General features: G+C 34.3%; 12 protein-coding genes and 2 non-coding genes across 26 annotated transcripts; 5 read left to right on the forward strand and 9 right to left on the reverse strand.

Moving 5' to 3' along the window:
- Window positions 1-562: 562 nt before the first annotated feature.
- Window positions 563-7810, reverse strand: LOC102626103 (agamous-like MADS-box protein AGL19). Of its 5 annotated transcripts, none has more exons than XM_006477288.4 (8): window positions 7669-7810; window positions 6999-7196; window positions 2550-2631; window positions 1629-1690; window positions 1397-1496; window positions 1249-1314; window positions 1081-1122; window positions 563-987 (listed from the first exon to the last, which is right to left on the reverse strand). In XM_006477288.4, exons 2-8 carry the CDS (start codon window positions 7178-7180, stop codon window positions 889-891), a joined length of 633 nt encoding a protein of 210 aa, XP_006477351.2. In that variant the 5' UTR covers window positions 7181-7196; window positions 7669-7810; the 3' UTR covers window positions 563-888. The 5 variants fall into 5 exon arrangements, with proteins under 5 accessions (XP_006477351.2, XP_006477354.2, XP_015385151.2 ...); XM_006477291.4 differs by having other exon boundaries at window positions 7647-7764; XM_015529665.3 differs by having other exon boundaries at window positions 1249-1290; window positions 7647-7762.
- A 4025-nt stretch (window positions 7811-11835) lies between these two features.
- LOC102627362 (uncharacterized) lies at window positions 11836-18812 on the forward strand. The gene is made up of 12 exons (XM_006477294.4): window positions 11836-12192; window positions 13902-14020; window positions 14096-14202; window positions 14286-14373; window positions 15464-16553; window positions 16663-16717; window positions 16800-16881; window positions 17036-17116; window positions 17364-17468; window positions 17550-17599; window positions 17984-18107; window positions 18537-18812. The coding sequence occupies exons 1-12, from the start codon at window positions 12045-12047 to the stop codon at window positions 18615-18617; spliced, it is 2130 nt and encodes a 709-aa protein (XP_006477357.2). The 5' UTR covers window positions 11836-12044; the 3' UTR covers window positions 18618-18812.
- A 4708-nt stretch (window positions 18813-23520) lies between these two features.
- LOC102627657 (homeobox protein HD1) lies at window positions 23521-28932 on the forward strand. Its single transcript, XM_006477295.4, has 5 exons — window positions 23521-24443; window positions 24585-24705; window positions 27721-27911; window positions 27991-28122; window positions 28383-28932. Exons 1-5 carry the CDS (start codon window positions 24117-24119, stop codon window positions 28521-28523), a joined length of 912 nt encoding a protein of 303 aa, XP_006477358.2. The 5' UTR covers window positions 23521-24116; the 3' UTR covers window positions 28524-28932.
- A 3949-nt stretch (window positions 28933-32881) lies between these two features.
- Window positions 32882-35046, forward strand: LOC102622962 (L-type lectin-domain containing receptor kinase VIII.2-like). The gene has a single exon (XM_006477526.3). The coding sequence runs from the start codon at window positions 32903-32905 to the stop codon at window positions 34922-34924; it is 2022 nt and encodes a 673-aa protein (XP_006477589.2). The 5' UTR covers window positions 32882-32902; the 3' UTR covers window positions 34925-35046.
- A 12972-nt stretch (window positions 35047-48018) lies between these two features.
- Window positions 48019-53191, forward strand: LOC102578045 (phospholipase D gamma). The gene is given in 10 exon segments (NM_001288923.1): window positions 48019-48118; window positions 48230-49196; window positions 49754-49870; window positions 50833-51027; window positions 51224-51472; window positions 51580-51648; window positions 51727-51874; window positions 52047-52195; window positions 52286-52462; window positions 52539-53191. Coding segments are annotated over 9 exon segments (2559 nt in total). The 5' UTR covers window positions 48019-48118; window positions 48230-48233; the 3' UTR covers window positions 53031-53191.
- A 10529-nt stretch (window positions 53192-63720) lies between these two features.
- On the forward strand, window positions 63721-66055 carry LOC102628237 (bifunctional dTDP-4-dehydrorhamnose 3,5-epimerase/dTDP-4-dehydrorhamnose reductase). The gene is made up of 2 exons (XM_006477297.4): window positions 63721-64612; window positions 65228-66055. The coding sequence occupies exons 1-2, from the start codon at window positions 64157-64159 to the stop codon at window positions 65678-65680; spliced, it is 909 nt and encodes a 302-aa protein (XP_006477360.2). The 5' UTR covers window positions 63721-64156; the 3' UTR covers window positions 65681-66055.
- Window positions 66056-67303: 1248 nt separating this feature from the next.
- On the reverse strand, window positions 67304-70954 carry LOC102628531 (cucumisin-like). The gene is made up of 10 exons (XM_006477298.3): window positions 70818-70954; window positions 70625-70713; window positions 70178-70275; window positions 69948-70088; window positions 69751-69850; window positions 69111-69624; window positions 68692-69014; window positions 68474-68585; window positions 68166-68379; window positions 67304-68072 (listed from the first exon to the last, which is right to left on the reverse strand). Exons 1-10 carry the CDS (start codon window positions 70899-70901, stop codon window positions 67444-67446), a joined length of 2304 nt encoding a protein of 767 aa, XP_006477361.2. The 5' UTR covers window positions 70902-70954; the 3' UTR covers window positions 67304-67443.
- A 6377-nt stretch (window positions 70955-77331) lies between these two features.
- LOC102628831 (transcription factor TCP9-like) lies at window positions 77332-79050 on the reverse strand. Its single transcript, XM_006477299.4, has one exon. It carries the CDS (start codon window positions 78633-78635, stop codon window positions 77529-77531), a length of 1107 nt encoding a protein of 368 aa, XP_006477362.2. The 5' UTR covers window positions 78636-79050; the 3' UTR covers window positions 77332-77528.
- An 857-nt stretch (window positions 79051-79907) lies between these two features.
- LOC102629096 (hydroxymethylglutaryl-CoA synthase) lies at window positions 79908-85037 on the reverse strand. Its single transcript, XM_006477300.3, has 12 exons — window positions 84613-85037; window positions 83947-84053; window positions 83668-83800; window positions 82789-82932; window positions 82487-82645; window positions 82046-82119; window positions 81873-81948; window positions 81709-81764; window positions 81506-81593; window positions 80984-81124; window positions 80743-80892; window positions 79908-80345 (listed from the first exon to the last, which is right to left on the reverse strand). The coding sequence occupies exons 1-12, from the start codon at window positions 84673-84675 to the stop codon at window positions 80139-80141; spliced, it is 1398 nt and encodes a 465-aa protein (XP_006477363.2). The 5' UTR covers window positions 84676-85037; the 3' UTR covers window positions 79908-80138.
- Window positions 85038-98925: 13888 nt separating this feature from the next.
- On the reverse strand, window positions 98926-102201 carry LOC102629386 (molybdenum cofactor sulfurase-like). Its single transcript, XM_052438262.1, has one exon. It carries the CDS (start codon window positions 101147-101149, stop codon window positions 99302-99304), a length of 1848 nt encoding a protein of 615 aa, XP_052294222.1. The 5' UTR covers window positions 101150-102201; the 3' UTR covers window positions 98926-99301.
- On the reverse strand, window positions 102105-102185 carry TRNAL-AAG (transfer RNA leucine (anticodon AAG)). Its single transcript has one exon. It is a non-coding gene; the product is annotated as a tRNA-Leu (tRNA).
- Window positions 102202-103996: 1795 nt separating the features above from the next.
- Window positions 103997-104164, reverse strand: MIR399B (microRNA MIR399b). Its single transcript, NR_129320.1, is given in 1 exon segment — window positions 103997-104164. It is a non-coding gene; the product is annotated as a microRNA MIR399b (primary transcript).
- Window positions 104165-104848: 684 nt separating this feature from the next.
- LOC102630146 (protein HOTHEAD) lies at window positions 104849-114047 on the reverse strand. Of its 7 annotated transcripts, none has more exons than XM_025099386.2 (7): window positions 113436-113920; window positions 112953-113292; window positions 112442-112743; window positions 111962-112353; window positions 111191-111756; window positions 111047-111097; window positions 110133-110358 (listed from the first exon to the last, which is right to left on the reverse strand). In XM_025099386.2, the coding sequence occupies exons 1-7, from the start codon at window positions 113518-113520 to the stop codon at window positions 110334-110336; spliced, it is 1761 nt and encodes a 586-aa protein (XP_024955154.2). In that variant the 5' UTR covers window positions 113521-113920; the 3' UTR covers window positions 110133-110333. The 7 variants fall into 7 exon arrangements, with proteins under 7 accessions (XP_024955156.2, XP_015385191.3, XP_052294225.1 ...); XM_025099385.2 differs by having other exon boundaries at window positions 112953-113295; window positions 113436-113919; XM_052438263.1 differs by lacking the exons at window positions 110133-110358; window positions 111047-111097 and adding an exon at window positions 104945-105092 and having other exon boundaries at window positions 112953-113295.
- A 3008-nt stretch (window positions 114048-117055) lies between these two features.
- On the reverse strand, window positions 117056-124938 carry LOC102631243 (SPX domain-containing membrane protein At4g22990-like). Of its 3 annotated transcripts, XM_052437701.1 has the most exons (13): window positions 124679-124938; window positions 124481-124519; window positions 123306-123365; window positions 122800-122920; window positions 121886-122197; window positions 121549-121653; window positions 121011-121465; window positions 120404-120705; window positions 119257-119441; window positions 117970-118160; window positions 117730-117863; window positions 117387-117634; window positions 117056-117239 (listed from the first exon to the last, which is right to left on the reverse strand). In XM_052437701.1, exons 3-12 carry the CDS (start codon window positions 123356-123358, stop codon window positions 117396-117398), a joined length of 2097 nt encoding a protein of 698 aa, XP_052293661.1. In that variant the 5' UTR covers window positions 123359-123365; window positions 124481-124519; window positions 124679-124938; the 3' UTR covers window positions 117056-117239; window positions 117387-117395. The 3 variants fall into 3 exon arrangements, with proteins under 3 accessions (XP_052293661.1, XP_006477373.2, XP_052293662.1); XM_006477310.4 differs by lacking the exon at window positions 117056-117239 and having other exon boundaries at window positions 117266-117634; window positions 124679-124937; XM_052437702.1 differs by lacking the exon at window positions 117056-117239 and having other exon boundaries at window positions 117266-117634; window positions 124481-124535; window positions 124679-124937.
- Between the last annotated feature and the right edge of the window lie 5262 nt (window positions 124939-130200).

Consider the following 130200-nt stretch of genomic DNA (forward strand, 5'->3'; position numbering starts at 1 on the left):
TTGATCTAAAATTCGAATCTATGAATACATTTCTTCTTGGCATTTATGAATTTAGATATTTTCTCAATAACAACATCGACACCAATCAAAGGGAATAAACAAAACCAAACGGTTGTGGCTCAATTGACGACACAAGCTGAGTAAGTGAGAAGAGTTCTCGAGTTCGAACTTCACTAAACAAACCATTTGGGAGAGGTAATAAGCTTTAACTGTAATTACACCCTAAATTTAGTCTTATCCACGAGGTATCCTGGGAGGGCCCCAACTGTAGGAGGCACCTTTAAGCCCGTACCACAACCCAGACTAGAAGTCTCCGCTCGAACCGGGAGGCACAAGTTCTCCCAACAAAGGCGACTTCCCTGCGACTCGAACTGGGGAGCAAACCCAGTCAAACCACTTAAGGAGACTCCATTGCCAGTGGAGCCAACACTTTGTTGGTAATTACACCCTAAATTTAAATTAGTCAGGACCCAATGCAATAGCTGGAGGCCGGGTGGTTTAAAGAAAAAAAAAGGGAATAAACCAAATAAAATTCAAACAGAATAATGGGGACAAAAAGAAAAGCAAAAAAAGCAGTATGTTAACTATTTACCATAGCCAAGCCGAAATGGCACACACTAACATGGTCATTGAGAAATATTATACATTTAACACATGAAATTAAACCGATTTCCTCATTGTATGGCTCGGTTTATGCTATAAAATGCTGTTTTTCAGAAACTTATTCGGCCTTCACAATTATATAATGAAATTAAGATGAAAAATCAAAATCACCCAATTAAGAAAAGCAAAAAGAAAAGAAAAAGGTGGAGGAAAGCTGGTCACTTTTGGTGTCTTTTGAGCAGCATAGCATATATATCAACATCCCGAGTCATGATTCAAAGGATTTTAAGCAACTCTTCTTTCAGGTGGTCCTATGGACAATTGTGTCTCTACATCCATATATACTTCTTGCTCCTCTGACGCTTGCCGCGGTTGCATCCCACACTGAAATTAAATTGATCATCAATCAGTAAACTATCATCAATATGAAAGCTGTATTTATTGCAATTAATATTAGGGTTGAAAAGAAATTTATACTTGCTCTCGCAGCTTCGTATTTTCTTCAATGAGGATTTTTTCCTGTATTATGCACGACAAAGCACAAAATAATAGCAATCAGCAAGATATCAAAGATAATGATCATTGAACAAGACTCAATATTAACCGGGTATGCATATATGGGGACACAAATTAAAAAGTTATCACCTTTTCTTTCAGCTTCTCAATTTGTTCTCTGAAGAGCTGATTCTGAGAAAAGACCAAGTTTCTAAACTGTCAGTAAAATTATTTCAGTAGTGATATAGCCATGTTTAATTCGAGGATAGGCAATGTTAACTCGTTAAAATGTATGTACCTTTCTTGCCCTAATTCTGCTTAAGCTTCGTTCCAACTGGTTCTCTAACTGTTGTAGCTCATCAATTGTACATGGCTCCAGTCCATCTCCAAGGAGTTTTCTGCATTAGCATTAATATTATTCACAATTTTTTAAGCTTTGCAAATTAAAGTGGAGAATATATATGTATGTGTGTGTTGAATTCCGCTACGCAAAACAAAAATCCTCTTAGCTAGCTAGCTAGGTATTGAACCTTTTGGCCACTTCAAGAAACTCAAGCTTCGTCATCATGTTTGAAGTCTCTTCCTTGGCATGCTGCATGGAAAAACAAAAAGGAAAAAAAAAAGTACTAAAAAAGTTATCATTAAAATTAATAACTTATTATAATGTCTTTTCCAATTGGAATTGTTCTTTAGTTTTAGCTACGATTTAGTTAAGATGCATTCTGATTTTATACAACTGATGATCATCACACGATTGTCAATTCAGTGATAATCTGCATAGATTTTGCAATAATCTCATATATATTCTCTTGAAGGAAGAGAAAGGTAATTATATAGCAAAAGAAAAAGTGATATATTCCCAGTTATTTTAATTTTCTCATATATGAAGAGATCTGTGTCAGAAAAAAGTGCAACCAAATGAAAGTCATAATTGAGAAACATAAGCTTTTGTAGTTAAAATTATATGCATGTTCAGTAATTAGACAACAATTTGGTGTCAAGAAAATGTAGATCCGGATATGTTTGTTTCCCAAGAGATGATGAGATTCACTAGGTCTTTTTACCTGTGTTATATGCTATCCCTTCTAGCATGCCAATTTTTATGCTTTTACCATCATCTTTTTAAAGCTTTTCTTATGCCCCATAAAGATCCCAAATCTTTCTGCAGTTGTTTTTAAGATACCTAAATTGAATCATAAACTTGGTCCATACTGATGTACATGTAATGACTTTTCAAAGATTTTGTATTACATCTGCATGTGCATTTATAACTGTGTTCTGTTAAGATTTTGAATTATAATCAATACAATCATGAATCACAACTTTGTATTGCATTATTGCCCTTCTAGCATTTGGCTCAACAAAACAGTGAAACGTTCTTTACTTGTATATGTGCTGCATTAATGGAGGAAAGGGTAAAGAAAGAAAAGCACGACATCACAAAGACAAACCTGTGAATGATCTTCTACTATTTTGGAGTTGATTCCAATATCTTTGGTTTTCTTCTGATAGCGTTCTATGGTCTTGTTAATACTGAAAATCACACCGGTAACAATCAAAATATAAGATCATATATAACACAATAAATAATTACATACCTCAATAGTACCTTCACAGATAATTCAAATTATTATTTATTTATTTTGCCAAACTTAGTATGCAGTAATTTTATTAAGAAATAATTAATGAGTAAATATATTACCCATCAAAGATAACGAGAATAGTACATAAAATTTTTTCTAAAAAATTAAACAACAAAGAAAACAATATGTATACAATGAGTTGTGATCAAATTAATAGAGGATGAGAAATATGTTGAAAGCTTGAAAATCAGTAATTTGGCAATGCAAATAATTAAACAAGTCCCTATTTGGTATTGAGGCAGTATGATTTAAAAGCTAAACCTATTGCACAAAACAAGCTGTAGGTATGAAATAGAATTTACCAAAAATAGCAAAAATATTATAATGACATCACTATATATATAAGTGTGAGATAAAACCAACTTAGTTTCAAATCATAACACCAAATGATTACCAAATATTTTAGTATTCTAACTTTTAAACTACAATTTTATAATAACAATACCAAATACAGTCTAAGAATAAAATATCTAATTAACAAGGTTTTGGTATGGTGGATGGTTTAATTTCTACTACAAAACCAGGCCACCGAGATGGTTACATGGATCAAAACTCATGTCAGTCTGCCGTCATGCATTATTACGAGGAAGATTGTATGCTAGGTACCTCATATTGACAATAATTTATAAGAAAAGATTTTATGTATGTCAGTTAAAAGAGGCAAACAATAGAGTAATTCGACATATCTACTAAATTATTCTAAACATTCATCTCAAATGAGATGGTTCTCGGACATGGTAAACAGATCCGTTGCCTTCAAATTAATTCTACTTTTTCAAAATTCTCTCATTAGACTTAACTTATAGGCATCTTATAGTATTCAAACCCATCTTCTTAGTTCCTGCACTTGATTAGTTATTAACTTATAAACTGTTTTAGAATCAAAGACAATTCCTTATCACCATCTTGTACTAAATTAGAATATACATATAATCAGTTAGAGCAACATGATTTTGTAAGTAAGAATATCTCTGTTGCTATCCTATCTAAACAATCAAAATTATTTTGCTATAATGATGAGACAGACTGCAAACTGTTAAATTCTTTTTCATTTTTTTCCAAGATCCAATATTTAGGATTACATTGTTAAGGATTATCTAACTGAAGTTGATCCCAATAAGTTCCTACTTATATCTTTATATTCATATAATATTAGTTTTATCCCTTCTCAAGAATATTGCGATAGTCAAAAATAGTCTTCAAGTTATGATAATCAGTACTAATTAAATTTCCCTTTGGAATGACCATAATCAGAAGAAGGAAGTGTCACAATGATGAACTGTCAAACCATTATTCATTGATATTCAAGGTTCAAATAAAAACTTAGTTATTAATTAATTAATTAATTTCCTCACTTGAATTACAACCATGAAACATTAAGTTATATCTAGTCACTCAAACTTCAATCAACATTCTTCTTCCCCTTCCCCCCCCCCAAAAAAAAGACTTAATTATAGAAATGGAAAGTAAATGCATCACAGTAACTTGTTTGTCAAAACACACACACACACACACAGATATATATATATATATATATATATTATATATGAGCAAATCAAATTCATGAGTTATGATTAAAAAAAAAAGGCTAAGGAAATAATGTAACGTTGAGTATGAGTTAGACTAGATTTAGCCTAGTACGTGTATGAGTTAGAGGCGATCCTATAAGTTGGCCCTACGGACTACCATATGCTATAAGAGTTAACTCATGCATGAGTAGGGTTCTCGCTATTTTTTCACGATATAAAAGTGTATAAAACTCATTTGTTGGCTTTTATTTGCCATGCAAGTTGATTTATTAACAAATGGCTCACCCATGGACTTTTATACACCATCAGAATTGATTCACTAACAAATAATGTTTACTACTATAGAAGCCTTTAAGGCTCACGAATAAGGTTCTCTATTTTTTCACAATATAAAAAATGTACGAAGCTCACATGTGGGCTTCTATACGCTATCAGAGTTGATTCATTAACAAATGACTCATCCGTGGGCTTCTATATCCCATCAGAGTTGATTCATTAAAAAATAATGTTTACCATTATAGAAGCCTTTAAGACTCACGAATAAGGTTCATACTATCTTTTCACCTTATAAAATCATATGAGGCTAACTCATACTTCAAAGCTAGCTTAAGAGATAATGGTTGCACAAATCTTATATAATTAACCCAAAATTCAATCTCAGGCGATGTGCGATATTCTTTCTTAAGACATAAGAACCAAACAAAAACACTTCGGTCTATATAAGCGTTTGTAGTGTCACAAGCACATGGATGAAGTAACTAATCATCAAATGACTCTAACTTGGCAACAGAGATTAGATCTTCTTCCAACCACCTAGAGTATAGATGCATATTGAAAACCAAAGCTACAAGTTCACAGGAAGGGTTGGAGTCTCTAATTTTACTGTAAATTGAAGTTATTCCTTGTAAGAACTGTAGGAATGATATTCTCACGTGATTCTTTTATCATGTTCCTCAAAAGGTAAACAAGAAAGATTCACCAAGAATCTTAAATGATAGGAATTTGAATGAAACTACCTACCTTCACTACCTTAGTTAATGCATTTCTTATGTATCAGAATCATTTTTTTAATTCTTTCTAAAGCCGTACTGAAACTCATGCAATTTTAATATATTAGATACAATGGATCATTTTAATTTCTATTCTTCTCTATGTTAAAGAGTGCTAGATTGTAAAGCACAACCACTTGAATTCCAATATTTAGGGAGTCAAAGATCATTTCCATATTCAAAATGCAAAAGATTTAGAACAAATTTCCAGAACATAATTCTCATGTTTACATGTTAAGCCCTATTTTATCGAACATGGTTTGGAAGCTAGCTACAAATGTACTATAGCAACCTTTAAGGCCAAAATTAACCAAAGGAGATATTTTTTTGTCAAAGCTAAATGATCAGTATTAAGGTTAATTTTATCCTAATTAATTGTATTAATGTGTCTGGTACAATTAATGATATCATATATTAAGAAAGGCAAGGTTAGACCAAGACAGTGGAACACCATGAAGCACGCAATCCATTTCTTTAATTAGAAGTAATTAGTTTTCCAAATAAACAAAGGTGAAGCAAAACATTAATTAACATGTAGGTGAGAATCGAAGTACATCTTGGAGTTGGGATTCCCATAACAGTCTACAAGATTACTAAAATAATTTGCTTTTCTCTTTTGGTATAATTCTGCTATATATATCAAAAGTTCTTGAGTGTTTTCCTGAAATAAAACACCATTTGGTTGTTAGCACCTTGTTAAATGTGATAATTTGCTTGCTCAATTGCATGGATAAACCAAATTATCAATATAACTATACAAAAAGATATTTGCTGTTTTATGGTTTATTTTCGTTCATCTGTTAAAATTTCTCATTCGTGTTACGCTTAAATAATTAAAAATTGAAAGGTACAAATAGTAAAAATTTAACAAAAAATATGCACTTGAGCACCTTAACTTTCTCTAATTAATTAGTTGAGACTTGAGAGAGCGGTACACATGACAAAAATCCAACCCAAAACTATGTATGCTGTGGAGTACCTTGACTTTCTCCAACTACAAACGCAAATGTTTGCATGAAAAGAATAAATAGCGCTCTTTCCGTGCATACAGTCACTGACCTCAAAACTGCTCTACATGACCAGCTTATGTCATATATACAGTTCCACAGCTAATGCAATAGAGAAATTTAGTTCTATTATTAGTGTTTTTCTGTTTTTCCTTTCTTTTTTTTCCCTGTTCAATTTGTGTATAATGAAGTGATTAACCCACCCATAATTTTTCCATCAACTACAGTTAACCCTAGTGAGTACAATTTGTTAATCTCTATGTCGTGTCTCTCTCCCTCCCCAAAGCATTAACTGACATTTATGGAACCTCAGATCCGATTGAGGTGAAACTGAGAGAGTACAAGAATCTGCAAGATCTCTTGAAAGATCAATTAACGCCAAAAATTCAACAAAACAAAACCACCTGTTAATATTTGATTCTAAAGACTAAGAAAGGGAACCAGAAAGATCAGACCCTTTATACTCTCATGTACTCGTAGTACTATCTTACCTGCTGGGGCTGTCACAGATATAAATCCAATGCTATACGGGCAAAATTATCCAGATTTTAAATTAAAACAGATTCGCAGTAGATACATGAAATATGAATACCAGACAACAATATATATAAATAAATAAAAGCTCATATTAGTGTGTCTGTGAGAACATTACGAAGAAGATGAGGAACGCACCTACAACTAGAGAACTCGTAGAGCTTGCCTCTGGGGGAGAAGATAATTAGTGCAACTTCGGCATCACAAAGAACCGATAACTCAAAGGCCTTTTTGAGCAGCCCATTTCTTCGCTTTGAGAAAGTAACTTGCCTGCTTGTTGCATTTTCTATTCTCTTCATCTGGGTTTTGCCCCTCACCATTTTCACTCTCCTACTCCTACACAAGAAAGACCCACAAATTCAATATAAAATAATAACCTGCTGTCAGCTAGCTGAAAGATCAAGGCAAAATTATAATTAAATTGAATGAAAATCTAATTGAAACTGATTTGAAAGACCAACCTAAAAGTTTCCAAAGATAGAATGAGAGAATAAACTGAAATAAAAACAAATTAGGAAAGTGCTGAAAAAGAGATTTGATGGGTCTGTGAAAGCTCCAGTGGATGAACAAGAGAGACAATGATAATTATAGAAATTTCTCTTGCAATAAAATCTTGAGAAGCCCTAGATTTTTTCACTGAAAATACATTTAAAAAATAAAATATATTTTTATTTATCATCATATCATGATACCATACTCCTTTCTTTGCTTTCTAGCTTCTCCAGCCAATAACCCTAGCTATAGATTAAAATAGAATAATATTGATATTTATAATGGAAAAACAACCGGAGAGTCAAGAGCGAAGAACCTAATCTCTTTCTTCTTTTGGTAACCTGAGGAAAGAAGCAGTCACCACCCTCAAAAAGAAAAATCAGAGAATAAATGCCAAAGCATGTGAATCCACTACTCATGTGGATGCACGAAAGTTAGATGCTATCGCGTGATGTGATGACACCTGTTGAGATCGACTGACAACTCCCATGTCCGGTATCCACTCAAGAGGCAGAGAGGTGAGTGAGGCCACGGACAGCGAACATTCCTGTCGGTTGCCAGTTTCTCTCGGACAGTTTCCCACTTTTAAAAACTGGAAACCCTCTAGTTGTATGGAAATTCCGGGTACTCGCTGCGCACGATAAAAAGGTAGATTTCGCAAACACTATTGTCCGTACAATGGGGTTAGAAAAACGTCCATGTCTTTCCGTACAATGGGATCGGAGGTGGACCAATGAGGACGCGCCAGCGCATCACGTAAGTTGATCATGATCAGACCTTGTCACGTGGCTCTTCCTCGTTTGGTGCGTTCCGGGCTATTGCCTATTGGTTCCATCAATTCATTTCTTTCCCTTGAGGGGTTTCTGATGCTTTTCTCGCTCAGGTGGGTTCTTCAGATCACAAGTGGAGGCGCACTGTTGGTTGAGTTATATATTCCTTTTTTGTTTTTCTAATATATTTTCGTTTTTGCTGTGCGGAGCGATCAGCAATGAGTTTGTCTTGTTTTGGGACCACAATGAGGCCTGGGGTGTTAAACGAATGGCATGTCTCGTTAGGTCTTTTTAGGCCGCGGCGATGACCAACGAGAGCGGATTTCAGGGGCATGCGATGTGTCTACGTGTATCTTCATGTTTACGGGACCTAGTTGCAATTTTTATTTTCTTTTTTATATTATCAATTGTCACATTTACAAAAAAAAAAAAAAAAATGAGTGCCAGTCACTTTCTTTCACTAGCCATTTGTGCTCCGTTCGAATTCATTTTTTTCAAGTTGATAAAATTTCCATTCAAAAAAAAAGTTGATAAAATTTACCTTATTCTCAATAAATATTGACATTTATTAATGTAACCTCTATTATACTGTATGTCATTGATATGACTATAAGTTATTCACTATCGCCATACAAGTTGTTCTTCTTATCAGTCGAGTACAACATTAGATTCAACATTTATTAGTCGCCAAGACCCATCCAACAACGCATCCAAAGTCTTTTGTTTCTTTGCATAAAAATAAATTTGTGTGCAGTACTCACGAAGGATTAGCGGAATGACTGGACCGATAATTTTTTCCCCTATGAAGTATGAAGTACATAGAATACAATGTACAAACTTTTATGTGGCACTCTCTTTAGAGTTTTAAGTTTTAAGTATCTGTTTGGTATAACTATTTAGTGATTATAAGTGCTTATTTAATCTCGTAAATTTTTATTAAAATTTGTGTTATTATTTAGTTTTTTTTTTTAGTATAGCTTTTAAAGATTAAATAAGCTATTTTGTCTCTATCAACAAAAAACTCAAATTTTAGACTTTTAAAAGTAGAAGTTTAAAAACTTTTTTTTGAAATAGGAAAATGTCTAAAACATGTTTTATTTATCTAACAATCTTATTTCATTCTTTTTATAGTATAACTTTAAAAAATATTTATGTATAAAGATAATTTTGTGATTTTTAATAAAAGCTCTCATTTACAATTAAATATTTAATTTTTTTTGGGTAAAAACTCTACTCATAAAATTTCTACTAACAAAAACTTTATTTAAATAAACTCTAATTAAAAAATTATACTAAACGAAACCTAAATAGCCAAAAGCCATGTCTAAGATGAAGTTGCACTATAATAAGATTCAAATCAAATATTATAAATATTTCAATAAATATTAGTAATTCGAACGGACGGATAAAAAATATAAAATAAAAACTTGTGTACAAACAATGAAACACATTAGTTAATGAGAGACACGGGGATGCAAACTAATAATATTTTATAAAACCAAACATATTGATTGTGTGTGTACGGGAAGTGAGTCTTGATATATATGGATTATCGAAAAAGTTTTTCAAGATCTAAAATTCCCAATAATAAGTGAAATCAATATTGCAATGTCTGGTAAGTGGTTAGGTAAGTAAGATATCCAAATCGATGTTTTATTGGAGAAGGTGGTCATAGGTAAACATACATAAACTCTATTTCTTTTATTATTATTATTTTTTTTTTAAAAAAATGAACTCCTTCCAAATACAATAATGATTATGTTTTCATCAGTTGAATCCCAACTATTATGCAGCATTTATTTTGTTGAATAATAAATTTCATAACTTATAAATTTTATATTCTATCATCGAGTAAATGAGTGTGGTTAAGACTTTATTATTGAAATTTCTAGTATTACCCTTCCAAATAAGATAATGAGGTATTTTGAGTGAAAATTTTATAACTTTAAATCATTATGAAGGTGACCCAAACATATAATAAACATCAAACTGCACTGCTTTTCAAAACAAGAACTTGACTACCTTTTATTTTATTTTTTTTCTATCCTAGATAAGTTGACTGATGAGATCATATTTTGGATGCTGATGTAAATTTCAAGATGGTGCGCCAGCCTATATTTGACAGGTCCAATGAATTCCACAATAAGACCCACAAATTATTTTTTTAGACCCACAAATTTTTTATTTAAAAAAAAAAAATTTATATATTTTTTATTTGTGGATCTCACTATGAGAATGAGACCCATCAAATTTATCAAATGGCAGATTTTTAATGGGTGCTCGCACCACCTCAGCTGGCCTGCTCCGCGTAAGTTTTTCCTCGGCTCTAATTGACAGTCACCGGCCAGTTTTCGGAAAGCAACTTAATCACGTGATTCATGCACATTTTTGTCTTCAACTTGCGATATAGTGAAGAACACTATGGGCCAGCATTCTGATTAATGGTCAGTGGACCAGATCCAAACACCAAACACGTTGGTTGTGGTCCATAATCTCCATTTTCAACTTTCGGATAGCCTTCTGATCTTTCGTACTACTCGATGTTGCTGGTGGGTCAAGCATTAAGCACAGAGAGCTATCATTGGGCCGGTCCATCCCATTTTCTATGGGCCGGCACCTGAACAAGACAAACATCACCTGTTTCTACTTACACCCTTTGTATAAATTAGTATACAGTCCTTCCAATACGTGAATGCCTGTTGTTGATCGAGTGAAAACGGGACGTCCATTTAGGTGTTCACTCAACCAAATCCATTAAATAGTTGAACGTGAACAATTTGCAAGACCGACCTAACAAAATTGGCTTATATGATCCGTGGATGACAATTTCACAAAAGAATTAAATTCGACTTCATTAATATTGAAAAAGTTTTGTTGAAGTGAAGGCTTCAAAGTTCAAAATCAAATGGGCATAATAATTCCGCATCTCACTTAGCATAATGGCTGACTTCTATCACAGTAATTGTTTGGTCGCCCCTACTTTTGAAGTGCTTAACTACTTTTGTCTTATAAATCGATTAATTTAATCTGCTTAACTTAATCCTTCAATTTCTATAACGAAGTTGATTTATTTAAAACTTGACCTTGTTTCGATAATAATAAAAACTCTCATGCTCCTAATTCCTAGTTCCTACTTCCAGATAAAGTTTTAAGCATGATTTTGAAAAATAAAGACACCCAGACAACATTACTAAAATAATGAAAGCAAACTCACTGTCTTATTAAATTGTCATCGAATTTAGTCCAAGTTTAAAGTTCTTTACCATTCAATCTTAAAGAATTATTTTTAATAATACATTTTATTACTAGGCAAAAATTTTCAACCAATTTATACGGAAGAGCCAACTTAATTTTTTTTTATTAAAGTAATAAACGAGATGATAGACTAAATATGAAATATAAAATCAAAATTTATTATTACTGTCGACATCTGTGATTGGCACTTATCTATGATAAAAATATTATTGATCAAAATGTTATTTTTTACCGCGTAAGTTAAAAAAATAAACATTGAAAATAAGCCATTTTTTAAAATGAAACCTAAAATCGGGTCATTTTAGCAAAGTTCTCAATTAATAAACGATAATATTTTATTTATATTAAAAAACAAATTAAAAGATTAATTTCTTTTTTCCGTTGAAAATATTCAAACGCTTTGATGTGGCCGGCCTAATTAAAAAAATGAGAACTAAATAAAAATCCACGTCTCCAAACTTCTTCACTCCGCCTGAAGTCCTAAACGTACCAAATCCATCACTTTTGTTGCCGTTTCACCCTATAAAAAATTGATATAAATCTCCCCCCTCTCTCAAGAATCTGGAGTCTGTTTTAAAAGCCTTCTCCCGTGTGATCACATCCAAAATTACCAGTTTTATTCTTTATTTTTTATTTCTTTTTTCTCTCGTAAAAAATCAAAGAAACAATGGATGAATCCAGCGAGGAACAGCAACAGCAACAACCAACAGCGATGAAAGAGTGCATGCACAAAACGAAGGCTATACAGTTCTTAGGTCGAACGACACCAATTATTCTGCAAAACGACAATGGACCTTGTCCTCTCCTTGCCATCTGTAATTTGTCTTCTCTCTTTGTCGCTCGCTAGGGTTTCTTCTTCACTAAGTTTAAATTAAATAGACGTGAACTTTTGAGTTTTGACCGAACTGTTCGATACTTCTATTTTCTAGGTTTTTATTCTTTGAATTCTTTTTTCTTTTTTTCAATTTGCTGCGATCTTGCAATTGAGATAAAGTCCACTTGTGACGCAGTGTAATGTTGCCTTTGGATTAATTGTGAATTAATTGATAATTGAATGATGATTTCTAGGGTTGTGTCTTTTGTTGCTGAGAGTGGACAAGAATTGAAATTGAAGCGTTGGATCATAGGTTCTTGAAAGTAGCAAATTTATTTCAATTCTGTGGTGTACTTGTAGTTTCTCTGTCTTTTTTGAAATTGAATGATGCTATTGGTTTTAGACTGTTTATTGTTTGGGTTATTGATTCTGTCTTTGGTTGCTAATTGTTCCTATACCAGTTAATATTCTTAATTATTGTTAATTGCGGAGAAATTGACAGAGAGTAAAAGATAATGACATTACTTTTGGATTGTGAGTAAACTTCAGTAAAAGTCTTCACTACTGGTTTTGGTTCCAATAAATTATCTTGTATGGACGTTTTGACATATTTCTGATATGTTATGGCTACATCTGAAAAGTGGCAAATTGTAATCTAGTGTACTGTTGTCTCTTTTGTTTTTTGTATCAATTTTTTGGTTATTTACCAGTTTTGTTATTTGTAAGAGCTGTTTAGTGAGAGGAAAAAGAAGGTGAAATTTGGCTGGACTTAAGTGGTTTTCTTATCAATTATAGTAGAAAGTTTATTATAATTAAGTCAAGTTAGGTTATGTTAGGCACAAACAAGTTGAATTAAGGCTCTTTCTTTTCTTACCTTTTCTGACTTATGAAATTGTTTGGTACATTATACTTACAGCATTTGGTTTATTTTGTTGAGAGATAGGAAAAGATTGCTTCTAATTTCATTCAAACGGTATCTGATTTGACATTGATGTCGAATGTTGTTCCGTGAAGTTTCTGTTTGTTTATGGGTATCTATAGTTTTTGGAATTTATATGTATCATTGCTGCCACCAGGTTCAGTTAAGGTTTATGTTGGTTGCTACAAGCTGAAATGGTTGTATTATGCATATTTCAGTGAAATGGTTAAAGCTATTTTTTGAATCTCATGCTAAGTATTGTCTTCGGTTTTATATTAGCAATTTTTAGTACATTGGAGAGTTTACCATCTTAACTCAATGAACTTTTTGATATGAGAATACATGATTTGCATTTCATTTTTCACGTATCTAACTAGAACTATTTAAACATTGGTATCCCTTGCATTTTGTAGTTGCAAGTCTTATTGATACAGTCCAGGATGTTTACCTGAAATTTCTTTATTTCTGTTGAATTACTGTTTTAACAGAGTGACTTGTTATTGTAATTCCTTTGCGTTGATTACCTCGTTATTCTTTTATTGTTCCATGGTTCTAAAATTTCCCTATCATTCTTCTCAATGGTTCGAGCTCATTATTGTCATTTTGCTTGCTTCAGAAATTTTCCTAAGGATAAGAGGGCCTGTTTTTTTGCCTTATTTTAATTGCAGTACCTTCGTTGACAATTATCCTATCTAGGACTTTTTTAGGCACCATGGTGAGGGTTTGTTCTCTTTATGTCTCTAGTATTAATAATGAGTCTTAAAACTTTTTTTTTTTATATATTGAAATAGGTAATGTTCTTCTGTTGAGGAACAATCTGACTTTGAGTCCAGATACAGGGGAAATATCACAAGAGAAATTGCTTTCGCTGGTGGCTGAACGGCTTATTGATTCTAACAGTAATGTCAATGTAATAATTGCTATTTTGATTGATTTGAAAGTCTTTTCTGGTTTTACTTGATATTGACACACTTAAAAAATGCAGAATAAAGATGCTGGGTATGTTGAAAATCAGCAGCAGAATATTGCGGATGCTATTGATTTGCTTCCGCGCCTTGCAACTGGAATTGATGTAAATATAAAATTTAGGAGGTTAGACCTCTTTCTCTCTCTCATACTTACATTCATATATTGCAACCCCCCTTAGTGCTGAATGGAATACATCACATTTGCAGGATAGATGATTTTGAGTTTACACCAGAGTGTGCGATATTTGATCTACTTGACATCCCCCTCTATCATGGTTGGATAGTTGATCCCCAGGTATGCATTTTTCAGGCCATATATAATGGTTTCAATTGATTGTTGTTGGACAAGTCTGATTTATGGTTTTGTATGCCATTGTTCTATAATTGCTTGTGTTTGGTGATTTTGTACCCATTCAACATTGTTGCTCCATTGTTTTATGGTTTACTAAGATTGCCCTCCTTTTTTGCTGTTTTTAAGAAATTTATTCTTTTTTTTTTTGGGGGGGGGGGGGGGTTTGAGGGTTAATCTATGATATATTGGAGATTATTCCGAATATGATGTTCTATGAGACAAAGACAAATGCTATAGCAATAGCATGCAGAGTACTATATAATACTAACCTTTGGTAGTTTTGTTAGCTGCTGCTGGCTGTACTATATTTAGCTCGGAAGCTTAGGATTTGCTTTAGTGTCCCAAATGAAATTTATTCTTTTCGAAGGTTTTGGCACCCATGACCATTTTGAATGTATAATCATGATTAATATGGAAGTATGCATTTGTCTATTAGTGGGAATGCTCACTGGAATCTGACGGCGTCACTTCTTTTCAGCAATTTCGCCAATATGTCATCATGAGTGTTCTCCTTGTCCATGAACGTGGGCTGGTGGATGTGACCATCTCTTACAATTCTATTTCTGTTATATATATTTTTGTTAGGAGCATAATTTATTGGATGTAGTTGATTATGATTCAGTGTTTTTTGGGTGCAGGAACAAAAATACTGAAATTTTTATGAAAATGTAACCACATGAGTTCTCTTGAAAAAAAAAAATCCATTGCCTCTATATATACTTATGCAGTTATTTAGTAAAACAAAAGGTAACTCTCTCATAAGTTAACATATGAATCGAGACATGGGCAGAGATCCAACATCTGAAGTTGTCAATATGATAATAGTTCTACACATTATCTCGTTATGTCAGCCAGCTGTGAGCTATAACAAGCTGCTAAGTTGTTTCTTGGTGCCTAACTTAATTAGTTATATGTCTGCTAGGTTTTTCTTTTCCTATTTTTCTTTTGGTACTGAATTCTTCATTGGCATGCACTTGGTGTGTCCTGAGTTGATGTGTTCGGCAAACTAATTAGTCTTGTGTATGCATAGCAGGATTATGATACGGCTAATGCAATTGGGTCCAAGTCCTACAATGCTATTATGGGGGAGCTTGTAGCCCTGGAAACTATGGGAGGTGACTGTAAAAGTAACTCTGAAGAAGATTGTGTTGATTTTGCTGCTGCAACAACTGCAACTTTAGGAGTTCCTTCTCCATGCCTTTCTAAAGCCAGATCTTTTGATGATTCTCCACGTTCTGTATCTGATCAGCAAACATTAAGAAAGGGGGATCTTGAAGAAGAAGAAGAGCTATTGAGAGCCTTGAAATTGTCAGAGTCTGACGTACCTAGTTCACCGGGCAATTCAGTTTTAGCTAATGTTAACGGTGCCACTATGCCTGTCAGTTCTGATGAAAGTACATGTTCCAACATGGATGTTCCTGCAGATTCTGTACATACATTAGAGCGACGCACTGTTGTAGAAAGTGAAAGTTTTCATCAGCCAGAATCTTCCATATCAGGTAATGGCATTGTCTTGAGCAATGATGATAATAAGATAAAAATGGAAGCTTTTGGGAGTACTGCTGGGGAAGAAGCAAGTTCACCCTTGAAGGCAGATGGTAGTATGAAGCTTGATCAGCCATCTAAAATGGAATCTGTAGCACATAATATTTCTAAAGATCTGGTTGAGAAGAAAAGTGTTCAAAAATTGGTCCAGATTGAGGAAACAATTCTTTTTTCTCCTGGAAAGGATACTGCAACTGTGGTGGAGACACAAGTAGAAATTTCCCAAGGTGGCAAAGAAGTTGAGAATGAACCCACTTCTACCAATGTTCATGAGCCAGTTGATAATCTAAATAGGTGTAGCACAACTGAAGTTTTGTGTCTCTCTGTTCACAATGGAGATTCAGATTCATCTAGTGGCAGAATACAACTCAGTGATGTGCCTGAAAACTTTACCTCAAGTGTTGATGGCAGTGAACCCATATATGAAGGAGAGGAATGCATATTAGATTCAGGAACTGCAATGTATGAAGACCGAGAGCCTGTGTATGAAGGCGAGGTGATTCTTGCTGAGCAAGCCGACAAAAGCACTTTGGATGCCTGTAATGTTTGGTCTAAGGATGAAATCACTCAACAACAAGGTAAGTGCTGGCCTGTGGCAAAGATGTTCTAGCATGTCTCTTTGTTATGCTAGTTTTCTATGTACTTGAACTAATTTGAAACACTTTTTCTGTTTTTTTCATTTCTCAGGGGAACTTATTAAGAGCTTTTTGAAGAGCAATGCCAATCAACTGACTTTTTATGGGTATGTCAATTTTAGGTTTGGCTATACAAGTCCTAGTCTCTTGGCAGGCTCTTTGTTTGACTACTATAATTATCTTTTGCAGGCTTTTCTGTTTACAAGATGGTCTTAAGGAAAGAGAACTTTGTGTTTTCTTCCGTAATAATCACTTCAGCACCATGTTTAAGGTAGTTAGGAGCTGCAATATAGTACTTGTGTAATTTAATCATTGACATTGCTGTTTATGGACTGTCAGCTACTCTCATTGCCAGTGAGCAGTACAAAGAAAATGTCTATACTACATTTTCTTTCACCAGATCTCATTTTTTTTTTTTTGTGTAGTATGATGGCGAGCTTTATCTTTTAGCTACGGACCAAGGGTACATAAATCAGCCTGATTTGGTTTGGGAGAAACTGAATGAGGTAAAATTGTTTACTAATTAATCCTATTCACTTGTTTGTTAATTGATTCATATCTGAGCAGAGTGAAATGTAATATCATATATATGGGATAGGGTTAAAGTCATCTCATTTTGATCAGATTGTGGATAAAATTTCTATATGGGAAGAACTTCATTCCCTGAAAATAAATTGTAGTGTCTTTAGGTTCTAATTACTTTATCCAAATTTAACTTTATATATGTTCGTCTCTACCTTCATTTACTTTTAGGTCAATGGGGATACATTGTTTATGACGAGCAACTTCAATGAATTTAAAGTAGAAAGTCATGCGAATGACTCATGGGATGAACATGGTGCTATGGCCAGTACTGCTGTATGTTCTCTTTCTGATCCAAAATCTTCTGCTTGCCGTCAAAGAACTTCAATGAAACTTACTTTATTTTGCGTGCCACAGGACTATCTTGCCCATTATGATACTGCCACACACGGAGGGTCAGATATGAAGTAATTATTCTAACTTTCATTACTAATGCATGTATTGATTTTTATTTTTTAGGATGGAAGAGGTGTCCAATTAATGGCCTCTACATGTTAGTTGCTGTCTTTCGTTTGACAAGTTTAACATTTTTAACTTTTTTAACTTTCCATTCAAAAGTTACCTTAATCTTGATTTTTCATCAAATTCTTAACTGCTCTACATTAGTAAGATAAACAAACTCCAAAGCAATGCAATTATAGTTGTTTGGAGTAATGATGGAAGGACCAATTTCATCCTCAACGTTTTTCTAAACTTTCTGAAGAATTTTTATGAAACTTTTGGGAACTTATTCTAGCAACAATATTTTAATTTAGATTTATATTCAAATGGCATGTTTTTTGTCCTGGCAGTTCTGATCTACAACTGGCAATAGCTCTTCAACAACAAGAGTTTGAGCAACAGCCACAACGTCCTAATGTGCAGCAACAGCAGCCACCCGTTACTGGCAGTTCAAAATTGATAACTGGTCCCCAGGTAAATGCCTTATTGTGCCTTCAACTTTAGATTTACAATTTAGGCACAGTTTTTTGTTTCCATAAACAAGATAGTAAATAAATTTGTCTAGTTGGGAATGTTCAAAAGATATATTTCAGAAACCTAGAAGTTGCCTTTCTGTTCGATGCATTCAAGTTATACCCAAAGATTCCAAAATGCCTCACTTTTCCAGAACAATTTTCTGCCCCAAGCCCTATGCCCCCGAAATTTGCAAATCATTAAGGCCATTTCATTGGGGAAATTATGATGTGAATTTGCATATTCGTTGAAGTGATTTAAAAGTAAAGATGAGGTTTCCATTAAAAAAAAAAAATCCATAGCTGATCAATAATATTGAAACAGTGTGTTGGAATATAACTGTCTGACTTGTATGAAGTTTTATCAAATAAAAATTTTGACCTTTGGCAGGTGGCAAGAGCCAGTGGTAGAGGTTCATCTTCCTCGACTAAGTCTGATGGAAAATCAAAGGAGAAGTGTAGTATAATGTGAATTTTTTTCTTAGGCTGTTTGGATATTTGCACTACTGTAAATGATCTGCCTTCTTTTCCACCAGCCACACCCGCACCCCCACCCCCCAACAAATTGTATCGAGTGACGTCAATAAAACCGTCCAATATTATTAATTACCGTGACCATTTACTGTAAAAGGGAAGTATATAGTAAAACTTTTCTAGTATAAACTTTCATGTAGTGTACTCCAAGGTGGTGAACACAAATTGCTTAGTTTTTAGGTTCCTCATTCACTTCCTCACGCAAGGAGCGGGTTATGATCAAAGTTAAATTACTCATGGTAGCCTGTGCTAATCTAGATCTCTCTCTTCTAAAGCTTTCTGGCCGTTAGATTTTTTCGTCTCCACATAGCAGTCTCCTTCTGCAAAAGCTTCTAGGAAACATCAATCGTCAATGCACGGAGGAGAATTGCACGATGAGAGCCCGAAATTTTGATGGAAAAGTATTGTAAGCGTAGGTTCCGAGCCCTCATTTTTAGTCTTTCACTTTTTTTTTTCCCTCCTTTTTGCGTTCTCATTACTCTGGTTGAAGGCCTCGGCCACCTAAGTCACTGTACTCTGCCGCCCTATCCTGTTCGTTTGTGGCGTCAAGAATGAAATATTATTTAAAGGCAAAAGCGGACCCACGACGGGACATAACACAGCCAACCAACGTCCGAGATTTCACCACGCTGGAGCTGGCTAAGCGCCACCGACAGTCTGCCCCTCTTGTAAATATATTAAACGACATATGATTGTTTAGTTTATTAATCCGGAGTTATCATGATTAGCAAAAGGATTGACTTTTTGTAAATTTGTGAGGCCATAGAGAAATTAAGGAAAGCAGAAAAAGATGACTCGAGAAAGGGGGAAGGAAAAGAAAGGGAGGAGAGGAAAAAAAAGAAGAAGAGGAAGCGAGTGGTGTGGGGGAGGGTTAATGAAATGAAATCGAAAGGGACAGACAATATGCAGCAGGATAGACCAAAAACATTAGAATGTAAAAACAACTGTTTCTCTAGCAGTTCGTAATTTTTATTATGTGGGAAGAGACTTGAGAAGGTAGCGGCGGGGACCACCCTAAGAAGGGGTGTCGTGATCTTAGGTTTTAGGTAATGCGACAAAAGGCTACAGCTGTGACGGTGACCCCACCTCTACTTCCCCAATCCCACCACCTCACCTCCAAACGACGATATTTTGCTTCCCCTGCACTTCCTTGGAAATTACGTGATTCCTGGTTCTTCTGCCCTCCGGCTCGCAGCTCGCTTCGGCTGGGCTCCCCTCTCGGCTCGGCGAACACCATTGCTTTCCACGTGTCATCTTCTGATTGCGACGTGAAACTTATTTCTTATTCCTTTTTTCTTTTTAATTGAAATTGCATTTTCCTTATTTGCTTTAACAGCGACAATAGAAAGGAAAATTTTATTTTCACCCAGAAAAAAAAAAATTAGAGGTACAAAATTCGACAAAAAATACGAATAAAATTAAAATATTCTAATAAAAGGTAATTTGATTGATAACTATTCTGGTATTTTAATATTTTCATTCAAATAATGTTGTGTGCCGTATATAATTTAACCCACATTAAGTAGATGATAAATTTTTAAAATTTTGATATAAATTTATTATCTACTACTATCTCATGTCATCTTCTATATAACAAATGTGAGGAAATTTAAGAGATAAATTTTAGGTAAACTTTACAACGTGTAGTATTGTTCTAAGAAATAATCAGCCATGATTTCTAGATTCCATCTTAATCATTCATTGATAACAACATATGATACCTTAGAGATTTTTTTTATTATATTATTTTGTCGCATACAATCTTGTTGTGAAAGCAGTGAAGTAAGCTTCGAATTACGGAGTGGTACAATTTTTATTTTTTTTTATCTACAAACTAAATAATTGCAGCGCGTAGCTTCAACAAATTAAACACATGCTAGTATGCTTGATAATGACACTCATGCCAAAACTCGGGTAGCTGAGTTTGAGGATCTACTTGTTTGTCTGGCTTCAAGTGCTTTAACCAATCTAATTAAAATTGCACATAGGAATCTCCACATCAACAATTTTGAGTTTCAACTTTGAAATATTAACCATGCGACCATGAAAGATAAGAACTAAAAAAGAACCGGTACAGTAGGTTCGTGGTGCTTTTCTAAGTCTACATTGCCCTGTAAGAGTAAGATGGTGACTTGTAATCTAAAATGTAAGCGAGGGCCCAAACGAAAGCTGCTTTTATCTGCAATCACTTAAGATAAAAAAAAAAAAGAAGAAAAAAAGAAGCGAATATGTACTATAAATGAGCGTTTACTTGAAAATATGCAAGAGCTACAGAACCATAATGAGTTGAAATCTGAAAAACATCCCTTGCTTCAAATAGCAACAGTACTCCACTTAAATCAAAAGGAACCTCCAGTCCCCCAATTCTTTGGCTTTGAGTTCGACTCATCTATTTTTAAAATATCACGAATTTTGTTTTGTTGTGAAAGACCCACCTTCTAAATTTGTCTTCTAATTGGCCCACCACCTTGCAGGAAGCATATACCCACCATTATGATGCGACTATGATACTTTGTTCTTTTAAGGATTTTTCTTTTTCATTTTTTTTGTTTTAAATTGCATTTTATTGATACACCCCTTCAGTGAGTGACACATAGAGAACCGTCATAAATAGGGTGTGCAACGGTTCAAAAGAATAATTCAATAGGGGTCATGTCTGGGTAAGATACAATTTCAAGAGTATTAATTTGCTGGGTGTTTTAGGTTTAGAATTGTTTCACGTTTTCAATTACTTTGCATGTGGTGAATAATGATGTTCGGCCGTAAGCAAACCAAAGACGCGACAGAAATGTTAGGAGCACTATCATTTTGGGTTTGTGTTTTTAAAATAAAAAACTTGACTTCAAAGATTGAAAAGAAAAAAAAAAAAAAAGGTTAAAAAACGCGAAGTCTAAAATGACAATAATTTATTCCTAGACTTTCTATCGTTTCTATCGTGCCTCTTGCCTTCTTATGGCCGAATATCATTATTATTTGCACGTGGTTAGCCAAAATTAGTCGTTGATCATTTTTACAAAAATTATTAGTGTTCGAGATTCTCAAAGATTTAGTCTCAAATCAGTGTGAAAAGTATTAAGGTAATTTCGTATTAGATCTTATAGATTTCGAAAATGAAGAATAACAATTCTTAGACCCCGTTTGATATTGAGATTGGTGAATTGTAATTTAACTTAAAAAGTACAGTATTGAGGTGTTTGGAAAACACTATCTATTGTAATTTAAAAATTAAGTTGATTTATTCAACCACTTTTGTGATGAAAAACATATAATATTTTTACCATTTTTATCAAAAATATTATTTAAAATTTATGTTTACTCCAACAATAGTAATTTTTTTTTAACAGTAGCTACAGCTACAGCTACCTTAATACCTTAAAAATTAAGAATTTCAAATTCGTAGAGATCTTTCTAGTAGTTAACAAAAAATGTGACTGATCGAACGGTTAATACAATCCCATCAGGAGTCATTTTCAAACTCTGTGACGTTGACCGGTAGGTCTACCACCTATACCTGACTGCCACGTTATCGTAATCTCGAACAGTTGCTGGCGTTGGTGGTGAGTCCCTCATCAGGCGTCTCAACGAACGACTGCCCTAATTCCTTTCTCGCTTTGATTACATATTTTCGTCTCTTAAATATCAAATTAAACATATAAAATTACATAAGCAAATATACCAAACTGAAAGGAAGCATTTTGTACACCGGCCAAGGAAGCTCAGATAATAATGACAGCTTAACCTCAGCCGAAGTTCTTTGATAAAAAGAAAAATTAATTCAAATAAATAAAGTTTGGTATGATAAAGTGAGTTCTTATTTTATTCATTTATTTATTTATTTATTTATTGTTGTTTGGTCTGGTGGGCTAAAAACCAATTGGTTGGTTGAAAGAATTTCGAGTCATTTTTCATTTTTTTTTTTTAACATACAAAGATAAAATTGCCAATTTGCTAATTGCCCACCTGGCTTCCTGTTTTTGTCTTCAGTAACAAAAAAGATCATCCTTTTTGTGGCAATAAAGTTTGTACATCACTTTATGACAATTTAATTGCTTAGAATTAGATATTTTCATTAAAAAAAAAAAAGAAGAAGAAGAAGAAGAAGCTAATTATGAATCTTTTGTTCTTTATTCTTAAAAATTGTTAATTGTAAGGATTTATTTGGAATTAGTTCTCCACTTTGTATCCAAAGGAGTTTTTATGAGAATTCTTAAATTTACTTAAGTATCAATTCTCCTAATCATGCATGTTCATCGGTCTCTTGTAATTATTGTAATTTTGATTAATACAGCTTTCACACTTCAAAAAAAAGAAAAAAGAAAAAGAAAAAAAGAGTCTCGAAATTTATAATTTCTTTCCTCTACAATTTAAAAAGAATTGCGTGAATATTGCACAAGAGAAATGTATTGTTATGGGAATTTGGGGAAAAAGAAAAGAAAAGAAAAAAATTGAAAGCCTAAACATATGATTACAACATGCAATGATATGATAAGGATTGATGTGAATATAAGACACATACAACATACGAAAAGATAAAGTGATGATAATTTGTTTTTGAAAGCACATTAGATCGGAGATTCTCATTGCCTCACAGGGTGCGCTTGTAGCTGTAGACTCGTTGCCCTAATACAGAATTAAGATTAGTTTATACAGTACTAATTAGGAGAGAACTGTTGGTTGCCCAAATCACAACCAAAATAAAACCCGTTGGTTGAATTAAAAATTCGGATTCATGAAGCACGCACCAAACAGTTCTCCAAAAATTATCATTAAAAGAAAAACAACACCTAATCCTCCAATTCATTAATTTCTGATAACTTGAAGAGAAATAAACAATATACAGCTTAACTAAAGAATAAAATAAAATAAAATAAAACCAAACCCACCCACCAAAAAAGCTTATAAATTAAATAAAACTAATAACAAAGCCAATCAAATTGTGATCAGGGTCACAGAATCAGCTTTATCTGTGATTTAATTTTCCTTTCTTGATCATCAGTTCATCTCATCATCTCTTTCAAAAAAAAAAAATTTGAAATTAATTAAACTGCTCTCTTTACTCTATATATATATATATATATATATATATATTTTCGCACACACACACGGGCGTATATATAAATATGCTTTTGCTTTGTTTGTAATTTTTCTGAGCGTCTGCAAACCCTGTTGATGATTCAGAAAATTTTTGAGTCTCAGATCCCAAGAGACATAACAATGATCCTCTCTCTTACACCATTAACGAGAAAACCAAACACAGTCTAGTGTCTCCTTTTCTTTTCTTTTTGTTTCCTCTTTATCTTCATCATCATCATCATCAAAGCACAGGCCGCTTTCTCTGTGGTCCTGAAATCCATTTCTTTAAATTTCTTTGCAACCCCTTTTTGTTTTTTTTCATTTTGTGGTTTGATCACTCTATTCTATAATATTTTCATTCAGTATGCAAGAACCGAGCTTAGGGGTAATGGGTAGTAGCAGCAGCGGCGGCGGAGGCGGCGGCGGTGACGTGTCCGGTCATCACGACCAAACAGCAACTGTTCAACTCATCAAAGCAGAAATAGCAAGTCACCCGTTATACGAACAACTATTAGCAGCGCACGTGTCTTGTCTCCGTGTAGCTACCCCGATTGATCAGTTGCCTCTTATTGATGCACAGTTAGCTCAGTCCCACCACGTTCTCAGGTCTTATGGTTCTCTTCAACAAGCTAATAATAATAATAACCACTCTCTCTCTCCCCATGAAAGGCAGGAGCTCGACAACTTCTTGGTAGGTTTTAATTTCATCATATATTTCTTTTTCTTTTAAAAACCATTTACTAATTAATGTTCTTTTTTGAGTTAATTATCATATGGTTTTGATATGGGGTTAATTATATTTGATTTTGACGTGGGATGTTGTTTGTTTTAGGCACAGTATTTGATAGTATTGTGTACTTTCAAAGAGCAGCTTCAGCAGCACGTCAGAGTCCATGCCGTTGAAGCTGTCATGGGCTGCCGTGAAATTGAGAATACTTTGCAAGCTCTCACCGGTTTGTCTCTTAGACTACTATCTCTATATACATATATATAACTATTTTTTTTTCTCTCATTTTGTTTATGGATGATTATGCTACCTTTCGTTGATATTATTCATTGGTGTGATTTCCTGCTCACTACTTGATGATTAGTTAGCATACTTAAAAATTATCTTGGTAGACATTGTTTTGTTAGTTTAATTATGGAAGATTAGGAAAAGAAAAATTGGTTTGCCTGCTCTGAGCTACTGTTTTGAGTTTTGGCACGTTTGGTAGGCAAAGAGATAAGAATTAGTACTTGGTTTTCTTGTTAAAGTTTTGAGCATTTTGTAGAGGGTAGAGGAGGTGATGAGGTTGGTGGTGAAAGTAGGACCTACTTATGATAAAAATCTTTAATTAGTAGTACATATACATTGTATATGTCTTATTAGTTTGTTTGGTGAAGAAGGGTTACCACTATCACCACCCATCGCCGCCACCATCAACGGCGGAAAAATTGGCTGTGGAAGTACCTACACACACACACACACACACACACACGTACCTTCGTACATATGCATACTTATATTAATCTTTCTTGCTTTAATTTGTGAAGATAATATATACGTGATGCAAATGCATTATCATTGTTTGGTGGTTGTGGCTTTCTTTCATCTTATAATTGAGTTAGATATGGAGGGTTGAAGCGATTTTTCTTTCAACCAATACATCATATAGTCCTTATCACATATAAACGAGTTATTGTACTATAAGATTAATTGCGTGCTGATTAATTTTGTGATCAGTATATCGCAGTAAGAGAAACAGGAAAGAAAAAAAAACAAAAAAAACAAAATAAAACAAATGGGTCATCTTGTATCCTGCTCCTGTCCTTCCTAGCTAGCTGGTTCTAGAATCTAGGGTTTGGGAATTTCAACATCATAGAACAAATTTGGTGGGGGTTATTATTATTTAATATATATGTTGTTGTTCTCTGATTACCATGCCGACATTAGATTAGACCCTGGCCGAGACAGCTGGCTCTATAACACTGGGCATAAAGTCCTCTTCTGAGCTCTGTGCTATGATTATAGACATGGAGGCTGTGAATATTACGTCGACATATTTAATAGTTTGGAATACGGAAGTAACTATTTATTTTTCTTCTGGTAGCTATATTTATGTTTGTCTATACAATTAGAAGTGCATGTATACTAAGATCTCAATAAATTAATAATATTAAGAAAAAATTATTAGTTAGGTAAATATTAATCAATTAATTGAGGTTTCAATTTATCAAGATTTTATTGTGGTACATATATAGTTGGGCTCAGGTACAGATGTTTGTACGAAATTAAAAATTGGACGGAGCTAAAAGATAAGTAATAAATAGGAATTCCAATACAATAAAAAATAAAAAAGTAGGGCTTTGAAATCCGTATTTTTCTTATCTTTTAATTTTATCCGTATATTAATTTCATGTAAACATCCGAATATGAGCACGCGCACACACACACATATAGAAATTAAGTATCAATTATTATTCAAGAATGAACTAATGTAGTGTAAAATTTCAGTAAAGTGCGTGTTTTCATACGTTTAGAGGGGATTAGTTTCCTCATCTTACTTTTTTGCCCCGTTAATTTCTTAAAAATCTTATGACAACTAGTAGTTATAACTTGTTAGGCAAGATCCACCGTTTTGCTTCCAAAATTTTGAACATGCCCACCCCTAGCTTTACTAAAATAACATATAGAAATCCGGTTTAATAAGCCCATGGGGCGAATATCTATAAATTATTCTTTATGTGGTTTCAACTGTTTTCTAGAATTGGTTTCACTGAACTTTATCATCATACAATTAACTTTAAATGAAAGAAAATCAAATGAATGAATTCTTAAGAGTCTTTTTGATCTAAATACAGTAATTGTGTATTTATCATCCACTAGACTAGGCGATGATAATGTAATAGGTATTAGATGGAGGGGAGGAAATTGTTGCTCGTTCATGAATGTGAAAAAGATGATTAAGACGGCTTTTAATCATTGTATTTGAACAAGGATCATCGCCCAACTACACACAAAATATCTTTAATAAATGGGTCAATTCCCAACTACCAACAACTAATTTCATGCTTTTTGGACACTTGGTCTAAAAAATTGGGCATTGAGATTAAGTCAATATTTGTTTTTATCACATGTGTCTATGGGAAAATTTGACCAATTCAATTCAATTAGTTGTTTTATTTTTTAGGCAGATTTTTCATATGTATCTATGTGATTGTCCAGCAGCTTTCAATCTTGCACTCAGCCCTAAATACCTAAACTAAACATTGATGAAAGTGACAAATCAAACTCAGCTAGGCTCAGCTTTGAGGTACCCCTACTTTCTAGTTTCTTCCTTCTGTCAAGGAGCGAGGAGGAAATAAATGACTTAAAAGAAAGCTAGTTTTGATTGTACGATACGAGAAAACACTTCTCTCAATGCAATTTAAGCAAATATTAGAATAAATTTAGAACATGAAAGTATATATTCATTATATTGAGGCTAGCCACATACGAGCTTTCTTCCACGATATAAAATTAGACAGACGGACAGACAAGTTATGTTGTTTGATTTGATAGATGAGTCAATAATAGGGATTTGATTTGATGTCCTCAAAAACTCTTTCAAACATAACATTATGATTTTTTTTGTATGCTTCTGTAAAAGTCTGAATGAAATTAGCAAAAACACGTTATTGAAATCCACTCTGAATTTTATGACTAAGGTGCGCTTTCTTGAAAGAAACTTAAAAAAAAAAAAAAAAAATTCCATGAGGAAGCACTTCACTTCAGATATTTTGTTAACTTTTTTATGTTCGGAAAATCCAATTAGAAAACCAGGGAACCTCATTGGGCTTCGAAGGGAGCTCCACTGTCACCGCTGGGCCTAATGGACTACTTTTACGAAGCTTGGCTAACTTGGCCCAGAAAACACACTGATCCATTTATCATTGAGACTTGAGATGGCTCGATAATGCTTTTTCCATGCGCTTATGTACGTTTTCAGGAGTATCATTGGGTGAAGGGACAGGCGCAACAATGTCTGACGATGAGGATGACCTACATATGGATTTCTCTCTTGATCAATCTGCTTCTGATAGTCATGATTTGATGGGTTTTGGTCCATTACTTCCTACTGAAACTGAAAGGTCTCTTATGGAAAGAGTTAGACAGGAGTTGAAGATTGAACTGAAGCAGGTGATGACTATTTATATTTATATATACATGTACATACATATAAATATTACCCCACAATGAATGTTGTAATTCCTTGCAGGGTTTTAAATCAAGAATTGAAGATGTAAGAGAGGAAATATTGAGAAAAAGAAGGGCCGGAAAATTGCCCGGTGACACAACTTCAGTGCTCAAGAATTGGTGGCAGCAACACTCCAAATGGCCATACCCAACTGTAAGTTAAACTTAAAACTTGCTGAAAATCATGCAGCATCTCATATAATAAAAGCTTTATAGTGTTTGACATTTTGGGTTAAAGCACTGCACCATCAGAAACTAAATTTCCTCGTGAGCTGGATTCAAACCACAGACCTCTTTAAACCAACTGGCACTCATACCATATATACGAATTTATATAACTTCCATGACTATCCTCAACTTAATGGAATAAATTATTGCCGAATAAAACATGTGGCAATAATGTGGTACTTGCAGGAAGATGACAAGGCAAAGCTAGTGGAGGAGACAGGCTTGCAGCTAAAGCAAATCAACAACTGGTTCATCAACCAGAGGAAGCGCAACTGGCACAGCAACTCCCAGTCTGTGACGTCTTTAAAGTCAAAGCGCAAAAGGTAGAGAGACATCACCAAATCTATCTTGACGATGAATTAATGATGTATGAGCAATGAAGGAGTAACTCACTTTCGTGTCAATACACATATAGCTCTATCTAGCTAGCTTGCTTTTGTGGCTCTAGGGTACATATCGTTCTGGTGCTAACTTTTGTGAAGACTCTGAAGAAACTTGGAAAGCCTTGGTAGCTACTATAGAATGTAATTGATGAGATGGGATTTACATAGCTTACTTATAAGTTTGTAGATTCATTACGTTTCCACGTAATTTCTAGCTTATAACAGGTTGAAGAAACTCGAGGTTTTAAGTTGCTTCGTTCTAATTCCAATGATTGTAAAATGTACATGATTGATCTTTGCTGATGTTGATGATTGTAAGCTTTGGATAGCCTAAACAAGATTTCTAATTTCTATTTTTAAAGGGTAAATTCTCCGAGTCTCCGACTCCGAGAAGAGAATCTAATAATGGGTCCATCGTAATTCATGTTGAAGTGACACGCCATGAATCACGTGGACATGGTCTGATAAGCAGACAAAATATTTTTTTATCATCAACTATAGAACTTGATTAGTTTTCTATTCTCGGAACCACACAATAATGGGGTACTGATAGTCCACTTTCCTTTTTACACATTCACATCACACCAAACAATTGAGAGTAAATTCAGCTTATTCCAAGTTTGGATATCACATAACAGAATGTTGATGATAGGTTGATAAATGCATAATTATAGATTCATGAAATTAGTACCAAATTTTTTTAAGCTATTTCCATCGGGAACTAATTGACAAGTGATAAGAGCATTTCAATGAATTAAAATACCGTTCGGAACTAATTAACTAGAGTTGCAAGTAACTTGATGTGGCCGTTAGATTCTTTTTGGAGTGTATTTGGAATTGAAATCGACTAATTATAATTTAAAAAATTACAGTACTAAATTATTTGATAAGTAATAGATGTTGTAACTTGAAAACTGCATTAACATAATTTTTCATTTGTATGATAAAAAATTTTTTATTTTATAATTATAATTTTTTCTACAGTAATTATAAATTAAAAACAATAACATCTCAATTCAAATAGAATCTTACTAAACAAATTAAAGGTGCCTTTTTTTTTTTTAATTTAAGCTAGCAGATGGTGATGGGTATCCCTTCCCTCACTCAACACACAAGAAAAAGTACTTCGCTTTTGTGTTTTACATATAGACAAAATTTTATTGGAAAAGAAAAATGTATGACCCATTATATTATAATTCGTCCATTCCCACTAAACACTTTTCTAATGAACTTAACTGGCATCCACTTGATATATCAAATCAAATGACCGGTGATTTTATTGCTGGTTGAGTGTTAACTAAATAATGACGTGCTCAGTAGTCCGTACAATGCACTATGGAGTCGGGGGCAGGGCATATGCCAGCTGACCAGCTGAGAGTGCAAAACTTTTTGTTCGCGTTGATTATTTATTGGTGATTTTGGCGAGAACTTTCCAAATTGCAATTCTTGCAGACAAAATATTGGCTCCTTAAACTACATGGATACTTGGGACTTGAGTCGTATGACCAAAAAAATATAACAATTAATTAACTGGCCTTACAAAGAGATAAAAAGAGAGATGCTCCACTGCTTTGGTACGAAAGATCAGTTACGTATAAATTAAGCAGCGCTTAATTTTTTATGAGAAAGCCAAAAAGAGAAGCCAAAGATCGATCGAAGAAGAGCCAGAACCAAACTTCACTTAACAGCTGCTTCATTGGGCAAGGCATATTGTAAGAAAATATTTTAGGGAGTACAAGTGAGTAGGCAAATTCTTAAACAAATACTTATTTTGAGAGCCATCTGACCCAAAAAAAAAAAAGGAGATTAGGGATTATTATTATTATTATTATAGTAATTTATTTATCAACCGTACACTATTATAAAGCATTTTTTCAATAGAAAAATGACACCTCTTCCCCCAAGGCTTGAAACATGGACATATAAATCTTCAAGTTTTCAATAAGAGACATTAAGACAATAAGACTTCTTTTATTTTTATTTTTACCATAATACCTTTTGGCTTAATTAATCCAAAAAAGAAAATGACTCCAATATTTTATAATAAATAGAAATATAATGATAAAATAAATTTAACAATATTTTAATAATTTACAATCTATTGACACACTTTATTATATAAAACTAAATCTTATAATGAATAGAAACATAAACATTAAAATAAAGCTATAAAAAATTAATTTTTTTTAATATCATATAAAATAATATTAATATTATTAAAATGTGAGATATTTTGAGTTAATTGTAAAATCTATTAACCTACAGATTTATTTCAAATATTTTAATTAATACAAATATATTATTAAAATAAATATAATACTTTACATTTTTAAATTGTTTTTATATATTAAAAAAATAGTTTAACATTATTAGTTTGCTAGACATATTAAATTATTTACATTACATTTGTATTTATTAAAGATTTTAAAATCAATTATTTTAGCTACTATATTCCAAGGATGTTTGAGTAAAAAAAAGTCATGGTATCCCTTGTTGAAAACTTGGAGGGTTGTATGACCATTTTCTCAAACCTTGAGAGTGTAGTCATACAGGTGCCCTTTTTCTAAATAAATAAATAAAAGAATTGTGAATGAGGATATCTCCACCCGATTATTTTATAAACTTCCCCACCTGCATAAGATAATTACATTAATAACTTCTCATTATTTCATAAAGTTATAGATTAACAATGAGTTTGAATAATTAATTAATTAAATCGGTTTTATAAATTTTTTTATTTTCTAACTTAGGTCTTTTAATAGTCTTTGACCATTTAAAGTTCCTTTAATATAAGTTTAATATGACTATTTTATCCTTAAATTATAAAATAACCAAATTATCCCAAGAAACATATACTATTGTAACTAATAGTTTAAGCATTTAGTTTTATATTTTATAAACTAATAAATTTTGAGTAAAATTTAATAATTTTCAATACCCCACATGTCATAAATAAGTTTTTTTTTAATTAATTGAATATTCATAATCATGCTAGTAAAATAGTATTTATGCATCATTTAGAAATAATAAATTTTATATAAAAAATTATTGAAGTTAAAGTAAATTTTTGAATATTTTACAAATTATGTTAAAGCAAATATTTTAGTTCTAATGATAGCAAATATAAACCTCTTGCATATCACCTTAAAAGCTTATTCTAGTTGATGATTAAACAACTGAATATTTTTCCAAATGCGCTTGGACTCCATAGTGGGCGGCCTTTTTGTTTTCACTGAGAGGCGATAATATATTCAAGACTATCCCTTTCGTTTTATAACCAATATTATTGTCCACTCGATCTTTAACTGAACATTGATGAATATGATAATAATTGTGTCAACATTTAGTGCATAAATCAGCTCAATGATCCTAGTTGCTTTGGGAATCTTGTTAGCAAGGGTGTTAACAATCACTTGGCTATTACTTACCACACACAACTCTTGATGAGACATCTCTATTTATAATAATTAGTAAATGAATTCTTGTCTTAAACAAGAGACTCCTTAAAATCAATAGTTTTCAAATTAAAAGATAAATAATAATAATAATCATTCATAAATTTGAGAAAAAATTTGTCAATGTAAATTGACTTATGTAATGGTGATAAAAAAAAAAGGGAGTTGGATTGATGCATTACTTATGTCTAGTTGGAATAAGATCTTCTTCTGATCTGAGCACTATTGAGCTTTTAATGATTTTTTACCATGTGTCTTTTAGTGGTAGTGTATGGGTAATATTTAACTTCTTTTACTTTTTTATTTATTAATAATCAATCAGTGATTGAGTTATTTACTCAGGACATGATCAGATCAGGAGAAAATCATAATTCTATCTAGTTAAGACTGTATGGAGGGAAAATAAAAGGAAGTAATTGTTTACTTTTTCTTCTTTTAGGAAACCTGATAGTAATAGATTGTAAGTTGTGATATATTTGGAGCATATGAAACAATAAGAAATTAACATCAAATGTTCTACAGTTTTATACACCTTTCAACAATATTTTCTCTCTTAGTCTTATCAATACATATCACTCATGTTGTTTTTGAAAAAGTCATAGATACTCTCGGTGTCTATTTTATATTTATTAAATTTTTAATATATTCACATGTTCCTTTTAATCAATTATATTGTGAATAAATATACACACATAAAAATAATTCAACAAATAAGAGAGTATATACTAGAAACACCTGGAATTTTTCATTGGCCTCAATAAACCAGTTATAACCGAAAATATTCTAACAAATTTAGAAGAAATGAACCATGACTAAGTTCATAATCAAAATTAATTCCAGCCTTCCAGGTTAAACCTAGCTAGCTTTCATGCAAACTTTAAATAGCAGTATAAGACTCAAATCTTACTACTGCTTTCCAACCACCAATTTAATGGAGTCTCACTTATGCTATCTTTGGCTCTTAATCTCTTCATTCACATACTTTTGCCTCTTAAACAAACTTCTAGCACACTCACTCTTTCATGTACATCACCATCCTGGAATTCGAACAAACGTAACCAAACATCTTTTCTTCTCAAATTTCACTTCAAATTATGAAATCAAGCTCCTAGGAAATGCATCAATCTCACAAGATAAGGGTTTCATTCAAATCCCTGATCCTTCCCCAGCAGTTGATCATGCCTACCAAGCCGGCCGAGCCATCAACTCTTCTCCCATCCGACTCTTAGACCCTCTCACAGCCACCCCAGCTTCCTTCCAAACCACCTTCTCCTTCCAATTCACCACCACAAATAATTCATTCTCAGGCAGCGGCGGCAACGGCCTGGCCTTTGTAATTGTCCCTGATGAGTTCACGGTAGGCAGAGCGGGGCCGTGGCTAGGCATTGTTAACGACGCATGTGAACATTACAAGGTCTTCGCTGTTGAATTTGACAACAGCTATGACCCAAATTTTGGCGACCCGAATGATGACCATGTTGGTATCAATCTTGGTACTGCCGTTTCTTTCAAGACCTCCGATTCTTCAGAATCCAACGCTTCACTTCATCATGATGATGTAGTTCACCGAGCTTGGATAAGGTATGATGGCCACCGAAATTGGATTGAAATTTATCTTGGAGTAGATGGAGATACTGTGCCATCACAGCCATTGTTATCATCTTCCCTTAATCTTTCTCCTCTTTTAAACGAATATATGTTTGTTGGTTTCTCTGCTTCTACTGGAGATTCATCGCAAATACACAGTATATTATCGTGGGAATTTTTCTCTACGAGTCAAGCAATGCTTAATGAACCTCCGAGTCACATCTGCCGCCAAAATATTGCTCACCAAGTGTCCAAATATTCGATGACAAATCAAATAAGCAGACCAAGCAGTTTCTTGATTTTTTTGTGTTTATTTGGGCTGTTCGTGGTAACTTTTCTGAATCTTTACTGCAACAGTAATCGCAGTAGTGGCAGTGGAAGTACCCTGGCTTTTGTCTTTCCTGATGGGAAACAGAGGCCAGTCCCACCAAGCAAACCTCGCCGGTTTGAGATTCTTGAACTTTACAGGGCCACTAAACGATTTAGCAAAATGGAAGTGTTGGCTAGTGACACAAGAGGGGTTCTTTACAGAGGAACTCTGCCTAATGGATGTTATGTGGCAGTGAAAAGATTCTCATCAAATGAGTTTCTACACTTGTCGAGACTGGATTGGACTCGAGTTCTCAAACGAATCTCTTCAATAACTACTAATGTACCGTGCCACCCAAATTTGGCTCCAATTCGAGGGTGGTGTTGTGACAATCGCGAGACGATTATTGTGTATGACTATTATCAAAACGGAAGCCTTGATAGGTGGTTATTTGGTGTGGGTGTGCTTCCGTGGAGTCGGAGGTTCGAGCTGATAAAAGACGTCGCAGAGTCATTGAGCTTCCTGCATTCTAAAGAACTCACTCATGGAAACCTCAAGAGCAGCAGTGTGTTTCTCGACGTTAACTGCAAGGCCGTTTTGGGTGATTATGGTTTCTTTATGGGCTCCGTTTCGAGCAAGAAAGCGGATGTGTTTGGGTTTGGAATGCTGGTGTTAGAGATAGTATCAGGCAAAAGGACAGAATTAGAAGAAGAGATAACGGATGTGTTAGGGTTTGCATGGGCCATGCATGAGAAAGGAGAGATGGTCAATGTGATCAATGAAAGGATGAAATCAAATATGAACTTCGAGCAAGCGATAAGGGTTTTGGAGATTGGGTTAGTTTGCACTTTGTGTGAGGGCAATATTGGCATTGGTAGGCCATCAATGGAAGAAGTGGGTCACTTCTTGAACATGAAGAAACAGATTCCTAAGTTGCCATCCCGTCGGCCGGCCGAGTTGCTGCCGGAAAACTACGACGGCTTCTCCGTGTAGGCAGGGAGAAACTAACTTGTTTTGTGTTAAAAATTCTAGGCTGTCAGTCAGCTTGTTTGGTTATGGACTATTACTAAGCATTATGAAATTATAGAGTTTGAATTACGTCACATGAGTAATTTCTTTATATATATATACACACACGTGTGTGTGTGGGTATTTTTAAAATGAAAAATGGATTTAAGATTTTACGATATTATAATTTTTTTTACAATTTATAAACTGTTGAGATATTACTTTATAGCGTGGTAAAAATCTTTTACAACATTTTAAAATTTCGAACCTACATAGAAATTACAGTCACTTACACTAGTTAGGGACTTTATCTATATATAATATATAAATATTAATAAAAAGGAGTAAACAATAATTAACCAGTGAATTTATTGGCACCCCTTGAAAAATCTAATCAAACACTATTTTTGCATTAATAAATCTATACTTATTGCAAATTACAAATGGAATTACAGTTAAATACTTAAAATCTCAGCTACCATCATCTTCAACGCCATGTCGCCATATGTACCTTCAAACTGTAGAGCCGATGAAGAGCAAAGAACGCTCTTCTTCTTATTATCTTTCCATAGTATACTTTTGTTTTTTTTCTGGGTTTAATTTCCACGTGGAAAAGTGATGATGATTTTAATAATTTTTTTATTTTTTAATAAAGATAATTTTGAAGATAATAAGAGTTAAGTAAAAAGTAGAAGTTGGTGAAATAAATTGAGGTCAAATAATTCTGTAAATAATAATAATAATAACAACAACAACAATTATTATTATTGTTGTTGTTTTGTTTAAATTTTTTTTAACGAAATTTTATTTATTTTTTATTTTGAAACAAAATGAGTTGGCACTGCCATTAGAACCACCCAAAGTCAATTGGGACGTTACATTTGCTGACAGTCTCGGGCCAATTCTAATAGGAAAATGATGTTCTCACACATTCGCGCACAAACGTTTGCACAAAACGGTGCGTTTTGTGCACCTTTAAAAGGCTCTTCGTACGTGCACAACAACACACACGCTCTTCCCAGCTCCTCCCACTTGCGTATGCCTCCTTTCACTGCAACAAAAAACCACTGCCTCCTTTCACTGCAACAAAAACCCAGCAGGTTCCTCATTCTCTAGACACCATTCTCCCTCGCTCTCGGCTCTGTACTTCCTCATTCTCGCTGGATCTGTTTTGCCACACTCTCTCGGCTCCGATCACCCTCATTCTCGGTGGCTCCATTTCCCTCACTGTCTCGGTTCTGATCTGCCTCAATCTCTTGATCTCAATTTCATCACTCTCTCTACCCCAACACAACCGAATTAACGGAGTTTGTTAAGGTTAGTGTTCAATTTATTGCTTTAATTTGTAATTAATTGAAAATTAATTATTTTGCCCCATTTCGGCCACTTGGATTTTGAATGGTTATTGTTGAGAGTATAGTGATTTTGGGTTGTATTGATATTAGCTTTGGATTTTGAACGAATTGATTTATTTTTCCTATTTCGGTCATCTAGGAAAATCAAAACACATTGCACATATTATATAAATGCATCAAGATTTGTAAAGAAAAAGAATTTAAATAAATTATCGTTGTTACTTTCAGATCTGGTCGTATATACATAGTTGACACACAAAAAAATCCAAGGGCTCCCTCTTTGCATTAAGTTGTTGAGCCTGCAGATATTGTACAGAAGACAGGATTATCTTATCCTCACACGGCTCATTGCCTTGCTTCTGATGATATCCTGGTGTCATGCCTTGGAGATAAGGATGGAAATGCTGAGGGAAATGGATTTCTTCTCCTTGACTCAGAATTCAATGTGAAAGGAAGGTAAAACAATAGATTTGTGTAAACTTGAGCTATTATCTTGCTTTTTTCATGCTATTCACTATTCTAAATAATGTAAACTTGAGCTTAAAAAACAAATTCATGCAAGTGATGTTGCAAATTATTTGAACAATGTGAGGCGGTGATATTCTTTGTCATTAGTTCAGCAAATAAAAAATATTCAAATGTGATTGACAAACATTATTATATAGATATTAAGTTTGCAGGAGATAGTCAGCAAAAACCTTGAGAGCAACATTGTTGTGGCTGTTTTTTTCTTTTGGAATTGATTAGTAGTTGGTGTGTCCTATATTGTTTCCCTGTCCAGTTGCTTAATGCTCACTAACTATTACGGCTTTTTTTTTCTCCTTGTCAGTTGCTTAAATTGGTTGGATATTTCTATCACAATGTCCTCTAGCATGAGTGAAGTTCCAAATCCACATATAAAAACTTGTGAAAAGTGCTGCAATGATAAGATCTTACGAACTTTGCGCACAAGAGAGAATCTGAATAGTAAGTTTTGGAAGTGCAAAGGATGTGGGGCATTTGAATGGGACGACGATCGGAAGAACAATGAATATATTATGTGTCGAGGGGTGGAAGATTGAAATATGAGCGAGATTAAAATTGATCTCTTACTAGGAGAAGTGCGCAAGCTGGGGCATCAAATGGAATGCTTGTCTCTTAAATTTGAATTGCTTGAAAGAGAACTTTAACGAAGTTCACAACCAAGTATTATTGTAAAATATGTCCCATAAATAATTATATGTATTTTAATATGTATTTTATTTAAATTGTATATTCAACTAATGTATTAACTTCTCTTATTTGCAATGAAAATTACGTTTATGGTTGAAATATTATTTTCTGTTATTTGCAACTTTGCATTAAATCGTGTATAGCTTTCGGTTCACAAGGAAAAGTTTGAACTAATTTCAATGGACGGGGAACCTCACGTTGTAGTGATACCATTCCCAGCACAAGGTATTGCTGAACATGGAATCAAGGTCACATTTGTTAGCACGGAGCATATGCACGCCAAAATCACGGCTTGAATGCCACAGAAAGCTGAACATTTCCCCCTTCCCAACCAAACCATTTTCAGCTGCAAAACCATGTTGCAAATGCATAATCACTCACAAATCTCTAAGCCACATGAACAGACCAAGCAACTGGGTTTTCTCAGATTTCATTCAACTTGAAAAAAATCGCATAGACTAACAATACTCTTGCAATGGCTGCAAACAACCCACTTTTGTAATAAATTGAACAACACAATCAACATTAATCGGCAATTGCAATATATGCTCTATAAAATTTAAATAGAACAAATCAAGAACTAAACAGAACCTAATTGCTCAAAGGCTCACAAAATTCGGCAAATATGAAAAAAAATTAAGGTTCCACGTTAGGCTAGGTGAAGTACCCGAAATGGGGCAAAATACTACTGCTGAGATCGAGAGATTGAGGGAGATCGATGCCGAGAGAGTGAGGGAGAATGAAGCCACCAAGAATGAGAGAAAACCGAGCTAAGAGAGTGAGGACAACCGAGAACGAAGCTGTTGCTGTGTGGAGAACGAAGCTGCTGGGTTTTTGTTGCAATGAAAGGAGCCTTTTAGAATGAAAACCGAGTTGTTGCACAGTTGCAGTGAAAACCGAGCTGTTGTAGTGAAGGGAGAACGAAACGTAACGTGCGTGTGTCTTGTTTGGTGCACGTACGAGCAGCCTTTTAAAGGTTGCACAAAACGCACCGTTTTGTGCAAACCTTTGTGCGCATATTTGTGAGAATATCGCTACTGATTCTAATAAGGGCCTAACACGTCTTATCTATTACCCAATCACATTGAGTGTGCTGCGATAGAACTAATAGAAGTGTTTATCTATTATTTGCTGCGAGATAAACTTTTGTTTTATTTATTTTACACTATGTCGTATCTTATTAAGTTATTATTTTTATTGTAAAAATTTTGTTTTGACTTAGATGATTATTTCCTAAATTTAGATTAATTTGATGATAAAAAAATTTATATTTTGTAAGCAAAATAAAATTGAAGAGAGAGAGAAAATATAAATGGCTTAATTCTATTTATATTTGTCCTTAAATATAATTGTAATATAACAGGGGTTTAATGAGATTAATGAAGGGGTGCCAATAGTCCAACTCTTTCTGTTAATTCTCTAAAGAATATTTATTTTGATCTTTTAAGCCCATTGAATTTATTTCTCATATCAGTGAAATTGATGAAGTTGATGGATCTGGTGTCACAGGAAATATGGAAAACAAAAAAGTTATTTTAAAAGAATGTGTAGTTTTCTTTTAATTCCTTTTAATTATTTTTGTTGACATAGATTTCTAGTCAACTAAAAAATTAATTTAAGACTTTTGTTATTAACATGATTATGTAAAATACATGATTCTTCCACAGCCGTTGGATGAAAATCTAATGGTTGTGGAAATAATATGATTTTATTATCTTATATTTTCACAATCATTGAATTTTCATCAAACGACTGTGGAAGAATTATGTATCTTACATGATTATATAAGATAACAATCTCCTTAATTTAGATAGGGGCGAAATAATAAAAAGATACAAAGAATTAACGTGGTTCAGCCTTTAGTCTACGTTCACGAGTAGAGAAAATAAATCTTTTAGTAAGATCGCGATTACAATTTAACTCTCCCTCTCTTTGCTATTTTTTTTTTATGCTCTCATACTATGAGAGACCTCTACTTTTATAACCTTCTACAAATAATTTTTTTTTCTAATTTAAACTCTTTATAATTCTCCTCTATCCCCTCGTATTTTAATTACAAAATATTTTTATCTTTTTATAGGTTGTATCCGTGTCAAATTTTATTTAATTTACTTCTGGACCAAGTAATGTCCTTTAATTGCTAACTCTTCTATTGCTGGGCTTGATCCAACAATAGGCCCTCTATTTAGACTTGTATTTTCTGCGCGACCCATAATCTAAAACTAGGTCAAGGGCCCCCATAGATTAGGATCCATGACTTTTTGCTGTCCTTCACTCCTGGGAACCATGATTTTTGCTATGGGGACTATAATTTTATTCTTGGGGGAGCGTGAGTCATGCTCCCTATTCTTGGAAGTATAATTCATATTCTTTGGTGAGCATGATTGCTACTCCTTGAGGAGCATGACTCCTGCTCCCCATCTCTAGGGAGTTCTTGCTTCCTGGGGAGCAAGGTTCTTGCTCCTTGAAGGAGCAGAGTATGGTTCTGCTCCATGAGGAACTATGATTTTTGTTCTGAGGACCATTGTTCTATTTTTGGGGGAGCATGCTCCATGAGGAGCATGACTTATGCTCCCCAAGAATGAGAAGTAGGTTCTTGCTCCTTGAGGAGGCAAAGCATGATTCTGCTCCATAAGGAACCATGATTTTTGTTCTAAGAACCATGATTCTATTCTTAGGGGAGCATGGTTTTTGCTCCTTATGAAGCATGACTCTTGCTACTCATTCTTGGGAGCATAATTCCTACTCCTTGGGGAGCATGACTCTTGCTCCCCATTCTTAGGGGGGCATAATTCCTGCTCCTTAGGGAACATGACTCATGCTCTCCATTCGGGGGAGCATGACTTCTGCTCCATATCCCTGCGGGAGCAAGGTTTTTGCTCCTGGAGGGAGCACGGTTCTGCTCCCTAAGGAGCATGACTCTTGCTCCTTGTTCTTAAGAGCTTGCTTCTAGCTCTTTATTCTTGAAGAACATTACTTTTAGCGGCACACCTTTATTAATTTTTTATATTTCCTACAACAAATGCTCCTCAGTTCTTAGTTTATTGTTCCACCAGAAGTATAATAGGTCAAATTGGTTTTCTCTCTACTAATTTCTATATAAACCATCATTTGCACCATTTGTCCACCTTATAAAGCATCAATCCTTTGGTTTTCATTTTCCTTGGTAAGTGTCTTTTCTCTTCTCCATATTTTTAGAGAATTCAATGTCTTCTGATTTTGAAAATAACTCTTAACTCTTTTTTATCATGAGTACTTTGAAGATGATGATGATTAATTTCATATATCATCTGACCAACTACCCCTTGTTGTAAATTTTACTTATGCGTCATTTGTTCATGATAACTAAACTAACCTCTAACCCAGCACTGATTGGTTCATCGATGAGGTGAGGATTATAATTTCTGAAAAATTAATTTCATCTCATAGAATCAAATATGAAATCCTATGTTAAATTGAACTTAGGAAGTCTCCAATTGGTGAGCTCGCTAGTCAGCCTTCTCTTGAGGTCATTGCCTTTCATCATGATTTTTTTTGTTATGGCGTTAAGTTACCATTGCACCTCTTTTTGAGATATATACTGACCAGTGTGAACAGTGTCCCGGCACAACTTTCCCCCAACGTTTGGTGTACCATGATTGGCATGTGCATCTTTTGAAAATTAAGGGATTTTCCAAATCCCACATTTAGTCAATTCTAGTGAATTTACAAACTAATGAGTTTTCAAGTGATAAAAATTGTCCTCTTAAGGGTTGGTATTATGTTCATGTTTGGGCTAGGTCTCCCCCTTTAATCATTCAGGGCAAATCTCATGATGGTTCCTATAAAAATTATTGGCTTTTTGCCTTTGAGGATTGAGAGCTAAGAAATTCTCCTAATATGTATCTTAAGTATCGGGTTCAAACCCATTTTTTTACTCTAGGCAGCTTTATAAGAAATTTCTACATGATGTGTTTTTCTTTATCAGTGTACTTATTCTTTTTTTTTCTTTTTTTTTTATAGTGTCATGGGGCTGCATCCTTATTGATCATGTTGAGTAAAATCATATCGATGAAGTTTTAAAGATCCTATAAACTTACGGTCCTGGAAATATCTTTCACAAACAGGCTTTCTAATTACTTTTGGTTTTATCCATTCTGCTTCTATCAATATTCCATCATCGAATAAGTTTCTATTTAAGCATAGTAATTTTTATGCTATAAAAAAGCTGTAATATTTTTTTCTTTTTTTTTCTCTGTCTTTTTTTAGTTATGGCTCCTGGAGATGACGCTGTCCGGAAAAAAAAAAATACCTAGCTTCAAAGATTAGCATGAGACATAAAGATAAACTAGTCATTCAGTCTATGGGTATCATTTTTCAATCATGGCCTTAAATATCATGAGAGAATGATCCCACAGACTGAAAGACTGGCTTATCCATAAGTTTCCTGCTAATCTTTGAAGTTGGGTATTTGTCTATCTTTTTTTTTTTCTGTGCGGTATCATCTCTAGGAGCCATAACTAAAAAAAGACGGAAAAGGAAAAGAAAAATAAAATATTACAGCCTTTTTGTAGCATAAAAGTTACTATACTTAAGTAGAAACTTACTCGATGATGGAATATTTGTAGAAGCAGAAGGGATAAAACCAAAAGCGGTTAGAAAGCCTGTTTGAGAAAGATATTTTTAGGTCTGCAAGCTTACAGGATCTTTAAAACCTTCATCGATTTGATTTTACTCAGCATGATCAATAGGGATATAGACTCTTGACACTATAAAAAAAAAGAAAAAAAGAAAAAAAAGAGTAAGTACATTGATAAAGAAAACACATCTTGTAGAAATTTTTTATGAAGGTACCTGGAGTAGAAAAGTGGGTTTAAACCCGATACCCAGCATACATATTAGGAGAATTTCCTAACTCCCAATCCCCAAGGGTATAAAAGTCAAGAATCTTTCTATGAACCACATGAGATTTGCCCTGAATGATTACAAAGGGAGACTTAACCCAAGCACGAACATAATATCAACCCTTAATAGGGGAGTCTTTATCACCTAAAAAACTCATTAGTTGGTAAATTCACGGGAATAGACTAAATGTGGGATCTGAAAAATCCCTCAATTTTCATAAGATATATATGCCAATCATGGTACACCAAATATTGGGGGAAAGTTATACCAGGACACAATTCAGACTGGTCAGCATATATCTCAAGAAGGGGTGCAATGGTAACCTAACGTCATAATGAAAAAAATCATGATGAAAGGCAATGGCCTTAAGAGAAGGCTGGCTAGCGAGCTCACCAATTGGAGACTTCTTAAGTTCAACTTAACATAGGATTCCATATTTGATTCTATGAGATGAAATTAATTTTTCAGAAATTGTAATCCTCACCTCATCGATGAACCAATCAGTGCTGGGTAACTGGGTTGGATGTTAGTTTGGTTATTAGGAACAAATGACGCATAAGTAAAATTTACAACAAGAGGTAGTTGGTTAGATAATATATGACAATAGTCATCATCATCTTCAAAGTACTCATGATAAAAAAGAGTTAGAGTTATTTTCAAATCAAAAGACACAGAAATCTCCAAAAATAAAAAGAAGAGAAAAGACACCCACCAAGGAAAATGAAAACCAAAGGATTGATGCTTTACAAGGTGGGCAAATGGTGCAAAGGATGGTTTATATAGAAATGAGTAGAGAGAGAAATAATTTGGGCTATTATACTTCTGGTGGAACAAGAAACTAAGAATTGGGGAGCAGCTGTTGTAGGAAATATAAAAAATTAATAAAGGTGTGCCGCTAAAAGTAATGTTCTTTAAGAATAAAGAGCTGGAAGCAAGTTCCCAAGAAAAAGGAGCAAGAGCCATGCTCCTTGGGGAGCAGAACCATGCTCCCTTAAAGAGCAAGAATCTTGCTCTCGCAAGGATATAGAGCAGAAGTCATGCTCCCCAGGAAGCATGAGCTCCCTCGAATGGAGAGCAAGAGTCATGTTCCCCAAGGAGCAAGAATTACGTCCCCCAATAATGGGGAGCAAGAGTCATGCTCCCCAAGGAGAATGAATTATGCTACCAAGAATGAGGAGCATAAGTCATGCTTCCCAGGGAGCAAAAACCATGCTCCCCTAAGAGGAGAATCATGGTTCTCAGAATAAAAATCATGGTTCTTTATGGAGCAGAACCGTGTTTTGCTCCCTCAAGGAGCAAGAATTTGCTCCCTCAAAGAGTAAGAATCTGCTCCCCATTCTTGGAGAGCAGGAATCGTGCTCCTCAGGGAGCAGAAACCATGCTCCCTCAATGGCCCTAAGAGGAGGCTGGCTGGCGAGCTCACCAATTTGAGGCTTCCTAAGTTCAATTGAACACGAGATTTCATATTTGACTCTATGAGATGAAATTGATTTTTCAGAAATTGTAATCCCCACCTCATTGATGAACCAGTTAGTGCTAAGTTAGAGGTTAGTTTGGTTATTAGGAACAAATGACACAAGAGAAAAATTTATAACAATAAGTAGTTGGTCGGATGATATATGACAATAATCATCATCATCTTCAAAGTACTCATGATAAAAAAGAGTTAAGAGTTATTTTTAGAATAAAAAGACATTGAAATCCCTAAAAATAAAGAGAAGAGAAAAAACACTCACTAAGAAAAATGAAAACCAAAGAAGCTCTACAAGATAGGCGAATGGTGCAAAAGATAGTTTGTATAGAAATGAGTAGAAAAAGAAACAATTTGATCTTTTACACTTCTGGTGGAATAAGAAACTAAGAGCTGAGAGCAACTGTCGTAGGAAATATAAAAATCAATAAAGGTGTGCTGTGAAAAGTAATAACCCTCAAGAATAAAGAGTTGGGAGCAAGCTCCCAAAAACGAGAAAGAAACTTACTCCCCCATGAATATGGAGCAGAAGTCATGCTCCCCAAAAAGCAAGAACTCCCAAGAATGTAGAGCAGGAGTCATGCTCCCCAAGGAACATGAATTATGCCCTTCAAGAATGGGGAGCAAGAGTCATGCTCCCTAAGGAGTAGGAATTATGCTCCTAAGAATGAGGAGCATGAGTCATGATTTCCATGGAGCAGAAACCATGCTCTTCTAATAATAGAACCATGGTCCCTAGAGCAAAAATATGGTTCCTTAGGGAGCAGAACCATGCTCCCTTAAGGAGCAAGAACCTAGCTCCCCCAGGAGCAGAAGTCATGCTCCCCATGAAGCAGGAACTCCCCATGAATGGAGAGCAGAGTCGTGCTCCCCAAGGAGCAGGAACCATGCTCCTAAGAATGGAGAGTAGGAGTCATGCTCCCTAAAGAGCAGGAATTATGCCATCAAAAATGGGGAGCAAGAGTCGTGCTTCCCAAGGAGCAGGAATTATACTCCCTCAAGAATAAAACTATGGTCCCTAGAGCAAAAATCATGGGCAACAAAAGTCATGCTCCCCAAGGATGGGGAGAAAGAGTCATGCTTCCCACGGAGCAGGAATTATGCTCCCCCAATAATAAAACTATAGTCCCCATGGCCAAAGCAAAAATCATGGTTCCAAACATGATATTGATATTAAGTTAATGTGAACAATATTTTAATACCCCATAATCTCATGTACCAAACACACCCTTAATCCACCATTAATATGCAGCCCCAACAATTGGACATTATTTCATAGAATCATGTATCTATAATGATATAATAAACGACTTTCTCAAGGTTTATATTTACCCACTTTTAAGTGGGTGAATTTAAACTTCAAATAACCATAAAGAAAATTTTTAATTAATTAATTATTAAACTTCATCATTTCTTATTCGTATAGTATATTTGTATTAGTTTCATAAATATTTGTTATGATTAAATTCTTTGTATCCTAATTCTGTATCTATAGTAGTACTCATTGATTGCAAATACAAATATTGAATGAGAAACTTTTGTACATCAAAACTCAAAAGTCTCATGACAGTTGTGCTACATGTATGCAATTAATTAAATAAACATTATGGTTTCTTAGTCTATATGTTGTCTTGTAGTTATGCACTCACTTTGTTTTTGAAAAAAAAATCATTATTATTTTGTGTTAAGTCTAATTACAATAGCCAACAATGCCTTAATTAAGTTAGTCATCACTTTCTCTTCTTAATTTTAAGATGGAGGGTTCGCTTAAAAACTATAAATCTAAAGTATTAAGTTTTTGGTAAATATTTATTACAGCCCGCTTGGAATTATTCTTAAGAGTCTCAGAAGTAATTTTGAAAAGTTAAAATTTAATTTTAGTACTTGATAAATTTTTTTTAAAATCACTTTTGATAAAGTCACTTCATCCTAAAGCATATTTTTAAAAATAGGGGTAGAATAACTTTTGAAAATTAATTTTATACTTAGTAATTATTATAATTCTAATCCAAAACATTTCTTTTTTTAATTAAGAAAATAAATTTATTAGCAATTATATTGAGATAACAAAATAAAAATTACTTTAGTTATCAATTATTATATACACTCACTAAAAAAAAAATTATATATACAAGTTAATAAATGTGCAAATAAATTTTATTTAACATTATCGTCATTTTAATCATTTGTATTCTTACAGTAGTTTAATAGTAAGATTCACCAAAGATGTATAATTGTTTTTAAAACTCACAACATTTTTACGATCAAATTTTATTAAACCGTTAACTGATTATTTTCACAGTTGATTTTTTTTTACAACACAACTATAACAATTATTTTAAAAATTATAGCCTTTACAAAAAAACTGATTCTTATTGTAGATTGTATACAATGTTAATTTTATCTCATATTTGTATGATAAATATTTATATTTTTGTTAAAGATGATTAGATCTTCTTTTACTTGTATAAATGATTGACCTTGTTTTTCAACCTATCAATAATCGGCCTGACAACTATATAGATAAGCACTTATAAGTGCTAGTTACGAGTCCTGAAAACGCCACATACCATCAACTTTTATTTCAGGACTATAACCCTTTTTAAATAAAAAAAAAAAAATCATTCTAGATTCACAGTACTTCAATACTTAAACAGACATTGGTCCCAAAAAGACTACGAACCTTTTTATTGAGGGAGAAGACTGTCCATAATTAATGAATTCAAGGGGCTCACTTTAATATTAGGTAATTGTTTGGATGGCTATTAAGTCAACGACCACTTGAGGTGGGAAACAAATTTTCAATTCAGTAGAAACACGTCTATTCGTGGTACCAAATTCTCTCTAGAAAAGAAATAAATAAATCGTTGTACAAAATTGAATTAAACGTTAACCTGCACGTGATTTGTTCAACTCATTGGAAACATCTATAGCTCAAATCGTTGTACAGAGTTGAACTAATTGTTAAGCTCGTGATTTGTCATTACCAGTAATTAATTAATTTTTAAGCTAGACCAAATTAAAGTTTAGACAACGAAGGTTCTCAAAGTAGCCTGTAGTCTGTACGATCCAATGAGCCATGCCATATAATATATACACAATTCAACAATTACAGGTCCTCCGAGTTCTGCATTTATACAGTAACTGAAGTCCAGCCTGGAAATTACGCATTTTTGTAGTTCATATCCACTTCAAAAATCTTTCTTCAAAAAATTATGAAGAGTTTTACTCCTAAATTACAAGAAATCTTACTCCCACAAACACATGCACATACTTAAACTTATAGCAATAATTAAATAACACATAAGATATCACTTCAGTTAGAGCATAAATTTTTATTCTAATTTTGTATGCGTATCATTATTTATTCTGATGAACTATAAAATTACTCGTAATAGAACCACACCATTTAACGAATTAATACCACATCACTTAAGATAAAATGTACTACTTAAAAAAGATAAAATTAGTGCATTTCTCCTAAAATAAATTGGAGATTCATTTATAAAATAGAATAATTTTGTACTATATTTACTCCTTTTCCCGTGCATTCAAGCAAAATAAGCAAATATATAATGATAATTTGTAATTTCTGAATGCAGTTTGGATAAATTTACGTTCAATAGCTTTTTCGTTTCTTCTAAATAGTGACATAATTTTAATTAATAAATCAAGTTGATCATGATGAACAGAACCTATTTTAACAGTTAATATATTACAAAAACAAATGAGTGATCACGTGACAATCTAAAGCAAATCCCATACATGCATGCTGTAGAAATCTTTAACTGCAACCAAATTTTCTCCTTAATTTCGCCCGAAAAGAAAAAGAAAAAAGGGAAAGAAGAGTTACCCGCTGATGGTCAGTTAGTTATAGTGGAAACCTAGAGCTTTTAACGGTCGGATATTAGGCCAACTAGGTGAATGTCCAAAACAAAACCGGAAGGAAATCGTTTCATACTTTGATGTTTCTAATAAAGAGAATGACAGACCAATTCTATAAGGAAAAAGCACGTTTGGAACTTTCTAAGCAATTAAGCCAAACCAAAGCCATCTCTCCGGTCGTTTAATTATTGCCAACGCAGTCAATTCAACTCTTGTATTAAATACAGATATTTATATATATCTATATAAAACTATAGCAGGCTTTCAACTTGCCAGCCTAAGCAGTAGCCACCATTCTCTCATTCAATTCAACTCTTTCTCCTCTATTCTAAGTCTCTCTATACAATACCAGTTTTCCCCCCTCACCCTCAGGTTTTTGCTTTGTTTTATTTTTATTTTTTTCTTTTTTATGCATTAATTATTGAGAATATTATTCATCTGATTGGTTGTCTCTTTTGTTGTTTGGTGCGTGTTTCAATATAGTTTGATGGCAGCACATCCGGCTTATGCCGAAACGATGTCGTTTGGGGGATCAAATCATGGTCAGGGCCAAGTAGCTGTTCCTTTTGAGACCCATCAAGGGTCTTTAAAAGTTCTGCTCTTGCATGGGAATTTAGATGTCTGGGTCAAGGAGGCCAAAAACCTCCCTAATATGGACATGTTTCACAAGAAGATAGGTGACGTCTTTGGTAAGTTAAATGTAAAAGTAACCAGCAAAATTGAGAGTCACTTGTCTGATAAGATAACCAGTGACCCTTACGTCACTGTTTCTATTTGTGGTGCTGTAATTGGGAGGACTTTTGTGATTAGTAATAGCGAAAGCCCCGTCTGGATGCAGCATTTCAATGTGCCTGTTGCACACTCTGCTGCTGAAGTTCACTTTGTTGTTAAAGATAATGATTTTGTTGGCTCCCAAATTATGGGTGCTGTGGGGATACCCGTTGAGAAATTATGCTCAGGAGACAAAATTGAGGGAGCATTCCCCATTCTTAACTCGAGCCGGAAGCCCTGCAAGGCTGGAGCTGTGTTAAGTTTATCAATTCAGTACACCCCAGTTGAGAATATGAGTCTTTATTACAGGGGAGTGGGTTCCGGTCCTGATTATATTGGAGTTCCTGGTACTTATTTTCCTCTTAGGAGAGGAGGTAAAGTTACACTTTATCAAGACGCTCATGCTCATGATGGTTGCCTTGCGGATTTGAAGCTTGACGGTGGTGTGCAGTTTAACCATGAGAGCTGTTGGCAGGACGTCTATGATGCTATAAATCAGGCCCGTCGTTTGATTTACATTACAGGGTGGTCTGTCTATCACACAGTTAGACTAGTTCGGGATGGTAGTAACACGCTCATGTTAGGAGACCTCCTCAAGATTAAGTCACAGGAAGGTGTTCGGGTCCTAATTCTTGCGTGGGATGATCCTACTTCTAGAAGCATTTTGGGATATAAGACAGTAAGAAAGTGGCTGGACTAATAATACTCTTCCCAATTGTTGATTTTGTTTATCTGTTTTGTTGCTTAATTAAGACTCAAATTTATGTCCTTGTTCTGTGGTCATTTGCACTCAAATGAAGCATTGTTATTTAAGGACAGCAGTTGACTCCATATTGGATTCCAAACTGCAGTCTTGGTGCAGGATTGATCTTTGCCTCCGACTGTAAAGGGGCAGAAATAGTGTATTTTAGTTATATCTATGACAACTGCCTTGTGGGTATTAGCAGACGCAGAAATTGCATATGTGCACTCAGTTTAGGCAATATATAAGTCAATTTATAGTCTTTATTATGGTGGGAAATCTTTATTTTACTACGTCTCATTTAACAATGCTTTCTTGGTGTCATTGATGTTGCCTATGTTTGAATTAATTACCTGTAGTGTGGTGAGTGCATATGTACAAAATATGCAGTTTTATCATCAACTGAAAATCTGCATACTTCTTACTTATTCCATTTAGCATTCACATGCATTTCCTACTTCACTGGTCACTTAATAAAATTATATGATTTGTAGGATGGTATCATGAGCACCAATGATGAGGAGACTCGCCGTTTCTTCAAGCATTCTTCAGTGCAAGTTCTACTTTGCCCCCGATCAGCTGGAAAAGGACATAGCTTTGTTAAAAAGCAGGTTGGGATATAATTAGGCCCTTGAAATTTGCTTACATACCATACATAAATGATTTATGGTGTCAACGAAGTTGTCATATGCCCTTGAAATTTGCTTACATACCATACATAAATGATTTATGGTGTCAACGAAGTTGTCATATGCCACAATGATATTGACTAATCCAATTTATGCAGCATGATTGGATATAAATGTTAAAGTGCTAAGTTACATCTCATTGGAGAGTTGAACTTGTTTGTATATGGTAATTGCTTCCCTTGATTATGTTCTGAAAACAGAGGAAAGTTAAAGAAAAATGACTTAACTGGAAAAGAAGAAAGAAATTTGTAGAAAAGATTTTCTCATGTGACATATATGGTAGAGCTTAACGTTGTGGAGATAGGCAGTAGATGGATGCATAAAATGCTTTGCCACTGCGTTATTTTTTTTCTCGCTGAAGTTAGCCATTTGGCTAATGCATAGCCAATTGAGTTGTGAAATGCTTACTAGGAAATTTCACTCTCTTAGGATCTTCTTTTCCAGAGTCATTATTTTCCCTCAGTTGTGGAAATGAATGACTCTTTTTCAATATAAATGTTGTAATATAACTAATAGCCCGTTTGGGAGTGTGGTGACCAAAGCCCAATTATTAAGGTGTTTTGTAACACTTATAACTGGACTTTGACAGTTTAACAAAAAATTTTTCCTAACTTCAACTCTACAGCTGTAGCTTTTATTCCACAGCAGCTGCAGCTTAAAACCTACAACACCCCACTCCCAAACACACCCTGAATATAAAAGGTGCCATTATCAGTATGAGATCTAAATAATTGATTTTCTTCAATTTCTAGTTGGCATTAGTAGCGGTTCACCTGTGGTGATCTTGTATAAATATATGTCATATGTGTGATTGTCTCTGTATATAATGTTCAAGATCAGTATTATCTTTGACAAATTGTTTCAAATGATTTTTTGACTTTCAGGAAGTAGGAACAATCTATACACATCACCAGAAAACTGTGGTTGTAGATGCTGATGCAGGACAATTTAAAAGGAAGATCATCGCATTTGTTGGAGGTCTTGATTTATGTAAGGGTCGGTATGATACTCCTGCACATCCCCTTTTTAAGACATTAGAGACAGTGCACAAGGATGACTACTATAACCCTTCACTCCTGGTAAACATTTAACAAATGTTCCTTTTCCATTTGATCTGAACGCTTATCCATACTCTAATCTTCTCTTTTACTAGCTGAGCATCAGGGCACTCAAGAAGATGAAAGATTTGATCCTTAGAAAAATTAATCATTACTAAAATTTACTGCAATTATGTTAAGGTTTTCCTTTTCCTTTTTGTTTTTGAAACTCAATCAGGAGCCTATTGCTGGTGGTCCAAGAGAACCATGGCATGACCTGCACTGTCGAATCGATGGTCCAGCTGCATATGACATCCTTACTAATTTTGAGGAGCGTTGGTTAAAGGCTTCTAAGCCTCATGGTCTTCAAAAACTTAAAAGTTCAAATGATGATTCGTTACTCAAGCTTGAAAGAATTCCTGAAATTGTTGGGATGACAGAAGCTTCTTACCTCAGTGAGAAGGATCCAGAAGCTTGGCATGCTCAGGTACATTAGATGTCATTTAGATATTTGTTTCACTTTCCAGTACTTGCCATTTTCAGTTTTTCCTTCAATATAGATAACTTTTTGACTAAGTTTCCTCTCACTTGAAGGTTTTCCGCTCAATTGATTCAAATTCTGTGAAAGGCTTTCCAGTTGACCCTAGAGATGCTACAAGCATGGTAAGAATAAGTAATATAATTTGGTGGCTATGAGCAAATGATGATTGATCAACTGACAAATTTGTTACACTGTATCAGAACCTAGTATGTGGAAAGAATATCCTCATAGACATGAGTATACATACAGCCTATGTCAAAGCAATCCGAGCTGCCCAACACTTCATCTATATTGAAAACCAATACTTTCTTGGCTCATCATTTAATTGGGATTCTCACAGAGACTTAGGTGAGAGCATTTGTGATAACGAACAAATGAAGGATGTAAACATATCAATTCAAGTATCTAACTTGAAGCTTCAATATTCTTTTCTTTGCTCTGTGTTCTTCTTGGTGTACGGTACTAATATCAGGTGATGGTGGCTGGTGATGAGAGCATTTTTTTTTTCTTTTATTTGCAGGTGCAAACAATTTAATACCGATGGAAATTGCGCTGAAAATAGCCAACAAAATCAGAGCAAATGAGAGGTTTGCTGCATATATCCTAATCCCAATGTGGCCAGAAGGTGTTACTACAAGTCCTCAAATTCAGAGAATTCTATATTGGCAGGTAGAACCCTCACTCCTTTGAAATATGGCACTAGAAGTTTGATCGTTAATGCATCTCTTATGCTAATCTTATTTTTTATGTTTGCCGCAGCATAAAACAATGCAAATGATGTATGAAACAATTTACAAGGCTCTGGTGGAATCTGGTCTCCAGAACAAATATGTGCCACAAGACTATTTGAATTTCTTCTGCCTTGGCAATCGCGAGGCATTAGACGGGGTAGACAGCAGCAATGCTAAAGATTCCACGGCAGCAAACACTCCACAGGTACCTCCCTTTCCAGTTAAGTCATGTTTTCACCTGATTTGTCAGCTAATAAAATGTTGTATCCTTGGTAACTCAGGCACTCGCAAAGAAGAATCGGCGCTTTCAGATATACATTCATTCTAAAGGCATGATAGTCGATGATGAGTATGTCATAATAGGATCTGCAAATATCAATCAACGTTCCCTGGAAGGCACCAGAGACACCGAAATAGCAATGGGGGCGTATCAGCCACGCCACACCTGGGCGAGCAAACTCTCCAATCCTTATGGGCAAGTGTATGGTTACAGAATGTCATTATGGGCAGAGCACATTGGAGCCATTGAGGAATGTTTTAACAGACCGGAGAGTCTAGGATGTGTAAGAAGAGTAAGGTCACTGAGTGAACAGAATTGGAAACAGTATGCAGCCGATGAGGTAACACAATTGAAGGGTCACCTACTTAAGTATCCAGTTGATGTTGATCCAACGGGCAAGGTTAACGCTCTTCCTGGATGTGCACAATTTCCAGATGTGGGTGGCAACATATTGGGTTCATTTATAGCCATTCAAGAAAATCTCACCATTTGAATGAATCTTGCTTGTGCCAAATTGCCTCGTTATTTTTGTGCCAAAATGTCATCAACTGTAAGATATATTCCGGAAAATTTCAGACCATGAATATCAAATACATTTGTTATTTAATAAACATTCGAAAAGGAAAATAATAGTTTGATCAATGTCGATCCAAATTTTACTTCGTTGCCATATTCATTGAACATGTGCAGTTTCACAGTTTTGACTAGACAAAAAAATTTTTTTTTAAAAAAAAGGCAGGATCCGTACATTGATGCGTTTCTACTTTGCGTTAAAACCAGATCCATACATAGTTTTTTTAATAACTGTTTACATAAAATAAATGTAGATCGGAAATCAATTAAATAAAATATTCCGGTCATGTTCCAAAAAAAATAAAATATTCTGGTAGGCATAGAGTAGATCAGTAGGCCCCACCGGAATCGGGTCCGTTGGTGTGGTGAGTGCTTGCAGCGTTCGTTACTCTGACGTTGTAATACAACAGCCGTCGCATGAATCAGAGATGAAGGTTTTTATCGGGTGCATTGCCGGTACATCAATAACGATCTTTTCTACTCTGATTAGTTATCGAAGGCCACATCATATCCACGCGGACCATTATATCGATCAAGGCCAATTTTATTATTCCATTCCATGTGAGCGGTGGGCCAATGATTTCAATACAATTCAAATCTCAAAATGTGTTTGTGTTCAACAATTGGTTATATATAATTCATTAATTCTTAAGTTTTCCGTTATGGGTTTTGTGTTTTTAATGTTCCAATACAATTAATTATATCACCCTAAGCTGGCATTTACTACTTTTTATGTTAAAAGCTTCGGTTTACATTACATATATTTAAAAGTCACAATTCACATAATCAATATCATAATGATACTCTAAATCCTAATTCTCTTGTTGATATTTTAGCATCATTGTCCGGGAAAGAATGCGGTTATCTTGTTATGAGTCAATGGTTTTATTTAAATGATTAGTGCATGGTTTTTCCCTTTCAGTATATTGTATTGTACTTGAAACCATGTGCTTTGAATGAATCGTTTCCAATAGGGAATTTTGGTTTTATTAAAATCGGGGATAGACTAACATATTTCAATACGCTACATACAAAATAAAGTCACTTAACGTTTGTGTTTTTTAATTTTTTTAGTTTATTCTTAATTTTAATATAGTTAAAGATCCCTACTTGGAATGTTTTTATACTTTGACTTCCGTATTACATCAAACTAAAATTATTTTTAATCAATTTTTTAGATATACTATCATCACAAAGTTAGTAAATTAACATACCCATGCTTTTATATCATATTAATATTTATGACAATGTATATAAATAAACGACTAATAAATCTATCACCGCATATGGAGATGGTATTTCTTGTTTTTTTCACCTATTCAACAATCAAATTTGGATGATATAATCAATTATTTGGTTTAATAGTATTATAGAAAATATAAAGTATTCAATAAAGCATAAAGCGATACCCCAAAAATTATGTCCCCCAAGAATGGGGAGTAAGAATTATTCTCCCCCAAGAATGGGCCTAAAAAAATATACTCTAGAGAACAATAATTCTAACCCCAAGAATGGGCCCCAAAAAATATGAATTCTACCCTTAAGAATGGGCCTAAGAAAATATGTTTCCAGAATGGGGAGCAGGAATTCTACCCCCAAGAATGGGCCCCAGAAAATATATCCCCCCAAGAATGGGGAGCAGGAATTCTACTCCACGAATGGGCTCAAGAAAATATGTTCTCTCAAAATAGGGAGCAGGAATTCTACCCTAAAAAATGAGCTCTAGAAAATATGTTCCCCCATAATATGGAGTAGGAATTATACCCTCAAGATTGGCCCTAGCAGTCATGCTCCTCAAGAATAGGGAGTAGGAATCATGCTTCCCCAAGAACGGGGAGCAGGAATTAGGCTCCCAGGAATAGGAGCAGCAAAACCATGCTCTCCATTCATGGGGAGCAAGAATTAGACTGATTCCTGCTCCTCAAGAACAAAGAGAAGGAATTAGGCTCCAGTAATGGGAGCAGCAGAACCATGCTCCCCCAGGAATGGGGAGCAGGAGTTAGACTCTCCAAGAATGGGGAGTAGGATTTAGGCTCCAAGGAATGGGAGCAGCAGAACCATGCTCCCTAGAATGGGAATCGGGAATTAGGCTCCCCAGGAATGGGGAGCAGGAATTAGATGTGAAGCAGGAATTAGGCTTCCCAAGAATGGCAGAAGTCATAGATCCAGACGGTCCTTGACCCAATTCTAAATTATAGACCGCACAAGAAAAGCCAAGTCCAAATAGAGGAGCCATCATTGAAGGACAATAGAAGGACATTATTTGGCCCAAAAGCAAATTAAATAGAGTTTGATACAGATACAACGTATGAAAAGCATAAATATTTTATAATTAAAATCCTAGAGGATAGAGGAGAGTTAGATAGGGTTCAAGTTAGAAAATGACTTTATCTATAGAAGGCTATAAAAGCAGAGGTCTCTTATAGTGTAAGGATCGAAAAAAAAAATAACAAAAAGAGAGGGAGTTAAGTTGTAAGTGCGATCTTAATAAAATATTTATCTTTCTCAGCCCGTTGACGTAGGCCAAAGGTTGAACCACGTTAATTCTCTGTGTCTTTTTATTATATCGCCCCCACATAAATTAATTCTTTAAGTTGACCAGAAATTTGCGTCAACAGTTTGGCACCGTTTGTGGGGACGGTATAAAAAACATTGTTATTAAGGTCGCATCAAACTCAGTTCCTAGTCCACCAAGAAGGCAGCGTAGTAATGCTGGGTCACATCCTCCACTCACGCGGCAAGTGGTTGATTTAACGCAGAATATAGTCAGAGTTCTCCAGTATATAGAGAATCAGGAACATCGAGCAAACTCAAATCCGCCTCCGCAGGTGGAAGAAAGGCTACAGAATGACTTGAAAGATACTCTACAAGATAACAATAATAGCTCACAACGGGTTCGTCAGAAAAGCAACCCTACTAAATCAGCCAGAAGAGTAGATGTTAGTCTAAAAGGCTACATATAATGTAATTTTGATGATAACAAACATGTATCTTAAGTAAATTTAATAAATATTGTATTTCACACTTTCACTAGTTTTCTTAAGGATAATATTTATGCAAGTGAATCAAGTGAAATCAAGTTCAAGACACTCAACGGACAATGGCGAAATCAAGAATAAAGTTTAGAGTTCAACAGAAAAATTATTGCGATAAATTCTTGTAAAACTGGTATGATTTAATTGATGTATGATTTATCATTTGAGAAGCTCAAGAGATTAATTTAAATAATTATTTTTCATAAACTAAAAAAAAGTTTTATATTTATAAGATAGAGTATTTTGTGGATTTGAGTAATTTGGAATTAAATGAAAATTTTTGCAATCTTTGAATTTAATAAGTATTATTTTGAATTTCGAAGTTGGACCTTTTTGTAAATATTTTAAATAGTTTGGGCCATACTATAATTTATGAAAGTTTGAGGACCCGAATGTAATCCAAACATTTAAAATCCAAAATTAGACAGAGAGTGAGTGGCTAACCGCCTGAGGAAAATCTCATATTTTCAAATTCTTGACTAAAGTGAAATATTTTGAAAACTTTAAAAAATATGGGTATTATGTTAAATTTTGAAAAAGACCTATTTGAAAAATAATAATATATTTGGGGCCATATCACAATTTCAAAAAGGTTTGGAATGACAATCATTATTTAGAAATTCTAAAATTGGACTTGTTTATAAAGTTTTATGACATGTTGGGTTATAGTATAATTATAGAAAGTTTTGGGCCAAAGTATAATTTTGATGAACAATATTACTGTAGTAAAATTTAAATTTAACGGTAATATCACTGTTATGAGTGGCTAACTGGATAAATCAAGCGGTTAACTGCTTGGTTGCAGGAATTTATCTATAACGGCTAGTTTTCGGGCTTTAACTATAAAAATCCAACTCCAACTTCATTTTAAGAATTAATGCGAGCATAAATAAGATCATATAATATATATTGAGCTTCCAAATAGAAAAATCATTTAGATTGAATCATCATTGAGCTATATTTGCTTATCCACTCTTAAAGAGAGTTTCATTGTTGTAATTTTCATTTCTCATCAAATTATGAGTGTACAAGTGTGAGAAATACTTGAGGTGAAGAGATTGGGGGGATAATCTCTTGATTGTCAAGGTCCATTGACACCTTGAAAGTCAATTGTAAACATTTAAAATATTGGGAAGCTTGGATAGTGAAATCCTCAAGCCGGGTGAGCTTGGAGGTGTGGACGTATGCCGGGATTACCGAACTACGTAAAAATCCTTGTGTTTGTTTTCTCTTCCCTTACTCTTTTATTATTGTGCTATATTGAATTTATTATTTTTTAATTCCATTAAGGCATTAGATTGAATTGTTACGCGAATTGTTTAGCATAAAATTTAAAATCTTAATTCACCCCCCTCTTGGGTTGCGTAATTTGCATTTCATTTGGTATCAGAGATTGGTTATCTTATTAGGACTTAACAGTCTAGAGTAAAAGATTCATGACAACCCAAAATGATTCAACTTTTATAGAAGGACAATCCATAACTAGACCACCATTCTTTGACGAAAATGACTACTCGTATTGGAAAACTAGAATGAGAATTTATTTACAAGCACTAGATTATGAAAAATATTCTAATGCCGATTAGCTGACTAATGCGAAGAAATGAGCAGACCCGAACCCCTCAGAGGGTTGGAGAAAAACGAAAAATGAAGGATGAATATGTTGAAAATTGAGATAAAGAAGTAGATCAGGAGACAATATGGGACCAAGAATCCCACAAAGCAGGTACTCTGGGTATACGTTACTTAGTGTACCAAGAAAACAACTGCTCATGCATATAAGGGACTTAGATTTGTTGTGGAAACCCAAAGAAATCAGAACCATACCAAATCGAAGAGACAGAAGCAAATACTGTAGGTATCATAGAGATCATGACCATAATACTAACGACTGCTTTGATCTTGAAGAGGAAATAGAGTCTTTAATCCAGCGAGGGTATTTGAAAGACTTTGTAAAAATGAAAGAGCGCAAATATATTCAAAATGAAGCCCCTGCTGATGCGCCACAAAATATTACTGCAGTAACACCCGAACACATAGAAAACCAAAAGGTTGCAGGAGGAGCTCCTATAAGAACTATATTTGGTGGACTTGCAGGAGGATGAGACTCCAATAGAGCACGAAAAGCTCATTTACGGGAGGTTCGAGCAGCACTGGGGGCTTTACAGACAAACTTAGTGGGTAAACCCCCAAAAGAAGCTAAGATGAAACATAATATCATCACTTTCACAGAAGAAGAAGCTAGATGGATACATCAGTCACACGATGATACTCTGGTTGTTTGGATAACTCTAGCAAACAGAAAAGTTTTCAGAGTTTTAGTGGACAACGGGAGTTCAATAAATATTTTATATGCAGCAACATTTGACAAGATGAATATAGGAAGAGAAAAATTGAAGCAAATTCACACTCCATTAATTGGTTTTGGCGGAGAGTGTTTGATTCATTTAGGCAGTATTGACCTACTAGTTACCATTAGAGAACCACCTCACCAAGCTACTAAGATGGCGGGTTTCTTGGTAATGGAGCACCATTCGGTTTATAATTTTATCTTAGATAGACTAGCCCTCAATCTTTTTCGAGCAACAGCCTCAACTTACCACTTAATGATAAAATTTCCTACAGAAACTGGGACTAGAATCTTAAGGGCAGATCAAGAAGAGTCCAGAAAATGTTATGTCACAGCCTTAAAAGGCAAAATGGACAAACGAGAATGTCTTCAAGTCACGCTTGATCCTAGAGATGAGAGAAATAAACAAAGAGGATCACCAGTAAAAAAGCTAGACACCATCCAAGTGCGGTACAATGATCAAAGCAAGACAGTTCGTGTTGGGTCATCATTACCCCCCAAAATACGAAAACGGCTAGAAGATTTTCTCATATCACAATCTGATGTGTTTGCATGGTCCCATGAAGACATGTCTGCTATAGATCCAAAAGTAATAGTCCATCGGTTAAATGTAGATCCTAGTCACAAGGCAGTATGATAAAAGATGAGATCTTTCAATCCAGAAAGATACAAAGCAATAGAAGAGGAGGTCGAAAAACTTTTAAAAGCAAGCTTCATTAGAGAGGCCTACTATCCAAATTGATTTGCCAATGTAGTGATGGTTAAAAAGCTAAATGGAAAATGGAGGATCTGTATAGACTTCATCGATTTAAATAAAACATGTCCCAAAGATAGCTTTCATTTGCCTAGAATTGATCAGTTGGTTGATACTACTGCAAGGCATGAGCTGCTTACTTTTATGGATGCATATTCTAGGTATAACCAAATTCAGATGTACCCACCAAATAGGAAAAATACATCTTTTATCACGAATAAAGACATGTACTGCTATAACGTTATGCCCTTTAGGTTAAATATGCAGGAGCAACATATCAAATGTTGGTCAATAAAATGTTTTATAGCCAGATTAGAAGAAATATGGAGGTCTGCGTAGATGATATGCTTGTCAAAAGTAAAAAATTGGAAGATCATAACACAAACTTAGATGAAGCGTTCAAGATTTTGAAGCAGTATAATATGGAGTTAAACCCAAGTAAATGCGAGTTTGGAGTTTTCTCAGGAAAGTTTTTAGGGTTTATGGTAAGCCAGCGAGGAATAGAAGTTAACCCAGAAAAAATTCAAGTCCTTTTAGATATGGAGTCTCCAAAATCGATTAAAGAAGTTCAAAGGTTAACAAGAAGAGTTGCGACCTTAAACCGTTTTATTTCACGAGCGATAGATAAATGTTTACCATTCTTCAAAACTCTCAGAGGGGGGAAATAAATGGTATGGACAAGGGAATGCAAGAAAGCCTTCCAAGAGTTGAAGAGGTATCTGGGAAGTCTTTCTAATTCTCTCTAAACTAATATTGGGAGAAGATCTTTACTTATACTTGGTCGTTTCAGACTCGGCAGTCAATTCAGTATTAATAATAGAGGAGAGTAAGGTACAAAAGCCAGTTTATTATATGAGTCATGCTCTGTTAGATACCTAGACAAGGTACCTAGTTATAGAAAAAATGGCTTTAGCACTAGTAGTATCTGTTATGAAGCTAAGACCTTACTTTCAGGCTCACACCATAGTGGTGCTCATAAACCAGCCTTTGAGGCAGATAATGCAACAACCATAGGTGTCAGAAAGATTGGTACAATGGCTGTAGAGCTGGGAGTGCATGGTATTAGGTACCGACCTAGAACATCAATTCAAAGGATGGCAGACGCAGACTTTATAGCTGAATTTACTGGTAACCAGTTCAATGAGTCCAGGATTAGTGAAACAATAATACCAACCTGGAGATTATATGTGGATGGATCGTCATACCAACAAAGCAGTGGAGCAGGATTGATCTTAGTCACTCCAGAGCATACAGAGATAAGCTCTGCCTTCAGGTTTGGGTTCAAGACCTCCAACAACGAAGCAGAGTACGAGGCCTTGCTTGCTGATCTCAGGTTAACAAAAGAGATGGAGGCAGAGAAGCTGGAAATTTTTAGTGATTCACAATTAATTATGAATCAAGTTATATCCGAGTACCAAGTAAATGAAAGTATGATGTTAGTGTATCTACAAAAGGTCAAAAAACTATTAATGAATTTTGGAGAATACACTATCACTCAGGTTTCAATGGAGGAAAATAGCAAAGCATATGCCCTTGCAAGGCTGGCATTAGCCACAGATGCAAGCTTAAACGGATTAATCCTTGTTGAGTTCTTGCAAAATCCGAGTATTAATCACGAAGAGAACAAGGAGATTAATCTTATGAATACAATTGGGAGCTGGACGGATCTTATCATTAGTTACTTAAAAGATAAAAAAATTACCTGATAATAAGGATGAAGCAAGGAATCTTCCCAAGTGAAGTTCTGCAAACCATCAAGGGTGAAGTTCCATGGCTTGGGTCTGCTGAAAGAGATGTAGACATAGAAGCATGGGTGGAAGCATATGCAGAGCCAGAGCCTGCAGGATATGAACCTTCATGAGTGAAAGTTGGAAATAAAATTTCTTGCTGCAATATTAGAGCAGTTGCAGATGCTTGGTGCAGCCCTTCAGCAGGTGTATTAGTGGAAGCAGATGTAAAATGAAAGCCAGCAGTCTGAGAAAACAGAGTTTCACGAGTGCAAGATGGAAAAAAAGTTTTTGGCTGCAACCCTGGTGCAATTTGAGGAGTCTGGTACAACCCTTGAGTAATTACAGTTTCTTGAGAGGATGATCCCGTAGACTGAAAGACCGACTTATCCCTAAATTTCATGCTAATTTTTTAAGTTGGGTATTTGTCTATCTTCTTCTCTTTTTTTGTGACGTCATCCCTATGAGCCGTCACTAATAGAAGATGGAAAAAGACAAGAAAAATAAAATATTACAACCTCCCAATAACATAAAAATTATTATGCTTAAATAAAGCTCACTTGGAGATGGAATATTTGTGGAGGTAGAAGGGATAAAGCCAAAGGCAGTTAGAAAGCCTGATTGAAAAAGATATTTTCAGGACCGCAAGTTTATAAGGTCTTTAAAAACTTTATCGATTTGATGTTGCTCAGCAGGATCAATAGAGGTGCAACCCCATGATATTGTAAAAAACAAAAAAACAAAGAAAAAAAGTGAGTAGAAAAATCCAAATGAAAGGCAACGGCCCCATAAGGGGGTTGGCAAGCTCACCAATTTGAGGTTTCCTAAGCTCAATTGAACTTGGAATTTCGTACTACACTCTAAGAGATGGAATAGATTTCTCAGAAATTGCATTATCCCCCCAATCAATAGACCAATCGCGTTGGAAGCTAGGTTGGCCATCAGGAACAAATGACGCAGGAGCAAAATTTACGATAAAGAGTATTTGGTCAGAGAATATATGGCAGTAATCATCGTCATCTTCAAAGTACTCATAGTAAATAGGGTTAGAGTTATTTTCAGAATCAGAAGACATTGAAATTGTTAAAAACAGGAAGAAGAGAAGAGAATAGACACTCACTGAGTAAAGTGAAAACTAAAGGGTTGAAACTCCACGAGGTGAGCAAATGTGCAAATGATGGTTTATATAGAAATGAGAAGAGAGAGAAACAACTTGAGCTCTTATGCTTTGGGTGAAACCAGAAGTTAAGAGCTGGGGAGCAACTATTGTAGAAAATATAAAATAGTCAATAAAGCACAAAGCAATACCCCAAAAATTATGTCCCCTAAGAATGGGGAGCAAGAATTATTCTCCCGTAAGAATGGGCCCCCAAAAAATATACTCTGAAGAGTAGTAATTCTACCTCCAAGAATGGGCCCCAGAAAATATGAACTCTACCCCCAAAAACGGGCCTCAGAAAATATATTCTCCCGAGAATGGGGAGTAGAAATTCTACCCCAAAAATAGGCCCCAGAAAAATATGTTCCCCTATAATGGAGAGCATGAATTCTACCCCAAGAGGGCCCTAGAAAATATGCTCTCTCAAAATGGGGAGTAGGAATTCTACCCAAGAATGGGCCCTAGAAAATATGTTCTCTAGAATGGGGAGCATGAATTATACCCTCAAGGATGGGCCCCAGAAGTCATGCTCCTCAAGAATAGAGAGCAGGAATCATGTTCCCCTAAGAACGGGGAGCAGGAATTAGGCTCCCAGAAATGAGAGTAGTAGAATCATATTCCCCAAGAATGGGGAGCAGGAATTAAACTTTCCAAGAACGGAGAGTATGAATTAGGCTCCAAGAATGAGAGCAGTAGAACCATGCTCCCCATGGGGAGTAGGAGTTAGACTCCTTAGGAATGGAGAGTAGGAATTAGGCTCCCAGAAATGGAAAGCATGAATTAGACTCCCCAGGAATGGGGAGCAGGAGTAGAGGGTGGCAAAAGTCATGGATCCAGACGGCCCTTAACCCAGTTCTAGATTATGAACTGCACAAGAAAAGTCAAGTGTAAATAGAGGAGCTATCGTTGAAGGACAATAGAAGGACCTTACTTGGCCCAGAAGCAAATTAAATAGAGTTTGACACAGATACAACCTATTAAAGCATAAATATTTTATAATTAAAATCCTAGAGGATAGAGGAGAGTTAAATAGGGTTCAAGTTAGAAAAATACTTTATTTATAGAAGGCTATAAAAGCAGAGATCTCTCAGTGTAAGGGATCGAAAAAAAATAGTAAAAAGAGAGGGAGTTAAGTTGTAAGTGCGATCTTAATAAATATTTATCTTTCTTTATCCGTGGACGTAGGACAAATGCCGAATCACATTAATTCTTTGTGTCTTTTTGTTATATCACTCCCACATAAATTAATTCTTTAAGTTGACTAGAAATCTGCATCAACAAATAGTATAAAAGTAAATCAATCTTAATTTCTTAATATCAATTTTGGATATGAATGCAATTCATATATATAAATATGTTGAATTAGATGTCATTCTGTTGAATCTGTTCAAATATATCTTCAAAACGAATTGAAGATAGACATTTCTTCTATATTTGTGAGAATAAATTTTAAAATTATATACTACAATACATTTAATCCATGTAAATAATTAAAAAAAAATGTTGAATTGGATGAAATAAGGTCAATATTTATATATATGCATATATTTTTTTTTCCAAAAAAATCCAAAAATCCAAAGAGTACAGCAGAGGCAATCGCAAATGCAGTGCTAGAACGCGAACGAGGAATGAGGCAAAGGGGTGACCTCACTGTTACAACTAGAATCTTCGCACATCCGCTTCCGAAGATTTCTCTCTCCGCCAAGACATCGCTGTCCTGTCCTTTCGAAACCCCCCTCAAAAATTTAAAGATAAAAAACCTGAAAATATTTTTTTTACAAGAAAAAAATAAAATAAAATGAATTTCTGATATGATATCAGTATCAGAGTACTTGTGTATATAAATTTACATAAATAAAATACCACACACACTTTCAGCTTCTTACATGAATTGAAAGCTGAAAGCCACCCAACACACACACATAGATTCCAATCAATAGTACGAAATTCTAACAGATCCAAATTCAAATCGAAATCCGATCCAGTCTCATCTCTCCTTTGCATTCACTCACCATTACCCAATGGGTTTCCCAGCCAACGGCTCCGACGCCGGCTCCAAGCCGCTCAAGTTTCTCATCTACGGCCGCACTGGCTGGATCGGGGGCTTGCTCGGCAAGCTCTGCCAAGCTCAGTCCATTGACTTCACCTACGGCTCCGGCCGCCTCGAGAACCGCGCCTCCCTCGAAGCCGACATCGCCGCCGTCAAGCCCACCCACGTCTTCAACGCGGCCGGGGTGACCGGTAGGCCCAACGTCGACTGGTGCGAATCGCATAAGGTCGAGACCATACGGACTAATGTCGTCGGCACCCTTACGCTTGCTGACGTCTGCAGAGACAAAGGTTTGATTCTCATTAATTACGCCACCGGCTGCATCTTCGAGTACGATTCCGGTCACCCCCTCGGATCCGGCATCGGCTTCAAGGAGGAGGATACTCCGAATTTTGTCGGATCTTTCTACTCCAAGACTAAGGCCATGGTATAACTCTCTCTCTCTCTCTCTCTCATTTGATTTGACTTGACTTGCGTTGTTTCCATTTTCAAAATGGATCTATAAAGACTCAAATTGTTCATAAATTTATTTATTTGTGTGCTCAGGAATATAGATCTTTTTAATTTCGTTGCGTACAGTAGAGCACTGGATCTGATGATTTAGTTGATGGATCTACCTCATTTAGTCAATTCTGTAAATTCCTCTGCAAATTGTGATGTATTTGTTCCTGGGAAGTTAATTTTAACACTCCCATTTCGGCTTCCAGCACTTTGCTTATGTGGACTATTGCAGGCAAACAAGCTGTGCTGATGTCACCTTAGGGAAAGCCGTAAACAAGCATTATTAGCTGGGTTCTTTTAGTAATGTGACTTAGTCACTAACAAAGATAGATCCTGGTTTTTAAATTAGCTAGCTGGAAAATTTTAGCTCATGATCCACAAAAAATATATAGCTTTATTGTATGCTTTATCCATGGAGACGAGTGTTAACTTGCATTTTATTTTTTTGTTGGCATATTTTGTGATGTTATAATGGCAGCCTTGTCACAGTTATACCAGTACAGTTGTTCTCACGCCGTGGTTGTTTTCTGATTCATGACAGGTGGAAGAGTTGCTCAAGAATTTTGAGAATGTCTGTACTTTGCGTGTCAGGATGCCGATCTCATCAGATTTATCCAATCCTCGCAACTTCATCACAAAGATCACTCGATATGAAAAGGTAGTCAACATTCCAAACTCAATGACTATCTTGGATGAGCTTCTTCCAATTTCCATTGAGATGGCAAAGAGAAACCTCACTGGAATTTGGAACTTTACGAACCCCGGTGTGGTGAGCCACAATGAGATTCTGGAGATTTATCGGCAGTACATAGACCCCAACTTCACTTGGAAAAATTTTACCTTGGAAGAGCAGGCAAAGGTGATTGTTGCCCCAAGGAGCAACAACGAGCTTGATGCCAGTAAATTGAAGACGGAATTCCCTGAGCTCTTGTCCATTAAGGAGTCCCTCATCAAATATGTTTTTGAGCCAAACAAGAAGACCACTGGAGTGTGAAACTCTTTAGGTTTGAGGTTTTTCAGTTTCCCTATTTATTGAATTTTGTTTACGCAGGTTGATGTGATCCCAATGCTATTTTCCTCGTCCCAGTACAACATGCATGATTACTCCTCCTTGTATCTCAACGCTGTATTCACAACTCAATCTTGAATAAATTAGCCAAAAGTGATTTGTTAAGTAGAATTTTTTTTTTTTTTTGGTAAATTGATTGATGTACTGCTTGCATGGCTGAGGACAATGTTTGTTCTGTTCTTGGCTTTGTTATGTTGTAATCTGCAATGATTTGTTATTGCCATTTGTTTGGCCTATCGAGCTGATATATATAGACATATATCAGAGAAAGAGAATGGTAGCCTTTTATGTTTCATTTTATAGCAAGTTTCTATTATTCTGAATTATAAGCTATTGATTTTTTTCCCCTTAGCTAAATGTTGAATAATTGCTTAATGCAATTTTGCCTTTTATCATTTCTTTTGCTGCTTTAGGTTATCTTAGAAGGTCTCTTTAGTTGATTCTTGGGGAGAAACTTACATGTATGACAATGGGGATGATATAAAATGCCAAAGAAGATTTTATCACAATTTGCTGTGTTGTATTTACAACAGGCAAAAGTGGGATAGTTGCCATTTGGTATTGCATCCATCACTGAGAGAATCTTTCTCTAAGTACTAGGAGCTTTGTGGCTGTGGAGTCTATTTAAGTGCAAATGAGAAAGAAGAGTCGCTTCTTGTTATTGCAGACAGTACTTACTTTCATGCTTGTTTTATCATCGTGAATGGCTAAGGAAAGATGCTGCCTTATGGATCGAGCAGATGAAGACATATTGTCCCTGTCTAGCCATGTGTGTGTGTATTGTAATTATTCCTGCTAAAGAAAGTTTATTTGATGTCCCCCAAATGCGTCATAACTTCCAACTAAATAAACAAAAATAGAGAAGTATACAGCTTCTGTTTTACAAGGTGGGAATGGTGTTTGCAATGACCCTCCTTGTGTTTTATTAGTGATTCTGAGAAGAATCAATATTGTCCACAGTCGAATTAAAATTTCTAAAACAATAAATAAAATAATAATAATCATAAAAAATAAATCCAACTCCAACAACAACCAAATCGCAACACACCCTAACAAATTTAAAGTTTTCAATTAATAAATCCTCTCCTCTAAATGAAAAGTCTACGTCTCTAAAATTAATTTATAAAATATTAGAAATGAACTTATTAGATATATATATATTAGAAATGAGAGATAAGTCATCAACCCGATAAGTAAATTTATACATAAAAAATACATAATAATAATTACAAAGAACCATGAACTAAGTATGATAAAGCTCATAATGAGTGAAGTCATAATGATTTTGTCATTAGGTTTTGCAATCCAGAACCTTGTGTCCTTGAAAAGAAATTCACAATATTTTGTTATTGGACGTAGTAACATAAAAAGTTTAGTCAAGAAGAGAGTCATGACTTTAAATCACTTTGAGAATTCTCTTGTTAGCGACGTGGGATTGGGATATTACAATGCTAGTATTGATGCTCTTGGATTAATTATAGATGAAATAACGACAAAATGGGCGAGGAAAAAAAAAAACCCGAGGAACAACTCACAGCACACACTCAGTTGTCTCTGCTTCTTAAAAAGAGAAATGCCAAAGCAACGATAGTATTATTCAAGATTTATTTTCTTGTTGAATAGACTGTAAAAAAGTTGCATCCAATCTCAAAGCAAAGAAACCTCAATGTAGGCATCTTGAATGGGATTTAATGACGTCCAAGGATTCCGTTCTTGGTGTACATGGAAGGACCCTTGAATTTCTGGTTCTTCTGGGGCATTGAGTCGGAAGAGTGGACCGCACCAGGAAGAATGTTGTATATCACAACTGGGCTTCTTACTTGATGAACTCCATCTTCCCAAACGATTGCACCGGACATAATTGGCTGCTGTGCGATCTTTGGACCGGTGACCTTCACTGTAAACGACTTCTGCTCCCCAACTGCGGAGAATGACAGAGATTGTGGCTCGACATCAACGCTAACAGAAGCAGGCATGTATGGTCTGACAGTGTAGGTTGAGTTTGGTGAGCCAACATTGGTAACCGTCCTGGTAAAGACCCCATAAATTGGCTGCCCATCTTCGATAGCTAGAGAGAATGAAGGGTAATTGAGATCCCAGGCTCTTCCGGGCTCTGTGCTGTTGCAGACACTGCTGTTATCACCGGTGATTTGTCTTATGATGGTGGTGTTGTAACCTTGCTTGCAGAGGAAGTTAACGTAATCAACCTCAGTCGCATCATAGACAAGCCCTGGGTCTATTGCTTGGGCTGGGTTGATGTGGCCTGACCCATAAGCAAATTCAAGGTCTTCTTGCTTCCTCGAGTCCATGACATAAGCTGTTCATAGACAATGAGGCAACATTATCATTGGCAGAGTTATTTGAAGTCTATGGAAATGCTACTCATGCATGAACAAATGAATTTGCTAACCCGTGGTCATGAGGGCAGATTTGATGGAAGAGGGCGACCAGTTGGGATGAGCAGCCTTGACATAGGCAGCAGAACCGCTAGCGTGCGGGCAAGACATGGATGTGCCAGAGATTATGTTGAAACTGACACTCCTGGTATCTTCCGGGTCGAGGGAAGGCGGTGCGACAGGAGACCAAGATGCAAGAATGTCCACTCCAGGTGCAGTAATGTCCGGCTGTACATTATCGATCTAAAGATTTCAGTACATGATTTGAAACAATTTAATATAAACCAATGCTTTGAATTGAAGCCTTTCATTCTGTTAACACCTTGAGAATGTCTACAGTGATGGGGTTGGGTCCTCTTGAAGAAAAAGATACAACTTTAGGTGCCATGGCATCCTTCCAAGTCTCGCCAAACATAATAGTTGCAATTGGATATCTGGAAAAGTACACTTATTCTTGTTAAGATAGCAAACAATATGAATTTTAAGCAAGTTATGATCCACGTTACTTGTTAGAGAGAATGACTGTGCGGGACTGCTTACTCTGTTGATCTGATGTAGTCCAAAATATCCTGGCCATTTTCTTTGCTGATTAGTGTCGCTGGTAATGGGTAACTGAATGCCAAGTCAGTAAATACTGAATCGGCCATTATGGTACCCAAACCATTAACCGCCAGAATGTCTGAACCATCCAACAAACTTTCACAAAAAACAATCTTTCCTTCCACTTTGTAAGAGTTCAAGGCATCAGCAGCGCAAAATCTTGCAATATCTGGGTTAGCTCCAGCAGAATAGTTTGCTGCATCTCCTCCCCAGATCAACGGATATGAGATTCCATTGAGATCAAAACTATTGATGGAAAGTCCCTTCGAATCATAGATAAAGTGCAAATGGCATTAAGATACATAAATTTGAGGGAAAAGCTATGTAGTGTACAGAAGTAGGCAACACATTTCACTCACAGGGTAAGTTATTCCATTGCCAAGCACCGCTTGGGCAACAAATTTTCTATCAATGCTACTAGCTGCAACTGTCAGCGTCCAGGGGGCAATATTGGAAACTGAATAAGGATCAGGCCCGGAATTTCCAGCAGAATTTGAGGTCAAAATACCATATTTCATGGCGTGGAAAGAACCAATGGCAATGGGGTCTTCAAAATATTCAAATGGAAAATCACTCCCAAGGGACACCGATATAATATCGACTCCATCTGCTATTGCATCGTCAAATGCTGCCAGGATATCTGCTGTGGCGCATCCATCTGACCAGCAAACCTTGTACATGGCAATCCTTGCATTTGGCACTCCACCTCGTGCAGTTCCTTCGGCTAGTCCATAGTAGCTTGCATGAGGTACCTCCCGTCCAGCTGCAGTTGAGGAAGTATGTGTTCCATGTCCCTCCGAATCTCTTGGGGAATGGAAATCAGTGACTTCATAGATATTTTCACTGTTGTAGTAACGAGCTCCAATGATCTTGCTGTGATGTCAAATATATTTCATTAATCGCTGACTGATCAATGCAATTCTACGAGTTCTGTTCTCCCACTTAATTTACAGTGATTAAACTTATTCTACAAGTAACTGGGAGAGGAAGAGAACTTACTTGTTGCAGGTGAAGTTGGCACCTGTACATATTCCTTTCCATTTAGCCGGTGGTGGACTGAGTCCTCTGTCGTTAAAGCTCGCAGATTCAGGCCAAATTCCTATAGAAGAAAGAAATTTAAAGCCTCAGTTTAGAGCATCATCTTGGCTAACCTGCATAAGAAATTGATGAGAGTTTTGAGTCTTTAACACAATGACCTGTGTCCAGAAGACCGATAATGACACTTCCTTCTTGAGAAGATGAAAGTTTGCCTTTGGAGAAACCCATAAAGTCCCATGACCTTGTAGTGTGAATCTTTAATTTATGATTTGGAATCACTGAAATTACACCTTCCGTTTCTGCAGCCATTTTAATTGTATTCTTTTAGTATGGCACAGGTTGTATAACATTATATTTGCTAGCAACAGTACTTGGGTAAAAAACTCACCCGAAAACCTTGCAACTTCTTCATCTGTTAATTTGGCCGCGAATCCATTGAAACTCCTTCCGTAGCTGTAGACTAGAGACTCTTTGGCTGATAAAGTACTGCAATTGCAGGAATTTAAATGTTATTTAGCTATTTTGGAGGGAAAATGATATAGTTTCAACTGCATTTTTAAATAACGATGTCCAATTAAATAATAGTTACAGCTAAGTTACTGATCAATCCAATGATTCTACATATTTCTTCATCATTGATATGTCTGTTGAGATCCATAGGTCACTATTAATTAACAGTACTTTTGCTTCTCTCTCAAGTTACTTGCTAGTTTTGGAAACTGTTAGCGTGATCACGGCTAGTAGTGTTTAGTTTCTTACACCTAGTAGTGAATTGAATTTTTGTTACATTTAATAGATGTAGAATCAATTACTAGTTGCTGGGCTTGTTAATAACCTTCCGAGAACATTTTGTAGCATGGAATGGTGTGTCGATGCAACAGGGAAGTCCCCTTGAGGCCGCTGTCCCATGTACACAATATGAACCTAAAAACACACACACACACATCTCTTTAGCTTCAACCAACATAAAGTATCCAAAGAAGTAAGAACTAATGCACATCCACAAGCAAACATGGAAGCCACAGTACCTTCCTCTCTTCGCCATGGCAGTTCAAGACAAATGCTGCAAGCAACAACGTGTAGAAAAGAGAATGCAACTTAGAGTCGGCCATTGAAGCCAAACCTGGTCTCGGCCAAATTGCGTGACTTGATGATTCGGCAACAACATTAATCCAAGGTATTTATAAGCACATTTGATGATTGTTATGTCCGCAAATTCTCTTGTACACATGTAGTGCTCCTCTGTCACCATGCCGTCCTGTTGTTTGCCTCGCAGTTTTTATATCTTCGACAACTTACAAGCTTTTATTATAAATGTAGGGAATTGGCATGCATTTATGCTCATATTACTACAACTCCAAATGACGTGCAATTGAGGCCACTCTTGTTTTAGCCGTCAGTTTAATTTTCTAACTCTTGCCATGATATGTAACATTAGAATGTGCATTGCCCGGTGTTTTTCAAGCAAGTCAACTTCTTCTCTTTTTTTTTAATTATTATTATTATTATTATTATTATTATAATGATGATGACGATGATGATGGTGATGTTATTCTCTAATCTCTCATTCTCCCAGTCTCGTACAAACTTCTTTGTTGGTCCGTTAATATTAATGAAATACGATAATTCAATTTTAGGGTAACTCAGCAGAAAGACTCTAATAACAAATATTCTTAAGACAAATAATTATAAGTGTGTCTGCTTGCTGTTAAACGACGGGGAAGTAAACTAATTTTATATTACACCAATTCTTAGAAACTAGCATCGTGTATAACTGGATTTTTTTTTTTCTTGACTTGAAATCTTTTTAAGATGCATTATCAAAGTCTTTTTTTAGTACTATCTTTCCATCAACCAATCTCTTACATCGAACCGACTTACGGAATTAAAAAAAATTAACCAGATTCCACATAACATAAGGTCTAAATTATATAGGCATCTATGATGCAAATGCATCTTCTGAGTTCGGATGGATTTGTAAAGCAAACAAAAGAAATAATAAATATTGCGAATAATATCAAAATAAGGGGGCTTGGAGATATTTATTCACTATGAAAATGATAGCCAATCAAGTGTCGCCACATTTACCATGCTTGAAGCTTTTGTCCAATCACATTTGGTTTCTTTCTGTTTTGATTTTTATTTTTTTTGCTTTTTTAAAATGTTAATTAATGGGCATTTGGAATTCACTCCTTGTGCGTTGGAAATCCATCTAATTAAGTCTCACAATATTTATATTTTTAAAAAGGCGATACTTTTTACACTTTAAAATTTATTCTAAATATTATTATTATTAATTTTAAAATATTGAGTTTTATTTTGCACACTTTTTAAAATGCAAAAAAAAATCTCATAAAAACATTTTAAATTAATTGTCTTTATTTATTCTATACACCTAATTTTTTTTATTAAAAGTTAATAATTTGGATGGATAATCAATTATTAAGTTAATATAAAAGAAAATAAATTTACTTGCCTTAACCACTGTACAAAATTAATCAATTTAAAAAAGAATGGTTGGCTTCAAATTCAATGTTTTCAAACCAGACAAAGTGAATCACCAGATCTCCAGTTGTTGGATGTCCTCAGCATCAAGTTCAGATTGAATAATTTCACTTGAAAAGTTGTTATTGACTATCAATACTAGTAGCTGCAAGCTTGGAAATAACAGCAAAATCGTGCCTTCATAACATACATGCATGGCTTTGCCCCTTTGGTTTTATCTCCATATATATTTGTGCCATCTTTATCACTTCTCATGTAAACTTACCTCCATTTCATAACTTATGTTGGGGACTTATCATAAAATTTGTAAATATCCAATCCAATATATTAGACTTTTAGGTGGAGTAACTTACATTCTTATAAATTTAAGTATTTCATATTTATTAGCCAATGTGAGACAACTCAACAATCCCCCATCAAACGAAACCACCACATACTCCAGTCTTTTTTTGTCCGACACACCTAAGTTGTTCTACCACCACATTCTGGCTAGTAGGATTTAGCTCTGATACCACTTGTTGGGGAGACTTAGCATAAGATTTTTAAGTTTCTAATCCAAAATATTAGCTTTTTAAGTAAAGTGATCTACCTCCTTATAAACTCAAGTATCTCACTTTTAGTAGCCAATGTGGGACACAACTCAACAACTTATCTCTTGATTATCACATGAATACCTCACACTATATATTGTAATATTTATAAGTTAATGAATTAAGCTTTCATATAAGTCTTACAAGAAACACTCAACAATGTTCAAAGGAATTGATCAATGTCCTGGAGATACATCGAGTTTCCAACTCTTCCAATGATTTTATTTTTTATTTTTTTGTAAACAACTCAACAACTTATCTCTAGATTATCACATGAATATCTCAAACTATATATTGTAATGTTTATAAGTTAATGAATTAAGCTTTCAAGTTTTCATATAAGCTTTACAGGAAACACTCAACATTTAACAATGTTCAAAAGAATTGATCAATGTCTTGGAGATACATCAAGTTTCCAACTCTTCCAGGGATTTTATTTTCTAATTTTTTTTTTTATAAATCTCAGCAAAGCTTGAGGAGGAGAGCCAAAGAGAAAAGACCTCTTAGACAAACCAATTAGACAAAAGCCAATAAAAGAATAACCAACGAACAAAGAAATCATTAATAACAAAACAATAGCAGCTAAGGAAACCCCTCACAATTTTTCACCAATCAAACGATTATAAGGAGTAAACATTGTAAACCAAACAGATATTTTTAAGTATTTGTATGTTGAAATTTTGGGAGGAAAAATTTAGGGGGTTTAAACGTAAGAGAATTGAACATTGATTGAGTGCGTTAAATGGGTGTTTAGAGTGATAATGCTATACTTGCTTATAATAAATTATCCTTAATAGTAATTTACTTCATAAGTATCTTTGTAATAATTTTTTTATAAAATATGATTATTGAAAGTAGTTTTTAGAGTATAAATAGCTCCATCCTTTTAAAATAGAAGTTATATGGGACCAAGCCATTTATTCATTGTAGCTTCGTACGCATTAATACAAATGTTCTGTTAAAATTTATTGATGTTGATTTTATGTTCAACAATAAATTTGTATTGAGCAAGGAACAACCATCGAACATCTCATTTCGAAAGGAAAGGGACAGTACAATCTTGAAGGATCAACATGATCCTGACCTTAGGTGAGAGGTTCATCCAATGCCATTAACCCTTTTGATGCTTAAGTCAACATTAAGATCAATAATCATCATAAAAATTTAAAAGAAATTATAAATAAAATATGCAGCTCAGTAAAATAGAATAGGCTAAGTTGAGACTTTCAATTCTTTATTATAGACTTGAGGTTTTCTTGGGGATTATTTTTTAGCTTTTCAAAAGTAATTTTGAAAAGTTTAAAATTAATTTTATTGTTTAGTAAATTTTAAAAAATAATAATTTTTGACAAAATTATTTCATCCTACAACAAATTTAAAAAAGCAAAGAAGTATCACCTTTGCAAAATATTAAATTGTGCGAATTAGTTTTATACTTAATACAATTCTATATAAATCCTCACATGTATTATTAAAATATAAAATTATCCTTACTAAATTAGAAAATAAAATCATTAAATTTAAAGAAATTATTATTATTACCAGTTATAGTTGAACTTTAATAAATTAATAGCATAACAAATCTATTAATTTAGTGAACATTAATACATATTGATAAATTAGTAATTACTGATTTACTGATAGAATAATAATTTATAATTTATATAGATAACATCACATTTATAATAGAAATTTTTATGAAGTATAGTGGTAGTATGATTAGATAATTTAGCGATTTTGTTATGCTATATGACATTATTCTAATTTGATCTTAATTGAATGAATGAATCATTCATTTGATAATCCTTTGGCTGGATTGTATGGTTGGATTATGATTACATAGTAACTCATCAGAAAAGACTTTTGGAAGTAATATATTAAGCCAATTTCTCTTTTGTTTCTCTTAATATAGCACATAAAATACAAAATGAATTATCATCTTAAAGGTGTAAAGAAGGCAATCATGACCGATGAATCGTGGACATGCACAAAGTATTATACCAGTACAATAAAGAAAATCGTGGACGTATCATATGTATTAAAATTCAAATTAGTTAATTATTAATTTATGTATTAATTGGTTCCAGTAGAAAAATAAGAATTTTTGAAAATTTTATTAGCAAATAAATTTATTAAATTATCAATGTACCGCATTGTACCCAAGTTGGGATTGAAAAAATTATTATTTAATTGAGGTTGTCAATTTTGAGTATTAATTTAACGAGTATCTGCTATACATTGAGATAATAAAATAAAATAAAAAATAAAAAAATTTATTTTAATTGTAAATATATATATATATACACAATAAAAAAAATATTATTTATGCATGTTCATAAATTTGTAAATAAAGTTTAGTTAATATTATGTTCATTTCAGTCATTTTTATTTTAAAAGTAATTTAACAGTAAAATTTACCAAATACATAGACTGCTTTTAAAACTAACAATATTTTTAAAAATAAATTTTACCAAACATTTAATTGATTTTTTTCATAATTAATTATTCTTATAACACAACTAATAATAATTAGTTTAAAAACTACAACATTACCAAACTGACTCTTAATTAGTTAAACCATCTTTTTTTTATCAATATTAACTCATAAAATCAAAATAACATCTAGTTTCCTACTTTATGGGGTTAGAATCTAATTCAAATTTGGTCTCTAGAACTTTTTAATATTAAAAGAGTCACCTAACCTTTAGTACCAACAACTTTATGAGTTATGTGGTGGAGAATAAAATGTTGTTCAAGTTATACACATCAACAATTCCTTGAGTAGGTATTTACTCTCCTTATCTGGGATCAAGTCTTTTCATATTTATAACAAAATATATTTTTTGAAATTACTTTCTATTGAGATTTTCTTGTGAGCTTACGGATTGCACTTAAAATCTTAAATTGAGTTATGTGGTGTAATTATTTGTTGGGAGATTGTCAAATTTTTCCTATTAAAATTAACGTATATCATTTACCCCATATTATTTTCATAATATCTAATAATTCTTCTACCACCATAATTTTAAAATATTACCCTTATTTTTAAATATGCTTTTATTCGTATTGATTATTAATAAAATAAATCATATAAATTAAAATTTAAAAAAAACACTAATGCAGTGCTGTAAATTTTTTGTGTCAAATTTTTTTTAATATTATAAAAATAATAAAAAAATAAATGGTAAATATTAATTTCAATAAGGAGAATATTGGCAATCAATTTTTATTATTTGGGTTTTTACGTCTATCTGTATCCCACTTTTACAGTTCATCATTTATTATTTAATCGAACTAACACTTGGAATGGCTCGATGCATGGACCCCATCGTCCACAAAATCTGAGAGGACCACGACTGGTGATAATAGCCGTCCATGCGATTGTCATGGGTCCACCAAAAACGGTTTACCGGACAGATTCAGGCCCACCATTTTTTCAAATATAAGCCTTTTCATCTTCGGACTCCAATAAACCAGTGTGCTGATCATGCACACCGCACACATGACCCACACACATCAGCGGATTAGGAAGGATAGGCAACTGGGCCCCATTCAATTTGGTGCACGCTTCGACGTAGGTCCCCACTCACGGACCACGTCTGGGATGGGCCCAGCAAAAGCTTCTACGCGCACAAAGAGCGCGTGCAAAGCTCTCCACGACACGTGTCGAGAGGTAGCATGGAGCGATTGGGGATTGGGAGTGTAGTGGGCTTGTAGACCCACAATTTGGATGTGGACCACAAGTGCGTCAACGAAATGCGCCTACCTCGGTTGGATAGGATTGGAGTTTTATACATACGTGCGGTCATGGTACCCCACGTGTGTCACGGTCCGTTCCGTTGGCTTTTACCCCCGAAACGTAGATGCGGACCAGCGAATACTCCATGTGGATTTTAGCTCCCAAACGTTGCCGTTTCCTTCACCATCTGTCTAAGTTCATTTTTTAGTGACGGTAAAGGAGTAAACTTAACTATCAAATTCGATGACCTAACTTTATTTCAAGGAAGAATTTCTTACGGAAGATGCCAAACCATGATCCTCCATGTGCCACCTTATTATCCCAGCCCATGGATTAATTGAGATATACTAAAAGCTTCAGATCAGATCAATAACATCTACTCTTGCTTACTTTTTCTATTATGAACCCGAAAGCAAGGCTTGGTGCATGCAGCGAGTAAAAGATTTTACATAAGCATTAATAATCAATAAATATACGAGTAGAAATTTACTGATTTTTTTTTTTTTTTTATGTCAACTCTATAATGACACAATTTGAATATTCATATCTCTGTAGGCCAGATCTTGATCTTGTAAATATTTGGAGAAAAAGAAAGTTAATAACTAACACACACCTAACAACTTGAACTTGAACTCCTCTCACATGCAAGTGGGTTTATAATAGGTTGTTAAAATCTCGACGAAATGATAAACGTAATTACACTGTTCATAGAGAAAGAAAATTCTAATTCATTTCCATTTGAACTTTGAAGCACAAATTACAAATTTACAATCATAAACATTTTTCTTTATTTGTTATTATTATTATTATTTTTATATAAAGAGAAAAACTACACTTAAATGTTCAAGTTAATCACTCAAGAGGATACAGCACTCAATTTGCGAACACTAAACCCTCTGAAATTTTCAAGGCTTGTTAGGTTGCGAATGTAAATTCCCAGAACGGCCCAGCAACTGCAACTCCTGTTTATCATAAATCTCCAAACTAAAATCCCTTAGCATCTGGGGCTTCCCGCCACTACTCATACTTGGCGCCATGCTCGAGCTCGAATTCGTGGTGACCGTTGCTCCGACACTACTCGACAAACCATTTACACTGTTGTTTTTGTTATTGTTCACAACCACCGGCTGTACCTGTACACTACTCGTACTCACATGTTCAAATGAACCCGCCGTTGCACTTGCACCCACAAACGACGATACGGGCCTCGCCGCCACGTTTAACACAGGTGAAAAGGCCCATATTTGCGGCTGCGACGGCCCCGGTTGAACCTGCGGAACCATCCAGAACGTGTTGGCCGGCACCATCATGTTCATGTTCATGCCCCCCGCATTTCCAAGCGTCCAAACGGGGACTAATCCTTGTGGGGCCACCGGAGCTAAACCGCACGGTTGCGTGACCGTAACGGCTCTGCTACAGTTAATATCATCATTATCCGATGATGATCTCTTACGTTTCTTTTCTGGGGATATTTCTACGTTGTTTGGATGATGGACGTTACTGGTGGTGGTTGTTGGGATTTTCAGAGTTCCGTTGACGGAGACGGCGATGGCGGGGACGGTGCCGGTGCCGGTAGCTTCGATGATGGCTTGCTCGGCATGTTCGAGCAACCACCTGACGGTTTCGCCATCTGATTTGTGGCCGAGTTCGCGGGTTAGTTGAAAGATCCTCGCGGCACACGTGGCTGGTATTCGAATCCTACGGCCTCGGCCTTCCACTTTCGTGTGGCGGTCTTTGGTGGATGACCGTTTGTTATTGTTATTGTTTGCTGTGACCGTTGTCATGGGTACTTGCATTGGCACTTGCATCTGCATGGCCACCGGGACTACTCCGATAGGCGTCGGCAGTCCGGGCTTTTGTTCCTGGTAAGAATCTACGGGCTCTTCTTTTAACGGTATGGCTTGTAGCGGCGTCGTTTCATGGACGGTCTTGTTGCTTTCCTCTGCGTCTCCTGTGCTCACGTCAGAGGCCACTCCATCATCATCCGGCTCCGTTTCTCGACACGAAGTCATTTGTTAGGTTTAACAACAATCAGTAGTGAAAATTTTAAAGATAAAACAAAAACCGAGATAGCTACTTGAGCTTAGAAATGAAAATTAAATTCTGGGTCAGAAAAATTTTACTAAAGGGAGGATTGCCTGTATACACAGAGAAAGATTGAGAGCAAAAACGAAGGAAATAAAAAAAAAAAAAAAGGAGCTAACAGTTGGTCTATGATGAAATTTTGGTTTGATAGTGGAGAAAGAATCAACGGTGGGTGTGAGATTTATGGGAGTGGTGACCGGGGTGCGTGTTGTGGTGTGGCCATGGAAATGGAGATGGTGGCATGTGTTGGGGCCTACTGAAGATGACCAATGCTGGCTCACCATCTGTCCACATCAGTGGGGACAGATGGTGCGAGTCTGCCAATAGGTTTAGCAAGTGCTGCCAGAATAGTCTGGAAATGTTTTTGTAAATTTTTAAATGAGCTTTATTGGTTGATTCACAACATTTAGTGGTCATGGTCCCGGTCCTCGTTGTGTAAATCCAATGGTCCATAATACTCCATATCTATTTTAAGGAGTGGGGAAAAACTTAAAAGATCGCTTTATGGGTGTATTTTTTTGACTAAACAGTGGTCATTGGTTAATCGCATTAGAATATGTTTGAAACAAAGAGAAACGGTGATGAATGAAGGGATTTGATTAAGTCTTTACGGCCATCTTTTTGCTCATAAACAATTTGTTAAGTCTTTTAAAACAAAAACACTACACTACACTGCGTATGTAAGCACATGTGCATGAAAAAAATGAATCACTTTGATGCCGTAAAAAGTTGGGGAAATGGGCAAATAGGAACAGCTATTAACGAAAAAAGTGGAGCTCGCTGAAGTGATCCACTCCACTTTTTGGCGTGAAAGCTCGGCCCATCTTATACGAAAGAGCACCAACAGATCGATAAGAGCAATCTGGGACCCAGATTCTGGGATTGTCTGTGGCCCCTTCTTGGTCCACCGCTTAAACGATCTGCCTAATAAAAGGGTAACCCAAACAGCCGCTTATTATTTGACGTTCAATTTCCATGTGCCCCACTCACATGGGCCACCATTTTATTTTATCTTAAAAGGTCGCCAAGTTGGTATATTTAATCGTTAAGTATATTGCTTGAGAGTTGAGAATGTGTTGCTCTCCTTCAGCTACAGTCACTTCCCCAGAGCTGGAAAACAGATTCCCAGATATTTGAATACAGGCACCAGATGGATTCACAGATTTAAGAGAATACAAAAATCCAAGAACTTTCGGAGATGGGGAGAACTACTTTTGCTAAATCAAGGCATTTCGGAAACTTTTATTACAAAGAAAACAATTCACCACTGATCGCATGCCTGCAGACGAACAACTACTATTTGCTTTTGCATCACAAACTCAAGGCACGGATATTTTTTAAGTACTGGCAACACCAATCTGCTTAATTAAAAACAACAATTGAACAGGATGAATCAAATTCTGGCGATACAAATAATAATTTGATCACCCTTAGTGACCATTTGCAAGTGACCCATTCTCGCAGGTGGTAGCATCTGCAGGCTTCTTGGCATAGAATCTCCGGTACATGGAGTCAACTTCAGTGAGATAGTATGTTCCTGGAGCCAAAAGGCTACTGTCTTTGCTTGTTACAAAGTCTTTGGCTCCATATCTATGCTCCATTAGCTTCATGACTTCCACAAACTTCTCTGGGGGAAACTGCATGTACAGCACATGTTTTTCATTAAAATGTTTTCAATGGTATAACAATACTTCCATTTAGTTTGGAAAGTAGAAACCCTGACTCCCATTTAGTTTGGAACCGGGGAAAAATAGTCTTAAACTTCAACATCTTACATGACTTTGTAACAAGCAAAGTGTTTATAATCTCCACGTAATTTAGTTCTGGGTAATTTGAAAAAAATGTGTTTATAACCTCCAGGTGCAGACACTCTCAGCTAGTGTGCTAGAAAAATACTAATAAAAGGAAATGCTCAAGGCAGCTGTCTGTATATGCTGACTGAATGCAGTGACTAATTCCAGATAAACGGGTTAGGATTATATAAAAAAAAACATAATATCTGACAAAGCACATTTGAAGAAAGTGGAGAATTACCTCATGCCTTGATTTCAACTTCCCTGCAACATTCATAACAGATAGGATGTTTGACAAGCTGAAGGGATGATGACCTTCACTGAGTTTCAATGAGAACATCGTTGCAGTCAAACCACTTCCATACGAGAACAAAACCACTCGCTTGCCATCCTGCGAGTTATTAAATGGAATCATGTCTTTACATATTAACACAAGGAATGAGAATGAGAATGAGAAATTAGACAATAGTAAAAGCAATTACCAATTCACTGTGTTTGTTGTGAATAAGGGAAGCCAATGCTGCATACAGAGATGCTGTGTACATGTTACCAACTTGCTTCGGTATTAAAGTGGATGGTTGGACCTTTGCGTCATAAAGGGGCTTTGCAAGTTGTTGGGAAACCTGTCGATGCATGGTATCAGCAAGAGCCCCAAACTTTAACATTTACACAGTTTCCACCACCAATTCCTCAAACACGCATATGATTTTCCAACCAAAATATGCCAGCAATAATATAGAATGAAATTATCCAGCCACATGCAGGGTACAATTTGAGGAAGTGAAGCCCGTGAGGCTATTAAAATATAAGAGCTACCAACATTACGAATACAGAAAGTCAACATCACTCAGGCCCTGAAGAAGCTGATGAATCGTCACTATTATGTCAATTGTGTCAGACATTACAATCATCAATCTCAATCCTCCCACAGGAAAAGATGAAGGTCGTGAAAGAAATTCAGAATCGTATTTCTTAAACAATTGCAATTAAGGTTCAAAACAGACCTTCTCAAGATCCCGGCTTTGGTAGCTTTCATCACCAGACAAGGTTGAAAATGGTCCCAGCTTTTCTTTGGCAGCCTCGTCGACAGAACTGTAATACCATGCACATTTAATCAATCACCAAGTTCATGTACCAGAGCAAAATAATAATAATAATTAATTAAAAAAATGTCTAATGCTTAGAAAGATGAAGAAAAGAAGGCAACCTGGCATTCCTCATAAAGTCATTGAATAACAAACGAGCAAAGCTTTTCTGTACAAGCTGCAGTAGTTCAACAGAGAAAAGGTTTAAGAAAGCAATTGCATTGTCTACTCTAGTAATTTATTGATAAACCAGAACAGAAATTTATTGATGGACCATGAAACCAACCTTGTTATATGGAGAATGGAACATGAAATAATCAGCATTAGAAAGAGAAAATTGTTTTCCCTCCAGTTTCTCGTACCTAAAAAAAACCAAGGTTGTTAGGCATTAAAATAGCCCAACCACTCGCAAAATATAAGAGTAATAAAAATGTTTTTAGGACTAAAATGGAGACATACTTGCTGCATAAACATTTGTAACAAGTATCAAGAGCCATGAGGTAGCATGTCTGAGAAAGTTTCCCATCAACAACCTACAAAGATATTTCCAAATGGATGATATCCATTTAGTATTAAACATAAGTATATAAGCCACCTCCAAGAAGAACAAAGCATGGTTCACATTAAAGAAGCATGGCATTTACATTTATATAATTCAAATACTTCAACTAATTGCTCTACTGAAGACCGTCATATGCAAAAATAAGGTGCTCACTACCAAAAGTCAGCTGTATGAAAGAGGGTTTATGTAAAATGTAAATAAGAATACCACTATACCATGACCAGCAATTTGGTCACAAGACAGTGAACAAACTGGACTAGAAAAACTTTGAAACAATGCAATCAAAATACAACCAACCAAATCTGCCCCTCATGTTAACAAATTTAAAGATGATTTACCGGATATTCACTAGCAAGGTTTGGCTTGTAGAAATCATAGGCATGAGACATATGACTCCCCCTTAATTTGCTTTCAAAAGCAACAGGGGCATCAGGCCCTACTAACATGACAACAGCAGCTGCTCCTCCAGTGGGTCTTGCTGGTCCTTCTGCATAAACCTGTCAAAAAGACCTCCAGTTAAAATATATAGGAAAATTTGCCCAGTATTCTAAAGTATACACCTATTGCATAATTCATGCTCAGATATTTCGCTGTTATATCTTGGAATATCAATGACAGTAACTTAAGGAATTTATCATACCGCACTGTCGGTACACACAACGAGCCCATAGCGCCCGTCCCATGAACTACTCTCCACCCAGTTCACACAGTTAAATAATGCAGCAGTTCCTCCGTAGCAGGCATTGGTCGAGTCAACACCTTCAATGTCAGTATTTCCAAATTTCTGCTTGTTTTCACAAGAAAAGAGAAGAACGCAAGGCAGAAAAAAATTTCCGTCAACCAACTCATCAGTAATAAAAGCTGAAAAAATTACAGCAAGATACCCAGCTATGATCAAAGCTAGGAATGCTTATCTATATCAGAATGATTTTTTTTTAAAAAAAAAAAAGAAACTCAATAATGTATTGATGATGAAGATTTTAAAACTGATAGTGGACCAGCTGGCTGCTAAGGGGGAACAAAAAAAAAAAAGACTATTTGTACCATACAAAAGTATACCCAATCACCCCCATACAAAGCTAGAATCAACTATAACTGCCTATCTCAAAACGCCATCCCAGTTTAGATGAATGAAGAAAAAAGATGAATTTTGAAATTCCTTAGAAACTGCAAGACAGAAATATGCTTTGAAACCAAGTAACGCAAAAAACCAGGTTCGGCAGTAAACCACATAACCATTTAGCACAAAACTCGTCTTTTATGAGGGAACTCTGGGTTTCATAAAAAATAAACAAATAAAACAAAGCAGATTACAAACAATTTGAGGATATACAGCTCACACTCAAATGAGTTTTAAATATAGTTGGATAGACTCAGGTAATTAGGCTGTATTCTCCAATATTTCAAAAACAGATTGGTGAGCTTCCAAATCACGCCTCGAGCTCAGATAACCTTTCCCATCCAATTAAAGACAAGTAATAACTTCGTATAGGAAAATCGGATTGACATGGAAAATTACCTCAAAAATTTGCATCAAAAAAGTCTTAATGGATTTGCTCTTGTCTATCACAGTTTCGCTTCCTACTTCGAGACGACCAATTTGTTTTGGATCAATCTTATACTTCTCTAGGAGGTTAGTAACAGCTGTCAAGCTGAAAAAATAAAAGTTAAAGAAAGCAGTCGAGAACAATTTAAATAACAAATCCTTAACATAATTCAACGGAGTTCATATATATATTTTTTTCTTCTCCTGAGCTAGTGCTACCAGTATCATGACTATCAAGTGTAGAATTTCAACCTCATTGAGATGACATCTTCCACCTCTGAACAAAATGCCATGCACTCCTGTCCAAGCCCGATTGTATATTTTCCTTTGCTTGCACCATCATGAGCCTCCAAAGCTTCCTTTTTACCCAAAATGAAATTTAAGAGGTTAATAATGATTCCATTATTATCCTAAAAGCCCCACCATACTTTCATTCCATCTCAGAAGAAGAAAACCATTATCATGCCATACACTAAAAGAAAATCCCACCTCAAAACCATTCAATATGGGCTGGCAGGTAGGATCATCTTCATGATTAAAGCAACACATCATGTTCATAAAAATTAAAACGTTAAACTTTCTTTACAACTCAGTAATAGCTTCCTCGTCTTAATAGATCAAGCTACGGAGGCTTCTAGCAGCTTAAAATGGAAAACTAGATTCTATGACTCACCAACCTATAGAGTTAAAATTCAAATTTTTAATCCACCAACTGCAAATCAAGTTACATACCTACAACAATTAACACTTCAAATAGACAGTAAAAGATCAAAATCACAATTACATTCACAGTACACTTCTTTGGTATCTGGGAAAAATTTTCCCATCACCTATTTAACTATATATATATATATATATATATAGGAGAAGTTGGTGAGCTCAAATTTGCAAGAACTCAAAGGAGTGTAGGATCGTTACCTGCTGGACGCAAGTAGGAGGGAAGTAGATGTCCATAGCGAGGATTCCAACATTCTTTGCCATTGTTTTTATCTGGTTTTCAAAAACAGAAAATGCCCAGATGAAAAATATATGTAAATATATATATGTATCAAGAAAACAGCACAACAACGAAAATGTGTTTTGCGTTGCTTTGCTTTCTTTCTTGCTCTGCTGTTGGCTTGAGTTTGTAAAACGTAGCCCAGCTAGCCGTTCAGAGACAGAAAGAAAGACAGGCCTCAATATTCGGAGAGAAAATTGGCGATGCTCGCATCTGTAATTCTTCTTCCGTATTTATAGTGAAATTTTATCATTTTTTTAAAAAAAAAATTCAGTATTCGTGTTTTTTTTAACAAAACAAAAATAGATAAATTAAAAAGTTTGTTCTGTTTCTTGATTTATTTCCTCGTAGACTTAAACTGCTGGAGGTGAAAGTCCCAAGCTTTAATTATGGCGTTATGCCAATTCTTGGGCGTGTCCTTTCTTACCTTTTGCCCTCCCTTTTTGCATTTATTTACAGCCTTTTGCCATTGCTTGAAGAAATTTGTTACCATTTGCTTGGTCGCACTGAGAGTTGCTTATCGTGACGGGTAATTCTCAAATTTTAATTCCACAGTGCACAGCCTGTTAAACTGTTCTTTTTTTTTTTTAAAGAAAAAAAATTACATTATATTTTGTTGATATTTATAATTATTAACCAAAATATCATTAAACCAGCTATGTAATAATTCAGTTGAGATATTTGCGAGTAAAATAAACCAAATCTACGTTCAAATATTTAATTCCAACCCTGACACGGGAGTGGTTTTGTATTTTTTAAATTGTATTGGAAATAATTTTTTCAAAAATAATTGTATTGACCGATTTATGGTTCACAATGGAATTGTGGTAGGTAGGTAGCATGTTTGGCAATTGAAGATGAAATCTTAAATATAGATAATAATTTTGGAGTTTTAAGAAAGAAATCTTTGCAGATTCTTAGAATTAGTGCGGTGCTTAGATAACTAATATGAAGTGCATATTACAAATATGCAAATGGGTATATAAACCGAATAAAAATTTCATAATTAAAGTCCATGATTTAAGCGCAATACAAAATTAACTAAATAAATTCTCAACACTAAATAAAGAGATTTGAATCCTCCACCTTTAGGTAAAGGAAAAAAATCTCCCAACAATTTTAACTAAAAATTTCTTCACTACAAGTTCGAATTCTTAATTACACTAAAGCATCTCATATTTAACTTATAAATGAATACCGACAACATTATTCCCCATTTATTAATACTTTGTCAGAACTACCTCTCAGATAACTGCTTAATTTTTATTTATTTTAATTTATTTTCCTCCATTCTAATAAGGTTTAGATATAGAAAATCACTTGTTATCGATCGGTTTACATAGAAAATCCGTGGTAGTATCAGTTGGCGAAAGTTGTTATCCGAGGGGATTAAATTGAAAGAGCAGCATCATCGTACATTTCTACACAAATGTCCACCCGATGATTAACATGATCTTAATGGCTTACCCAATTGAATATAATGTAATAGATTATCTATGCAACGATCTCGCATTCTCATTCCTCGATGCACTAAAATATTTGTTGGACGAAATATTTGTGTATTTGTTTGGAAAAGTAGCTGAAAAATAAAATTAAAAATGCTTATATCGAATCTGGTGTCAGAATAAATACGACACACACAACTCGTTAGAATTTATGCGCCATACAGATATTATATCCGACAAGTCGTTAAAATATAGAGTGATGTTCAGTTGGAGCATCTCCAACTTAAGCTACGCCACAGCGCAGCTGCCCCAAACGGATGCTTAGAGTCGTTGCCTTATTACCGTTGGATCGAGAGAAAGCTCATCAACGGTGAGGATAAGAGCGCCGAGTAAAAGAGACCAGTATACACGGGACATGTTGGGAAAAAAGGGAAAGAAAAAAAAAAGACAAAAACAAAAACAGAAAAAGTTCTTTTATATTTGCATCATGTTTGAGGAGATATGTTTTACTGTTACTTTTTTACCCTATCAACCGGTTACCCGAGCTTTGTCTGCAGTGGATGCCTTCATCTTAACCGTTAATTTGGCAGTCACTGCTCCATTGGTCCAAATGAATGCCTAATATATATAATATCCCATCCACCGAAGCATAGACCTCATATTCATATTAAAAAAAAAAAAAAAAAAAAAAAAGGTATAGATGATAGATCTCATATTTGACTTTCCACCTTCGACTGTTAGATCCTGCGCGAGCACGACATTTAATATTTATGCACGCCCTACGTCCTCGTTGGAATGTCTTGTACCGTTTGATCATAATCTTCGACGTTCAAGATCCTACATCAATAGCTTTTTTGCCACTCACGTGGAATCGCCCAACCATCGTGCATAGCACCAGTATCATCAAATGAAGTAACCAAAAAAAAAAAAAATTATAGCAAGAACGTCACGTGACATGTACCACTACTTGAGATAGCAGTGGTAATTTTCAACACAATCAGATGATCCGATGAAGCATGGGCGGACTCACGATTAATATTTCATAAAGCCTGGGGTATGACACATGTGTAGCGTCCCTCATGACCCATGAGCCCTTTTAAAGAACGAAGAAGGAAACGAAACGGTGAGGGCATAAGAGGAAGATCTAAGAAGAATAAGCTTTAGCTACCTTTACATCCTGGAAACTGTAGAGGATGTCTCCTAAGATGCACCAAAATCAACATAAATCAACTTGGACCGGTGAGGCAATGACAACTCCACCAATGAGGCCATAACACGTCATCATGGGTTGGTTTTTACCGAGATTATTTCTAAAATATCTCATTACAAATCACATGAATCGAATATGAGAAATAGAGACCACAAGGATAGTCGCCTACTCCATCATTAATTGAATTAGTTGTTCTTTAACGCAAATAACTCATCTAAAATAAATCAATTAGGACTCATAGTATGTTGTCAATAGGGACAATCCCTCGGAGGATAAATTTCTAAGCCTAGGAAGAGCTTCAATAAGAAAGGCCGAATTACTCTTAAACCCCTACTTGAGAAAAAAAAACAACTAATAACGGTTCACCATGTGTCTAAAAGGATACATAGATGCTCTCAAAAGCACTTCCCTTTATGAAGTCGAGTTATTCTTACAAAAGAAGCAGGCTCTCTCACTCACACAAACTCAAGAAATTTATATTTTCAAGGGTTTCTCATAAAACCCATTATCTCCTTCAACCTCTTGTTGACTTATCTTGTAGTATATTGAAATCTATATTTTTCTTATCTTTTAATTTATCACTTACTTTAATAAAATAAGAAATCTCTTATATATAAAAAAAAAACTCATTATAAATTAGTTATGTTTAAGGTAGAATTGATTAGAGCTTGAGTATATTAAAACATTGTTAAAATAGTAATTTAAAAAAAAAGATTATGTCATATGAGTAACAAGATTATGACTCAAGAAGTAACCGATCGAGATAGTGACAGAAATTTTTAGCACGATTAATAAATGTATTATGTTTGAATCGACTTAAAATTGATAGGATATGCACATGACATATGAATCTAAATTGTGATGCCTAACTTTTTGGGAAAAAAAAATTGACAGATTCTTTTTTCTAATTTTATAAATCAATTTTTGTCAAATTAGCATTGCCCATAAAATATCACTCCTAAATTGAGAGGCAAAATATTGTGGGGTGGGCAGGCATTTCACTCGTGAAACATATTGTATAGACAACCAAATTTGACTACTTTCATTAACAGCCAACAATAATAATTGGGGAGCATTGATCATACTACAAAATTCTACGTCGTTACTCGTTATTGGTCTGGCATAGATCTCAACCGTTGGATGAGTCAAGTGCTGCTTGTGTGATTAGGTGATGACGCACGTTTGAGGATAGTAAGTGAAGGGAGATATTTTGTTAATGTTTGCAGATATAAAATAATCTTTGAATAAGAAATTACTTATTTTAATAAAATGAGAATTAAATTTTAAAAAAAATACAGATTTCAATAAAATATTTATTCTTTAATAATAAATTGAAATTCGTATGTTTTTTATCTTTTAACTTTGATCATCATTTTAATAAAATAAGGTCTTCATCATTAAAAAGAGGCTTTATATATGCAATAATTGAGATAATGTCATATTAGTTTATCATTATTACGATTACAGTAAAACTCTCTATAGTCATAATGTTATGACAAGTTATTTTTATTATTACGGGAATGTTATAACTTAATAAAGGTGTGATTAACAAAATTATTAATTTAACTTAACTATCCTTAGTACAAGTGACATAATGATAAAGCATGCACTACATTAATCTTATTATGTAAAGTTATCTTAAAAGTCTAAACATTTGTATTATTTTTAATGTTTTTATCTGAATATAATTCTATAAATATTATACAATGATTTAGTAACAACTTTAAAGAATAAATTATTCTACCATGCAACTAATTAAAAAAAATAGTTTATTTAATATAGAGATAATTAATATTATGCGGAGGTAAATTTCTTAAAATATGATTTAGAAAAACTATAATTTATTAAAATGTGAAATTTATTCTTATTTATAAGTTATTTAAATTAGGATCATAATTTTTTATAACTATATAAATGTTATTTTTAAATGAAGTACCACTATAAAAAGATCTTATTATATAATTATGGAGTTGCAGATTAAATCGGTGGCTTATATTGGACGATACGCGTCGAAATATATCCGATTACCAATTCGGGAATAAAGATGTGATATTTAACTAAACGTTGATTTCTTGGAAGATGATGATGATGATGATTATTATTATTATTATTATTATTATTATTTAGCTTCATAAATCATAAATCATAAGATATGGTCCATATAGAAAAGCAGTTGTTGGTTGTTGGTTCAATTATTTAATTTCGCAAGTGCATTTAGGACTTAAGAGCTCAGGCTGTACAGTAGTTACAGCCACAATTCAATTTAATGACCAAAAAAAAAAAGCAAAAAATTTGAGATTTCAATATTAAGGCCCTGTCAAATGTCGATCCAATATAAATTACATAATGTAATATTTAGAACATGAAATATTATATTATTAATATTCATTGCATTGATTTGCTTACTTAGTAGAGTATTTTGAAGTCGTACAAAGTAGTGTAAGTTGAACTCCAAACTAGCAAGAGTAAAAAAGAAAATAAGTTGTTATCCCTATAAATTAATCAATAAATAATAAAAGGGGTACTTTTGAATTACCTCTTATTAATTAATTATCTTCAAATCACCTCTTACTTTTGAAAGCATCAATTTACTCTCATTTTAGAAGATTAAAAAAAAATCATTAATCTACCTTTATATTTTCCTTATCTTTCAAATCAAAATGAAAATAACTTAAGGTTTAAAAAATAAGAGGTCATTTAACGATAGTCAATTCATGAGAGGATAATCAAAATTAACATCATATTTTAATACGGATACATAGATGAGGTACATAATATAAATTATGTGATAATATAACATGTCATCATTCATTCATTTGATATGTGAATTAAAGTTGATAAATAATAAAAAATCAAAGTTGATAATACTTATTTGAATTAATATTATCAGGTTAATAGTAAAAGATCAAAGTTGATAAGTAGTTAACACATACACGTTAAGTAATAATTAATGACATATCCCACTTACTTTGCAAATTATGAATGCCAACTTTGTAATATATTATTATTATTAATTAGTATTTAATATTTTGATGTCACGTCAATTCTTATGTCGTTAAGACTTTTATTAAAATTGCATGTTACATGTTACATGTTTCACAATCAATATTGTGTCTTTCAAAGTTTATTTATTTATTATTTTCTTAATTTTTAGATTTTTTTTGGCTGGACTTCAACGTTAATACATCAATTTGCAGTAACATTAATTATTATATAATTCATGTTTCGCTTTTTCTTATTAATCTTCTGCGACAAGATTTAAATAATGTTAGGTAAAGAACGGAACGGGCATCATTCGTGTATATATATATATATATATATATATATATATATATTATTTGGATTAATCGTCTATTCTTTGTTTTGGAATTTTTCTTATTATGCCATTTCGTATTAAAAAATTGGAAACGTTGGTTTCATCTTTGATCATGCGAATTGTGCTATCTTAAATGCATGCTAGCCCACGCTCGCTCATATCATTAACATGATGGGTTATGGTTAAAACTCCAAAAATTAATAATCGGCGGACATTACAATATTCTTATTTTTACACACCCCCAATTGTTTTGAGCAGATAGATTTTTTTTCTTTAAATTAAAAATATCAATATATTAAACAAGCGAAAAATTCCAAAAATTCATGCACACGCCGATGCCTAATCTTTTTTTTTTTATAATTTGTTGGACTGATTAGCAATAATATGCACACTACAACGCAGACAAGATCTTTATTTGTGGAAATGATTTTAGGATTTGCATTTAAAAGGAAAAGAGAGAAGAATCTAACTTTTTGATTCGCGATATTTATATTTGAGAAAGTGTGATTTTTGAAGTTTGTAATGGCAAGTGATGTTAGCACTTTAAAAAAGAAACCACGTTGGTTATTGCGTTTCCAAGTCAAGATAAAGAGACCAATGGGCCTTTGGTCCAATGGGAGAAGCCTTGCACTTACAATGTTAAGTGCAAGGGTTCGAGCCTCCATAAGAGCATTATGGAGGTTAGTTTCAGTTCTTCCTCAATTATCAATTAATTGAGTGGAGACAGTCTCTCCCTTACGAAATGTGAGTGGAGCAGGCACCCCTCGAATACTAGAGAGGGTTTAAAATATCTGGGCATATATTTCAGTGTGTCAATGTATGATGGTGGTCCCAGTTATATAGTATGATTGTAAATATTAATTGTAATGTCTGATGTAATGTCAGTAATATCTCTGTATAACAGACTTCAAAAAAAAATCAAGATAAAGAGGGAAAATAAATAAATTGTTGTTGGATTAGTTCATCGCTTGTTTTGATTATTTTATTAAAAAAATATATTAAGATGGAATGGTAGAAAATCTTAAGAGACAACGTCTTTTGCAGGGGCTACAATGATATTAATAAAATACCCTAGTCTTTTATTGACTTATCTTCCTTGATTTTTTTTAATCGTAAAAAAGCTAAAATAAAGAAAATTGCAAAAACGGTTAAATCAACTAATTATTTTCAATGAGTGATGTTAATTAAGATGGAATGGCTACAATTTTTGAAATTAAAATACCCTTGTATTTTATTGACCTATCATCTTCTTGATTTTAATAATCACGAAAAAGATTCTCCCAAAAAAAAATAATATTTATTTTTAATTTTGATTAGTCGAATAAAACTTGAAAACCAGGTTAAGTCTATGGACTAAGATAAATAATAACAAGCAAATAAATCAACTAATTATTTCCTGATATTGAGGACACGCGTTGCAGAATTTATAACACGAAGACCCCGTCTCGTAGGCCACGTAGACATATTCCAATAAATTTCTAATTGCTACTTTCAGTAGCACCACCGCATATGCTCAATTACCACTCATCAATGACAAATTAAGGCATATATATTATATTCTGAAAACAATTTAAATAAGAGAAATTTGAAGTCCAATTAATATTAAATTCCAGCACTTCGGCAGAAATATTTAGGCGATCGAGATTCTCAAATATGTCCGTGTTACATGACATGAAATTTATTGTTAAAATTAAAACAGATATTACACGATGTATTTTAGAATTTCTCGTTTCCAACGAAGAGCCTCGTTTTAATGCAAATACACGTTCGAAATGAGTTTAATTCAGTCGGTGTCCAACAACCATATTTGCTTGCCATATCTTTACTAGTCTCATACCGAAACTCAACAAATTTAAGTCCAAAAGACTTTAAAAAAAAAAAATTCATTTGGAAGCAGATTATGAGAATTTCTATTGCCTTAGGGAAAGGGCAATCATATACTTTAAGATTTGTTTCACTATTTCTTAAGTTTGTCTAAGTTTGAAGAGACGATTGTTAAGTCGAGAAACAAAGCAAGTCCATGAATGCCTTTATTTATTTATTTTTTAATGTTATATTGCAAAATACGTTACAAAAGTAAGCCAATTCAATTACGTTCACATTTCATTTTTTTCGTTGTAATTTGACATTTTGTATGGGTATGCACGTAGGTAATGGACCAATATACTTAAAAAAAAAGTTGACGTTGACTTCGCAACATTGACGTTTTGTATATTTTATGTGACAGGAATTTTTTTCGTTTACTTTGGTTCAGGGGGAAACCCACTTGTAATGAGATGTGTGAGACTTTTCTGCACGCCCTGTTTTACTGTGAATGTACAAAGGAAGTGTGGCGGTTGACTTGACTCAGTTTGTGGGGATTGTGATGTGTAGTTCCTTTGTTCTCATGTGGGAATCGTGTTTCAATATTTTGTTTCGATTTGAACTAATGGAGAGCTCATCAGCTTGCTGGTTTTAATTATGCCGCTTGGCGGGGTAAGAAATAAAAATTTATTTGTGAGGGTGTTCATGACAAGGCTGCTCGTGTTGTAGCTAGGGTACAGGGGATGTGGTCTAATTTCCATCGTTGCGGTGGGAAATCTGGGCAGGATATTTTAATTGATTCTAATTTTGTGGTTAGGGTCTGGCAGCCGCATATTCATGGGGTGGTTTGAGCTTAACACCGATGCAGCTATTGATGTTTTAAGCTTGGGAAGGTTGGTTTTGCAGCTGTAGTGCATAATCAAGATGGTGTGCTTATGGTATCAGCGATTGATTGTTGTGTGTTATCCAAATGATGCTAATATAGATGAGGCGGAAGCTTATTCTTTGGCATCTGAGTTGTTAGTGAGAGTGGTTTATTTCCTTTCATTATTGAGACAGACTCCTCGCAAGTTATTTAATTTTTGACAATACAACAAAGTACTTATATTAAGAGTTTGTTTGTGATTGAGATTGGACAGCTGTAATTTAAAAAGTTTGGTAAACATTAACTGTTGTATATTCATATGAGTTTTCACTTGTATTATATAAAATCTATTACAATTTTAATTATTTTATCAAAATTATTATTTAAAATTTATATTTATTATATACTATTAATTTTTATTTAATAGTTGCCGATTTTTTTCCACAGCAGTTATAATTTAAAAGTTAGAGTACCTTAATCTCAAACAGGACCTAAATTATTTTGAATAGTTACCGAGATTTAGCATTTATTATTACCATATTAGGGATTTCAAGATTACCCACGTATGTAGGAATTGTAATATTGCGGCTGATGCTTTGGTTAAATTTGTTTGTAATATTGCAGCTGATGCTTTGGTTAAATTTGTTCTTAACAGTGGTCGTATCTAGTGTTTTATATGAATGGAGGATTTTTCATAATATTTAACTTGTTTCCTTTAATTATTTCCTAAAAAGTATTTAATAGTGATCAGTGTTTAGTGTCTTATATAAATGGAGGATTTTCGATAATGTTTAACTTATTTCCTTTAATTTTTATATTATTACCAAAATAAAAATTTATTGGTTTTACTCGAAACAATAAATATTGAATTAACTTTTATATTTAAAACAATTTTAGGAGAAAAAAAAGCACCAGATGGGCAGCAGTGCCATCACCGGACGGGCTATGGAGTAAGATAAATAAAAAGCAAATAAATCAACTAATTATTTCGTGGCATTGAAGATAGGTGTTGTAGAATTGTCAACGAGAAGATATATTTTTAGGAAAAAACGATGAACCCCTAACGTTTAGAAAAAGAGATATAAAACTCCTTAACATTTCAAAAAAAACATATAACCCCCTATTTTTATTATTAAATTCTATTTATTTTAATAGTAAATTTATATTAAATTTATAATTATTAACATGTCCCTATAATAAATAATTTAATATATTAAGTTAAGACCATGTCATTGATAACGTGTATAATGAAATCAACAACTTTTTATTTAAAATTTAAAATTGAGTTATAATTACCTTTTATCCAAATTATTCACTCTAAATTACGAATATACCATTCTCAATGATAAGATGATAAAAAATGATAAATAATAGGCAAAATTAAAATCAAATTTATCATTAAGAAGGGTATGTTCGTAACGTAGAGTGAATAATTTGAGTAAAAAATAATTATATCTTAATTTTAAGTTTTAAATTAAAATTATTAATTTCATTATACTCATAATATGTCTTAAGCCATATATTAAATTATTTATTATAGGTACATAATAGTAATTATAAATTAAAAATAAATTTATTATTAAAATAAATAAAATTTAATAATAAAAATAGAGGTTATATATATATATATATATTTGAAACGTTAATTTTCTAAGCGCCAGGAGTTCATTATCATTTTCCCTATACCTTTTATACGTGCTTCAAATTTAGAACGCGAAGACCCCGTCTCGTAGGCCACGTAGACAAATTCCAGTAAATTTCTGATGCTACCTTCAATAGCACCGCATATGCTCGATTACTACCCATTTATGACAAAGTAAGGCATCTGTACATTCTGAAAACAACTTAAAATAAGATAAAATTTGAAGTCCAATATTAAAACCCAGCACTTCGGCAGAAAAATTTAGGCAAGATTCTCATGTATGTCTGCGTTACACGACTTATATATTCTTCTTGTACATGAAATTTATTGTTAAAATTAAAGCAGATTGATGTTAGTCGGGACTCAGGAAACTTCTAGAAATTAAACATTCGATATTTTAACTCCCACCTACCTTCATGGCTTCATATATATATATATATATATACACATATAGGAGGCTGTTCCAACAGCCTCTTTTAATTGTTTTGGGTTTGGCTGACCATGTGCAGTCACATATGGTCTTTGGATTCAAATCCAAAGGACACCAGTCTCTCCCCCGGACATTGTTCCAATTCGGAATCTCGGATTGAAACAGTACTATATAAATAAATATATATATATATATATATATATATAACTTTTAAAACTTATTTAAGTTGTTATTTTTTCGTTTTAATTAAATGAAATAGTTACCGTTTGGTTGCCATTGCCCCCAAATTGAGTCGCCAACAAAGAGCCTCATTTTAATGCACACACACGTTCGAAATGGTTTTAATTCAGTCGGCGTCCAGCCATATTTTCTTGCCATATTTTCACTAGTTTCATACCAAAATTCAACAAATTTGAGTCTAAAAGACAAAAAAAAAAAAAAAAAAAAAATCATTTGCTAGCAGTTCATGAGAATTTCCATTGCCTTAAGGCAAAGGGCAATCATATACTTTAAGATTTATTTCACCATTTCTTAAGTTTATCCAAGTTTGAAGAGAAGATTGTTAAGTCGAGAAACAAAGCAAGTCAATGTATATATATATATATATGTTGTATTACAAAATACGTTACAGAAGTAAGACAATACAATTACTTTCACATTTCTTCTTTTCGTTGTAATTTGACATTTTGTGTGGGTATGAGAGTAGGTAATGGACCAATATACTTAAAAAAAAATTTTGACATTGACTTCGCAACATTGACGTTTTATATATTTTATGTGAAGGTAATTTTTTTCATTAACCATAATGTTGGGTAAGAAGTTTGAAAAAATAAAAAAAATGTTTGGTTAGAATAGCACTCGTGAGAATTTGGCTCAGGTGGAAACCCCCTTGTTAGCGTACATTTTTGTATTAAAAAATGAGGGTGTGGCAATTACGACTTCATGGGCGTAATACTCACAAATTTCGTTAGTAAAGCTGAAATTTAAGTCTCATTGTCTATTAAGGTGTTGTGCCTTAAAAATTGTGCTTATTATAAAAAAGAGAAAGTTATAGTTATGAAATAAATATTGATATTATGTCATAAATATAATTTTAAATAATAATTTTAATAAAAATAGTCATTACATTATAAGTTTTTTCGTTGTATATGTATGAAATAAAATTAACTTAATTTTTAAGTCATAGCAATTCTTATGCACCAAGTACTTTAATCTGCCAAATCGTAAGACTAAACAGGACCTCAATCCCCTTCCAATGCTAAATGAACCAAAAAAAAGTGATAATCTTATCTCTTTTATATTTGAGTTTAAAATTTAATTTTTCGTTTTTTAAGTTTTGTGCATATTATGGCTCAATTTTCAGTGACAGTAGAGAATAAAGGCTGATGCTTAATATATATATATATATATATATATATATATATATTTATACAATGGAGCCCGGTAAAAATAAGGGCAGAACAGAACGGGGAACAGAGTTCCCATTCACAACATTACATAACAGGCTGATGCTTGATACATGATGTTTCTCATTGATGTCCGAACCTGAGACAAAACAAAAATAAGTAAATGAATCTAATGACTTAATTAAAAAAAAAAGCCACCCAGAACCCCAAAGTAATATGTTTGTTTATATGGAGATAAATAGTGTGTTATAATATTCACCAAAATTAATGTGTTATATAAATACTTTTATCACGATAACTGGGTTCCGTGGCTGATTCTCTTCGGACAGTCTCGCCGAGGACAATTAATGCTTGATGATACTTTAGTTTCTGCTTTGTTGTTGGATGGGAGTTCTTGGAATTTGCCATTATTGCATCAGCATTTAGCTATGGATGTTTTTTACATTATCAAGCGGAAGTTGCCACCTCAGAGAGTTGCAGCTACAGAATCCTGTCGCATTTTGATTAACACGAGTACTTGGTCAAATCAGGTTACCACTGCGGTTTGTATTTTCGGGATATCAATTGTGCTGCATCGTTCGGTGGAGTTTCTCGGCGATGGAGGGCTATATAAGAGCTAGTTGTTCTTCCAAAGGTTAATATCTTCTATGGTGTGCTCTCTCTGATTTACTCCATTCAATGCTAGTTAAAAGGGTGGTTGCCGATTCCAGGTGTAAGTTATGTAATGAGATGTGTGAGATTAATCTGAATGCCTTGTTTTATTCTGAATGTACAGAGGAAGTGTGGCAGTTGACTTGACTCAGTTTGAGGGGATTTTGATGTGTAGTTCTTTTGTTATCACGTGGGAATCGTTTCAATATTATGTTTCGATTTGAACTAATGGAGAGCTCAGCTTGCTGGTTTTAATTATGCGGGGCAGTTTGGAGTGTAAGAAATAAAATGCTTTGTGAGGGTGTTCATGACAAAGTTGCTTGTGTTGTGGCTGTTGGAGAATTTCGAATATGGAGGCAGAGAACAAAAAAATTTCTTAGGATTTTAGACGTGTTTGCACACTTTACTTTAAGATTTTATTTGTCCTCACCAATCTTGGTTTGTTATAGAGTTTTAATGACAAATTACCCCCAAAATATAACAAATTCTGAATACAATCTTTAACAAATAAGATTGTATTTCAGAACACAAAAAAAATCTATAATTATCTGGTATATTAATCTAATGTATGTGTCTATTTTAATGAAGAAGATGTTTTTATGAAAGATTACAACCATTAGAAATTATACTTCTTCAAAGACACTCTTTGGTTTGAAATTTGCATCCATTCATAATTGAAATTTCAAGCTTGCTAACCGTTTATACAGTTGACGCAAAAATATGCTTTCTGGAAGAAAACGGTTAGCCGTTTTCTCAATAGCGGTAAACCGTTTTATTCTAGAATGTCAAAATAAGTTACTTTCTGAAAATAAACGGTTAGTTATTTTCTGCAGAACATAAAACATGCTCTCTGAAATTAAACGGTTAGTCGTTTTCTCCAAAAACGACAATCCGTTTCATTCCAGGATGTCAAACCAAAATTGAAAAATATTACAATCTTTCTTACAGGGGCTAGGATAGAGGGGATGTGGTCTAATTTTCATCGATATGGTGGGAAATCTGGGCATGATATTTTTACTGACTCTTATTTGGTGGTTAATGTCTCGCAGCCACCTATTCATGGGGTGGTTTGAGCTTAACACCGATGCAGCTGTTGATGTTTAAGCTTGGGCAGGTTGGTTTTGCAGCTGTAGTGCATAATCAGGATGGTGTGGTTATGGTATCAACGATCGATTTTAGGGTTAGTTCAAATGATTTTAGGGTTGGTTAAGTTTGTTCTTAACCTAGGTTGTATCTAGTGTCTTAAATGAATGGAGGATCTTTCATAATTTTTAATTTGTTTCCTTTAATTGTTTCTTAAAAAGTATTTAACAGTGGTCAGTGTTTATGTAAATGGAGGATTTTCCATAATGTTTAATTTTTATATTATTACCAATATAAAAATTTATTGATTCTACTCGAAACCATAAATTTAGAATTAATTTTATGTTTAAAACAATTTTAGGAGGGAAAAACACCAGCTGGGCAGTAGTGCCATCACCCAGTGGGCTTTGCCAACACAGCCTAGCCGCTGGAAATCAGACCCATACAGGCCTTAAAAGTTAAGGCTCTTGGACACGACCCAATTCAGAAGATGTCGGTCGTGTTCGGCCTAATTGGACAAAGTTTGGAATTTCAAGATAGGCCGTTCACAGACTGAGAAGCATGTGCCTCTTAATTCGCCGAACTCTTGTGGCTTACAAATATATATTCTTGTTGGACCACTTAAAAGCACATTAAAAAACTTAACAAAAAGAATTAGCTGTTCCGTAAGTCTTAAGTGTATGTAAAACAAAATGTTGACACAATAAAAATTAAAGTATTGACCCTCATAATATATAAAAGGAATGAAAGAATAATAGTTTAAATCTCAATGGTCTTTTGATTAAGAGCCATGTATCTCCATCTCTCTTTCTCCACAAAATCTGCATCCAAGAATCTTGAAACAAATGCCCAAAGCCTGTATGTATCTTCAAAATTTGTCAAACATCCCAGAGCAGCCGTTGCAACAGATACCCCAGATCGTGTTTCATTTGTTCCACTTCTTGTCTCCAGTACTCTCACCCTTTCTTGTTCATACTCGCCGGAGAAAAAAATGTTCTGCAGAAATCCACAACTTAGAGAGATGTTATGTCTATCTGCAAGCTTCTGTACGAGTGCAGGATCAATCTTGGTGCCGTTCCAATCAAACACATTGAATGCTAGAGATGGCCCTCGGTCAAACATTACCTCTGGTCCATAGATTCTGACAAGGGGAATCCCGGTCTCTGAGTGTGGATGATGGAGATTCATTAGTGCATTTGCTAACCAGTTGATCAAGTACCTTGCTCTGTTGCTTATAAGTATTAGGCCTAATGCATCTGCATGATCCAGGCCTTTGCATTCGACTAGTTTTGAGCTTTCACCACTAATGCTGCTTTCCGGGAATTTGGATTGGGAAGATTCATCGAGTGTCTCTAATTCAATGATTTCAGAAAATGATGGCTCCTTGCGTAGCTCAGAAGTGCTTACAGTTACATCTTTCTGAGGCTCTACCACTGATTGTCTCACAGGAGGGACAAGACTTACAATCCCCATGATTGTGGATACACTTGAAGTTGAGCCGCTTAAGACTGAAGCACTGGATTTCTTGACAAACAAGCAACCGAACCCGGATGGGTTTTCTCCAAAAATCTTGTAAAATGAGCAAATGAGAAAGTCTGGCTTAAAGAGTGAGAGGCCTAAGGTGTCCATGTCTTTAGACCCCAATGCTGTTGCATCAAGCAACACATGCCACCCCTTTTCTGCAGCCACACTCATCCACATGTAAGAATACCTGGCTCCGGTCACCTTTGATTGAAGTGGGAAAACAAATAGCCCCCTTTTCTTCTTCTTCTTCTTCTTCCTCTTGCCGACTATCTTCTTCATCAATTTTCCCGAATGAATTCTTAGATTAGGCCATGCGAACTCTGCTGATGATACTCGTGCTCCTCGCTTTTTGGAGCTTTCAATCATCAACGCAGCTGCCTCATTTTCATGGTCATAAACGGTGAGAAGTCTTGGATTAGAATAAAATGGGTAAGATTCTGCCAGAAGCTTAAACGCTGATGATTGGTTGGCCGTGAACACCAAAGTGTAATCATCTTCAGAGATGTTCATGAAATCCATGATTCTTTTCCTGATTTTGGATTCCAATTCTGATTCTTCACTACCATATTGCAACCAAGAATTTAAGCTCACTGACCTGTAGCAAATGTCAAAGAATGGCGGCTCTAATTGCACTGATGGAAGAGGAGAAGACGACGACGTCGAGGCAGCTGATGAATGTACGTTTGAAGAACAACTGTGCATCTGAGAGTAAGAGAAGAGACCGTGGCCAATGTAATCAAAACAGACATAGTTGTTCAAGGAGAGATGAAAATAGTCTTGAGCTCGGATTCGGTCAGCCTGATCGGTTTGCAAGTATTGTGGGAACACTCTAGTGAAGTTAGCAAATGATTCTTGCAATGAAGGGAGGGACTCATGGTTGGTGAATTGAGCATTTGGGAAAAGAGAGGAAGTTATAGTAGCTTTGAACTCATGCCGGGCGGCGGCCGCGGTTCTCGGAGACTTTGGAGCTTCAAGTTCATGAGGGTGATGATGATGGTCCAAAGGAAGGCCATGAAATGGATTTGGACAGCAACCACGGCAGCAGGCTTCTGATAAGGCCTCTCCTGTGCAAGGTGAAAGCATTCTGTTTTTCTACTTCTCCTCTCGCAACTTATTTATTTGCTTTTGTTTTTAGTTCTTCTCAGTTGAAGTCATCCAATGAACTCCGGTTGTTGGATTGGATGGATATTATGGAATAATGTCTTCGTTGATTTTGCCGTATCGAGCAAGTAGTTTCCGTTGACTCGGTCTTCCATTGATTACTGACAAGCATTTGGGCCGTACTTTGCCAGCTGACTTCAGAATTGTTAAGCTCGTTTTGGTTAAACTGTTAACTGAAACCATTTATTGGTGGTGTTGAACTTTTGTATTTAGTGAACAACAAAGCTCAACGTACTGTCATATTAACCTTATACTAACTTGATCAGGTCAGGGCAACGGTATATAAAAGACGGAATTGAAGTACGATCACATAATTATTTTACGGCGTTGAAAAAAAAATAAAATTGACTATAATTTTAAACCTGATGAAAAAAAAAATTAAAAATTAATGACCAAAGATGCTCTGGGCATATGCTGGCATGCAAAAGAACAAGCAGAAAAGGGCAAGGAGAGATTTTGAGACTCGATAGTGGCCGGCAAAAGAGGGCAAATCCATGTTCCGAATGGTGGCACAGTGGGCGATAGCTGTACTGGCAGTATACCCACCTTCAGCAATTTCATGTGATGACATAAATACGTACTTTCCAAGTCGATGTTATCAAGACTTAAGAAAGGTCAGCTTCAAAAATTTCAACTGCACCTTTTTGTGACCGCTAATATTTGGACATTTCTACAATGTGTAAAATCATAAACGACACGGTTGGACGAATTGATACGTCTTTTCCTGAATTATGCTTAGGAGCTTGTAAGAAATGCATAGAAGCTGTCGAAAAGAGAGAATTAGGATGGCGATTAATTTAAGTTTCCAATTATTTAAAGGAAAGGTCCACACAACACATGTACAAGTTAAAAAAAATTAAAAAAAAAAAACTGAAATTGTTGAGAGTGGGATTTGAACCCACGCCCTTTCGGACCAGAACCTTAATCTGGCGCCTTAGACCAACTCGGCCATCTCAACCGTTTGTCTTATTGTTCAATAAGAAAATATAATTCTTAATAATATTTGCGGGGAAGGAGTTCAAAAATCAAAAGTAACAAAGGTTACATGATGGTCTCCACTTCACTTGTGGATGTGTTTTTTACCCATCAAATAAAACAAGAAACCAAAGGCCGGGTGCGTTAGCCCAAATCAGATGTGATTAGAAAGATCAAACATAACTCTCATCTCTCATGTGATCATCTAGCTCAAATTTTCTTGCTATTGCTTACAGCCAAGAGGTCGGAAAATTCATACAACTTGGTCTGTGATCAGATAGATTAGCTCGTCGAGCCGAGTGGTAATCCATGTGCCCTTTTGAGTCTTGAGGGCACAAGTTTGAGACCCGGTAGTAGATTAGTTTAATTTTCGTTCACACCAACGATTAGCGTACTCTCACATACGTTAGCCAAATCAGAAGAAAGGAACAACTTTGAATTGTCTTAATTTTCTACAAGCAGCAACTCAGGCAAAGCTCCTTCAACCACTCATCATTCTTCCTCAACCATTCAAACAATCCAAGCTTGAAGAATCAAGTAACAATTAATTGATGGAGGAGGCGGCCGCAAGAACAGCAATCATCTAAAGCATTTCAAGCAACCACCACAATTTATTGTAAAAGAACTTATCAACTCTTTTTTTCTTCTTTTTAAATATTTTTACAGTTAATGCTGCAGTTGTTGTAGACTAAAATGATCATCACCTCAATCTTAACCACACAACCCATCCAACAAGTTAATTCTCAATATGGTTGAGAACACCAGGGGTGGACCAACGTTGTTTTTATTGATGATGATAATTTCGATACCATTTAGTCAATCTGAATTCCAAAATGTCATATTCTAATGTTTGACAATTCATCAGTCACAACGGATGGGTTTTGACTTTATTTAATAAATACATAGAGAAATCTAGAATAATCCAAACTAGGCAGCGAAAATCAACAACCAAATATATTTGAAAAGCCCACCTCTCAAAGATTTTGTAGACCAATAAGAAAGAATAGGAGGAAAAAATAGAGTAGTACTAATTAGAAATGATAACGTTGGGGTATTGGTTAGGAGGAATAATTAATCAATTAATTAACATGAATCTCGTTTAAGAGATTATTAGAAATGAGAACACCATGAGTTGACGAAACAAATACCATATATGATACAGAAAGAAATAATATTTTCTTCAAACACGAGCAGCCAAGTAACATGTGCATAAAACCAGCAAGTGAAGCTATAGTGTCGCTCGTTTGTTGTAGTAAAATGAGAAACTTGGACACTAAATTAACAAAGCATCATCATCTTTCCCCACATATATTTCAATGCAAACTGTTACATTAATTAATTCCGTGGAATAAAGCTATTGGCAAACTCTTAATTATCAGTGTATGTATCATTATATATGGACATGATCATGAATATGTTGAATTTCAATCAGTTCATGCATGTGACACCTCAACATTATGATAAATAATATATATATATATTTTCATTTATGTTACATATCCATCTGCCGGTTTAAGATAATTGAAGAAGCCGTTATTGCATCTATAGCTTCTTCACTGATCAGACTATCAAATCCAAATTTGGATATGGCAGGCATCGTATTTGATCAGATTAAACAATTGCACAACAATCGCAATACATACCTCATGGCTAGCACAATATAAAAATTGCAGTGCTGATATAAATATAGTAAGAAAATGAAGCATAAATATATACATTTTTCTGATGATCATACCTTCGTATGCACATGGAAATACTGCATATATATATATATACTTAATTTAGCCGTTGAAATTATTTAAAAGCTGAAGCAGTTATAGGGCAACTCTCCTTTGGCAGGTCATTGAAAAAATAGAACAATAATTAGAATAGGCACCATATAAATATATATTATATGATCTTTGCCCTTGGCCATCACCTGCCAAAGGAGAGAAGCCCTACAACTAAATCGCTTACTGCTTCTGCTTGCTTCAGTCAACTCTAAATTTTACTGAACTGAAGCTGCGTATTTATAGGCCCTTCTTTAAGGGCAGGGAAGGGAACTACTCACCACCCTCTAGAGATATGAAAACGGAATAAACGGTTGAAGAAATAGGATATGCCATGGATGAAATATCTTTTTAGCGCATGCTTTCTACGCATTATATTCTATGAGACTATGAGAGTCGATTTTTCTTTTCATCTGAAAAGCCGCTGTCATCAAATTAACGTTTGATGTGTGAGAGAGAGATTCCAATTCTAATTAGACACACAGTGATCTTCTTTCAATCTCTCTCTCTCTCTCCCCCCATATAAATTCATTCATGTATGGTGAAAGTGAAAGTGAAAAGTGATGAAGAGAATTGAAGAAGAGAAAAAGGAGTACTCTTGAAGAGAGCAGATGCCTTTGCCTACTTTATTCTGGCAAGCAAATCCTCGGCCTCGGGGTATATCCTATGACATATTCTTTCTCATCATTTTGAGTTTCTTTATGATTTTTCTTTTTTCTCTTGGTCTTGGCTTTTGGGAGTGTGGAATTCCAAATAACCCTAATTTTTTCATCGTCGTCGTCGTCCAATCAGAATAGTTCCCAGGGAATATCAAATTAATCTTTTTTGCCAATTAAAAGGGGGAAATAAAGAAATTAAAAAAAAAAAAAAAACTCGAGTAACATAAAACTTTGCATTTACCGAAAATAAAACCACCTTCAAACTCGCAGTTTATTAACTTTTTTTTTTAATTACAAATTCAATAAAACTCACAGAATTCACATTTTATTTTTTATTTTTTTAAAGTTCAAATCAAGAAGACAAACATCAAATTAACATATATATGATGATGAATTGATGATTGACATTACTTTGAATCGTTGCTTGCAAGTCTCTCCCTCAGTATCCTGACTCCCATGTACCTTCAACATATCACAACACAACAAATTAATTAAACCTCACATAAACTTACCAAAATATTGCTTACGTATTTGCCTGTGGTCAGGTTAACGTACCTTCCAAGCATCATGACCGTTGCTTGCGGATTAGTCCCCGGGGAGTAATAAAACGTGGATCCGTCGACGACCCTCAATGCATCAACCCCAAGAACCTTATAATCATGATCAACAACCTTACCAACTTGGCAACCTCCATGATAATGCCATATGGTCATCACTGTGTCCCTGCAAAATTGTTCCAGTGATGTTGACGCATTGCTGTGTTTCGGCAGCAAATTCAACGGCATACTAGCAGTCATGTTTAGCAGTGTTTCCACCGACATATTATCGTATTTAAACCTAGAAAAAGATTTTGATTCAATTATTTTCTCTATGGTTGAGATGCCCTGTACGCATCTTTGTAAGTCTTCAGGTTCCTTGAAGTAATTGAATGTGACGGACGGGTTATCGTTCGGGTTACGGGTTCGGAGCTCCAAATGGCCCGTGGATTCTGGGCCCACAATCTTTTCGAAAATGAATCCGCCTCTGTAAGGTCTTGGCGATGGCGACCCACCGGCGAAGTTTACGCCACTTGCGCCTTCTATGTAGCTTCCAAACTGGGTAATTCCGACGACCTGGATGAGGGAAACCTCCACCGGAACTGGGGACGGTACAAAAATGGCATTCATGGGATTATCAGACATCCCTTGACCAACCAAGGGCTGGTCCAACACAACCGTGATATTATGGGCCTTGAGGTGTTCTGCTGGGCCCACTCCACTCAGCATTAAAAGTTGTGGGCTTCCCAGTGCTCCAGCTGACACTATGATCTCATTCATAGGCCCATTCCTGAGATATGCTATGTGCTCGGCTCCTGTTGCATCTCTGAAGACCACTCCATGGGCCACTGGCCTTGCCTTTCCTGTTTAAAACTTCAAAATGTCAGTCAATCATCAAGATTGATAGTAGTAGCCGACCATATGGTTGATCTCTTGCGCGCGACACATACCTTTATTTCTGAACAGAATCTTGTGCACAGAGGCATGCAAGAGCACAGTGAGGCCACTGGGATTAGCATACTCCAACAAGTCAGCAGCTGTGTGTCTTTGGTTATTTTGGTCAATTATTGTCCCGCCAATCTTCGTGCCATACAAATGATCGTAAGTGAAGCCATTGTACGGCAACACCCCTACCTCCACCAGCCCATCTCTCAGAGCCGACTGCCACCGCTGCATCGGCGGCCTGAATACCACCTTCTTCTCCACCCACTGGTATGATTCATTCACTAAACGTCCATCCCACCCCTCTTCTCTAATTTAACAAAAGTAAATAAAATCAGGAAAAAAAAAAGTCAGTTCAGTAAAGATTAGGGTTTAAATTGAAGTTTAGCTCGTCTATAATAATTTTATACTTAAGCCCCGGCCCTTGCATCTTAAATTACTAAATAATGACGCTCTAAAGGCTGACGTTGCCACATTGTAACCACTGCCGAATGGTAATTCACAAGCATTACTACCAGTCAGTTACCTGACAAAAGAAGGCTCAGCGCGTGTGTAGAAGCCGGCATTGATGCAAGTGCCGCCTCCTAAAACGCGGGCACGAGTACTGACGACGCCATCTTCGGAGATGAAGCGCTGAGAGGGAGAGGTTGGTGAGAGATCAGCGAGTTCAGCGCTAAAAGAACCCGAGTTGGTGATGTTGGGGTTTCCGTAAGGCGAGTCACCGCGTTCAAGTAGCAACACGGAGGCGTTTTGGGAGAGCGAGGCAGCTAACGGGCAGCCGGCGGTGCCACCTCCGATGACGATGTAGTCGTAGTAGGACACTGGTTTTGCTGCAGTTGCGTTGCGCATGAAACTGTAGTTCGGAGCTGCTGTGTACACAAAAAGTGACGTATAAAATATGGGGATCATAGAGAGGGTCCAGCTATGTAACATACCACATTCTTTTATATTTTCCTAATCCATCATTATATTTAACTTAAAACAAGTGCAATGGCTAAGATGTTTCTGTTGGGTTATTAACATTATACTCCCCAATATTTGCTACAAAATTATAAAAGGAACAAAGCTTAAAATATTGACACATAAATCCACAAATTTACAATTTATTATTCAATAATATTAAAACATTTTAATTATATTTAAAATATAATTAAATAATGTATTACTTAATTATATTATAACATTTAATAAGTAAAAATTGATTATTATTTAACAACTTAATATAACTAATAATAAATACTTAAATAATATTTAAAATAAAAATATAATATAATATTACGTTATTTAATTATATTATAATATTAGTATATAAAAATTAATTATTTTTTAAATATTTAATAAAAAATAATAAATACTTAAATATTAATAAATTGAATAATATTAATTTAAAATTAATAATAATCTAAATAATGATATAAAATATTATTACTTATACTATAGTTAATATTGCACCAAACATGATATTGTATTACAGTTTAATACACGTTAATAACACACACCGTAATACAATGCAGCTAATGTAATACAATATATTGTGTCAAATGACCTTGTTAATTTCACCGATAAATTAATTTATTCTTATATATGAATTAATATTTTTAAATTAATAGTCTTTCTTATTAATTAATTAATTTAATATATAATAAAACCATGTATTAAATACAAACCATATTTTATGATAAATATGAGTATGAAATTGATCTTTTGTTCTTAATTTGTAGTTAATATTTGTTTCATAATCTTATTCAATTTGCAGTAAATAATTTCAATATGTAATAAAAATATATTAATTCACCAATTAATAATTTTTTTTATCGTTTAATAAGAAGGTATCAAAAAGTTTAGAAGCTTTTAATAAGAATTTGGAGGCAAAGCCATTTTATGCTCCATACTTATTTGAAAACGTTTTTCACATCTCATGTTTGATAAATTTGAGTTAGTAATAGAATTTAGTTGCTAATTGCTAGAGATGTGGAACTGAAACTAGTGGGCATGTAAAGAATCCAATAAGTTTTTTTATATCATTTTAATTAATTTATTTAGTATGAATAAAAAATTATTTTTATCAAGAATATATTTGACTTAGGTAAGTGTATGGAGTAGATTTTCTTTTTAAAACTTTAAAGATGGGTGTGTGAATTAATAATTAAAAAATATCCTCACCTTTTGATTTAAGTTTAAAAAATCAAAATAAGTAGGACTAATGAGTCAAAATATAGTATTATCTGATTATTTTCTAATTTTAGAATAAAACGGTGATTGCAGTGTAATTAACCCAAAAGGACAAAAAAAGGTGGTATGTTAACCACGGTGGTAACATAGTAGGATCCTAGATGATATTATTACTTTTTTCAAACATGCATGTGACAAAGTCATGTGTGCACTTATATTAGGACGATAAAATTAACTCTAAAAATCAAAGTAAAATTGCCAATTAAATTAATTTATTACCTTTTTGACATGCACAAAAGTCGTGAAAGAAGAGAAATGTAGCAAGAGTAGCAACAAATGACAATCTCAGGCACCCAAGATCCATGATTTGATGAAATAACAGCTCTCGGTGAGACCTTTTGATCAATTAATTAATTACACACACACACACATATATATATAGGGGGATTACTGTTGTCGAATAAGAAGGCAACAAGCTTTGATACGGTGACGACAAATTCTGCATGCACAACGATTTCTTGCTCACTTTGTCGGGTAAATGGAAGCTAAATTTCCTCAGAAGCGCACACAAGGAATCAGAGAAAATGCGATGCCGCCAAGCCGGAGTCCGCGAATTTTACACAAGCAACATTGGAATGAGCTACTATTTAATTTGCACAGAATTGAGAGGTTGGAGAGATAGAACTGAGTTTCAATGAACAAATGAAACTGATGAAGCTGTATTTATTACTTCAGCTGAATATCAAGGTGCCTATTTGTACATGAAATGAGACTATGAGTGAGAGAAGCAGTCGATACTTGTAAGTTGCGTGTGAGAGGGCTGAACCTTACAGATGCTGTAAGGTAGCCCTCTCCTTTCACTAAGGCTACACCAACCAACTGATACAACTCATCACTATTACCAATTAATTACGCTTGATAATATCTTCTAATGCCTTGATTTTTGGTGCATATTTTTGGAATTAATGGAGATTATGAAATTACGCCGACTGGTTGTACAAAATTGTCTTGATTTCTGGCCATTAGATTTTATTGATTAATGATTTTAGCAAACGGGATACTTTTTAATAAAACTCTCTTATCAATACTATGAAGTAATCTGAGTGTTTTAACTTGTTTTGAGCGTAAGTATATAAATTGTGCCACTACAAAATTGATTTAGGAATTTTTAATAAATATTTCAATTGTAAACATCTGTATGTATGTCTGTAATATAATATTAGAAAAACCGATATATGCAGACTTTGACATCACAAAGTTAATTAAGTTCTTATATATATATATATATATGATGGTAAACATCAATATATTTGTAATGAAAAATGAAATATAGGGGAAAAATAAAATTAAAAATATAAAAAGGTATGGGGAAGATAAGCTTAGGTTAATGCGTGGGGTAGGGGGGATCGCAAGTTCAGCATCAGTTGGATGGAATCTAAATAAATGAACTTCCCGGAAATTTCAAGCAATGCATTGATTACAAGCCACCAATGTCTGTGGCTAAGAGTGTCACAAGAGCATCTCCTCCTCCACGGCTAAAGATCCTCTCCTTATCGAAATTTTTATAAGTTTTTAAAGATTTTATGTTATGTATTTTTAAGTGATAGTGTATAGATAGAATTTAATTTTTTTATTTTTTTATTTATTAACTACCAATTACATATATATATTTTTACTTAGGAGAAGATCAGATTATGAGAGAATCTTGATCCCTCCTCCACAGCCTGTGCTTTCGGTACATTATACACGATGAAAGCAGAACACGTTAATTTCACTGCTTGATTATGTGGTGCTTTTCCATTTTTGATTTCTTTGTTTAATGTGCAGGTCTCGGTGCATGTGCAAGAGATCGTTAAAGAATATATTTACTTCTAAATGTATAATGTTGAAAGGATTAGTAGTACATATATATATCTTAAGAAAAAGAAATTAAGAACATGTTATTTTGCGTGTCTAGATCTTCGCTGGTGTAAACAAATAAAAGTTTCATATAATTAACCAAAAATGGGTCGATAAAAGTGACATTGGCATGACGAGAAGCTTTTGATTAGTGTCAACGCACTCTCCACCAGAAATGGCTGCAAAAGTGACAATCAATATCAATATTACTGTAAGATTACATGTATCATCTTTTGCGGCGACTTACGTGCCCATTCTGAAATGACACACCTCTGGAACAGCATATAATTATTTACTCGTTCTCTTTGAGGATGAGATGGTCTTGTCGTTATCAAAATTATGATTGGTCAATTTGAAAGTAAGAGTGTGTGATAAAATTCTTTGAAGACACTGTTAAGTCTTTTATATACTAGAAAGCACATAGATACGTCATACACTGTATAATGTTGTTCGGTACTCATAAATTTTCATTCATGACCCTTAAAATATTGATGATGTATTTATTATATGAATTTACAATCTAAAAATTTAGCGTGTCAACAATAGTAAAATTTTGGGCATATAACCAGATTTTTTAGGATGTAGTGAGGGCACTGCACCAAAGTTAGGATACCATATTTCTCAATTAAAGATTTTATTTTTTAAAAAAAAAAACTTGAGTAACATAAAACTTTGCATTTTCCGAAAATAAAACCACCTTCAAACTCACTTTCCATAAATGCAGTTTATTAACTTTTTTTTATTTATTACAAATTCAATAAAACTCACAAAATTCAAATATTCCCTATTATTATTATTTTTTAAAAAAAGTTCAAATCAACGAAAAAAAAATCAAATTAACATATATATGATGATGATTGACATTACTTTGAATCGTTACTTGCAAGTCTCTCACTCAGAATCCTGACTCCCATGTACCTGCAACACATCACAACACAACAAATTAATTAAACCTCACATAAACTTACCAAAATCTTGCTTACGTATTTGCTTGTGGTCAGGTTAACGTACCTTCCAAGCATCATGACCGTTGCTTGCGGATTAGTCCCCGGGGAGTAATAAAACGTGGATCCGTCGATGACCCTCAATGCATCGACCCCAAGAACCTTATAATCATGATCAACAACCTTACCAACCTGGCAACCTCCATGATAATGCCATATGGTCATCACTGTGTCCCTGCAAAATTGTTCCAGTGATGTTGATGAATTGCTGTGTCTGGGCAGCAAATTGACCGGGGCACTGGCAGTCATGTTTACCAGTGTTGGCACTGACATACTCTCGTATTTAAACTTAGAAAAAGATTTTGATTCAATTATTTTCTCTATGGTTGAAATGCCCTGTACACATCTTTGTAAGTCTTCAGGTTCCTTGAAGTAATTGAACGTGACGGACGGGTTATCGTTCGGGTTTCGGGTTCGGAGCTCCAAATGGCCCGTGGATACTGGGCCCATAACCTTTTCGAGAATGAATCCGCCTCTGAAAGCTGGATCATCAAGTGCTTTCATGTTTTCAATTGCTTCGGCTATAGCCTCTGGGGTCCTTTGTTTGGGAGGCACTTTAGACAGCTGTCCAATCTGCATGTGCGAACAAATATTTTTGGAAAATCAGCGTAATGTACCATTTTACCCTCAATCATGCAGATGTTGAGGGTTCTTGAGGAAGCAGATGAGGGCCATTTATAGTTAACACACTGGACTTCAAATGAAATTACGTAAAGGCCTGTTTACAAACGAATTACTTTGCTACTAGGCTAGCCCAAAAGGGGATGAATACTTGTACCTTGGGAGAGAACATGCCATAGTCTCTTGGCGATGGCGACCCACCGGCGAAGTTTTCGCCACTTGCGGCTTCTATGTAGCTTCCAAACTGGGTAATTCCGACGACCTGGATGAGGGAAACCTCCACCGGAACAGGGGACGGTACAAAAATGGCATTCATGGGATTATCAGACATCCCCTGACCAACCAAGGGCTGGTCCAACACAACCGTGATGTTATGGGCCTTGAGGTGGTCTGCTGGGCCCACTCCGCTCAACATTAAAAGTTGTGGGCTTCCCAGTGCTCCAGCTGACACGATGATCTCATTCTTAGGCCCATTCTTGAGATATGCTCTGTGTTTGGCCCCGGTTGCATCTCTGAAGACAACTCCATGGGCCTGTGGCCTTGCCTTTCCTGTTTAAAACTTCAATGTCAATCAATCATCAAGATTGATAGTAATAGCCAACCATTGGTCAATCTCTTACGGGTCACATTCACATACCTTTAATTCTGAACAGAACCTTGTGCACGGTGGCATGCAAGAGCAAAGTGAGGCCACTGGGATTAGCATACTCCAGCAAATCAGCAGCTGTGTGTCTTTGGCCATTTTGATCAAATATTGTCCCACCAATCTTCGTGCCATACAAATGATCGTAAGTGAAGCCATTGTACGGCAACACCCCTACCTCTACCAGCCCATCTCTGACGGCCGACTGCCACTGCCGCATCGGCGGCTCGAATGCCACCACCTTCTCCACCCACTGGTACGATTCATTCACCAAACGTTCATCCCACCCCGTTTCTCTAATTTACCAAAAGTAAATAAAATCAGAAAAAAAAAGTTCAGTGCAGTAAAATTAGAGTTTAAATTGAAGTTTAGCTCGTCTGTAATAATTTTATACTTGAACCCCCTTGTATCTTAAATTACTAAATAATGGCCCTCTAAAGGTTGGCGTTTCTACATTGCATCCCTTGCCGAATGGTATTCACAAGCATTACCACCAGTCAGTTACCTGACATAATAAGGCGCAGCGCGTGTGTAGAAGCCGGCATTGAGGCAACTGCCACCTCCCAAAACGCGGGCACGGGAATTGATGACGCCATCTTCGGAGATGAAGCGCTGCGAGGGAGAGGTTGAGGAGAGATCAGAGAGTGCAGCGCCAAAAGAACCCAAGTTGGTGATGTTGGGGTTTCCGTAAGGCGAGCCACCGCGTTCAAGTAGCAACACGGAGGCGTTTTGCGAGAGCGTGGCGGCTAACGGGCAGCCGGCGGTGCCACCTCCGATGATGATGTAGTCGTAGTAGGACACTGGTTGTGCCGCAGTTGCATTGTGCATGAAACTGTAGTTCAGAGCTGCTGTGTACACAAAAAGTGACGTATATAATTTGGGGATCATATATTACGTTTTTCAAACATGCATGTGACAGAGGCATGTGTGCACATATATTATTAGGATAAAATTAACCGTAAAATTGCCAATTAAATTAATTTATTACCTTTTTGACAGGCACAAAAGTCATGAAAGAAGAGAAATGTAGCAAGAGTAGCAACAAATGACAATCTCAAGCACCCAAGATCCATGATTTCATGAAATAACAGCTCTCGCTGAGGCCTTTTGATCAATTAATTATACACACGCGCACACATATATATATAGAGGGGTATTGCTGTTGTCGAATAAGAAGGCAACAAGCTTTGATACGGTGACGACAAATTCTGCATGCACAAAGATTTCTTGCTCACTTTGTCGGGAAAATGGAAGCTAAATTTCCTCCGAAGCGCACACAAAGATTCAGAGGAAATGCGATGCCGCCAAGCCGGTGTCAGCGAACTTTATACAAGCAACATTGGAATGAGCTACTAATTAATTTGCCCCGAATTGAGAGCTTGGAGAGATGAAACTGACGTTCATTGGAAAAATGAAACTGATGAGGCCATATTTATTACTTCAGCTGAATTTCAAGGTTGCCTTTTTGTACATGAAATGAGACTATGAGAGAGAGAAGCAGTCGATTGTCGGATATTTCATTAAGGCAATACCGACCGACTAATACAACTGTCCTACACTAATATTGCCAATTAATTACGCTTGATAATATCTTCTAATGCCTTCATTTTTGGTACGCAATAAGTGCAAACCAGCAATGATTTTTGCAATTAATGGAGATTATGAAGCAACACCAACTGGTTGTATAAAATTGTCTTGATTTCTGGCCATTGGATTTTATTTATTAACGACTTTAGCAAACAGGATACGTTTTAATAAAAACTCTCTTATCAGCACTATGAAGTAATCCAAGTGTTTTAGGCTTAAATATATAAATTGCGCCACTACAAAATTAATTTAAAAAGTTTTAATAAATATTTTTAGTGTAAATATTTGTATATATGTCTGCGATAAAATATTAAAAAAAAAACTATAAATGAAGACTTTGACATTACAAAGTTAATTAAGTTGTTATATATATAATGAATTATGATGGTAAATATCAGCATATTTTTAATGAAAATAAAATATAGGGGAAAAAATAAAATTAAAAAAAAAATGATATGGGGAAGAAGCTATTAATGGAATCCAACAACTCGTGCACAAGTAGATAAGTTCGTGTTAATGCATGGAGTGTGGGGACCGCAGTTTCAGTATCAGTTAGATGGAATTTAAATAAATGAAATTTCCGGAGATTTCAAGAAAATGCATTGATTACCAGCGACCAATATTTTTGGCTAACTAACAGTGTCAAAAGAGTATCTCCTCCACGAAAAAAGATTCTCTCATAATTTGAGTACTATTTAATTTTAAATTTTTTTTATCATGTATCTTTTAATGATAGTGTATAAGTAAGATTTAATTATTTTATTTTTTATTTATTAACAACCAATCAATAATTGAGTTATTTACTTAGGATATGATCAGATCAAGAAAGAATCATGATTCCTCCTCCACAACTTATGCTTCCAGCACAGTAACACACAATGAAAGCACAACGCATTAATTTCACTACTTCATTTTTTTTTTCCTTACTTAAGATATATACTACTAATCCTTTCAACAATACACATTTAGAACTAAATATTCTCGTACGATCTCTTGAACATGCACCGGGACCTGCCTGCCCGTGTTATTTTTGTGTGTCTAGATCTAGGCATGCGGCTGGTACAAACAATTAAAAGTTTCATATAACCAAAAAATGGGTCAATAAATGTAACAGCCTTTTTAGGCATGAAGAGAAGCGTTTGATTTGTGTCATCGCATACTCAACCAGAAATGGCTGCAGGAGTGACAATTATTATTGCTATTTTAGGATTACATTTATATTTCTATCGTCTTTTGCGGCGAGTTAATTAAAGTTCACTACTACTTTTGCGTGCCCATTCTGAATTGACTCCTCTCTCGAACGGCATATAATTATTATTTACTCGTTCACTTTGCAGATGAGATGGGCCTTTAAATGAGATCTCTCCGTAAAATACATGCAGCCATCCTCGTTTGTAGCCAGGGTATTCAGTTTTTCTTTGCTCCTGTCGTTATCACAGTTATGATTGGTTAATTTAAAAGTAGGAGGAGTGCGTGGTGTTAAACTTTTACTCGAAGGGCGAGAGCCAAAATTAAAAAAATCCAAGGAGCCAAAAATCATAGATACGTCATATGATGTGGTATCCGTACCCAGATCTTGCGTATGTGAAAAGTGAAATACTTCGCCGAAGGAAGACACCTCCATTTCTTAGAGCTTTTAAAAGTACGTACCTACACTGCATAAATTTGGATCAATTGCAGAAAGCAAATGATTAATCGGGACCTTTCTATGGTACAGATTCTGTTAACAAACATCTCCCGTCATGTCATCCCACCATCCGATTTTCTATTGTTTAGTTTCTAACTCCACATCCAACGGCTGATGCTGCAGTCTGTAGCTTACAGATTCTGTAAGCTAGTCAAGTCCGATTAATCGGGGAAGTAGTTCCCAGTAAGACTTTTTACGTGCCATCATTTGCATCAGACGTACTGCCTTTAGTCAGCAAGTATTTAATTCATCTTCTTTTTTTTTTCTTTTTTTTTAAATCTCAAAATTACATCATTTTAAATACCAAATTTACCGCGTTATCCTTAACTTCAAGTTTTTTTCCTTTACACTTACTCGGTCATCAGTTCACTTTCACCATAATTTGTTTTTAAACATATTTCGGCCTTATTTTTTCAGTTCAAAACATCTATCGTTTGGATTATACTTTTTTTCTCTCCTGAGATTTCACTTTTTCGCTGCGCCTTCTTTGCATTTTACGAGCAAATTCGAAATTAAATCTTACAAAAACTAAACTAAATTAATAAATAGTAAAAACTGAATGCATCAAGTTCTTTTTTAAAAAATTATTTTAAGGATAAAATTTTTTTTTTCACACTCTCAACATTTGTGTATAAATTTTTTAATGGAGTAAATCTAAATTTTTAACATCAATATTTATTAATTCAATTTAGTCGAAAGAAATCTTAAAAAAAAAATTGTGCCGAAAGTGAATTGATGGTTGGGTAAAAAAAAAAAGCTTGAAGATAAGGGTAATGTGATAATTTTCTTCTTTAAAGTGATGTAATTATTAAAATTAAAAAATAATGAGTGAAATCTACACAACAATCCAGTTAAGAAGATACATCTCCTTCATAGAAAGAGCTGACTGTCGCTAGCACGCATGTAAAATTATCAAGTAAAGATTTTACCACGAAAAAGCACTCGTTGACCAAGAAGTATCTTCAACCCTATCCCTCTGCCTTTATTGTGTCGCAGTATTTACATTTTATCCAAGATTTAGAAACACCACTAAAAAAATTTTTAAAATAAATTTTTACTTATCATTTGAAAAGCGATATAAATAAATAAAAATATTTAAAAGGTTTTACAAATATTTAGTTTTTTGAAGCCTTCAATTTAATATTATATTATTTTTTTATCTTCTCATTGAAGAGAGAGGTATTATAATTATTATTGTTTTATTAAAAAATAATATGAACTTATTTTTATTTAAAAAATATTTTAAGAGATAATTAATTTTTTCACTCTTTTATTCACTATATAGGTAAGTAAATAAATATTTATAGAAAATTCTCATGGTAACGCTCTTACCCTTTGGAAAATTCTTTACTTATAAAAGGCATCAGCCATACACAGTTTCTTAATAACAGAAGAGAATACTTAGGATTCAACCATTAAGAGAGAGTGAAAATCGACTTCACGGGAATACAGGTGAATAGCATGAGAAGCATTCCGGATTTGGGAATACGCAAATTTTAGGCCCTTAATAGTGTAACCCTGAAAATTTATTAAACCAATTGAACAAAAAAATCAATGACCTTATTTTTCATCTACTGTACAAGTACAATAATACAACAGAAGAATAATGGCGAGGAAAATTTAAATATGGGCGGGGAGGAGGAAGAATTAAGACTAATATAGCACCTTGATAGATCAATAGAGAGAGTTGTAGGTAACGAAAGTAGCGATAATGGAAGCTCCACAGACAAACAGTGAAGGGAGTAGAGTGACATTCAAGAGATTGCTCTGGCCCAAGAACCCAGCCAGAGTAATTGTGCCATCCGCGATGACCCGAGCAATTGTCCCAGCTTCTGTTGAAAGTAACCCGCCATTGTACGTTCCGCGAGAAAGCCTGGAAGACATCACCCGAGATAGTAGTGACAAGTTGACGCCTGCACCAAAATACGTTACAAAATAATGAGACATACTACATTAGAATCTAATATTTCATAGGTATTTTCTCAATTGTCACTCAATATATAATCACCTTCAAGTACTTCAGCAAAAACAAACAAGACGAGTCCTGAGCAGACATATTGTGGAACGGAGTAGGGGATGAGCACATGGAAGCTAAAGAGTATGCCTATACAGACCATGATTTCAGAAGCCAATAAAATTTGCCTGCAGCCAGATCAAAGAGTGAAGACATCAGTTGGTTACAAAAAGAATTCAAGAGTTCACATCAGAAAACACAGAGAATGACAATGTGATTCTGTTGGAGACTTACCTATCTTCGAACATGTTGCTAATATAGCTGCCAACAATGATGTTTACTGGAAGAACGGTAAGGCCAAGACATGCAAGAAAAATTGCGACCGCGCCCGTGGACCATCCAAAATAGTATGTAGTAACAACGCTAGATTCAGAGAGTAAAATCTCCATCACGTACTTGAGCATAAAATATATCAACAATTGAACCTGGTAAAAACATCAGAATTTAGGTGAGAGGTAATTTGAAAATATAAGCGTTTCAGCTTGAATCTTAAGGTAAATCATTTGCGATGAGAAAAGCAAGCACAGAATTGAAGTATTGAACTGAATTAAGCACATGATAGTAACTACATGAACAACACTAGAGCTTTGATTGATTAATAACCACTGGTTCAATGGTAAGTTCCACTGCGCCGTAAAAATCTGAATGATCTAACATTCTGATCAAAGCAAGCAGTATTTGGATCATCTCAATCTACTTTCCCAAGCCATTACAGAGATGCTAAACATATCACTATTAGTTGCACAAAATCCTGATTTACATACATGCCTAGAGATGTTCTGATATATGGTGCAACAGGTGCATTCCAGGGAAAATTAGTTATCTTTTAGCTACATAAGTTCTGGATAGTCACAGTTCACCTGCTATTCTGCAACTGCACACCAAGGAGATCAAAGGTTCTGTATGGTAATAGTTTACCTAATAACATCTTGTTTTGTAAATTTAAAAACACAAAAAAACAAAAGAAATAGAAGAAAAGGAAGAAGAGGAGACATCCAGATTCTGTTAATTATATTTGAGGTCTTGTATTAATTAAATATCAACATAGACCCACATTTACATAAAGTCAAAAGTACAAGGACTTGAATGTGCGAGCCATAAACGGACATGGTGTGTTTACCTATCAAAGTTAGATACATCAGATCGAGAACTGATGATGCAAGGATCCTATTGTGACATTGTAAGTGTTCACTGTTGCATATCAACTCATAGTAACAAGCTAATTTAAAAATCTACGATGCCATTGCAATGAAGATCATAATGTTTGGGCAACCAAGTCAATAAAAAAACAGTACATAAAATAGCAGGTCATGCTAAGCAAAGATGTCTGGTTTACACCTAACGAGAAGTAAAAGTCATGTTAAGCAAATATGTCCAGTTGACACAAGCTAATGAGAAGTAAAAATCTTGTACCCACGTAGATGTACGTACTTTCCAGGTCAACAACACAATCCATGAAAATCACTGACAGAAATATCTATGTTTTTGAAATGAAGAAAACGTTAGGAGTCAATTTCTTACCTTTACAGAGGGCGTAAGTAGTCTGTATGCTGATCTAATTGAATTGGCTGGTGGATGAGATTCCTCAGAAGTTTCATCACTTCCGTCATATTCTTGGTCACCATCTTCATCTTCTGGTTTTTCTTCTGAAGTTATGAGCAATGGTTGCTGAAGACCTTTTTCCAGTGCACTATTATCTACTGGTTCTGTCATTTGTATGGCCCAACACCAAAATCAAACATTTATTCTTTTACATAAATGGAATGGTTTCAAATTATAACATATAAAAATTCCATGCATAAAATTGAGAGAAAGGGTGTTTGGATACAACTACTCAAGCAGTCAAATGTAACCATGTAACCATTTTCCTCCAATGTAAGAACTACTTTCATGTAACCGTTATTCTACCCTATACAGAACAACTTCCAATATCTACCTCCAATAGCAGGTTATCCTACTGGTATTGACTCTTTGGCCTTTAATGTTCATAACTGGTCCCATTTAGCTGAGCTAGTAGCTGGAGATGAAGACAATCCTTGAAACTTGATGAGTAACATCAGCACCCAGTCTCCACCGCAGTTTTATAAGACACGTTGTTCACATTCTTAAGACCAGATGAGATATTGTACAAAGTGTCTATAAGCCAATACAGGGCCGGTTACATACCACATAAGGCAAATACATTTCTTGAATTGAATAGCCAATGAAGCATGTACCCTTAATAGAGCAAGAAATAAAGACCTAGTATATTCTAGTTGCCAAGCTGAATGTATGCAGCTCATGCATAAATTTTTTTGAAATAGAATATAAATGTTTTCAAATTTCTACACACATCCATCAGTATTACCTCAATATTTTGCTTTATATGTTTGACTTGGGGGTAAAAAACTATTCATAACTTTGAAATTTTGTAGCTCCAATTAAAACCTATCAAACTTAAGTTTATAAGACTTGAAAAGTCAAAACTTAAAACAATTAGAATTATTTTACAGGCTTTTGGTTTTTGATATTATGAAGCAACTAAAAGATAAAAAGAGAGATAGTTATATAGTTTAGTGTCATATGAATGGATCAATGGTTTGTTCAAACCCAGGAAGGAGTGGTGAGCATGATTGCAGGTGTCAAAAATATTAAGCCATAAAAGACAGTGTGATAGGATTTAACATACCAGCATTCGATTCTTCCTGTGTATGATTCTCTTCAATATCCCGAGAAGGTTCTTTAAATGAGATACACAACCATACCAAATAAAAAAGCCAGGCAACAGCCATAATCCAACCAGGTAACGTGTTTTGATTAAACGTCAACTTGTAGATTTTAAAATTTGTTTGAAGCAAGCCAGCAAGAGCAGGACCACAAGCCATTCCTAGAGCACTGGCGCTAACAAAACCTGCCGATGCCTGCATGCGGATTTTTAGTGGTACACAATCACTGATATAACGCCGGTTAACAGCTCTAGCTGAACCGAATCTGCAACATAAAATTTATATCTCTGTCAACTTGTGATGAGAAAAACAAAAGGATTATGTATTTCATATGGATTCCACAAGAAGAGCAACTTTTGGGTGATACATTTTATTAAAATAGAAATGAGCTCTGAATCAATTTTAAATCTCCAATAGTGGCACATCAACTCTGGTAGATAAGAAAGTAAGCAAATACAGATTGATCTGAGTAAAATACACTAGAAATGGTATTGGAAGTTACTTGGAATTTTCTGGGTAAAATCCATCAAGGAATTACCCAAATAGAAGAAAACAAAGAAGAATACTTACCCACAGAAAAGACGGCCAATTAAGAGAACTGCTATGGAACTGAAATCATATGCCAATGCATACATGACATTTCCGATGAAAAGAACAATGCTGCTGAATACAAGAGGTTTGAAATATGATCTGTTTGACCAAGCGCTAAAATACACAGAAGAAAAGACCTGTGCTATAGCCATTGCCCCAATAACAATACCGCAGACTGTTGCAGCAGCTCCAAGGCTCATGGAGTAGTCATCTGCGGTAGGGACAATAATATATGTATTCACCATATAAAGAAACGTGTTTGCTAAGTTCAATAGAAGTGACATAAAATGGTATTTCTGATCATCAATATGTTCCTCAACAGGACTGGGCAACTCTTCTTGCATAATCAGTGCATGTTGTGCCATAAAGTTGAGGAAGTTTGTAGAGTTGGATAACCTGTCTACAGCTGCTTTTATCGAATCGACCACAGGATCCTGCATGGTAAATTCACAAACTTTGGTACATGAACAGAGTCAGGAAGAAACAGGATCATACAAATTGGATTAGAAAGAGAAACCTGGAGGGGAAGAGCAGGCTCATCATATATGGATAAGTAGCTTCCTTGATGATCTTGAAGTTCGTGAAGATTTCGAGATATAGCTCCCACAACAGCACCTAACCCCTGCAGATCACAGAATTGGAAGGTAAAACTTCACAATGAAACAATAACTTTATGGAGAATATGTAGACATTATTTTACACTATATTGCTATAGCATACCCGAAAACTCATGACTTTACAGTTTCACTCATAATTTTCAAGAGTACAATAAAAGTATGCAGAAGCCTAAGTGTATAAATGACTAAATTTAAAAATTAAAAAAAGGGGGGGCTCTTGGATTTTTGACACATTACCACATGCTTGAACACTTGCTGCAACTGGGAGTAAGGATGATTAGCACGAGTTTTGACATAGTAATCAGTGAATCTATAACCAAAACGTTTATCAAATTTCTTCAGAATCTTACGCAGACCAATTGCGTTTATCTCAACAAAAAAGAGAAGCTTTAAAAGATCCATTCCTGCTGCTCTATAGGCTTCTCGTAGTTCTGTCATCTGGGATATATCTGGCTGCTGTAGAAGAGCATCATGCTGTTCCCTAAGCCTGGCTAACCTGCTTGCAAGAAGACCTTGTTGTTCCAACAGGAAAAGAACAATCTTCTCAATCTGAAAATATAAAAACGAAGGGGTTCGTATTAAGTTTTCCTTTTGTGGCGAAAGCACAAAATAATAAACTACAAAGGAAGCTCATAAGAGTATAACATGTTTGTTGCTAATGAAAGAGATGAACCTACTCCTTACCAATCAACCAAAAGTTTAGATGTTTATGATTATATAACCATTCGGCGATTCGCAAGAGATTTCTCAAAGATGTATTTAAAGTCAATTTTGGCCAACCATCCACCTTCTCCCTCATGTCATTCCCAATTTATAATATTCTTCTGTTAGCAAATCCTACTGTCACTTTGCTACGAGACACAGTTCTGTTAAGTAACATCTGTGGATTTTTTAAACATAAGTTGGAGGGAAGGGTAGGCGAAAGGAAGGTAGAAGAAGGTGAGCATCAAAATCAAGAACCAGCTCCAAAGAAACCATGGACAACCAAAGAACTTATAAAGTGTGGTTGACAGCATGACCTCTAAGGACACTTCAATCTGCACCTAGTTAGACTCAATGCATGCATAATGTTCAACATTGCTCGTCTAAATTTATTACATAATTTATGAAATAGCATACAGAGGACTTCTAATATGCATCTTCCAACATACCTGATTATCCAGCATTCTTGAGAAATCCTTGAGAACATGACGGCGATCTTGAGCTCCGACTTCAATTTGTTGAGCATATTGTTTTACTTTCTTCTTCATTAATTTGTAGTTAATATAATAACTGAAAAAAAACCATTATACGCATGGTAATATGGCAACTGTGATAGTAAATAAATAAATAAAAATTGTTGCACATGATAAAATTTATAGATATGCTGAATGACTTTGCAAGGAGGAGTGAAATAAACCCTCTTAAAAGACACTGAATAGAAACTATAGATTTGTCATGCTCTATGCATATTAGCTAAACATATTAACTAATACATATTAGCTGTCATTGCAAACTTTTCGATCAAAAGGCAGTTAAGAGTATTATGAAAGCAAATGCTCGTCACCGAACAATCCCTTGAACGGTTCATTTCAGTGAAGATATCCTTGACGCCTACCATAGTGCAGTCAATACTAAGTATTGCAGCATAGAAGGCAGAACAGAACTTCAACCTTACCTTTGCCATTCTTGAATCTGTCTTTCCTTCAACTTTTTCCCAAAGGCAACCATTTTTTCACTACAAATAAGTGATACAAATTTAGGTCAGAGAAGAAACAAAGGCAGAAAAAAAAAAGTATAATAAATATTTTTGTGGTGTAAAAAAACAAGGACGGAGAATTATACTTTTCATTCACTACCTTAAAAATTGACTGAATACCAACAATAATTATGCATACTAAACACTAACACTTTGCAGAATTAAGGGTGAGGATAACAGCCATAACTGCAAAGAATTCATATATTGGTCTTTCATTTGGCTAATATCCTTTTCATCTTACATAGATCTATGAAAAAGCTAAAAAAAATTATGGTTTTGTCACAATAAGTTGAGCAAAATTGCCACGGGTCTTCTTCTGGTAAACCTCATCTGAAACCAATTAATCACCTTAGAGTAGATTAAAACAAAAAAATCTTTTCAACGACTAGTTCATGTTCCTCCAGTCCACAACAATAAAACAGACACATGCAATCAACCTGTGCAGTGTTTCAAGTCACCCAACTACAGTATCCTCCAGTTTTCTGGGCCATTTCAGAACAAAGCAAACCAACCTTTATACTATAATTAAGCTCTGAATTGCCATAGCTAACATCAGCTAAAATACTTTGTCAAATTAAAATTTAAAATTTTTTACCATACCTTAAATATTACAATTCTCCGTACGAAAAGTCAACTTATGCATTCCATAAAATTCGTGCAAAGCAATAAAACATATACATAATTTGAAGCACGTATCAATAGCTACTATTTGAATTTCTTATAGCACTTATATTTTACCTAATACCAGTAATATTTAATAATTCTACAAAGACACCGCGGAGTTGACCAAGTCAACTAAATCATTGAGGTAGCCAATACTATAAACTTAGATTCAAAACTAAAAATTAAACAAAAACTAACAAATAAAATCAAAAATAAAATTTAGTTACAATCAGAAAAAATCATAAACAATAAAACAGTAGTAGCAAATTAATCAGCTGCTCAGACTTCCATTAACATAACGTATGTAAGGCAAAAGAAAATATTCGAAACTGCAGAATTTTTTTTAAAAAAAAAATTGAACACAGAATTATTAGATACAAATATTTCGCGCGAACCAAACAGAAAATGAATCCAAAAAGAAAACGCATTACCTGCTATGAATCAAAGTTTAGATGACCATCAACGAACACCTGAACAAACACAAAGCGGCGCAAAAGAAAAAACACGGCGAAATTTCAAAAACGGTAAAAACAAGCACGGAATGGGTTACAAAACGGAAAAATCGTCTTCAGAGTTCCATAGTTTTTCGGAATCACATAAGACAGAGATTCGAAGAGATTGACAGATACCTTAAACAAATCCAATACGGAGCTGGACTTATTATCTCAAGAGCAAGGATCTTGCAATGAATTTCGCAATAACAAAAAGGAATAAACAAATGAAAAGAAATTAGAGAATGAATGAAGAGTGTTTTATTATGCTTCGGCTTTGATTGGTTATTGCGAATGAATCTTTCCAATTCAATAATTAGAGGAGGAAATAATAATAATAATAATAATGAGAGAAAAAGGAGAATTCAGTTTGTTGGCTGTCAAGAGTTCGCTTTTGTAGTAAGCTTTTTCTCGTTACAGTGCATTGTTTTTGGGGAAAATATAATAAAGTTTGGGGGGTCCTTCTGTTACTATTATGATCCTCGTGACTCGGCAAGTGGGGTCATCTTGTAAATTTTCAACACCATAACTGAGATCTAAGCATACCAAATTGATTTTGAGTTGGTTTGTTAACTTTGAAGTATAAAATCTAATTGCAAGTTGCAACCAAATGTCCAAATACCAATTGAATTCTCTTCTATTGATTGACTAATTACGACGTAATTAACTGTACAATTTTTTTCAATTTCTTTTATTTAATGGCACGCATATATTTGAGGAATTATCATAATTATCCACCTAAGATTATGTTAATAGTTCGACTTGCCATTTGTTGTTATATGGTACACAAGATTAATTAAGCCAAGTTTAAATTTTTTTAACTTTTTTTCTCATCTCGCCGGTTGGCCGTGTCTGTATTCAAAATCCTTAAGAGTGAGGCCATAATTATATTTTCATTATCTTTCTTTTTTGTGGCCGTACATTAATTATACAATGATTTCACATGGCAATAAACAAGGGAGGGCCGAAGTATGGGTTCATGCAGCTTTTTCATTTTTATTTTTTCTATTCTCTTTTTGTAGGGACGGTGAAGATTATGATTGATGCAATTACCTTGAATAAAAATATTTAATATTTTTTAATAGAAATAAAGATAAATCACGGTTAGTATATATAATTCTTCATTGTTATATAAACGCACGTGTCATGTTTGTACTATTTTTCTTTTCTTTTCAAAGTTCAACGCAAAATGACAAGACGTACCTACAAGGCTAGAACATTAGGGACATAAAATTTTGAAAATTCCCTCAAATTTATTAAAATAACAAAATCTTCCCTGAAGATTCCAAAATAACATTTCTATGACTGATCGTTGGTGCTTACCCTTTCCACACAAAAGTAAAACGCTAATCATCACCTTTTCCTTTTGACGTGTGATTTCAAGATTCAAATTATAATTGCTTTTAAAAACTGGCAAATGTAATGTTGATTAAAAAATACACTTGTAAAAGTCAAATTATAATTGACTTTAAAAACTCTCAAATGCAATGTTGATTAAAAAATACACTTGTAAAAGTGGGCATGCACACATGAAAGTCACTGAGAATTTAATACTGTTGATCCCAACAGAATCAATATTTAGGTAGATTTTTAAGTGTAAAGTTACTAGTATTGAACAAAAGAAATTGACGATACGGAAGGATAAAAGCTCGTTTAGTTTTTATATTTTGAAGTTAGTGTTTATTTATTCTCTATATTTTTTAAAATGCTTCAAAACATTTCTATTGTTAAACTATTGACACCCCCCGCCGTTACTTTGTATCCATTTTAGCTTATTTTTACAATATTACCCTTTTTGTAATATTGTTTCTTTTTTGACATTAATAAAAAATAAAATTGTCAATTTAACCCCAAAAATAAAATAAAAACAAAGAAAATATATACTAATCTTTGTGGAAGCTATGTAAAAAAAAATCAATTACTATTTTTTTGGACATTAATAAAAAACTTGATATATTAACTCCTCGTGGAGTATTCAAGAAATTAATATAATTTTTTTTGTTTCTATTTTACTTTTTTGGGTTAAATTGATAATTTAATTTTTCTTTTTATTAATGTCCAATAAAGAATAAATATTATTGTACGAGGGTAATATTGTAAAAGTAAATCAAAAAGAATAAAATGTAACAGTAAGGGATGTCAATACTTAACGGCAAGGATGTTTTGAGGTATTTTTAAAAATATAGGGACTAAATAGGTATTAATCTCAAAATATAGGGACTAAAATATGGAAAGTTGATAAACTATAAACAATCAAAGTTTACGAATAATTGAATATTGAGATTTTTTAATACTAACCTTAAATATTGTAAATTTATCAAAATAAGTAAATTTAAAATATTATTTTTTAATAAAATTCTCCTAGTCTAAAAATGAAAAATAAAACAAACAACATTTAAATTCGATATAAAAAAAAGACAAAAGTCCTGAAAGCAATAGAAAAAATAGAAAAATCACTTAAAATTATAAAATAATCAAGCAAGAAATGGAATTTCTAATTCGATCATGAGGCAGGACGATAATAGCGGTTTTGGATTTGTCTCGTCTTGTAATAAGTTTTGCAATAATATATTATACACAAAAAAACGAACATATATATCCTTAGGTTACAAATTCCAAAAATTACTCTACTATCCTACATTAACGTCCTACTTCAAAATCCTATTTCCTTTTTTCAATTATTTGTAATTAATTATTGTGTTTTATAATAGTCATGCAATGCACGTAATGAAGAATCAACTTGTGGTGGTGAACTCATCATTGAATTTGAATTGATTGAGTGTTAAATAACTTTTTGTAATTTTTTATCATGCGGGTACTTATAGTGATATATAGTTAAGAATTAATTACATGTTATTTATTATCCAATAACTACTAATTATACTATTTCAAAAAAGCTCGCCTACAAAGCTCATTGAAGTATTTAATTCAAAGCTCATTACCAAGTACTTCTACAAAAATTTGGATAACATATTGTTTAGGACCTGTCTACCTTACAGATTCTGTAACATACGCACCCAATGCATGCACCACACCTGTCCTGCATATGGAGAAAAAGCATGCAATTGTTTTTGTTTGGTAGCTAGCTAACCAATCAGGAGCTGGCTAAGTTGGATCTGTATGTTACAGAATCTGTAACTTAGCTAGCTCCTATTGTTTAAAGTTAAAACGCAGCACTTAAGATCTTTATCCTTTCAAATATGTTAAGCCATAATTTAAGTTTGGGGAACCCACCCTATATTAAAATCAATCTTGAAATTTATTTATTTATTATTATTATATATATTAGGTCAAGAGATTATTTAGTTTAAGAAATTTAATTTAATTTAATTAGGTCTTGAGATAACTTATCATATAGGGTATTGTTAAGTTAAATCATATAAAACATATAGCAAATCCAAAAATAGTTTCCCATGACCTCCTACTTATTTCAAATATTACCATTTTTTGGTGAGACTATTTGAATCCACCAAATTTCTCTCTATACTAATTTTAAAAAATAAATTCATTATTAAAAATTTAAAATTTTAAAATCTCAAAAATACCTTTCACTAATCACTTTCTCTCTCTATCTTATAATTGCCTATTCTTTTCTACTCTCACATTTGGCAAACTAAACACTCATCTTCACTTCCTTTTTAATTTATTTTTTTAGCATTTCTTAATATATCATGGTCTATATTCCATACTTTTAGTATATAAGTTTTTTTTTCGGACGAAGCTACGGTGCCCCGGGTGCATGGTACCCTTGTTTTTGGTAAATTACTTTGCAAGCCCTCTTATTTGCTGAAAAGTGAAAAAATTAAAAGTTTTGAAATTTTAATATATAAGTCCAAAATATTTCTACTATTTACACTTAAGAGTATATTTCTATTATTTATATTTGAATACTAAACCATAATTGATTATTATGAAATTTTTTAACATTGTCATTTGGTCATATTATTATTGATAAATTAAAATTTAATTACATATTTAAATTATTTATTATTGATTAAATGAATTTTATATTGTTTCTAAAAATTGTTTAATATTATTGATAAATTAATGTATTTGATTATATATTTAAATTATTTATTACATATTAAATTAATATTATATTATTTTCAAAAAAAATTATGCATTAATTTTTTTTTCAAGTTATTGGCCTTATATTGTCATTAATTTTAATAGTAAATTAGATCACTTGATCAAAATATAAAATTTTAAAATTATCCAAAATTATTTATCAAACTTTTGATCATTTTGCTTTTTTGAAAAACAATAGAGATGTCAATGTTAAAAGCCAAATAGAATACATCCATGCTGTTGAAGCAAGTTTTGCGTTAGATCTAATGGGCAACTCATATATGGATAAAATATGGGGTAACATGCACCAAGTGAACGGTAGCTGGACCCTTTTTTTAAATCACACTACTTCATAGACCAAAGAATCAATAGTAGGACTTTTGTCGATCAAAAAATCTACTTCTAAAATATGATGGTTTTAAACTTTTAATTAAAACTATTTTATTAGGTTAGAGTTTATGAAAAAAAGGAAACAAAAATAGAGGATAGAGTTCATGGGTGCTAAACTGCTAATTATAAATAAAGAAAGAACATAAATAAAGAAGATAATAGTATCAAAATAAAAACATATTTAATTAAATATACCTTACGAATTACGCAACTTGTTCATTAATAATATTATTAGAAACATTTAATTTAGGCATATGCATGTTCGTTATGGTCATATATTATTATTGTTAACAAATTAATATTTTTTATCAGGTATTATTTTTTAATTGACATATTCAAATAATTATTGTATATTAAATAGATATTATGTTAACAAAATATTTTTTAAGGCGTGTTAATTTTTCGTGCATTTTAAAATTTATACATGAGATTACATTATTATCCATACATTATACTCATGCTAATAGTCAAACTAGGTCAATAGATTTAATTGTAAAAAAAATTGAAACAATCTGGACATATATGTCAACATTTAGAAACTTTTACCTTTTTTAATTTTTCAGAAAACATCAGGGATGACAATGTTAATAACCATGCAAACCCATCTGCACGGCCATGCAACTCTTTGGTTAGATTTAATCATTAAATCACTAAATGACAAAATAGGGGTACCAAACACCAGTTGCAAAGTAGCAGGACCCTTTTTTTTCTTGATATTTAGTAGCTTTCATGTTTGATAAAAGTCAATTTCTTAGATGTTCATCAACTTTTATGACTCATGAAAATTTGTTGATGTTCATTTTCAAATGAGGGGTTTTGTTTCTCTTAATTAGTGATAACAATTATTTATAGGTAAAAGAATATATCTGAATGAATTGATGAGAATTTATAAAATTGAGAAGAGAAAGAGAAGAAAAAGTAAAAAAAAAAAAGAATAAAATTTTTAAAATTATTTAAATAATAAAATTTTTAATAAAAAGGAGGATGTGGAGAGAGAATTGATGGGTTTAAATAGTTGAGTAATATTATATATAACTTAATATAGCTGCCTGTTATATAATGTGATCGAATATGACGTATGTATTATGATGATGATGCATCTTTGCACGATATTCATTCATCCTCCTGATAGCGAAATCTAATTGTGTTCCGTGTATCCAACTAATGGTTAAATGGAACAACAAGATGGATGGCCTCATGGT

The sequence above is a fragment of the Citrus sinensis genome, chromosome 3, assembly GCF_022201045.2.
Source record: "Citrus sinensis cultivar Valencia sweet orange chromosome 3, DVS_A1.0, whole genome shotgun sequence".
Lineage (NCBI taxonomy): Eukaryota > Viridiplantae > Streptophyta > Magnoliopsida > Sapindales > Rutaceae > Citrus > Citrus sinensis.

Bases quoted from the DNA above. Each gene is read 5' to 3' on its own strand.
- LOC102626103 (XM_006477288.4), bottom strand. From the start codon at position 7,180: ATGGTGAGGGGCAAAACCCAGATGAAGAGAATAGAAAATGCAACAAGC. The intron at 2,632-6,998 runs GTGCGTTCCTCA...TGTGATTTTCAG, and splicing joins TACGAGTTCTCTAGTTGTAG to TATTAACAAGACCATAGAAC. The intron at 1,315-1,396 runs GTACATACATTT...TTTTACTGACAG, and splicing joins GCAGAATTAGGGCAAGAAAG to TTTAGAAACTTGGTCTTTTC.
- LOC102627362 (XM_006477294.4), top strand. From the start codon at position 12,045: ATGGATGAATCCAGCGAGGAACAGCAACAGCAACAACCAACAGCGATG. The intron at 14,021-14,095 runs GTAATAATTGCT...TAAAAAATGCAG, and splicing joins ATTCTAACAGTAATGTCAAT to AATAAAGATGCTGGGTATGT. The intron at 16,718-16,799 runs GTATGTCAATTT...TATCTTTTGCAG, and splicing joins AATCAACTGACTTTTTATGG to GCTTTTCTGTTTACAAGATG.
- LOC102627657 (XM_006477295.4), top strand. From the start codon at position 24,117: ATGCAAGAACCGAGCTTAGGGGTAATGGGTAGTAGCAGCAGCGGCGGC. The intron at 24,444-24,584 runs GTAGGTTTTAAT...TGTTTGTTTTAG, and splicing joins AGGAGCTCGACAACTTCTTG to GCACAGTATTTGATAGTATT. The intron at 27,912-27,990 runs GTGATGACTATT...AATTCCTTGCAG, and splicing joins TGAAGATTGAACTGAAGCAG to GGTTTTAAATCAAGAATTGA.
- LOC102622962 (XM_006477526.3), top strand. From the start codon at position 32,903: ATGCAAACTTTAAATAGCAGTATAAGACTCAAATCTTACTACTGCTTT.
- LOC102628237 (XM_006477297.4), top strand. From the start codon at position 64,157: ATGGGTTTCCCAGCCAACGGCTCCGACGCCGGCTCCAAGCCGCTCAAG. The intron at 64,613-65,227 runs GTATAACTCTCT...GATTCATGACAG, and splicing joins ACTCCAAGACTAAGGCCATG to GTGGAAGAGTTGCTCAAGAA.
- LOC102628531 (XM_006477298.3), bottom strand. From the start codon at position 70,901: ATGGCCGACTCTAAGTTGCATTCTCTTTTCTACACGTTGTTGCTTGCA. The intron at 69,015-69,110 runs GTGAGTGAAATG...TATGATTCGAAG, and splicing joins GCAATGGAATAACTTACCCT to GGACTTTCCATCAATAGTTT. The intron at 68,586-68,691 runs GTAAGCAGTCCC...GTACTTTTCCAG, and splicing joins GACTACATCAGATCAACAGA to ATATCCAATTGCAACTATTA.
- LOC102628831 (XM_006477299.4), bottom strand. From the start codon at position 78,635: ATGACTTCGTGTCGAGAAACGGAGCCGGATGATGATGGAGTGGCCTCT.
- LOC102629096 (XM_006477300.3), bottom strand. From the start codon at position 84,675: ATGGCAAAGAATGTTGGAATCCTCGCTATGGACATCTACTTCCCTCCT. The intron at 82,933-83,667 runs GTAATTTTCCAT...GAAAACAAGCAG, and splicing joins TTTTGATGCAAATTTTTGAG to AAATTTGGAAATACTGACAT. The intron at 81,125-81,505 runs GTCTGTTTTGAA...ATGCATCGACAG, and splicing joins AAAGCCGGGATCTTGAGAAG to GTTTCCCAACAACTTGCAAA.
- LOC102629386 (XM_052438262.1), bottom strand. From the start codon at position 101,149: ATGCTTTCACCTTGCACAGGAGAGGCCTTATCAGAAGCCTGCTGCCGT.
- LOC102630146 (XM_025099385.2), bottom strand. From the start codon at position 113,520: ATGGATCTTGGGTGCTTGAGATTGTCATTTGTTGCTACTCTTGCTACA. The intron at 111,757-111,961 runs GTACAAGTATTC...TCGCACATGCAG, and splicing joins ATGGCATGTTCTCTCCCAAG to ATTGGACAGCTGTCTAAAGT. The intron at 111,098-111,190 runs GTACGTTAACCT...GATGTGTTGCAG, and splicing joins ACGGTCATGATGCTTGGAAG to GTACATGGGAGTCAGGATTC.
- LOC102631243 (XM_052437701.1), bottom strand. From the start codon at position 123,358: ATGGTTGCCTTTGGGAAAAAGTTGAAGGAAAGACAGATTCAAGAATGG. The intron at 122,921-123,305 runs GTAAGGTTGAAG...GTTTTTTTTCAG, and splicing joins CAGATTCAAGAATGGCAAAG to TTATTATATTAACTACAAAT. The intron at 117,864-117,969 runs GTAAGTCTCCAA...ATCTGGCTGCAG, and splicing joins AGCAACATGTTCGAAGATAG to GCAAATTTTATTGGCTTCTG.